This window comes from Eptesicus fuscus, chromosome 24, assembly GCF_027574615.1.
Source record: "Eptesicus fuscus isolate TK198812 chromosome 24, DD_ASM_mEF_20220401, whole genome shotgun sequence".
NCBI lineage: Eukaryota > Metazoa > Chordata > Mammalia > Chiroptera > Vespertilionidae > Eptesicus > Eptesicus fuscus.
The window spans coordinates 3,688,636-3,813,295 of NC_072496.1; the positions used below are offsets into that span (position 1 = coordinate 3,688,636).

The 124,660-nt window shown below is 54.0% G+C and overlaps 5 protein-coding genes and 1 long non-coding RNA gene across 8 annotated transcripts; 1 reads left to right on the plus strand and 5 right to left on the minus strand.

Moving 5' to 3' along the window:
* Positions 1-9,867: 9,867 nt before the first annotated feature.
* Positions 9,868-12,709, minus strand: ACTA1 (actin alpha 1, skeletal muscle). Its single transcript, XM_008158627.3, has 7 exons — positions 12,625-12,709; positions 11,713-11,853; positions 11,290-11,614; positions 10,955-11,116; positions 10,671-10,862; positions 10,359-10,540; positions 9,868-10,251 (listed from the first exon to the last, which is right to left on the minus strand). Exons 2-7 carry the CDS (start codon positions 11,839-11,841, stop codon positions 10,108-10,110), a joined length of 1,134 nt encoding a protein of 377 aa, XP_008156849.1. The 5' UTR covers positions 11,842-11,853; positions 12,625-12,709; the 3' UTR covers positions 9,868-10,107.
* Positions 12,710-15,483: 2,774 nt separating this feature from the next.
* Positions 15,484-47,161, minus strand: NUP133 (nucleoporin 133). The gene is made up of 26 exons (XM_054713032.1): positions 46,926-47,161; positions 44,927-45,045; positions 43,486-43,589; positions 42,926-43,033; positions 40,783-40,917; positions 39,995-40,165; positions 38,345-38,500; positions 37,962-38,032; positions 37,563-37,710; positions 36,640-36,787; positions 35,076-35,233; positions 33,401-33,492; positions 31,947-32,110; positions 31,324-31,418; positions 29,631-29,855; positions 28,867-28,989; positions 28,180-28,279; positions 27,348-27,599; positions 26,389-26,522; positions 23,965-24,123; positions 23,254-23,389; positions 22,591-22,709; positions 20,769-20,849; positions 18,997-19,061; positions 17,686-17,774; positions 15,484-16,104 (listed from the first exon to the last, which is right to left on the minus strand). Exons 1-26 carry the CDS (start codon positions 47,105-47,107, stop codon positions 15,968-15,970), a joined length of 3,471 nt encoding a protein of 1,156 aa, XP_054569007.1. The 5' UTR covers positions 47,108-47,161; the 3' UTR covers positions 15,484-15,967.
* A 1,838-nt stretch (positions 47,162-48,999) lies between these two features.
* On the minus strand, positions 49,000-68,794 carry ABCB10 (ATP binding cassette subfamily B member 10). Its single transcript, XM_028135378.2, has 13 exons — positions 68,261-68,794; positions 63,095-63,295; positions 61,883-62,085; positions 60,305-60,439; positions 59,391-59,537; positions 58,253-58,388; positions 56,812-56,907; positions 55,672-55,881; positions 55,174-55,253; positions 54,179-54,359; positions 53,044-53,087; positions 51,369-51,403; positions 49,000-50,933 (listed from the first exon to the last, which is right to left on the minus strand). Exons 1-13 carry the CDS (start codon positions 68,733-68,735, stop codon positions 50,702-50,704), a joined length of 2,175 nt encoding a protein of 724 aa, XP_027991179.2. The 5' UTR covers positions 68,736-68,794; the 3' UTR covers positions 49,000-50,701.
* A 1,600-nt stretch (positions 68,795-70,394) lies between these two features.
* On the minus strand, positions 70,395-71,969 carry LOC129148269 (uncharacterized). The gene is made up of 2 exons (XR_008555328.1): positions 71,737-71,969; positions 70,395-71,634 (listed from the first exon to the last, which is right to left on the minus strand). It is a non-coding gene; the product is annotated as an uncharacterized LOC129148269 (long non-coding RNA).
* Positions 71,970-72,729: 760 nt separating this feature from the next.
* Positions 72,730-88,771, minus strand: TAF5L (TATA-box binding protein associated factor 5 like). 3 transcript variants are annotated; one of them, XM_054712901.1, is made up of 5 exons: positions 88,683-88,771; positions 79,862-80,006; positions 79,160-79,264; positions 77,379-78,124; positions 72,730-74,008 (listed from the first exon to the last, which is right to left on the minus strand). In XM_054712901.1, the coding sequence occupies exons 2-5, from the start codon at positions 80,001-80,003 to the stop codon at positions 73,214-73,216; spliced, it is 1,788 nt and encodes a 595-aa protein (XP_054568876.1). In that variant the 5' UTR covers positions 80,004-80,006; positions 88,683-88,771; the 3' UTR covers positions 72,730-73,213. The 3 variants fall into 3 exon arrangements, with proteins under 3 accessions (XP_054568876.1, XP_054568874.1, XP_054568875.1); XM_054712899.1 differs by having other exon boundaries at positions 72,730-74,011; XM_054712900.1 differs by lacking the exon at positions 88,683-88,771 and adding an exon at positions 87,905-87,912 and having other exon boundaries at positions 72,730-74,011.
* Positions 88,772-91,560: 2,789 nt separating this feature from the next.
* On the plus strand, positions 91,561-106,190 carry URB2 (URB2 ribosome biogenesis homolog). The gene is made up of 9 exons (XM_054713129.1): positions 91,561-91,686; positions 93,769-93,945; positions 95,305-98,665; positions 101,558-101,718; positions 102,502-102,612; positions 102,838-103,080; positions 103,300-103,387; positions 104,192-104,331; positions 105,829-106,190. Exons 1-9 carry the CDS (start codon positions 91,561-91,563, stop codon positions 106,024-106,026), a joined length of 4,605 nt encoding a protein of 1,534 aa, XP_054569104.1. The 3' UTR covers positions 106,027-106,190.
* Positions 106,191-124,660: the final 18,470 nt, after the last annotated feature.

Sequence of the window (124,660 nt, forward strand, 5' to 3'; positions counted from 1 at the left end):
GGAGGCGGGGGCGGGGCTCTGGGAGGCGGGGGCGGGGCGGGGTAAAGGAGAGGCGGGGCGGGGCTCTGGGAGGCGGGGGCGGGGCGGGGTAAAGGAGAGGCGGGGCGGGGCTCTGGGAGGCGGGGCTGGGGGCGGGGTAAAGGAGAGGCGGGGCGGGGCTATGGGGCGGGGCTAGGGGCGGGGTAAAGGAGAGGCGGGGCGGGGCTCTGGGAGGCGGGGCTGGGGGCGGGGTAAAGGAGAGGCGGGGCGGGGCTATGGGGCGGGGCTAGGGGCGGGGTAAAGGAGAGGCGGGGCGGGGCTCTGGGAGGCGGGGCTCTAGGCGCAGGCGGAGCGGGGCGCGGAGAGCGGGGCGGGAGAAGAGGAGAGGCGGGAGGCAGGGTGCCCGGCGCGGGGCGGGGGCGGGGCGCGGAGGGGCGCGGGGTAACGGAGAGGCGGGGCGGGGCGGGGGGAGAGGAGAGGCGGGGCGCAGCGCGGGAGTGGGCGGCCCAGCTTCGGGGAAGGGCGGGGTCCTGGGGGCACCTGCTCGCGAGGCGCCTCACCCCGCACCCAGGTCCTGGGAGTCTCCGTGGGTCCGAGTCGGCGGCTCCGGGGAAGAGGGGGGAGCGGCCCGGGCTGCGGGAGTGCGGGTCACCCGGGAAGGCGACTCGGGAGCGTGGAAGCCAGAACTGCGGGCCGGGCGGGGCCCGAGGGCCGCGAGAGCGGGGATGGGGGGCGGGGGGGGGGGGAGAGGAGGAGGCCGAGGAGCCGAGGACGCGGGCGCGGGGACGGGGCTGGGGATCCCGGGAGCGGCGGGGCCTCCGCGTCCCCCGAGCGCCCTCCGGGGAGGCCTTACCTCCTTCCAGCCGCGCCGGCCCGTCCTCCGCGCGTGGCGCAGCCCCCGGAGCGGCCCGCTGTCCCCGCGCTTTCCTCCCGAGCAGGACGTCGCCGATGGCGGCCCGGTTGCCGCGGCAGCCCCGCCGGCGGAGACGCCGCCTCCGTCCCCGGAGCAGACGCCTCCCCCGCGCTCCCGCCCGGCTCCGTGGGGGCGGCTGCTCAGCGCAGAGCGCGGCGCGCGAGGAGCAGGCGGGTGGCCGCCCTGGGCGCCAGGCCCGGGTCGCTGTGCCCCCGTCCGGCGAGGCGCTGCCCCCGCACCCACCGCCGCAGGAGGCGTCCCCGAGGGTCCCGCGTGGCCACCCTGTCGGGGACCAGCTGGCCGCCCGCGTCCCCTGCCTGACACCAGCGCGGGTGCGTTTCCCAGAAACACCTCCACGTCCGCACGGCGGCTCTCCCTTCCTCTCCGTTACTCCGGCTTTAACCCATTTCACGTTTTAGTCTAACTCCTTGTCTACACCCCAAACATTTTAAAATCTATTTTTATTGATTTCAGAGAGGACGGGAGAGGGAGAGGGAGAGAGAACATCAATGATGAGAGAGAATCATGGATCAGCTGCCTCCTGCACGCCCCCTACTGGGGATGGAGCCCGCACCCCCGGCATGTGCCCTGACCAGGAATGGAACCCTACCTCCAGGTTCATAGGCTGACGTTCAGCCACTGAGCCACATCGGCCAGCTCTTTTTTTATTTTATTTTATTTTATTTTTTTGGTGCCCTTGGCCAGAATCAAACCCAGGACCCTTCAGTCCACAGGCCAACGCTGGATCCACTGAGCCAAACCAGCTAGGGCCCCAGCTCTTTTTGTAAATCTTGCTCATACACAATTCATTCTTTGCATCTCATGCAGCTGAAGAAGCCTGGGGGACAAGCTGGAGGCTAAGGTTCATAAAGTTCTTTGCCTCGTAAAATAATAATAATAATGAAAATAAATAAGAATAATAAAATCACATCAGACCTACTCCACAGGCCTGGCCTGGGCCCCGAGTCCTCCGGGAGGCAGGGGGCAGGCTCGCTCCCTGGCTGCCCGCAGAGAGAAGGGGGCTGCCCCAAGATGCCTGCCTGTCACTCCATCGCCTCGCTGTCAACCGCCCGGTGGGCAGGGCCTGCGCCTCCCACCAGCTCAGCTGCGCAGAGCCCACCTGGCCCCAGGCAGGCCTCCAGGGAGTGTGGTTCCAATGTCCAAAATTAGCTCTCCTGGTCCAGTAACTGCCCCAGTAAACATGCCCATATGTTTCCAGGGAGAGAGAGCAATGAAGGCCCTGTCAGCCAGGAGCTAGGTTAACTTGTTTATTTGTTTAAAATACACGGAGTGGCCAGATGATGATGATCTCTGAACGCATAATCATCTGGCCACTCAATATATATATATACTCAGTATATATATGTATATGTATATTAGAGGCCCGGTGCATGAATTCGTGCATGGGTGGGGTCCGGCCAGCCTGGCCAGGGGGAGGGGACATGGGCGGTTGGCTGGCCTGCCTGCTGGTTGAACTCCTGGTTGAGGGGATCACAATAATCTGGCCACTCAGTGTATATCTGTATTGATTTCACAGAAGAAGGGATAGATGGAAACATCAGTGATGAGAATCATGGGTCGGCTGCCTCCTGCACGCCCCCGACTGGGGATGGAGCAGCAACCAGGACATGTGCCCTGACCGGGAATCGAACCCTGACCTCCTGGTTCATAGGTCCATGCTCAACCACTGAGCCACACCGGCCGGGCTGGAAGCACCAGAGGCGCCTTCGTCCTTGCGCCTGGAGGAGGAGCAGTGGGCCTGCTCTCCCCCACCCCCCCCACCCCCCAAGTTCAGGTTCGGGGACAAGTTCCCTGCACAGACTGGACCTGGGCGGACCCCCCCTCCGAGGCTCGCCCATGGCTGCCCGGCGGCGTCCCTGGGACCTAATAATACGCACAAATCAGAAGGCGGGCTGCGGGCCCTGGCCATGCAAGGCGAGGCCGAAAGCTGACACCGGCCGCCTGTCCCCGGGGCCTTGCCCTAAAGCGGCAGGGCATCCGCCCCAGGCCAGGCCCCCCCCAGGCCAGGCCGCCCCCCCAGGCCAGAGCCCCCCGCCGGGTGTGCCAGGCGCCCTATAACGAGAGGATGAGCGTGCTGGGGGGAATGGCAGGCATGCGGCCCAGCTGTCGCCGCGAGCCCAGCCCAGAAAGGCTGGCCTGTCCCTGTCCCCACATCTTCCCCGGCTCCTGCTCCAGGGCCAGCGCCGGGCAGCCCCTCCCCTGCTCTCGGTGACAGGAGAATGAGCCCAGGAAATGGACAACCAGCCCCGAGAATTCGGAGGCCACTGCAAGAGGGAGGAGTCAGAAACCTGGTTCAGGAAGGTGGGGGGCTCTGTCGTCCATGCTGACCCTGACTTGGGGGTGGGGGGGAGCGGGCTCTAGGAGGAAAATGCCTCCCGCCATCTTGTGCCCAGCACCCCCACATTCCTTCTGGGCATCCACGACTCCGGAGAGAGTAACAGGCCAGAGACAGGGGTCCTTTTTTTTCTTTAATGTTTTGTTTTTTTTTAATATATCTTTATTGCTTTTAGAGAGGAAGAGAGAGGGAGAGAGAGATAGAAACATCAGTGATGAGAGAGACTCATGGATCGGCTGCCTCCTGCACGCCCCGCACTGGGGATCGAGCCTGCAACCCGGGCATGTGCCCTGGACCGGAATCAAACTGCTGCATGATGCAACTTTAGCTTGGGATTCTATCATCAACTCTCAGCCTCATTTTCCAAATCTGTAAAATGGGAATCCTGAGCTGACTGCTCCTAGCCAACGAGGGGCCAGCCGCTCAGCCCAGTTGTGACACTGGCTGCTCGGCCAGCAGCCTGTCACCGAGCCCCCCATGGAAGGAAGGAGGTGGCTCAGGGAGCCACATGATTGGGGGGGGGGGGCCTTGGCCACTGCTCTCAGGGAGCACCTGAGATTAAGGAGACCCACTGCAGGCATTTGGGGCCTGAGAAAGGGTCCCAGCAGTTCAAGGTCAGGCTGCCCTTGCCCCTGGGGCCGGCACATGCTTAGGAAAGACGAACAGCTCAGGACACCTAATGGGACAAATGGAGGCGCAGTGAGGGGTGAGCCCCCCACGTGTGGGAGCGGCGCCTGCCAGGCCGGGCTGAGAGGCCATGTCTCAGGGAGTGGGGCCTTGGGCTCCCGTCCCTGTGCTCAGAGGGGGCGGGCAGGGCACGTGCCCCCAGTCTTCTGGCCCTGTCCTGCCCCGCCCCGCCCCGCAGGGCCCACCCAGCTGATCCGCTTTAATTTGGAGTCTGGAGCCGGCTCACTGGTCCAAGCAGCACGGGGGACATCAGGCCACTTGTCAGCGTCCCTCTGCTTCCTTCTAGGGTCAGGCCGAGCGCGTGAGGGAGTGGACAGCTGTCTGTCCTGGGAGTCCCCAGGAAAGATGAACCCGGCCAGGGCCGGCGCCTGCTCCTGTGGGTGCAGCTCGGGCGCTCGGGCTGTGCCAGGCTCAGCAGCTCAGCCGCCGGGCCTCCACCTCGGGGCACAGGCAGCCCTCCCCCGCCCCCCCCTCCCCCCCTGGGCCTGGGTCCCCCGGATCTTGCTCTGAACATGGGGATTCTTCCCAGGAAAGACCAGAGCTGCTCAGCCTCCTCTCCAGCCGGCTGGGAGTGGGGAGAGAGAAGCATGGGGTGGGGCGGCATGGGGGGCACCATCCAGGGACCCAGGGGACACATTGGCTCCAGCTGTGCACCCCTCAGAAAGCACCCCAGACCCCCAGCGAGAGCAGGCACCAGTTCCTCGCCCAGTCCCTCTAAGGCGCCCTGATTGACACGCTCGCTCCGCATCCACCTTTAATGTGATGCAAACAAGTTCTCTCCGGAGCCAGAGCCCAGACTGCAGGCTCCTACCTGGATGCTCCCCACGCCAGGTGGGCCCCGGCTGGTTTGGCTCCGTGGATAGAGCGTCGGCCTGCGGACTGAAGGGTCCCGGGCTCGATTCCCGGTCAAGGGCACATGCCCAGGTTGTGGGCTCAGTCCCTGGTGTGGGGCGTGCAGGAGGCAGCCGATCTATATCTCTCTCTCCCTTTCCCTTCCTCTCTGAAAAAAACAAAAAACTTAAACACACACACACACACACACACACACACACACACACACACACACACGGGGACCATCGCCATGGAGATTATCCAAGGCGTCAGCTCCCTCCAGGTGGTGCTAAGCCCCACCCAGGGGGGTGCAAAGGCACCTGGCAGCACCCCTCCTGGCCCCTGCCCGTGACCTTGTGACCTCGGAAAGGCTGCACACGGTGTTCCCATTACAGACCAAGGAGAGAGCAGCACTAACTCTTTAGGCCGGAGGTGGAGTGGGGTGGGGTGGTATGGGGGGGTGAGGGTGGTATGGGGGGGTGAGGGTGGTATGGGTAAGGGGGGGCAGCGCTCTCCTCACAACAGCAGGTGGGCAGCCTTCCCCCCACAGCGGACACGGAGACAGTTTGTCCCAATCCCCCAACGCTGCAGGGCTGGGCACCCCCACCCTCACAGAGGGGAAACTGAGGCTCAAAGACACAAATGATGTGCCCGAGGGAACACCGCCTGTGGGATGGTGGCCCAGCCCTTACATTTCTTTCTTTTTTTAAAAAAAAATATTTTTATTGATTTCAGAGAGGAAGGGAGAGGGAGAGAGAGAAACATCCATGAGGAGAGAGAATCATGGATCGGCTGCCTCCTGCACGCCCCACACTGGGAATCAAGCCTGCAACCCGGGCCTGTGCCCTGACCGGGACTCGAACTTTGACCCCCTGGTTCCTAGGTCGATGCTCAACCACTGAGCCACGCCGGCGGGGCTTCCACTTATTCCTGATCATCTATTGTCCGCTCCACTCTGAGCACCAGTGGGGCCTCCCGCTCTCTGGCTGGGGTCACAGGTAAGTGCCCATTAGCACAGCTTCCCTGAGCCCCTCCAGCTGCTGCCACCCCCGGGGGGGGGTGCCAAGCCCAGGCTGCTGTTCTTGCTCCCCAGTCCTCACTGCGGGGCCTGGCAGCTCCGCACACCCCCGCGGCAGCTTAGCCGCCTGGTTATTAAAAAGACGGCGCTCCCGGCTTTATAATTCCTAGTTGGGCCTCTACAGCACTCCCTCGCCCGTCCTCCGCCATCGGATTCTCTGCCACCGGGCGCTTACCCAGCCGGGCGGATCTGAGCAGGCGCTGGGATAAAAATAGAAGCGGGCGGGGGAGCTGGCACCGGGCTCCCCGGGTGGCAGGCGGTGGCAGGCAGCAGGGCTGGCAGAGAGCTGCGGCCTCCCCTCCCCCCCTTCCTCCTGCTCCTCTACCCCCTCTCCTCTCTTCCCTTCTCCCCTCCCTTCCCCTCCCTTCTCCCACTGCCCTTCCCTCCTTGATACCCCTCCTCTGTCCCCCTCCTCTCCCCGCCCCCCTCCCCAGCGCACAGAGCACAGATCCTGGGAGCTGACCCGGGTCGAAAGGATGGAGCCTGGGAGCGGGGAGGTTCCTCTAGGCTCACTGACCGTTAAGAGCCCCCGGGCGGTGCCTGGGTGGCAGGGAGTGCAAACAGCACCAGCTCCTGCTCCTGCGGGTGGGCTTCCTGCAGCGAACATTCCAGCTCCCAGGAGCCTCCTGCCCGCTCCAGCCCGGAACCCACTGAGAGGAGGTACCAGGCGGCACCCCACCTCAGGCCCAGGCTGCACCCCATCTCAGGGCCCAGGCTGCACCCCACCTCAGGCCCGGGCTGCACCCCATCTCAGGCCCAGGCTGTACCCCATCTCAGGCCCAGGCTGCACCCCATCTCAGGGCCAGGCTGTACCCCATCTCAGGGCCGGGCTGTACCCCACCTCAGGCCCAGGCTGCACCCCACCTCAGGGCCAGGCTGCACCCCACCTCAGGGCCAGGCTGCACCCCATCTCAGGGCCAGGCTGCACCCCATCTCAGGGCCAGGCTGCACCCCACCTCAGGCCCAGACTGCACCCCACCTCAGGGCCAGGCTGCACCCCACCTCAGGGCCCAGGCTGCACCCCACCTCAGGGCCAGGCTGCACCCCATCTCAGGCCCAGGCTGCACCCCACCTCAGGCCCAGGCTGCACCCCATCTCAGGCCCAGGCTGCACCCCACCTCAGGCCCAGGCTGCACCCCACCTCAGGCCCAGGCTGCACCCCATCTCAGGCCCAGGCTGCACCCCATCTCAGGGCCCAGGCTGCACCCCATCTCAGGGCCAGGCTGCACCCCATCTCAGGCCCAGGCTGCACCCCATCTCAGGGCCAGGCTGCACCCCATCTCAGGGCCAAGCCTGCTCCGTCCCCCCAGCAGCTGTCCCTGGCTCCCACACTGGCCTGCTCACAGCTCCGGCTGCCCCTCAGCTCAGTGAGGATCTGCTGTGAGTCAGAGAACCCAGGGCTGCCACAGTCACAGAGTTCTCCCTCCTGCCCACACGATGCCAGCCTCTCCTCTCTCTCTCTCTCTCTCTCTCTCTCCATTGCTCTTGGAAGAAAGAGAAAGGAAACAGACTGAAAGACCTCAGAGGGAAAGAGATCAACCAAAGAACCTATATGCACAGGTGCCCGGTCCATGGACACAGACGATAGTGTGGTGAAGGCCTGGGAGGAGGGGGGGGCAGGGTGGAGGGGGGCAGAGGAGGGGAAATAGGAGACATCTGTCATAGAGTCAACAACACACATAAAAAAAAAAGAAGAAAACAAAACAGAACAAAACAAACAAAAGAGAAAGAAAACATCGATGCTCAGCAATGAAGGGTCTGCTCAGGTGCCTCTCTGCATCCTCCACCCGCCCGCCCTCCCACTTCCTCCTGCAGCACCCCCTCCTCTCAGGGCTAGGGCCCCACCTGGCTGCTCCTCCTCCACCTGTTAAACCTGCTGACCCTTCAAGGTTCCTCCACCTGCCCGTGCTGGGCCGGGCTCCCAGGCGCCCCTGGCTGGCTCTCTGCTGTCAGGGCCACGCCCCTGCTTCCCAGCACCTGAGAATTTACAGACTTACACTGGGAGGTGTTAACTGTCTGCCCCTGCGGTTCCTGGCTCACCGTTTCATCTGCCATCACAGGCCGGGCCCAGAGCATGCTCAGTAAGCGTTTGCCGAAGAAGTCAGCCAGTCAGTTGATGACTGAAAGCTGTGCCAATCAGCAGGGCCATAGTGGAGTGAAAATGAGTTAAAGAATAACCAATGGTTAAGCATCACCCTGTGAACCAGGAGGTCACAGTTCCATGCCCGGTCAGGGCACAGGCCTGGGTTGCAGGCTCGATCCCCAGGAGGGGGTGTGCAGGAGGCAGCCAATCGATGATGTTCCTCTCTCCTTGATGTTTCTATCTCCCTCTCCCCCTTCCTCTTGGAAATCAATAAACATTTATTTAAAAGAATAAAGGAAGTTTAGCTCCTGTCAGCCTGTGCCACCTTGGGATCACGTGTGACCACATGTGACGCAGCCAGCTGACCTCTGACCCACTGTCCAGGCCCCAAGGCTCCTCCGCCTGTCTCAGGAGCCTGGCCCCAGGTTGCTGCAGGGTCACCAATGCGTGGTCTGCCCAAACCAGTCGCTGAAATGCCACTCCCGGCTGCTGGGATCGTGCAAATAGATTTTGATTTATGTTTATTTATTTTTTATTGTTCAGTTTAATATTTTTAATATTAACATACAACATATTTCTTGGGGGGGGGGAGGTTGCAAGAAATATTAAAATATAAAAAGGCAAAAAAGCCCTGGCTGGTTTGGCTCAGTGGATAAAGCGTTGGCCTGTGGACTGAAGGGTCCCAGGTTCAATTCCCGTCAAGGGCACATGCCTCAGTTGCAAGCTCAATCCCCAGGGTGGGGCGTGCAGGAGGCAGCCAATCCATGATTCTCTCTCATCATGGATGTTTCTCTCCCTCTCCCTCTCCATTCCTCTCTGAAATCAATAAAAAAAATATATATTTTTAAAAAAAGCAAAAAAGAATCACCTGTCACCCCACCCACCGAAGCTGTCCTGGGGACTTATCACTCTACCCTCCTCAGTTTGTCCTTTCACCCTTCATTTTCTCGTTTTCCCTGGCTCAGCTGACCCTGGTGACAGGTGGCACATTGGCATCGGCCGCAAAGCCCCAGGCCCCTCTGCCTCCCAGCTGGTGTCCTGTCAGCCTGGGAACTTTGCCAGGGAAGAGACTGCAGCTATTTTATTTTATTTTAAATATATTTTTATTGATGTCAGAGAGGAAGGGAGAGGGAGAGAGAGAGAAACATCAATGAAGAGAGAGAATCATCAATCAGCTGCCTCCCGCACGCCCCCTACTGGGGATCGAGCCCGCAACCCGGGCCTGTGCCCTGACCAGGAATGGAACCGTGACCTCCTGGTTCCTAGGTCGATGCGCAACCACTGAGCCACACCGGCCGAGCTCCTCTTCTTCTTCCAGACACTGCCTTGCTGGGCGGCTCCCGGCACACGTGCCATCCTTTCTGAAGCGCTCCAGTGGCCTTCCCTCCTCCTCCCCACCCCCAAATCTGAGCGCCCCTCTTTCCCAGCCCCGCACCCCGCACCGAAGAGCGCTTCTCTGCGCCACCATCACGTGGCACGAAGCAAAAGGCTTTCCAACGGAGGAGGGAAGCGATCGTCTTCACTCACAGGCGAACACGGGTTCGTTAAACGCCAAACACAACCCTTAGGGTCTGGGGAACACGGAGACGCGCGCGGGGGGTGGAGCAGCAAGGCCTGCGGGCGGCTCTGGGCTCAGCACCACGGCCAGCGCCCGGGCCTGGGCGAGCGGAGCGCGCGCCGCGGAGGGGAGGGAGCCTGGCGCTCAGCGCTCGCCCCTGCCCGTCGGGCCAGACGCGCCTGCCCGTTTGGAGAACGGATGGGATCCAGAGGGGAAACCGTGACCCCGGGGGAGACGTCACTGAGGTCTTGTAAAGAGCGCACTTAGCATGGTGGAACGTGACGCAAGAAAAGGGGGTCCCTCTTGGCTCCCCGCCCCCGTCCCCAGTCGCGCCCCTCCCCACCCCATCCCGGACCCAATCAACACGACAAAGAACTTGACGCAGCGTAACAGAGTGGCTGTGTTTTAATGCTTCAAGTGTTCCTTTTCCTTCCACAGGGCTTTGTTTGAAAAATAACAAAATGAGGTAAATAAGTTAAGGTATGTACACGGTAGCAACACTGTGTCGGCTTGCGGCGGCAGCGGCTGGAGACGAAGCGGCCGCGGTGGCTCGGGTCGGCCGCCGGCCGCTGGGCAGCGGTGTCGTCCTGAGGAGAAGGGGCGCGCCGTGGGCACGCGGGGTCTAGAAGCATTTGCGGTGCACGATGGACGGGCCCGCCTCGTCGTACTCCTGCTTGGTGATCCACATCTGCTGGAAGGTGGACAGCGAGGCCAGGATGGAGCCGCCGATCCACACGGAGTACTTGCGCTCGGGCGGGGCGATGATCTGCAAAAAGACAGCGCGTCAGGTTGGGGGAGGGGGGCGGCGGCCGGGGACCCAGGACCCCGCGGGCGGGAACCCGGGGGCGCGCGGGGGCGCGCGCGGCCGCCCACCTTGATCTTCATGGTGCTGGGGGCCAGCGCCGTGATCTCCTTCTGCATGCGGTCGGCGATACCGGGGTACATGGTGGTGCCCCCCGACATGACGTTGTTCGCGTACAGGTCCTTCCTGATGTCGATGTCGCACTTCATGATGCTGTTGTAGGTGGTCTCATGGATGCCCGCCGACTCCATGCCTGCGGGGCGCGCGGGGGAGCGTGAGCGGGGGCGGGGAGGTGGTGGGACCCCGCGTGCGCCCCGGGGACGGGGACGGGCGGGGATGGGCGGGGCCGGACCGGGCCGGGCCGGGCCGGGACCGGGGCTCACCGATGAAGGAGGGCTGGAAGAGCGTCTCCGGGCAGCGGAAGCGCTCGTTGCCGATGGTGATGACCTGCCCGTCGGGCAGCTCGTAGCTCTTCTCCAGGGAGGAGGAGGAGGCGGCCGTGGCCATCTCGTTCTCGAAGTCCAGGGCCACGTAGCACAGCTTCTCCTTGATGTCGCGCACGATCTCACGCTCGGCTGCGGGGGACCAGGGCCAGAGGGGAGCCTTCAGCGCGGGGAGCCGGGGACCCGCGCGCCCCGTCCGCCCAGGACGCCCGGCCGCCGCGCACCTGTGGTCACGAAGGAGTAGCCACGCTCGGTGAGAATCTTCATCAGGTAGTCGGTGAGGTCGCGGCCCGCCAGGTCCAGGCGCATGATGGCGTGCGGCAGCGCGTAGCCCTCATAGATGGGCACGTTGTGGGTGACGCCGTCGCCGGAGTCCAGCACGATGCCTGGGGGGGAGGAGGGGGGGCAGGGCAGGGGTGAGCGGCCTCTCCATCCTGCGCGCGGGCGCAGCGGGGCGGCCCGGGGGCGGGAGTGAGGCCGGCGGCCCTGGCGCTGGGGCTGCGGGGCGGGCGCGCACTTGGGGGGGGGGGCGCGCGGGGCGCGGGGAGCGGGCACTCACCGGTGGTACGGCCGGAGGCGTAGAGCGACAGCACGGCCTGGATGGCCACGTACATGGCGGGCACGTTGAAGGTCTCAAACATGATCTGGGTCATCTTCTCCCGGTTGGCCTTGGGGTTCAGAGGGGCCTCGGTGAGCAGCGTGGGGTGCTCCTCGGGGGCCACGCGCAGCTCGTTGTAGAAGGTGTGGTGCCAGATCTTCTCCATGTCGTCCCAGTTGGTGATGATGCCGTGCTCGATGGGGTACTTGAGGGTCAGGATGCCCCTCTTGCTCTGGGCCTCGTCGCCCACGTAGGAGTCTTTCTGCCCCATGCCCACCATGACGCCCTGCGGAGCGGGGACACGGAGCGCTCAGCACCCGCCGCCTGGACTCCCGGCGGCCCAGCCCCCTCCGCCCAGCCCCCTCCGCCGAGGCGCAGCCGGACCTGGTGGCGCGGGCGGCCCACGATGGAGGGGAACACGGCCCTGGGCGCGTCGTCGCCGGCGAAGCCGGCTTTCACCAGGCCGGAGCCGTTGTCGCACACGAGGGCGGTGGTCTCGTCTTCGTCGCACATGGTGTTTGGTTTCTGCAAGGACAGAAAGGCCGCGGAGATGCAGGGCGCGTCGGTTCAGGAGGCCCCGGCGCCCGAGCGCTCTCCGGCCCGCGGGACCTATGGGCACGCCCAGCCCCGCCGCGCGCATCAAACCAGGGGGACGGGGAAGGGACGGCCCCCAGCCTCGCTCCCCCGGCCCGGGGCTGCGCTGAGCCTGGGAGCGGGACACGGGGTGGAGACCACACGGGGGATCTCTCCAGCCCGGGACCCTGGGCGCACAGCGTCCCCGGAGACTCTGTGCCTTCGCTTTGGGCAAGAGCCAGGCGCGAGCGCCCACCCTCCCCTGGCCTGAGGCCTCACCCCCGGAGGATGAGGCCCTGATACCCACTCGCTGGGCGCGTGTGAGGGCGGAGGGAGCTGGTGGGAAGGGCGGCGATGCCCCGTCCCAGGAGGAACGGCCCCACACGCCCCAGACTCACACCGAGCGCCCTTCGCCTGCTGGGAGCCGAGCGGGAAGTCCAGGCCTTGGCTGCCCCCCGGCTCTGGCGCTCGGCGGGGAGGGATTGCTTTGGGGACGATGAAAGAAAACCATTTATGCGCCTGGGCGCATGCTAACTGCCCGGCGGAGCAGCCCGCGGGGGGGATGGATCTGGAGACGTTGGAGACATTTTGCAAAGGCGGATTGACTGTCCCGCGTCTCCCCTTTGAGACAAGGAGCGCGTGGCTCTGCAGAGCGCGCGGCCGGGGGCTGATCCATGAGTGGGTGGGGCCTGTCCCTCGGTCCCCGTCCTGCTCCTGCCCTACCTGGGCGGGTGGCTACACCTGTCGCTCTCCGGCTGGGGCCCTGGTTGCCACGGAGGGAAGCTGTCCGCTGCGGTGGCCGAGGGCGCCCCCGCTCAGGGGTTATATAGCCCGCGGGCGCTCCCCCCGCGCCGCCCGCAGGAATGTCTCTCCCCTTCTCGGGCCATATTTGGGTGTTGGGCACTGGAGACCCTCCCGCGGCCGGTTCGCGGCCTGGGCCCCCGCCCGGGTCCCCTGCGCTGACCATAGAAGGAGCGGCCTGGCCCGCGCCCAGGTACCGCGGGCCGGGCCGTATATGGAGTGTCTCCGGGGCCGCGGGAGGGGCCGGGGTGGAGCGAGGGTCCCCGCCCGCGCCTGTGGCTGCACCTGTCCTGCCCCAAGCCGCCCCGCCCCGCCCCGTCCACTCTGCGCGCACTGGGCTGCGCACTGGGCGCGCGGGCGGCGACTCCCACGTGTCTCCCCTTCTCCGGGTTCTTACTCAGACCCCAAACCGCCCTGGCGTCTACACGGAGGAGGGAGCCGTGTCCAAGGGGGTCCAAGGGGGTCCAAGGGGGTGCTGAGAAGATGGGAGAAGGAGTCACACCCGGTGTGTCCCCGGTCCCAGGCAGAGAAAGGAGACGACCCCTCCCCGGGGAACTGCATTCTGCATCGCTACCCCTGAGCGCCCCAATCCAGGGGGGCAAGCCAAGCCGGCCCCACCCCCACCGCGGAGAGGGTGCCGGCAGCTGCCGGGGCAGACAGCTGGCATCGGGCACAGAGGTCGAGGAGGGCGGGGCGGGGCAGGGCGGGGAGGAGGCACGGGCTCCCCGGATGGGTCCAGGCAGCAGCTCAGGGCACCAAGCTGGGCACCCAGAGGTGCGGGCCGGGCCACCCGCAGTGCGCTCAGGGGTGCCTGAAAAGTGAATCCTATGGGAGGGTCTCTTCCTTCCCCTGGGCTGAGGGGCCCCAGGTGGCGGTGGGCCCAGCTGAGCGCCCTACCCCCTAACCCCCGCCTCCATCCTTGGCGGCTCACCACCCAGGACCCAGGGGCGGTGGGCGCTCTGACTGGAGGAAGCCCTGCGCCCTTTCGATAGAGGACAAGGACAAGGACAAGGACAAGGACTTTGCACTGAGTGTGGCACAGGCTGCACACGCCCGTCTTTATATTTAGGGGACGAGGCTCGCCAAGGCCAGTCCACCTTGGAGCTTCTATTTATACCACTACAGCCTCCATGCCTTCAGACTTCCTGGGCTTTGGATCTGCCCTGGGAAGGTGGAGTGGGGGTCACGGGAGGTCAGGCGGGCGCTGCCTGCCTCACATTCTCCCCCCCCACCCCCCAGGACAAGGACAGTCCTAACCTTGCTGTGGCCGCCCAAGAAGCAATCTTCGGTGATGAACTCAGCGGCGTGCTTTTGGGGGATACATCAGCCGTGGGGCGCCGGCCAGAACCGAATGGTTCATTTTTCTCAAGTGCCTACAGTGTTCCCAAAATAGTCGCGATTCCCATTGGGGAACGGAGCCGGCAACTGGGACAGGTGTGGGCTTCTCCAGGGATATAAAACACCATGCGGGTGCGTTTCCTAAAAATGACCCAAGTCAATTAGAGAACGAGGAGTTTGGTTAAGTGCAAAGGGTCATCTGTTAAAAAAGCTACTATGGTTTCATAGTTAGCCTTAAAAAAACCATGTTTATTTATTTGGGTCCTATTTCTCTCTTTTTCTTTCTCTCTCTCTCTTTTTTAAATAGGAATGCTTGTTTCTTTAAAATATATATATTTTTATTGATTTCAGAGGAGGAAGGGAGAGGGAGATAGAAACATCAACGATGAGAGAATCATTGAGCAGCTGCCTCCTGCACGCCCCCTACTGGGGATGGAGCCCACACCCCCAGGCATGTGCCCTGACCAGAATGGAACCCGGGACCCTTCAGTCTATAGGCTGACGCTCTATCCACTGAGTCAACCAGCTAGGTCTCTCTTTTCTTTTTATATTTTTATTGATTTCGGAGAGATAGAAACATAAACGGTGAGAGAGAATCATTGATCGGCTACCTCCTGAATGCTCCCTACTGTGGATCGTGCCCTCAACCCAGGCATGTGGCATGTGCCCTTGACTGCAATTGAACCTGGGACCCTTCAGTCCACAAGTCAATGCTCTATCCACTGAGTCAACCAGTTAGGGCTATCCCTTTATTTCTTGATGAGTCTGGCTAAAGGGCCATCAATCTTATTGAACTCTTTAAAGAACCAGCTCTTGGTTTCATTGATCTTTTGTATTTCTTTCTTTTTTTTTTTTTTAGCCTCTATGCCATTTATTTCTGCTCTGATCTTTATTTCCTTCCTCCTACTTATTCTGGCCTTTTCTTGTTGTTCTCTTTCTAATTCTGTAAGTTGTAGGGTTAGTTTACTAAATTTTTTTCTTGTTTTACTATTAGAGAGAGAGAGAGAGAGAGAGAGAGAGAGAGAGAGGGAGAAACCCACGGACAGTGGGGGAGCTACTGAGCTAGACAGGGACCCACAGAAATGCTCACTCTATCTCCCAGCAGGAGAAGGCCACAGCAGATGGCAGACACGCAGCCCCAAGCACCCTGAGGCATATTTCCAAGTGGCCACGGGAGTTACTTCCGGTGGAGTCACAGCGCTCACTTCCTCCCAGTCTCTGTGCCACTCACTTGGGCTCTGGTCTGTTAGTTCCTCCCCAGCTGGGTAGGGAGGTGACTGAAGCCCTGGCCAGCCGCTCGACGTCCACCTCTGGGAAACCCCGAGTCACACACGTGTTTTATGCCCTATGACACTCATGAACACTCGCATGTACGTAGTTTAAAGCTTTCCCAATGAGTTCGTCAGGCACCAAGCTCACCCGAATGAGGCCCACTCTGCGATGTCATTTCATCTAACACTTTATTGACAGGCCAGCGACCCGTGACCCCGCTCTTACTAACAGCCCAACAGGACAGACACCGACCCGAGTCTCTTCCGTGCACAGCACCCGAGTCACAGCAACTTCAGCGACAGCCAGCGCAGCCCACCGGCTTCGGGGCCATGGGACGGGGGCCCAGATGCGCCAGGAGCACCCGCAGCGGGACCAGGACCAGAGCTCAGCGCTCTGGGCGGAGGGAGGAGACAGGATGGGCAGCGGGCACCCGAACATCGAATACATTTCCGACAGAAAAGGTGGAGAGGAAACACATGTCACTAAAAACCAAGAAAGTCGTCACAGCTATTCCGTAGGAGCCTCCAAGTAAAGTCTAAAACGCGCATCACAGCAGGGTCTGACGCTGCACAGTAGGCGTGGCGTGACGTTTAAGGCCCAGCGTTCTCCTAAGGAGCTGACGCCGATTCTCAGCGATGACGCGCGTTCCCAGAAGTCAGCCCTGTCCGTGGACATAATATTCGTAATTTGCTTTCAAAACGAACGCGAAGTAGGGACTGGTCTTCAGGCTCCCGAGCTGCTCGGCCTGAAGCAGGTCATTCACGTCCGGCAGGTACTCGCTGAGCCGAATGCCTGCGACACAAACAGAGTCGGTTTTTATTGTCGGGAAACTCCCCCAGGAATCAGGTGACGGATGAAGCGAACACCTGTGCTATTTAAATTGTGCGGCCGGGGCTGCTGGGACAGGCCCTGCCTTCAGCTGCTCCATCTGTCCCGCACCGGCAGGTCTCACAGGAGGGCACCCCCCCTGGTGGGCAAAAGAGCCCGTCTAGCTATGTCAGTGGTCGGCAAACTCATTAGTCAGCAGAGCCAAATATCAACAGAACAACGATTGAAATTTCTTTGGAGAGCCACATTTTTTGAACTTAAAACTTCTCCTAATGCCACTTCTTCAAAATAGACTCGCCTAGGCCGTGGTATTTTGTGCAAGAGCCACACTCAAGGGGCCAAAGAACCGCATGTGGCTCGCGAGCCGCAGTTTGCTGACCACGGATCTAGGTCTTCAATGAGACCTGACCTCTTTTCTTTCTCTCCACAGCTTCTGCCATCCCTCTAAGGAGCACGTTGTGGTGGGTTTCCTTAAAGTAATCACCACCTGGACACAAGTACTTCACACGATTATATATTCTCCGACTTGGGAGATAATGTGGAAGAAATACTTTCATGAAAGCTAGCTACAGTATCTCCAAATGTGTTCAAGTTTAAATCTAAAATCATGACCTGACTGGTTTGGCTCAGTGGATAGAGTGTCGGCCTGTGGACTGAAGGGTCCCAGGTTCGATTCCGGTCAAGGGCATGTACTTTGGTTTCGGGCACATTCCCAGTAGGGGGTGTGCAGGAGGCAGCTGATGGATGTTTCTCTCTCATCGATGTTTCTAACTTTCTCTCCCTCTCCCTTCCTCTCTGTAAAAAATCAATAAAATATATTTTTTAAAAAATCTAAAATCAGGTGTGTGTGTGTGTGGGGGGGATCATTTCTTCACCAGCCCTCTGGGAAGCTGGAAGCCAGGGAGTGCTGACTGCACGGACTGTTTAAAGTGAGGTCTGGGGAGTTACAAGAGAGTACATACACATTTTCTCATTTGATAAAGAAAACGAGAAAAATATGTAAAGTAATAATATTTTATAATTTGTTAATTACCATAAGGTTCTCAAAATCATGTTTTTTACTACTCTCAAAGTGCTTAGCACATTTTTTGTACTTGTTATACAATAAAAATCTAGATTACTAAATGCTATCAGGCTAAATGGAAATTATTTATATACATTCATTACCATTAAACTTTCAATAAAACCGCTTTCTCTATAATATAGTATTACACTTGTAAAAACTACCACAGTACTTTCCAGTTTTGTCTGAAAAATTACAGGAAATGATTGGTTCTATCATATCGGTTTTCAATGTCACAGCCAACATCTGCATCCGTTTCTTGTCCAGCAGAGACTGCGCAGGGCGGTAACCAGGACCCAGGAGGATGGAGACCTCACCTAGACACATGCTTCCTTCCTTTTAAACAAGTCCCTTCATTCTAAACATGCTACTGTTTAACCTTAAACCACCCTGGCACCTGGCACCTTGGCAAATCCCCGTTATGCTCAAGTTTCTAAGACGGAGGAGCAATGCTTCACGTCCGATATCAACAAACCACTCACCATCTTTTAAAAGTTTCTGTAAGATTTTCACAAATATACTGTCTTTCGATACTTCAATGGGATCATCTTTCCCGTCTGAGCTGGACCAGCTGGAAAACAGAATCAGTACAAAGGGGAAATGAAGTCACGGCTCCTGTGACATAAATGACGTCTGTCTGCTATTGTGGTTGGTTTTGATTGCGGGGCGCAGGCAGAGCAAACCGTGAGTTTTGCGAGACTCTTTCAAATGATTGAAACCAGGGAGCTTTAAATGTTGACGATACTGAGACTCTTCATATGAGGTATAAGGTGCCACGCTTAGGTAGCCCTTCGCCAAATATAACCATTACGTATTTGATGTCAAAACCAAGCAGTGAGGCATCGTTCCCAGGGGTTTCTGTGCAGAAGTAACAAACCTGGGAAGGACCCCGAGTAGGATCTCTGAGGGCGCAGGCCATCGCTACCGCTCACATGGCACCTTCAGTTCTCATAAAAGTGAGCTAGGTAACCAGTGCTGGTACGTCAGTTTGCTTTATCTAGTTGAGATTATCCACTAGGAATTCCAACACAGAGACACTGCTTGGGAATCAGCAATCAATGGATTTACCCAACGTGATAAACGAAAAGCCAGGAACTGCGAATGACGGCGCGTCTGGTCACGGTTAGGGAGGAGACTCAGTGGGCAGAGTGAATGCTCCAGAGGCCGACCCCCAAGACCAAACGCAGCAGCAGTGTTCACTCTCCGGGAGTGACGGGCAGAGGGAGACACGCTTTAGCGAAAACAGTTCTGCTGCCGTTCCTCACACCACAGGAAAAAGGGGAACGGGGGGGCAGCACCCAGGTCATGTCCCTTTAAAAACTCTCTTCCTGGGAGCAATCCATCCCCACAGCGGGTTGTTCTGAGTCTTTCTCTGCCACCATCCGCTCCACCATCCCGGGAGGAGAGGAATGTGCAACGAGGCCTCCATCACCTAGAGGGCGCTGAGCCTCAAACTGTAATAAGTGCTCATTAAAAAAAATAAAAAAATAAAAATAGTAGCCTCACGTTGTCTGGGAGAACCGGCCATACTTCTGTGAAAATAAGGAGCATGTGTTTTCACGCAAACTGACAGTCTAAGTTGTAAAGTAAAATTGTACCAGTGGTGTTAAATTCTTAAGCTATGCCTTAATTACTTAATGAAAAATTTAAGATCACTAATGCAACCATTACAATTTTCATAATATATTAGTATATAATACAATTAGGCTACAACATTATTTGATGGATGATATAATATCCCTACAGAGTACTTTTCCAAAAGTGTATCTTAGATTCACACCGTGAGAACTTACTTATCCCTCTGAAGAGCTTTGCAAAGGATTTCCAGTTTCAGATGGTCTATATTTATATCTTCCTCCTGCACAGCAAAACAACAAAAAAACCCTCAGTAAGTCCTGATTTGAAAAAAACACATGCTTAAGTTTGAGTTATGTCAACTCCTAATTCTGCACAATTATTGCTTTACTTTAATTCATAATTTTTAAAAATTTCCCTTCCTTTAAAACATTAACACTGCACAGGAAAGTAAACCAATAATTTGTTTGACTTGGTTTCTGATTATTCTCGAATAATCTGATTTTATCAGAAACAGTGAGAGGGTTAAGATTTTATTTATGTGCATATGTATTTTTAAATATATTTTTATTGATTTCAGAGAGGAAGGGAAAGAAAGAGAGAGATAGAAACATCAATGATGAGAGAGAATCACTGATCAGCTGCCTCCTGCACACCCCACAATGGGGATCAAGCCCACAAGAGGGTTAAGATTTTTGAACAAGGTAATGTAAAAACCAAAACATTGTTTTTTATTCTTTTTCAAAAGTTTATTTTTTCTCTTTAAGTTAAACGTATTGAGGTGACTTTGGTTAATAGGATTACATAGGTCTCAGGTGCACATTTCTAAGATACGTGGTCTGCGCCCTGCATCGTGTGCCCCCGTTCAAAGTCACATTTCCCGTCCCATGTATTTGACCCCCTTCACCCTTTCCCGGTGGTAACCACCAAACTGCTGTCTGTATTTAGGACATTTTGTTTGTTTTGTGTTTACATTTGTTGCTTTCAGTTTTTTGTTTCTTTTTAAATATATTTCTTTATTGATTTCAGAGAGGAAAGGGAGAAGAGAGAGATAGAAACATCAATGATGAGAGAGAATCATTGATTGACTGCCTCCTGCACATCCCACTCTGGGGATCGAGCCCGAAACCCAGGCATGTGCCCTTGGCTGGAATCGAACCTGGGACCCTTGAGTTGGCAGGCTGATGCTCTATCCACTGAGCCAAGCCGGCTAGGGCTGTTGCTTTCAGTTTTATGCCCCACATTTGAGTGAAATCCCATGGCTCCTGACTTTTCCTGACTTATTTTGCTTAGCAGGACAGTCTCAAGATCCGCCATGTTCTTCCCAATGGCTGTTTTCCAAGTCTCCCAAGCTATTCTCAAGTGCAAGGCCAACGACCTAGCCCACAGAACTTTCATTGTAACCTTCTTTGTTTCAAAGGCTGAGAACAGGGTGAATACCATCAAGAATAAATTAATAAAGCAACATAGCCCTAACCGGTGTGGCTCAGTGGATAGAGCGTCGGCCTGCGGACTGAAGGGTCCCAGGTTCGATTCCGGTCAAGGGCATGTACCTTGGTTGCGGGCACATCCCTGGTAGAAGGTGTGCAGGAGGCAGCTGATCAATGTTTCTAACTCTCTATCCCTCTCCTTTCCTCTCTGTAAAAAATCAATAAAATATATTTAAAAAAAAATAAAGCAACATAAATCGAGGAACTAATCATGACTTAATACATGAAAGAGAAAAAAATACCTTCGGACTTTGAACAGCAGCATTTGTTACCTGTGCACAGAAAAAAGACGTCTGGGAACGTGTGAGAATCACCAGGAAACGAAACCTCCCTCTTTTCTAGAGAGCAGCACATAACCCCCGAGCGAGGGGAGCTGAGCCAGGCTTCCCCACGTTTTCATGACTGGCTGAAGAGGTGGTGTTTTTTTAATGTATTCAGTTCTACAGAAAACCCTGTATGAACCTGATACTATCTGTGATCTCTCGCGTGATCTTACCCACCTCATCGATATATTCCAGCAGGTCCAGAGCCTTCTTGAAATCGTACTCATTAGCTCTTCTGTTCTCCTCGCAGACGTAGAGCTACGGCAAGATAAAGATGGAGGACTGGTTTAAGTAAAGATGTAAGCGAGACTACAGACATTTTTTGGAGAAGTCATTGTCTTTCTAGTAAGTTATAGGTTATTTTTATAGTAAAGAACAGTGCCACATTTGCAAATTATACTCCATCTCTCTCACAGTAAACTGTCTTTTAAAATACGAATATGCTCCGTCAGTAATTAGAGTAACCTGGTATATATATTTTTAAAATGCCAGTAAATGTATATTCTTAGGTTCAAGGTAGTATATACATTTCAGCATTCTTTTTTATAGATTTTTAATAATATATTTCCATTGATTTCAGAGAGGAGGGAAGAGGGAGAGAAAGAAACATCACTGAGAGAGAATCATTGATTGGCTGCCTCCTGCACGCCTCCAACTGGGGATGGAGCCTGCAATCTGGGCATGTGCCCTGACTGTGACCTTCTGGTTCATAGGTCGACACTCAACCACTGAGCCATACCAAGAATACTCTGCAATTAATTGCTGCCTGGAATTTTTAGAGCTGGTTATAATGCTTTGAGATGCTGTCCTTGCAAAGTTTTAAAGTTGAGATCTATGTATGATAAAGCAGGCTGTTGGTCTACACTTTACTTAAAAGATAAGCCCGGCCGGCGTGGCTCAGTGGCTGAGTGTCAACCTAGGAACCAGGAGGTCACAGTTCCATTCCTGGTCAGGGCACGTGCCCAGGTTGCGGGCTCCATCCCCAGTGTGGGGCGTGCAGGAGACAGCCGATCCATGATTCTCTCATCATTGATGTCTCTCTCTCTCCCTCTCTGAAATCAATAAAAATGTATATATAAAAATAAATAAAAAAATATATATATATGAAAACATATAGCAACATGTTACCAACAGTTTTCCCTGGCTGGTTAGATCACAGCTGACTATATATTCACTTCTGTATTCTACACATTTCCTGTGATTTTATAATCAGAAAAATGCTTATTATTCATTGGGTCTGAACATCCTTTTCTCTCCACATGTGACTATCTCCGAACTTGGTGTGGTATTAAATTTGATGGTGTTTTTATAAAATACAGAGTAAGACTGGCACTGCTTCTCCCTTATGATACGTAAAACGGTGAGGGATACAAGCAGCAGCATCTTAGATTTTTAGACTGAACATGCTGTATCAGAGAGCTTGTGTGAGCTCGATGATAAGAACTCTGCTGCTAAGAACTGCTATCATGTTTCTTTTTTCATTTCTTCCTTTTTAAACATAATCGGAGCAAATTCAGGGCAATCCTATGACATCACTCTTGCATCGGAAATGCTGTCCTGAAAGGAAAGAGGAGTGGAGTTGCAGCCACCAGCGCACAAAGCAACAGAAGCGCCTTCCCCAGGCTGCGGCCGGAATCCAGCGATGCTCAGGAATGGGTTATGCGGCAGCAAAAGCGAGGGGATGGCAGCTTCGAGCTATTACATCCGGGCCCTTAACCACTCTCCTTAGAGAAGAGCCTGCAATGTAGCTCCTGGCACCGATCTGCCGGAACTGGAAAGGGAACACAGGAAGTGCTGCTGGTCATCAGCATCTCCAGGAATGGGGGGGGTGGGGGGGGGGGACCGCAGGGAGGCGAGGCCGGCCCGTGGCTCTGCTAACTGGCTTCCTGCTCCAGGCAGCTCCTACAACCGATTCCAGGGGAAGTCCCCAGGAAACAGGAAGTGGAAGACACTGAGGTTTGGAGACGGAGAAGAGGGCGCGGGTCCGAGAAGCACGTACGCTGATGAGCTGCGGCGCGGTCAGCACTGGCATGGCGCTGAGACTCAGCTGCTTCTCCGCCAGCAGCTGCTCGGGCAGCGTCTCCTGGTGCAGCAGGAAGCGCTCCTGCTCGGCCATGTCTAGGATTCAAACGAGACGGTGAGGAGGGGAGTCAGCTCTCACTCTGCTCCGCCTAAAGCAGGTCTGAATTTCAGAAGAAAAAGGACTCTCGCTAAAGATTGTCTCTTCCCTGTCCAACCCTCTTAGGGCGATTTAATTCTGCTCATCCTTGATTCACAGTTAGGACACCAAAAAGTTTTGCTTCTCGAAAACCAACAACTTCAGAAGGCCCACCCCCTGCAACAATCCCCAGAGGGAAGGCCAAGCTTTCATTGGCGTTCCTCTTCTTAGTATGAGTCCCTAAGGGTGTAATCAGAGAACTTTGTTCCAATCATTGGAATTTGTCCTTTAGGAATTCTCATTTACAAGACAAATTACCTTTCTCTAGAAAGAGACTCCCAACTATATAACTGAACGATGATCTAAGGACACTGAACAAACATTCTCTAAAAGGAAACACGGCCCTAGTTCTAATGGGGCCCATTAAGTGATTAGAGGCGGATCAGAAGAGTTCATTGATAAGATGAGTGATCTGGATGTCTTCTTGTTAAAATTCTCTTTTACCTTCAATTTTTTCTTGCAGTGTATCTTCTGAAAAATCTGAGGCCAATGCAGCCAATTTACTTAAGCCAAGAAGGGTTTTTTTCTTTGCAAAGTAACGCGTTTCCATATTCGCCAAACCCAGAAGTGTTGCATGAGCCTACGAACAACAACATATGAAAACCGTGGTCAGACCCGGTTACTGATTTAAATTAAAATAAACGTTAGGTACAACTCTAACTCCCCCCCTAAGCTACATCAATGAAAAATCAAGTCACTATTAGCAAACCTGAAAACTGATGAGTACCATATATATGGAAAAGGAACTTTACAATAAAATATCAACCACCCACACTAATTATTGGGAAAAGAAACACGTAAACATGCATTTGCTCTATAACAATTATATAGTCACTTCAACATCTTGTCAGGAATTTAAAAAATTAATTTGTGTACCATTTTGACTCATAATTTAAACATTTTTATTATACATGTTAAATCAAATTTTTGTGCTTTATTGTACTGTAATAGCAGTCAAATCACAATGGACTGTATTTTTAACTGAGATTAAGAAGTAATGGCAACACTATCATAGATCAAAAGCATTCAAATTATGTGAGAGAAAAAGAGATACACATTTTAAATCATTTATAAGTAGGATTTTAATTACAAAATACTACAATAAAACTAACTAAAGTTACCGAAATCTGCTCCATATAACTGAATCCTTCTTACCTTTTCTAATTCTTGGCTATTAATTTCGTGTAACCAGCTGAGATGCTCATGAGCTTGCAAGAAATCCGCCAACTGTCCATGCTGAGCAATGGGCTGAGACAGTAACTTGCCCCTTTTTCCTTTCTCCAGATACCAACGGAAGAGAAAGTCTGAAAAATTCTATAAATAACAAAGCCAAGGATCCAGTCCTGTTTAGTAACACATTAAAACATATGTTTCTGATAATATAATATTAAATTTCTCCCCAAGGTCTGAGACCCCAGAAGAGAAACCTTATTTTAAACATCAATTTCCTGTACAATAGATCCTAAAAATAACCTAACTGAATCACCACATTGGACAGATGAGGACGTTCAGACTCAGAAAAATCTTCTTGCTCAAAATCATTCAGAATCTGGATGTACACTGTCCAATAGCGCAGCCGTGGTCACATGTAGCTGTTTAAACTCAGGTAAAACTTAAAGTCACACCGGCCACATTTCAAGCCCTCGAGAGCCATGCGTGGCTGGAAGACTCCTTCTGGACAGCACCGATAAGCCACATTTCTGTTACGGAAGAAAGTTCCAGAGGCCAGTGCCGAGACTGTCACTCCAGAAGGGTTTTCAGAGGGAGAATCTGTGTGAAATGGCCCTGTGTGCTGGCTTGATGAGTCAGAATCTCGGGCGGCCCCCAACGCCCGGCCCGTTCTCCCTGCAGATGCCGCCTGGCTGCTGGGTGGTGGGGGCAATGGGCAGGAAAGGAAGACGAGAATGCCCTGCAAGTCTCAGTCCTTAGGAGACTCCCATGTGGAAAGGAACACATCAGTCCCACAAGGCGTGGAATCCGGAATGGAAATAAACGTTACAAAAGCTGCAACCAAGCCCTGGCCCGCTCTGTCCTTGGTGAACTGAGTGCTCTGCCCCATCTCGTCTCTGACTCAGGGGAACAGAGCACTGACTCCATCTTTGTGGTTCTTCTACACACAGTGTCCGACATACAATGAAACACCACAAGGCACACACAGAAAAATATGACTACCAAGCCGCCTAAGAATGGTCAGATTTGTAGTTCAAAAGGATTTTAAAGTAACGACTAAAGAAAAGAGACAATGAAAAAAGGGATGGAAAATGCCAACAGGACCTAGAATCCATAAGAAGAATAAACATGATGGGCACGAAATCATTTATTTTAGCACTACTTTGAAATACTAGATATGCTGTATCCAACATTTAGGGACTGATCAAATAAGTTATATCCAGTCTATGAAATCATAAAACTATTAAAAATGTTATGAAAAAAATGTTGTTGTGGAATATTTGATGTTATGAACAAATGTCTGAGAAGTATTAAGTAAAAGAAGTTGATAAAACATGTTTGTCTGTAATAATATGTAGTAGAAAGACTAGAAGAACATACACTAAATGCTTAAAAGGGTTCTCTCTAGATTGTGGAATTTATAAGTGATTTTTTAATCTTCTTTTTGTTTATAGGGGTTTCCTGAGTTTCATACGTCATTTTTATAGTGAGAAAAAAAAAAATCAATTTTTACATGAAAATCAAATGACTGAATAAACAGGCTTTAAAGAGCAACCTAAGCCGAAACCGGTTTGGCTCAGTGGATAGAGCTTCGGCCTGCGGACTGAAAGGTCCCAGGTTCGATTCCGGTCAAGGGCATGTACCTTGGTTGTGGGCACATCCCCAGTGGGGGGTGTGCAAGAGGCAGCTGATCGATGTTTCTCTCTCATTGATGTTTCTAACTCTCTATCCCCCTTTCTTCCTCTCTGTGAAAAATCAATAAAAATATATATATATAAAAAAAAAACTAAAAAAAAAAAAAAAAAAAAGAGCAACCTAAACTCACGTATACAGTGCCATAAAGGGAACATTAAAAAAAAAAAAAAAATACACTTTTATTGATGTCAGAGAGGAAGGGGGAGGGATAGAGAGAGAAACATCAATGATGAAAGAGAATCATCTATCGGCTGCCTCCTGCACACCCCGTACTGGCGATGGAGCCCGCAACCCGGGCATGTGCCCTGACCTGGAATTGAACCATGATCTCCTGGTTCATAGGTTGATACTCAATCACTGAGGCACACCGGCTGGGCAGTGGGAACTTTTTTTAAAAATAGGAAGCATGATTTCAAGCAAGGTAAAACAACAACCTTAGGTGTATGGAAATCTGGGCTCTCTGAGACTATCATCCTATGCTTCCCCTATTTTCTATTCAAAATTTTAAAACTCTACCAATATTAATACACCTAAGTAAATCTTTCAGTAACACTTCTATATAAAGAATAATCTACCCATTTACAGAGAAACGTAATATATAAATTAGGATCTAAGTTAAACACAAAAAGATTGTATCATCTTCCAAAACCCCAGGTGAGACAGGAAATGGTAAGACCCTGACACAGTAGCTAAGGCCCAGTCCCAGCGTGTTACCTGGTCAGCAAACTGGGTCATGTAGCGCTGGAGTCTGGTCTGGTTGTCCGTCTGCTCACACATTTGCACTAAGATATCGAAGTCGCAGTATTTCTCCGCTAACGAAGCGGCCAATGAGTACTGGCCCAGAGTGACTGTGGAAACGGGACCAGATGGAAACAAATCTCGTTAGTGAAAACTTAAGATGTGAGAAAAAAAATGTTACTTGCAATTTTACCTTTATCTATTTTACATCCGAAAAATAATTAATGCGATAGAAACCTTTCCAGTTCCTGACGTTTAGTTTCAGAATCCACATAAATAAAATCATTCAAGAGCCCAGCCAGGGCGGCTCAGTGGTTGAGCGTGGACCTAGGAACCAGGAGGTCACAGTTCCATTCTGGTCAAGGGCACATGTCCAGGTTGTGGGCTCAATCCCCAGTAGGGGACATGTAGGAGGCAGCCGATCAATGATTCTCTCTCATCATTGCTGTTTCTCTCTCTCTCTCCCTCTCTGAAATTAGTAAAAATATATTTTAAAAAGTAAATAAGTAGCCGAAACCGGTTTGGCTCGGTGGATAGAGTGTCGGTCTGCAGATTGAAGGATCCCAGGTTCGATTCCGGTCAAGGGCATGTACATTGGTTGTGGGCACATCCCCGGTAGGGGGTGTGCAGGAGGCAGCTGGTCGATGTTTCTCTCATCGATGTTTCTAACTCTCTATCCCTCTCCCTTCCTCTCTGTAAAAAATCAATAAAATATATTAAAAAAAAATAAATAAGTAACATAAAATCAGTAAAGATGAAATTCAGGCTTCATCAATGGATGCTATTCCCTTCCTTCATGTACGAGCGAAACAGCTGCTCCTCTTTCCCACAGTCGGGCTGATGCTGTCACACTGAATACATGGCACGTGATCGGACGCCTTCACCTACTCTGCCAATTCCAAGGCCCACAGCCCAGCTCCCGACCAGGCACTTACGCAGCGGAGACAGGAGCTCTGACCTCTTCTGTACGTATTCAGTCTCCAGGTTGTTAAATCTCTCCTGATCCCTGGATCTGTCCAGAGACTTAAGCTGACAAGTATAACCATCCAGGAAGCAGTCGATCAGTGCGACCAGCTGCTCGGTGAGAATGTTCCGGAGGTGGCTGTCTGCCTGCGGGTAAACCATTTTCAGGACGATCCCATGCTGGCGCAATATTGCTGTTCGCACGCCAGCAGGGCCACTTGTCGCTGTGAAATCACACAAAGAAGACGGTAAGTGAGGGTTCCGCAGCGCCTGGGGAAAGACCACCGGCCTGACAATCCCAGCACTTCACCACTGCTGGGCAAAGGACCACACAGGAGCTCGGCACCCCTCTCTCTGCCGGCTCAAACCCCATCTTCTCTACGGAGACCTCCTCAGCAAAGCCAGCCCAACATGGCCCTCCCTCCCTCCGTCCCTCCCAAATTCCTTCCTTCCTTCCTTCCTTCCCTCCCTCCTTCACAAATTCCTTCCTTCCTTCCATCCAAATTCCTTCCTTCCAAACTCCTTCCTTCCTTCCTTCCTTCCTTCCAAATTCCTTCCTTCCTTCCTTCCTTCCTTCCTTCCAAATTCCTTCCATGCTACTCCACTTACTGTCTTCTATTAAGTCAACATAAAACAGGTCAGTACCTCCTACACGCATTAAAACCTAGTAGATGCCACTTTGCATTTCACTTACAAACCCGCACGAGGGGCCTATACAGCTTCCAAAAGCGACGGCTCATTAGAACACACTGTGAGGGGCTGCCAGCAGACCAGTATACTCGGGCTCCGTGCTCGCCGGCTCACCTGTCCACGGAATGTATTCCGGCTCTTTTCCCAGTGGCTCTTCTCTCCTGTACAAGGAGTTTCTGTTTTGCCGATAGTGACTGGCAGCTTGCAGCATGTCCTGGAGAAAAAGGAAACGCGTTAGCAGATGCAGAAAGCCGCGAGTCCCAGTATTTCCCAAGGGAATTCGAAACATCAAAATCCATTTACATGAAAAACATCCTCAACATAGGCCTGGAGGAATACTGGTTCTTTTTGCATTTGAAATCTAACTCCATAATCTAACTCCGATTTTTGAAAACTACAGTAACCAAAGTATAAAAAAACCATTATTATAAAGTTCATTGGCTAAAATTAAATGGAAGTTTTAATCAATAAGTAGTGAGCTTCTGAGTAATTAAAAAATACTTATTTAGACAGTTACATGAATATTAATACATTTGCAATGTTATAAATATCCTTCTCCAAAGAGAGGTTTATTCCACTAAACAGAACCCAGGATCACAGAAATTTAACATGCACATGCAAATATTCAAAACAGCTGTTGACTGATTGATGAAATGACTGATATTTTTCTAACTTTCTGGAATTAACGACGGCAAAGCTCTTATAAATGACTGGTGACACAGAATAGGAACAGAGAAACCACTTCCTCCTCTGTCCACATCTGGGCTTTGGGTTGCTGAAAACGCCATCGTATTTTGGTACCTTGAGAATATTGTTCACACTGATCACCACCTCAGCCCATTCAACTGATTCCAAAGACGTCTCCTTTAAGACTTGCTCCTCATGTTCCAGCAAACACTCACAGATCGTATCTACCTGCGACACCTGCGGGAGGAGAGAGACGTCAACCACAAAGTTCAAATCTAACTTTGCAAAATTAGAGTGCCCAAAAAATTCAGTCTTACAGGTAAGCGAATTCTGGACTGTTAGCAGGTAGATTTTTAAACTTAAATACCAAGTATAGGCAGCCCTTCAGAGCTATAGAGTCTGCATCTGTGGGATTCAAAATATTTTGGGGAAAATGTGACATCGTCACTGACATGCACTCTGTATTAGGCCCACCACGGCTGCATCTGTACTGAGCATGTGCCGACTTTGTTTTTTGTCATCATTAAAAGTGGAATAACCAGTCGGGGGCGTGCAGGAGGCAGCCGATCAATGATTCTCTGTCATCACTGATGTTTCTCTCTCTCTCTCCCCCTCTCCCTTCCTCTCTGAAATCAATAAAAAATATACTTTAAAAAGTGGATCAAAACATTCAGCAAGGATAGGGAGGGCTTCTTAGTTCTGCGAGCACCAGGAAAGCCCTAAGTCAGTGGTACTTTCTGAATGATTTACCCAGAAAGCAGGAAGTCCAACTTAAATTTCAACGCGTGCTTTGCCCTCCATCTTTCCCCTGCGTGGGCCTGACCCCTGTGTAAGCAGCCCAGCCCGGGGAAGCCACGCAGGGAAGAAGCTCGCCTCACCTCCCTGAAGAAGATGTCGGCGGGGGTCAGGCTGGCCGGGATGTCGCAGTCCCGCTTGTGCAAAGCGATCAGGATGGCCGTGTTCACCAGCTCAGGCAGCCGCGAGTGGTGGTTCTTGAGGACGATGGCGGCTGACAGCTTCTCCGCGTGCTCACAGAGCAGCCGCCGCGTGGCCATGGGTGCCCCTCTCACCCGGGAAGTGCGCAGGCGCCCAAACAGGCCAACCTTGAAAGAGAGACACATGTTCTTGGAAAGCATTTACAGGAGCACAAATAATGCAGTCACATTCCCACCCAAGCATGTGGGGTGCAGAGCCACTGCCCTAGCGCTCCCCACAAAGTACCGCCAGCTGCCTCTCCTTCTGGCTGCTTCCAACACCCATGCATGCATGCACATGCGCATGCACACACACCACACACACACACACACACACACACACACACACACACACGCACTCATGTGCACACAGCTTAGCCAGGGCCACTACTAACACCTGTAAGAAATATAGACATTCCAGTTCTAAGATTGGGGTAACTCCCGAGTTTCTGTCCACTACTGTTGTCTCTAGATATCTTATTTCTCAAATTATTGCTCCTCGTTAACAAAATGACAAAGTCGTTCTTTCCTAGCGGCATCCATGAGCTCCCCTAGCGTCCAGACCTCTGTGGGCTATTAACTTAGCAGTTTCCATCTTCAACACCGATTTCCGGAACCCTAAAGCCAGTGAGCGTGTGTGCATGTGTGGGGTGCGGGAGGGGAGTGGGGGTACCAGTGGGAGGGTCTTTAATCCTTTGCGCTCCCACCTCTGATTTGCTTGATGCCCATTTCTGGTACGTTACTAGGTTCTAGAGTTTTCCTAACTTCCTATTTGCTAAATCATTACAATAACCTGAACTCCAAAAAGCCGAGAGACACATAAATAATAAAAGTCTTCCCGTTTTAAGTGTAGCCCGTTTCATGAGTAAACGGCCCAGTTTTTATATATTTTTATAAACTGTGAACAGGGAGCTACCGCACTGAACAGCAGAGAGAACATTCTCGCCCCCACAGGAAGGTCTATCAGGCAGCACGGACTAGAATCTTTAACACGAAGGCTTCCTGATTTGGGGAAAAACAAGCAATAATGAGATTAGCTTCACGCATTTGGACATATGCGTGGGAGCCACTGCTGATGGCAAAACCGGGTGGTTTTGTGTATCAATCCTAACAGCAAAAACATTTTCTAATTTTACTTTAGGCTCAGTTTAAATGGGACTATCCCTTTAAAAAATACATTAAATGAGAATCTCATGGCACTTCGAAATTTAAAATCCTCAGCTAAAAATCTTATTTTTATCGCCTTATTCTTCTTCACTTCTTTCTAATAATACCAAATCAACTCAGGAAAATGTAAGCTTGACATAAAGCCCCAGGGGAAATCTGAATGACAGGCAGGCTATCCTAGGATGTCACAGAAACCAAAAAGAACACTTCCGCTGAAATACACTATTTTTGAGCTTTTCATCTTATTTTCAATGCAACGTTTATACTTGGAGTAATCGGTCTCCACACAGCCCTGGACTTACTTACTTTTAAGTCGGAAAAGAGGAAGAGAACATGTAAAATCCACCGGACACCTGCCCCGCTGCCCCGGGGGAGCCGACCACGGGCCAGCAGAGCAGTGCCCGGCCCGGCCCCAGCGGCGGGCGCTCACCTGGTGGATGAAGTCCACGAGGAAAGAGTGGGCCTTCATCTTGTCCTCCAGCTGGTGCAGGATGATCAGCGAGGTGTTGCTGAACCCGGGAGCTTCTGTTGAAACACAGCCACGAAACTTAAAACACATAACGTACCGGCTTTATCGTCATTACTGAGATGAGAATAAAAAGTTAAGAAACATCCCTACGAAAGGAAAAGACCAACCTCTCCATGCGATTATTTGTAACGTTACCCAAGAGTTTAGAAAACGTAGGGAAACATTGTGGGAGTTTGCTACAATTCATACCGTATTTAAAACATAAAAGAGAGCACAACCAATGGACACGCACACTGGGGCGGTGGGGGCGTGTCCTGGGGGGTGGGAGTGGACAGGGAGGGGCCGATGGGGGAACAAAGTAGACTTGCCCCATCGTCCCCTCAGTTTCTGTTCTATCACGTGGATCTGTTTGGAGAACTTCTCACAATCTACTATAAGGAAAGCCACAACCTTTTAAAAAATGCTGAGTTAATATTAAACTGTCTCATAAACTTAAATAGATGCTTTGAGAGACACTTAAACGAAGAACCAGGATGTTGTTCTCAGAACAGAGCATCCCATACACTAGCCCCGGAGGTGCTTACCCTCGGGGACGGACTCGGCCCAGCGCGGGTCCGAGGCGGGGTAGTCGTCCACCAGGTCCACGCTGATCTGGGCCACAGCTTTGTCCAGTTCGCTGTCCGAGTCCAGATCCGCGTGGGAGGAAAACAGCTCGTCGACCATCATCTGAGCGTGACCCATGTCTTTTCTGAAACGGAACCGGGAAACGGAAGTATGAAAGGAGGCGGAGCATGCTCAATACCCACCGTGAGAGAGTTAATGTGAACTTCAGGTCCCACCTTCTAACCCAAAGTTAATTACTTATAATAACATTTAGTTACATGCATTCATAAATTCAACAAGTTCACACTGAATGCTTAGAATATGCTCGGCACTGGAGACAGATGACAGGACACTGAAGAACAGCCCACGACTGTTCATGAGGAATCAGCCGATTAAACAGGAAGTTACGCAGACACGACGGCTGGGGAAGAACAGGGGAACCGACACCATCGGAGGGGCCGGGAAAACCTCCGGGAGAAGAGGTGGCTGTCCGCTAAGGGGGAGTGCAGGGAGGCCGGGAGCGTGGGGGAGGCACAGGGCACAGAGAGCAGGCGCCCGAGGGAAGAATGCCTGCAGCCCAGGAGAGAACTGACGCCACGACGGGGCTGAGATGAGCCAGGGGAAAGTTCCCAAGGCAGACCTTCTAGAAACACCACCAAAGGCCGGGTGAGCCTAGCCAGCGTGGCTCAGTGATTGAGCATCGACCTAGGAACCAGGAGGTCACGGTTCCATTCCCGGTCAAGGGCACATGCCCGGGTTGCAGGCTTGATCCCCAGTGTGGGGCGTGCAGGAGGCAGCCGATCCATGATTCTCTCTCATCATGGATTTTTCTCTCTCTCCCTTCCTCTCTGAAATCAATAAAAATAGGCTTGAAGAGCCGAAACCGGTTTGGCTCAGTGGATAGAGCATCGGCCTGCGGACTCAAGGGTCCCAGGTTCGATTCTGGTCAAGGGCCATGTACCTTGGTTGTGGGCACATCCCCAGTAGGGGGTGTGCAGGAGGCAGCTGATCGATGTCTCTCTCTCATCGATGTTTCTAACTCTCTATCCCTCTCTCTTCCTCTCTGTAAAAAATCAATAAAATATATTTTAAAAAAAAAAAAAGGCTTGAAGAAAAACAAAAAGGATAAAAACAACCTTCTATTTGCCTAACATTATACACAAAAGATGCCCGCAAGCTGCCTTCACATCACTGTTTCCGCAGGTGCCCTGCTTTTCATGAAGGGGAGAGGGTGTTACAGCATCTTCCCCCAGCGGAGCTGGGACCCTCCCGTGACGACCAAGTTCAGAAGAACAGTTGCGAAAGTGTCAAGTTCAGAAAGCACTTTCTCCTTAAGGGCTCATTCTTCCAACCCGCTCGGTCATCAAATAAAGAGCATGTCAGCAAACTGTGTCCTCTGACTTCAAATACGCCATCGTCTAAAAACCGGTTGTACCTGCAGTACTGCAGGAAAGCGGCTTTCAGCAATCTGGTTTTATCCTCCTGGGCTATGGTTTCGTTCTTTGTAGAGGTCTCAAAAACCATACTCTGTAAAATAACAAAGGATAATTTAGAAGTGAAGGTATCAGAATATTCTTTTTTTAAAAATATATTTTTATTGTTATCAGAGAGGAAGAGAGAGATAGAAACATCAATGATGAGAGAGAATAACTGATGGGCTGCCTCCTGCACATCCCACACTGGGGATTGAGCCTGCAACCTGGGCATGTGCCCTGACCGGGAACCAAACCCCGACCTCCTAGTTCATAGGTTGATGCTCAACCACTGAGCCATGCCAGCCAGGCAGAATATTCCTAATTATTGGACTAAAAACTGGGCCCACCTATGACAGCAATAACACGGGTACACATACTCTCTATACCAATAGTTTATATACATAAAACACATATTGAGAAACAAGATAAAATGAACCAAGTGATCAACTGAAGTCCTAAAGAAAAGATATATGTATGATTGAGGGATTACATTGTGAGTAAAATAATCTGGGGATTTCATTATAACCAACACAACCCTTTCATGGGTCTGCTCTTATACAACTCATCACAATGTGTATTACTAAGCGTAATGGCTGACGCCAAGCTTAAACAAGGATTTGAAAAATTGTAAAGAAATGGAATACTGTAAGATAGCTTTGGAACATCAGCAGTGTCACAAAATCCACATTACAAAAAAAAAACAAAAAACATGTTGATTTTTGTCGAAACTGTACCAAGTTACTTTCATTTTGAATTACAGAAATGGTCCATATATTTCACATACTAGTCAAATGGAAAGTAGCCCAAACGGTATTATTTATCGTCTCCTGTAAAAGAATGATGAAAATCTTGTAGATCAGGGGATTTCAGGTTTCAAGATGACAGAAAAAGAAAATGGATAGTTTTACCCCCCTTTCTCAAAAACCACCCCAAATAAGAAGCGAAAGCAGCACACCACCCAGACATCTGTGCTGCAGCCCACAGCAGAGACGGAAGCCAGTGGGCATGGCAGCGCGGAGCGGAGGGGACCACAGCCCTGCCTGGGCAGGGGCAGGGCCCGTGCGGCCTGAGGCCAAGGCCAAGGCCAAGCAAAGGACATGCCGTTTCAGGGACCTGCCTGTGGGAAACTCCACTGATGGGCCCTAGGGGAGCTGCTGCCGGGCACGGCAAGATTCAGCCAGATGTCAGCCAGCAAATATAAAACAGCCACCGCACACTCCCGGATCACATGTGGCTGAGTAACGAAGAGAGTGTAATCAGCGTATCACCTGACTCTGAGAACTATCAAGAATACTCATATTGCCACTATCACGGGAAAGAAATATTTGGATGAAAGGCAGAGAAAGAACTATGCTCCCCCAAGTTCTCATCTTCTATAACAGGAAGTCAACAGATGTCTAAAACTGGTGAATTAGGAGAGAGCAATATATGGTTATTACTTAGAAACAGAGAAAAAATATCAGAAGAAACAGCAAAAAAGACTTAAAAGTAGCTGCTCTGGCAAGGAGGACAAAGGGGATGAGAGAGATAAAAGAACGAATGTTTTCATCACAACGCTTTTAAAACGACCCGACTTTGAAAAACATTTGTGGAAACAGCCTGATAAAGATGTAAAAACGACATAGAACCACATACCTCATTGCTTGGCCCAGCGACGGAAGAAGCTAAAGATTCTTCAAGGTCCTCGGCTAATATGGACACATTTTCCCTGGAAGTAACAGCCACCAGCCCACTGTTTCTAGAAAACAGGATCGGGACACCGCCACAGGAACCCGCTCCTAAAATACTGTCCCCTAGAAGACAGCGGAACACACGATCAATTACACGAACACATGCTTCCTAAAACCCCCACCCTCGGCAGAAAATCAGCTGACGCACGGAGACACGTCCTTGGCCTTTGCAATACCACTCCTGCTGTGAACTCAGTTCTCTGTCCCAGGTCCAGGGTCAAGACCCTGCTGCTATCTGAAGGAGCACCCTGTGCCCTCAGCTTGGGGGCAATCAACACTAGCCTCGCAAGACAACAGCAGGTAGTAAGCAAAACAGTAAAACGACTCGTTCTGCAAAATCCCAAATACCAGGTTTTGTAACCTGATGGGGTCCTTTTCTTCTATTCTGCCATGACTCACCGAGTAAGCCAGCTGGGCGGTGGAGTGGGAGGTCTAAGCCTGCTCAGGGCCTTACTTAATGCCATCCTGTCCACCCGGTCAAGTCTCGTGCTGGGACCAGAAAAATCGAGGTTTCATCCTGTTGCCTCACCTGGATTCTGCCCTCTGCCCAACCCCTTTAGATAAATATCCTGATTTAACCATCTGCTTAGCTTCCTTTCACTCCCGGATGGCTTAACCCCCGCCCCCTCCCCATGAGTCCAACACCTGAGGGTCTTCTTATCCAGGGGTCTGGATACACTTAAAGAACAACTCAGAGCCCTAACCGGTTTGGCTCAGTGGATAGAGCGTCGGCCTGCGGACTCAAGGGTCCCAGGTTCGATTCCGGTCAAGGGCATGTACCTTGGTTGGTTGGGGGCACATCCCCAGTGGGGAGTGTGCAGGAGGCAGCTGATCGATGTTTTTCTCTCATCGATGTTTCTAACTCTCTATCCCTCTCCCTTCCTCTCTGTAAAAAATCAATAAAATATATTAAAAAAAAGAAAAAAAGAAAGGAAGAACTCAGAATGAGTCACTCTTACTAACTAGGGATAAGGAATTACTTCTTATGTCAGTCCTTCCCTTCTTGGCATTTTCTGGAGAAAGCGTTGCTATTTTTGCCTATAAATGTGACAGCCTGGGACTTCTACCCCCCTTCTGCTTTTTCTTTTTAAATATATTTTATTGATTTTTTACAGAGAGGAAGAGAGAGGGATAGAGAGTTAGAAACATCGATGAGAGAAAAACATCGATCAGCTGCCTCCTGCACACCCCCCACTGGGAATGTGCCCGCAACCAAGGTACATGCCCTTGACCGGAATCGAACCCGGGACCCTCGAGTCCGTAGGCCGACACTCTATCCTATGAGCCAAACCGGCTTCGGCTCTTTTCTGCTTTTTCATAGGCTGTGACTTCAGCCACCATGGGTGTGTGGCACTGAAGGTCTGAGCAGCACCGGAGGTACGAGCTTGAAGACACACTTATGGGAGAAGAATAGAGACGGCAAGAATGACGAGCGAGCTCACCGGCCTCGCTCCCCAGCTGCTCCGTACCGTGCGTACTGAAGACAATCTTCTCCTGCGGGGGAGAGAACTTGCCGGTGCCGGTGGAGCACACAAAGACGGCGCTTTCGCTGTACAGGTAGGCCGTCTGGCTGGAAAAGTCCGGGACCATCAACCGACACGTGGTCGACTCTTCAGACTGAAAATCAAATTCAAAATTCCATTTCATGAGGACCCACACACAAAAGCTTGTCTGTCTGACTTCATCATTCCCACTTGGGTACAACATATCACGGTGTATTGAAATAAGAGAACAAGTTGGATTTCCTTACAGTATTCGGCTTAACAAGTCCTATTAAAATAAGCAAAAGGATTTAGCAGAGTTAGTACTATACGAGGTTAAATGAAATGAACTTACAGTTGTTAAGCCTGTCCCTCATGAACATCCGTTATTCAACAATATGTCCAATTGCTATTAAGAAGCTTAACGTTGGAGATCTTTTTGTCCTTTTAATCATTTACATGAACTTTAAGTGCATTCTGCCTAAAATATAACCCTACTTGGAGCGAAAGGGAATTTTTCTGTGATAAACAGGACTCAAAGCCAAACCCCAATGTCTACCCGGTTTGTTCCTTATTTTTCACTGGGTAGCTCACCGTCAGTCTTTTCTTTCTACTCGACAATACAGTAATGAGGCTCTTCACAGAATAGGTGAGAAGCAGCATACTGCTTGCTGCCAGCAGCTTCGACTCATATTTCTCTTCAGCTAAGGCTGAGGAACAAGTCTGGGATGGCAAGTAAAATGCGACGTCTAACACGTAGCTGTTTTCAAATACACCCGCCAAAATAAATAAAACAAATATACCCAAGCCCTGCAGGTGAATCTCTCAAAGAAGCTGACCCCGGAATGGTGAGGGAGAGAAAACTGAGCATGTGAGCTTCACTCTGGGATTGAACTTAGATAAGATCTTACCTGAAAGGGTGGGTTATACTGAGTGACTTCTACTGTGACCGCATCTGACATCTGGTAGCCATGATCTTCCACTGTCACCAGGGAGTAATAGACGAGGCACGGGCTGTCTGCGGGGTGCCAGGCGGCTGCCAGCACCACCAGCCCGTCACTGGTCAGGGCGAAAGGGAAAGCGACAGTCACTTTGGCAGACAGCCTGGCAGTTTCTCACGTGGTTCAACATGCACTTCCCATGCGGCCTCGCAAGCCCACGCCCAGACATTCACCCAAGAGAAGGACACACCGGTCGCTCACATGGCAAGATCAGCATTAGAGACCTAGCAAGACTCATCATTTCATCACACACATCAACTTCCTCCCCAGACAACTCCCTAGAGTCTTTATGACAAAGTAACTGCTCACCAGTTTTGCTTCAAATCCAAATAGCGAACGTTGACGCCCTCTTTAATAGCTTCGTAGTTGCTTTCCGATCCCTAGATGAAGACATCAACAAGGTAAGCTCTGTGCGTACAGGAATCATCTTCACCTCTGCGGCCCAGCACCGGCTAACGTGCCTCAGCCACAGCGGCTCGGCTACTGAGTGATGCACGCGTTTTAAACACTATTAAGTCAATCGGTGAGCTACAATATCTCTAGAGATTGAATACTTGATTTGTTTATCCGATGGCTAAAAACTGTGTTTGTATATTACCTTAACATACGTGCTTTCGGATAAAACACTAAAGGAGAAAGCACACTCATGTCACCACAAAGGTGAATGAGAGGCGCGGACCGCTGCTTCTTACCCAAATAGCATCGGTGATGTTCTCCTTCAGGGCCCTGTTCATGTCCCAGCTGTGCACCTGCCTCTCGGACGAGTCATCCAGCTCCCACTTACTGATGTTTGCACTGGTCAGGCTGTACAAGCTTGACCTCTCGCTGTCCCACAGGACGCTGGAGAGCTGCATGGAGAAGAGAAAAAAGCAAGTTTACAGACTCCGCTCCAATGTTAGCATCCGATGTTTCCGAAATCCAAGTTTCGTCTCTTTCATGATACTTGATTAGTACGCCCCGCAGGATTCTTCCTTTAGGATCCAAAGGAAGGAGTGGTCCTGAAACAGACCCGGAAGCAAGGCGGGTTTCCACCGGCAGAAACATCAAGGCAGAGGCCCACGCGGGGCAGGGGTGGGAGGCGGGAAAGCGCAAGGGTCCTCAGAGAGCCAGCAGTCCTGTGAACGTGGCATGTAGGTTATAACCAGAAAAGAGGCAAAAGAGGAGGCCCAATGGGAAATCAGGGACGCACAGCAGAGTCTGGAATGTAAGCTGTAAACCCGGTCAGCAAGGGGGCTCTAATCAACGGCTTTTGACGGTAGAGCTGTTAGAGGAAAATGAACGGGGAGGGATGTGTGCAGATAGTTAAATGTTGTTATTTTGCCTTTTAAGCATCTACTTGCTTACGAAGTATACTGTGTTTTTTAGAGCTGCGAATACACGGGTGTTTTTTTGTTCGTTTTTGCTGCAAAAAGCTTGTTTCCAGTTGGTCCAATGCATTGGGAGATGGGCCCAGGGTGGTTAGAAGGATGCCTAGTGGTTTCAGGGAGAGAGAGGCTCAGGCACAAGCCAGACCTCAGGGGATGCAGAGGGGCCCCTCAAAGGCCTCTGGGCTCCACAGGCTCCTAGTCGTGCTTGAGGGTGAGACTTTGAAGAGAGACTAGCCCAGCCCGGGGGCTGGCAGCCCGTGGGGTGAGGCAGGCGTCACCCATCTTCGTGAGGAGTTTCCCCTCCTCTGGGAAGTCACAGAGGTCCATGCGGGTAGGACCCAGGGCCTGCAGCTCCAACAGGGCCTGGCCTGGTTCCTCTCCGCGGCCATGGCGGCTCCCAAGGCGTCCTGAATTTTACCCCCTCCCTGTGGGAAAGGCTCTGGCACGTCCTGGAAGAGAACGCAGCCGCGGTGCGGTGCTGGGTTTGCATCTTTAAGAGCCGCGGGGCACCCTCACGCTTCCCCTAAGCCACCTTGTGGAAGAAGGGGCCCACGCCCCCCAGAGCCACATCGCCGAGCTGGAGACGGAAGCCCAGAGAGAGGCAGGCGTGGGAGGCCTGCAGATGCACGTTGACCAGGCGGCTGGCGGCAGTCTCCACTCGGTGCAATAATTCTTTTCCAATGTGGGAGCTCATGGTTGTTCCGCAATAAGGAGTTAAGGACAAAAAAGACCCACGGAGTTTATCCCTGGCTGGCGCGGCTCAGTGTGGACCCATGAACCAGATCACAGTTCGATTCCTGGTCAGGGCACATGCCTGGGCTTGATCCCCGTGTGGGGCGAGCAAGAGGCAGCCAATCAATGATTCTCTCATCATTGATGTTTCTATCTCTCTCTCTCCCTTCCTCTCTGAAATCGATAAAAATATATATATATTTAAAAACCAAGCTTATAAAAACAGTTATTTTATCAACTTACCATGAGATCACTACTCGGAGATAAAATCCCCAGAAGAGAAGAGACCTTCCGCCCAATGCCTGAAAGCACGCCCTGGCCCTGGGGCAGGGCCCGCTGATGAACCTTCCCCGAGTTCTCCGGCGTCAGGCGGATCAGCTGGCTTCCCGACGCAGCCAAAATAAAGCTTCCTCCCTGGGAACAAATAGTGTGGAATTAACTCAGTGAAGCAGCTAACCCCAAGATAAAGAAAGTCAACACAAAATGCTTCAATACAAGGGAAAATCATCTATCCCTTAACAAGAAATCTCAGAGCATACAGAGGAACACTGCTAGTAAAATAACTTCCGCATGAATCCATTCACTTAAGACTATTCTTTCTACATAGAAACACTTTTGTTGCAGTTTTGTTTTGTAAATTGGCTATTTTTTTCTGATTTTTAAATGACAGGTTTACCACATTGCAGGTTAAACAAATCGAGCGTCAGATTTTATTTCTTTGGTAAACCTGCAGAGTATACAGTAGCAAACCATTTTTCGTAGTGTCCGAGTTTTTACGTCACTCGTGTAAAATGTTCCTGAAAGAAATGAACACTAGCTACTAGTATTGGCATTTCAGAGCCCTATGAGAAGACCTTTCTCTCTCTAACTGTTCGAATCATAGACCCTGGCATCCTTCTCGTCTCTCTTTTATCGCTCCCTGGCCTGCAGGGTCTGTTCAAAACCCTGAATATTTAGCCATTCAAATCCCACTTCTAAGCCACGTGACAGCTTTCCAGTTCAGAGAGAAGAATATCCACCGTGTACTTTACCTGCACCGCTGTTAGGAAATTGTAAGTTTTATCACCTCCCGAATCTACGTAAGTCTCTGTGTAGGCGTCTTCATGAGCAAGACTTGGCCAATAGCGAACAGATCCTTCTCTGGTGGCCGCCATGACAGCGACAGACTGAAAACAAGATCACCACACTCAGCAAGATCACCGCACTCAGCAACCACGGTAAAGGGAGGATGCAAGAACTGGGAGTCTGATGAAACTGACATTAAAAAACCAGGGCAATTTACTATCTGATTAGGAAAAATCAGAAATAAAAATTCCTTTTGATACTTAAAAAAATTATCATACAGTAAAATTGACTTTTTCCTTTGGTTGTACAATTGTATGAAATTTAACACACATACAGACTCATGTTAACTATCACCACATAGTAAGGACACAGGACAGTTTCATGAGCCCCCAAAATTCCCTAGACCAACGCCTTTACAGTAAGGCTCCCCCCACATCCTGCCTCCTGGCAACCTCTGCTTCCATCATCATCGTGTGATCTTCCCAGAACGTCCACTAAAATCATGGGGAATGTAACCTTCCGACACGGGCTCATCTCGCTTGCACGTTGTATCTGAGGTTGATCCAGGCTGTTGCACGTGTCAATAGTTCATTCCTTTTCACTACTGAGTGGCATCCCCTTCTAAGACTGCCCCAGTCTGTCTACCCATTTACTTGTTGAAGGCTATCTGGGTTGTTTCCCCCTCTGGCTATTGTACTGGTAAATAAAGCTGCTACGCCATTCATGGATTGTTTTCTGTGTGAACGTGAAGTTTTAACTGGTCTAAGGAAATAGCCAGGAATAGGTTTGTGGGGTCGTAGGGTTAAGTGTATTTTAACCTTGTAAGACAGTGAAAATCCAGTGGCTGTGACATTTTTGCATTCCCCCCAGCAAGATGTGAGTTCCAGCTGCGCCACATCCCTGCCAGCACTTGGTAGTGTCAGCACTTTTCATTTAGCCACTGTAATGAGGGTGTGGTGGTACGTCATTGTTTCCATGTGCATTTCCCTAATGGCGAATGGTGTGACCATCTCTTCATGTGCTTCTCTGACATCCTTGCATGCTCTTCGGTAAAGCACCTGTTCGAGTCCTACGCCATTTTTAAATGGGCTGGTTTGTCTCCTTGTTCAGCTTCAAGAGTTCTTTTTATGTTTTGGATACAAGACTCAGATATTTGATTTACAAATATTTTCTCCCAGTCTACAGCTTGTCTCTTTATTTTCTTGTCAGTGCCTTTGGGAGAGGCAGGTGTTTAATTCTGATAGTTTCATTTATCCCTTTTTCTTTTAGGAATCACGCTTTTGGTGATTCCCAGGAACTCTTCTAATCAAGTCATCCTGATTTTCTTCTATAAGTTTTATAGTTTTGCATTCACAGTAATGACCCACTTTGAGTTCATCTTTGTATAAGGTATGAGGCTCAGGGGGACATTCATTTTTGTGCATAAAGATGACCAATGGTTCCAACACCATTTCCTGAAAAGACCGTCCTTGCTCCCCTGAACAGCTTTGGCACCACAGTCAAAGGTCAGAGGCACCTTTGTGTGAGTTTCTGTCTAATCTGTTCTGTTCCATGGTCCTACGTGCCCATCTCGGTGCCATTACCAGTGTCTTCATTCCCGTCACTTGAAAGTTATGTCTCAGAATTAGGTCCAATGACTAACTTAACAACTCGCTTATTTGAAAACAAAAACAAAAACAAAAACTATACTAATAAAAGGGTAATACGCTAATTAGACTGGGAGAACTTCTGGGAGACCTTCTGGACAAAGCCATGGTGGTGGGGCCGAGGCAGAGGTGGTTAGGGGTGATCAGGTTGGCAGGGGGGGCAGTTGAGGGTGATCAGGCCAGCAGGGTGGGGCAGTTAGGCATCAATCAGGCTGGCAGGGGAGTGGTTAGGGGGTGATCAGGCTGGCAGGCAGGCGAGCAGTTGGGAACCAGCAGTCCTGGATTGTGAGAGGGATGTCCGACTGCCGGTTTAGGCCCGATCCCACAGGGCAGTCAGACATCCTCTGAGGGGTCCCAGATTGGAAAGGGTGCAGGCCGGGCTGAGGGGACCACCCTCCCACCCCAGTGCACGAATTTCGTGCACTGGGCCTCTAGTATTTCAATAAGCCCTTAAGTCACCTACCTGAGTAGAATGCGCTTCACCCGAGGTAGCCAAGTAAGAGAGAGCCACCAGGTCAGCGCTCCGCTGGAAATCACTGGGTGGCAGCTGAAGCTCTTTGCAAACAGATAACTGTAGAGCAAAGCCAAACAAAAGACCTTTCGCATCAAGTCCACTTTTTTGAATATGCACCTGACTTCACCATTTTCTTTCTCTGCCTATTTTACATTCTATTTCATTGCTGGAAATAGCACTCTACAAATATTCTTTCTTCTCAAAATTTTCAATCAGGCTTTCAGTAGTTTTAAAACAAAGTTTCATAAGAGATATAAAATCAGGAAAGCTTAAGAAATAGACCGCACTCTGAATATCAACCAATCCAATCTCTTTCCGGGCTGAAAGAGTGTACTGCTTCAGAGAGGAGTACATGCTCAGTATTTCAGATCACTATGCACATGCAAACCCACTCATGCTTGAACACATTCAGACTGTCCTCCCAACAACTCTACAAATTTAGGGTAAAAACTAAGGGCCAACGGGTTCCCTCTCCTCTATCTCCTTTCATCTCCCCAAAGAGCCATTACCTTAGAAATGGGGGACAGAGCAATCTTCCAGATAATGAGCTTGTCTTTGCAGACCAGACAAGCCCATCCACCTTCATCTATGCGAACAGTCAGCTGATCATCATCTGAATAAATATATGAGGGGGAAAAAAAGGGGGACATAGTGCATCTTAGCGTCTGAAAAAGAGCAACTGTTCACATTTCCTTACACCAAAGTCTTCACTGCCACATTCTTCACCACAAAAATTACCACTCATGAAAAAGGTTAATCTACAACAAAAAATGCTCTTGTATATCATTCAGGAGTTATGAATATCCAAAACCAGAGATCCATTTTACTCTGATAACCACTTTTAGAAATATATCTGAAGACAAAAAGTATATGTTGGGCCTAGGTTCAATCTCTCTTAATTTTTGTTATAAACAGATATCTTACTTTCTGTAATACTATTAGAGTCAAGATGTGCAAGTTCACGTTGATGAGAAATATTCCATCTTCTAGAACGGAGTACTTACTTTAAACTTTTCTGTCATTCACAGTATGAACACATTTTACATCATGATGCATTTGTGAACAATGTAAATAAAACAAAACTTACTTAACATTATATGGGATGCACTCTGATATTCTAGATTCTACTTTATTTCATTTTTAAAAAAATGCTGGTTATGAAACACTAAACTGATCTCAGTCACCACCTACAGTTTGAAAAACAACATTCCAGAAAATCGCAAAGATCTAGAATTAAATTCTTTTATAAAAAATATATGTATTTTGCTGAAACCGGTTTGGCTCAGTGGATAGAGCGTCGGTCTGCGGACTGAAGGGTCCCAGGTTCGATTCCTGGTCAAGGGCATGTACATTGGTTGCGGGCACATCCCCGGTAGGGGGTGTGCAGGAGGCAGCTGGTTGATGTTTCTCTCTCATCGATGTTTCTAGCTCTCTATCCCTCTCCCTTCCTCTCTGTAAAAAATCAATAAAATATATTAAAAAAATATATATGTATTTTTATTGATTTCAGAGAGGAAGGGAGTGGGAGAGAGAGATAGAGATATCAATGATGAGAGAGAATCATTGATCAGCTGCCTCCTGCACGTCCCACACTGGGGATCAAACCCGCAACCTGGGCCTGTGCCCTGACTGGGAATCGAACCATGACCTCCTGGTTCATAGGTCGATTCTAGACCAGTGAGCCACACCAGCCGGGCCTCAATTAACTTTTGAAATTGGACTTGAGTTTTGCATTTGCAGTACTTACAACCATTAAAGATTTGACTGTGGTGGAATGAAATTCCGCTTCTAAAATTTGTTATATTTCTCACTTAGTGTAAAAGCACACAGGTTGCCCCTGTCTGCCCATTTCGGTGGAGGGCGATCAGAGAAAGCACCCATTTCAAGCTCCCGGCTGGAGCGAGGCTTCGTGTGAATTGCAATTAGAGGCGAACGGAAGATGACACCCACCTTCTGCCAATGTCAGGACTTCCATGACTTTCACGGGGAGAGACGACCCAAACGTCTTCACATCGTAGTTCATGGTCTCGGTGATGGAGTGATGTGGGAACATCCGTGTGGGAGTTCCTCTGAAGAAGAGAGACCTCATTACGTCACCGTAACTTACATTCTCCGTCACCCTAATGTTTACGTAGCTATTTCCACAATAAAGGGAAGAGCTTTGATAAACAAATACGAAGTGGAACAGTGAAAAAAACTCTGGCTCATGTATTCGTAACTAAATGTATTTTTCATTAAAGACTGATGGGATTTAGTAGACCCTGGCCTTACACTTTTATACTATAGTTTCTGGATGCATGTGCCATTGACCTAAACTCTTTATAACTCCGCTTCCTTAGCTTTGAAATAAGAACGTTGGGCTAGATTAGCGTTTTTCAAATTGTGGGTAATTTTGAGGGTCTCAATCAATCAACATTTTTGAAAAAAAGACTGAATATAAAGTCTGGTAAAAAAAAAACTATTCTTAGCTCCCTGCTTATGGTCAAAAAAGTTTTACAAACTTCGGATTACATTTTCTTCTAAACTCCCGTCACCACTAGAATGACAAGAATCTACCAGATCTGCATAATCAAGCAAGAAATTAAGTAGGAGCCCTGGCAGGTGTTTCCCAATAGTTGGGGCATTGTCCAGCACACTGCAGGGTCAAGGGTTCGATTCCTGGTCAAGGGCATGTACCTGGGTTGCAGGTTCACCCTCTGCCCCAGTTGGGGAGCATGTGAGAGACAACCTCAATGTTTCCCTCGCCCCGCTCCCTTCTACTCTCCCTGAAAAAGCAACGGAAAAAATACCCACTGGTGAGGATTAACAAAACAACAACAAAAGAGAAATTAAACGGGTCACACATAGCTGCTGCTGCCTGCTATTCAATACAGCCGATACAGCCAAAGAAATTATATTTTCTTCTCACCTTCATTTTAACAATGAGAAAAACAATGGAAAGGCACCAGTTTAAAAGTTATTCTATCTCTTATGATATGAAAATTAAACGAGGAGACTCAAATACAGAGTGGTCCAGAGCTTTGTTGACCAGCAGGGTAGGACAACAAAGATGTTTCTTTAAAGGATCATCACCTGTCCTAGCCCGTTTGGCTCAGTGGATAGAGCGTCAGCCTTCGGGCTGAAGGGTCCCGGGTTCGATTCTGGTCAAGGGCACATGCCCGGGTTGCAGCTCTATCCCCAGTAGGAGGCGTGCAGGAGGCAGCCAATTAATGATTCTCTCTCATCATTGATGTTTCTCTCTCCCTCTTCCTTCTCTCTGAAACCAATAAACATATATTTAAAAAAAAGGATCGTCAAACTATTCAGAAACATGGTGCCTCCTCCTAAAGCCCTAGATTAATTGCGAAAGGGGGCGTGGTGTGGACCAGCGATGCGGACCGGCGCAGCCAAGTTTTTATCTGGTAACAAAGCTCTTCTCATCTCCCTGCTTACGGGAAGCCTTTTCCCTGTTAATTTAGCTACAAGTGAACGTGTGTAGCTAAAAGCCCTTTATCATCCCAATGGGCAGAGGGTCACGGCAGGGAGCATGTCAGGTGCTACCCAATGACTGGGGGCCGGGGGCCTCACCCCCACCATCGCTTTCTATCCGCGTCGGCCTTTCCCACGGACGCCTCCGGCCGGAGTGGCGCGGGCTCGGAGCAGGTACCATCCCCGTCACTGCACCGACGGGAGAAACTCACGCCAGGTCACAGGGCTGAGAGGGCGGGCGGAAACCACCGATGCAAACACACTCGGCCCTTCATCTCCGTTCAAAGGTAAATCCCACGGCAAGTGCGAGAGCGAAGACTCGATCAATGAAAGTGATGCCCCATAACCTGCCAGGGCAGGGGAAGCCCGTTCCCCCAATACTCGGGCATTCGCCGGCGCCGCCTGACCCCGGAGGCGCTGGAGCCGCGGCCCGACCAGGCCCGCCGAGGCCCGGAAGCCCCAGGCGGGGGCGATGGCTTACCGCGAGCCCAGCGAGCTGTGCCGGCCGACCGGAGAGAAGAGCGCGGGGGAGCCGCCCGCCGACCCCAGGGACAGACCCTTCCTGCCGGCCGCCCGCGGCGTGGAGCCCGGCCCGACTCCGCCCAGCGGGCCCCTCCGGGCCCCCGGCCCCGGGGTCCGCGGAGAGGAGACGGCCGGGAACATGACGGGAAGGAAAAGCTACAGAGCGCGCGTGGGTTCCGGCCGTGGGGCTGCTGCGCTGCCCGCGCGCGGAGCTTGAACACGGGGCGGGAGGGCGCGCCGTGAATACGTCAAAGCGCCGCGCCGCGGGCTGGGAAGGAGGGCGCGGGACGATGACGTCAAAGCGCCGCGCCGCTTGGCCGGGGGAGTGCGCGGGATAATGACGTTAAGCACAGAGGGCATTGGGACTGGAGGAAAGGTGAAAGGATTAGCCAAAGAACTCAGATGCATGACCTATAGACACAGAGAACGGGGTGCTGATGGTCACAGGGAGGGAGGTGGCCGGGGGGGGGGGGGGGGGGGCTTGGCAGAGGTAGGCAAGGGGTGGGGATGGGGAAATGGGAACATCTGTAATACTGTCAACAATAAAAATAAAAAAGGTAAAATGGCTATAGGAAATCTTCATGTATCAATATTCACTCTAAATATACATGGACGGCCCTGGCTGGTGTGGTTCAGTGGATAGAGCGACGGCCTGCGGACTGAAGGGTCCCGGGTTCTATTCCAGTAAAGGGCACAGGCCCAGGTTGCATGCTCGATCCCCAGTAGGGGGAGTGCAGGAGGCAGCCAATCAATGATTCTCTGTCATCATTGATGTTTCAATCTCTCCTTCCTTCCTCTCTAAAATCAATTAAAAAATATATATATATAATTAATGGATTGAATTCATCAATTAAAAGGCACAGAGTAAATGGGATGGATCAGCAAACAAAACGGAATGATACACTGCCTTCAGGAGACACATCTTAGCTGCAAAGACAGACTCAAAGTGAAGGGGTGGAAAATGGCATCCAGAGAAAAACAGGTATAACTGTATTTATAGCAGACAAAATAGATTTCAAGATAAAAAAGGTAACAAGAGACCAAGATGGATATTTCATAGTGATAAAGGGGACAAAACATCATGAAGATATAACACTTATTGATATGTATGCACCCCACCAGGCAGCACCAAAATATATAAAACAATCACTAACAGAACTAAAGGGAGAAACTGACAAAAATAAATTTATAGCAGGGAACCTGAATACCCCATCGACACTGATGGATAGATCATCCAAACAGAAAATCAATAAGGAAATATCAGCCTTAAATGACGCATTAGACCAAATAAACATAATCGATATTTATCAAGTGTTTCATCCCAGAACAGTAGGGAAGATATACATTCTCCCCTAGTGCACCGGGAACATTCTCAACACACACAAAAGTAGCCTCACCTGTTTAAGAAGATTGAGATCATACCAGGGATATTTTCCAACCACAATGCTTTCAAATGGAAAAATCAACTACAAAAAGAACGCGGAAAAGAACCACAAATATGTGGAGATTAAACAAAGACTGGGTCAAAGAAGAAAGAGATGATCAAGAAGATAATAGGGGCAAATGAGAATGACAACTTGACATGAAGATTTGAGAGAGGCAGCAAAAGTGGTTCTAAGAAGGAAGTTTACGGCATTACAGACTTCCCTCAAGAACAAGAGGAATCTCAAATAAACAACCTATAACATTTCACCTCGTGTAACTAGAAGAAGAACAGAGTCAGTAGAAGGAAGGGAATAATAAAAATTAAGAGCAGGATTAAACAAAATAGAGAAAAAGTACAATAGAAAAATGCATGCAACCAAGAGCTGGTTCTTTGAAAATAACACTTGAGTCCTGGCCAGTGTTGCTAAATGGTTAAGCGTTGGTCCTCACACCAGAGGGTTGCAGGTTCAATCACCGATCAAGGGCACATACTTGGGTTGCAGGGTGTTGTAGACTTGCACACTTGAAACTTACATAATGCTGTTCATCAGTCACCCCAATAAATGGAATAAAAATAGCAAAAGCAAAAAAGAAGTGACAGACACAGGTAAAGTTCACTATAAATTTTAATCCATGATATAAATGTTACCTAAACACACGCTGAACATCTTGTGTTAGATAAACGACACATAATGATCAAGTTCAGTTTTGTGAGTCCTTCTATGGCAGACTTCCCTTGCGCCCAGCTCTGTAGCTGCTCAACCACACTGTCACAGCGCACTGAGCCAGGACAAGTGAAGTCTGTCCAAATGATGGTGACAGATGTACTGCTCACCAATCCAAACACACAGTTCACGTATTCATGAATGAATTCCCTGATGTAGAAGGAAATATATGTCTCCATGCTTATCATGGAATTGTGGATTCTTCTTCCAGTCTAACCAGGGAGCTAAGGATTGCTTAGTACAGGAGGAAACTTCCATCTTACTTATCTCAACGTAGTTACTTCTTAGGTCTGCTGTCACCAATGCAGAAAAAAAGTACTTTTTCTTGAGGCAAGAGCAAATGATCAGCACTGACAGGAAATTTGGCAAATCTGGTGGCTGTCAGCACTGCTTTAGGAATTCTGAGGTGTTCAGGTGAATGAAGCTATAGTCATAAGTAGAAGAAAAAGAGTTATTAACGTCCTCTTTTCAGAAGACTGACAAGTTCTTAAGGTTTCTTGGTATTCTGTAGAATAGCAAGAATGTCTAAACTTTCTTCAAATGTTTTAAGGTTGAAAATTATAGCTACATTATTCAGATTTTAGCCTCATTCGATGACATTTCAAATGTATTTAAATAACTGAGAACAGGCCGTAACATTTGGGTTAGGGCTTATACGTGTTTAAAATAAATTTTCAGAACATGCCTTAGACAACATCATGTAAAATTCATCTTTACATTTCTTGATGACGCCTGGCAGTCCACGCCTCTTTCCCTGGGGCTCACGGAAAGAAATATGTGAGCAATGCAAATGGAAGTTTTCCTAGGCCAAGATGGGGTTGCTTCTCCCCCTTTTCAAACCCATCAGGCTCTCCTGGGCCCAAAATGTTAAACACCACACACACCCACACACAGCCTCGGCCCAGAGGGACACGGCCGCCTGAGCTCTCAAACACTCTGAAGATGCAGGGGAGGGAGATTGTAAACGCCCCCTTCTCGCCAGGAGACAGTCACTAGCTCTGTTGCTAGTGTGTGTGTGTGTGTGTGTGTGTGTGTGTGTCATACACACACACAGCTCTGTGTGTATGACACCCAGGTGCACTCCATGAGCATGAGGATAAAATAAACGGCGAGGTTTTCATCTTCCATGACACAACCCGGTACCATTCGACCCAAGAGGGCAGAACGCTACCACGAGAATTACACAGTGATTGGCAAACTGGCCTAAAATAACTAGGCTTTTTAATTTATAATTCCCTTTTAAAGTTGTCATTTGACAATAGCTTCCATCTCGAACAGCAGGTAAAAATAAAATGAGGTGCCATGCTGTATGAAAATATTCCAAGATAAAATAAAGTACAAAACCTGAAAATAACTTCAGTGCTATAGACATTTAGAAAGTTATAATTATTAAAACTCTGACTGTAAAAGTCTTGAGAACAGGTTCATCTCCAAACAATAGTTTATATACTTTGGGAAAAATAGGCATATTTCAAAGAACTCGAAGGACGATTTACAGATTCCATACCATCTCTAAGAAAATACCCCCTGCAGTGCTGTTATGTCTTAAAAGTCTCTCGTATTCACTTTGCCAGCAATTGCTTCTTTACGCCGAAACGAAGCTTTGTTTGTTCATTAGTTTCCTGTATGTCCCGTCCGGTTTGGCAAGCAGCTCTTCATGCTTCCCACATTCGGTGATCTTCCCTCGGTCGAGAACAGCCACCATGTGAGCGTTCTTGATGGTGGACAGACGATGGGCAATGATCAGCACCGTCCTTCCTTCCATGAGCCGGTCTAGAGCTTCCTGCACCAGGTGCTCGTTCTCAGCATCCAATGCGCTTGAGCGGGAAAGCAAAGACGTCAGTGCCGGGCAGACGGAGGCCCCTGCGTTCGCTTTACACACACAGCGGCCCCGGGTTAGCAGTGGATTTTCACTGGGGTCAAGGCGGTCACTTCTTGGGCCTACTTCACACATTTTATAGTCTAACGATAAAACAGGAGGGGGGCCTCTACATTCCTGCAGAACTTGTCACGTGAGTAGAAGCTGGTGGCAGTGATCAGGGATGCATCACACACGTGTCTGCACTGGAGCTACAGCCCTCCCTCCAGGCTCAGCCTGCCCCTGCCTCCCGGCTGTCACTCACTCGGACTCCGTCACCTTAAAGTAGGGAAAGGGCCCTGGCAGGGGAATGCTGTGACGTACGGGAAGCCGAGTCTTTGGAAAAGGGAGCGTTTGCTTTACACAGTCACACGCAGTACTGAGATAGCCTCACCTGGTTGCTTCATCCAGGAGAAGGATTTTGGGATTCTAAAGAAGGAAAAACATGGAAAAGAAAACATATTTTTATTAGAAAAACACCAACTCCCGGGAATGAAGATAAATGAAGTACCGTACATGATACAACATGAATGAGCCTTGAAAACCTTCTGCTCAGTGAATGAGTCAGACGCGAAATGCTACATGTCGTGTGACTCTACAGGGAGTGTCCAGAGAAGGCGCATCCCTAGCGACAGAGCAGGCCAGTGGTTCCTGGGGGCTGGGGGCTGGGGTCCCTGGGGAAACAAGGCAGGGGGTGTGGGTGACTGCGACGGGGGACGACAAGGTCCTAACACTGCTTCTGGGATGGATCCCCAACACTAAATACACTAAAGCCCACTGAGTTGTCACTTCGAACGGGTGAATCGTATAGTGTGTGACTTATATCACAATAAAACCACAAACTCGTAGGCGACTGTGATAAGCGCAGAAATGGAAGCGTTAGAGGCGACTTTAAACCGTACCACAGTGACCAGGGGCTGGCACTGCCCTCAGGGCAGTTTGCCTGCTGCCAATCAGCCTCAGTGCAGGTGGGGCTCTGAAGGGAGCCACACGGGGGCCGGGCTCTGCAGGCCCTGCTTGCCACTCCGCTGGGAGAGCACGTGAGACAGAAACGTAAGCGTGAGCTGATGCACGTAACGCACTCCATCCGAGCTCTGCCCGGGGTTTATCACAAGAAAGGAAAGCGTGCCCACATAAACCTCTGCCCCTCATTCTCAGCAGCGCTATTCACAAGGGCCCCAAACTGCAAACAGCCCCCATGTCATTGGTGGGGAACGGATCCTCAGCCCTGGGCCAGCCCCACGGAGGTACCCACTCAGCCACAGAAAGGAAGGGAGTTCTGACAGAGGCGACCACGTGAGGAAACGCGAAGACGTGAGCTAGTGAGAGAGGCTGACGACCATCACTGTCCGATTCCATCGAGCTGAGAGGCCAGAGAGGCCAGCCTGGACAGCGAGCAGAGGAGCAGCGCCTGGGGCTGAGGCTGGGCATGGGAAAGGCGACAGACACAGGGTACAGGGTTTATGTGAGGGGATAGAAATGGTCTAAAATAAAAAAGAAAATCTTTGTTTTGTTTTGATTGTGTGATGGTTGAGTAACTGTAAACTGACTGAAAGAACATGTAAAATGGAAGTGCATGGTATGTAAGTTATGCTTCAATAAAGCAGTTTTAAAATCACCTCCCCATCGGAGGAGAGCAGTTAAATAACAGAGGAAAGACTATCGCTCCCTAAAACACATGATGTCTGACTTCTGCTGAAATGCGTTCCCTTTCCTCTCAGAAGTCTTGGGACAAGTATTTCAAGTCTGTATATGGATTCTACCAGCAAGCAGACTCGTGCTGTTTTATATTCTGATACAGTCATGGTTTCATTCGTTCACTGCATGTTTTTCTCCCTCTGTCGATGCCAGCACTGACTGGCCTCCTAATATCCCCAAATACTTGTTAAGTTTGGACTCCATGCGCTCAGGGGAACGCCTCACTCACCTTTCACCAGAACTGTCAATCATGTATCTACCCTCCCCTCCAAGAAAGAAAGGAAGAACAGGGAGAAGAAAAATGGAAAATGAAAGGTTACAAGGTCGCTAATGAAAAACAGAACAAACACCCCGCGGGGCTGCAGGCTCACCTTCAGCAGTGCCCGGGCGATGGCGATCCGCTGCTTCTGCCCACCTGACAACGACAAGGGGTTTTAAAGCAAAGCCTGAACAACGAGGCCTGGGAACGGGCTTTCCTAAGAAGGTACTTCTCCCAGGCCGTCCTCGCTGAGACAGATGGCAGAACAGAATACACTCACTCCTCATTAACCTCAAAATTCATAGTGACAAATATTATCCTAGCTAACAGTAACTGAGGTGTTTAATGTGCCAGGCATTTTCTCTTTTCTTTTCTTTCTTTTTTAATCCTCACCCGAGGATATTTTTTCCACTGATTTTAAGAGAGAGTGGAAGGGAGAGAAAGAAACACCGATGTGAGAGAGACACATCGATTGATTGCCTCTTGCATGCCCCCAACCAGGGCCAGAAGCCTGCAGCCGAGGTACGTGCCCTTGACTGGAATCAAACCCAGGGACCCTTCAGTCTGCAGGCCGACGCTCTATCCACTGAGCCAAACAGGCTAGGGCTGTGCCAGGCATTTTCTAAATGCACGACACGTATTATCTCATTTAATCTTAAAAAATCCTACGAAGTAGATGCTATTACTATTCCCTTTGCACTGGGCACAGGAGAAGCTGTGCCAGCTGGTGCGGGGCAGAGCTTAGGCCTGCACCTGCAGAGGAAGGGCCAGCAGGGAAGCCAGGAGCCCGGGACCCACAGGTTCCTGAGCAGAACGTGCAGATGCGGGAGCAAAGGGCATGGGAGAGGCTGGGCCTGCCATCCCCGGTTCCACCTCGGAGCGTCACCGGACCCTTCCTTCCTTCGGTCATTCTCCTCCTTTCCCGGCCCAGAGAAGAAACTGGGACATACAGTGGTTTGTGTGCACGTATGAAACTGGAAGTGACAGAATAAACCACGCTAATCCCCCGTTTTTAGCCCTGGCCGGTGTTGCTCAGTGGATAGAGTATCGGCCTGTGGACTAAAGGGTCCCGGGTTCGATTCTGGTCAAGGGCACATGCCCAGGTTGCAGACTCCATTCCCAGTGTGGGGCGTGCAGAAGGCAGCGATCAGTGACTCTCTCTCATCACTGATGTTTCTCTCCCTCTGCCCCTCCCCCTTCCTCCCTGAAATCAATAAAAACACATTTGAAAACAGATCAGCAGGCACCTGAGAGGAGGACGCCCTTCTCTCCGACCACGGTGCTGAACCCCTGCGGGAAGCTGCGGATGAAGGCCGTTGCGTTGGCGACTTCCGCCACCTTCTCCACCTGCTCGGCCGTCACCGCAGAAGGGTCCTCTGCCCCGTAAGCAATGTTCTCAGCGATTGAGCAGGAAAACAAAATGGGTTCCTGCAAATCGGAAACGAAACATGTTTATCTCAAACTTCAAAACAGACTTCACACGCCTGGTGACCACGGGGCTCACTCAGCGCAGCACTTACATCTGAGAGACTCTTCCACTGCCCCCAAAGAGCACATGCCGCTTTCCTGGCTTCTTCATTCCTCATGAATCACCCACAGGACTGACCTCATCATCTGTAGCTCCCACCCCACTGCAGGGCGCGAGATCCCATGGCAGAGGCCTGCACGGCGCTCGGCACACAGTAGGTGCTTCATAAATGCAAGCTCCCTCTTCTTGGGAGTCGTGAGGTCCTGGGAGACCACAAGCCCCTCTGCATTTTCCGCGGCCTGCCTTCCACCGAGGACACTGCCTTCTGACATGTACGCAACCAGCCCTGGCCGGCTCGGCTCAGTGGATAGAGTGTCAGCCTGCGGACTGAAGGGTTCCGGGTACGATTCCAGTCCAGGGCACATGCCCGGGTTGCAGGCTCAATTCCCAGCATGGGGTGTGCAGGAGGCAGCCGATCCATGATTCTCTCTCATCATTGATGTTTCTCTCTCTCCCTCTCCCTTCCTCTCTGAAATCAATGAAAATACATTTTAAAAATAAATTTTAAAAAAGTCAGTGCTTCATCGGGGCAAAGTGCGTGAGGTCCCGAGAAACAGCACTGTTTACAAACCTACGCCATCTGCCACGGGCGACCAGTTCAATGCATCTGGACACCGCCACTCCTCCTCCCCAGAGACTCAAGACCAAGCAGAGAGTGAGCGGCAAAAGCAGCTTTAAAAGAAAAATGCAGTAAAAATTACCCCTTCCTCCTACCTGACTGACTGTCCCGATCTTGGATCTCAGCCAGACGGGGTTCAGCTGGCGGATGTCACGACCGTCCAGACTGATGGTCCCTGTAAGGGAAGGAAAGCACTGGTCACGGGCCACTCACGCGCGTAAACACACAGTCTGGTGGGAGGTTCCAGGCGCAGTTTTTAAAAGGTTAAAAGCGCCCTAACCGGTGTGGCTCAGTGGATAGAGCATCGGCCTGCGGACTCAAGGGTCCCAGGTTTGATTCCGGTCAAGGGCATGGACCTTGGTTGCAGGCACATCCCCAGTAGGGGGGTGTGCAGGAGGCAGCTGATCGATGGTTCTAACTCTATCCCTCTCCCTTCCTCTCTGTAAAAAAAATCAGTAAAATATATTAAAAAAAAATAAAGTCTCTCGAGCATTTTGAAGTGGAAATAAATTCGCACCCCCAGCTCTTTGCACAATGGAGCCCTCTGGCAGGGCACGGGCGTGAGAGGGGCTAGAACAGGGAGGACCCCTCACCTGAAAGGGGGTCGTACAGCCGCAGCAGGAGGGAGACCACCGTGGATTTGCCAGAACCACTGGGGCCGACCAGCGCCGTGACGGACCCCGAGGGGATGGAGAGGCTGAAGTCCTGGAAGATGGGCACCTCTGGGCGAGCCGGGTAGGTGAAGTGCACGTTCCTGAACTCCAGAGCACCCTGGAAGCTCTTCTCGTTCAAGGTCAGCCCCTCTGAAACGGCAGACGGAGCATCGTCGCTCAGCGCGGAGGCAGTCCCAGGTGAACGCCGCCCCCTGCGGCCCTGGGGGGGTGCTCCCCAGGCAAGTCAGGAAGAGGCCTCTGTCTACCTGCTCCGCACCCCCCCAGCCAAGGCCACGCACAGGCCCTGTTTGCCTCTCGCAGCCCCAAGAGGTGGAAGTCACCGTCCCAGCTGCCCTGCAGGTCACTGCGCTCACAGCGACCACGGCCTGGAGGTGGCTCCCGCCCGCCCTGCGCCAGCCTGTCGCTCCCTGGCTCCCGGGTTTGTCTGATCTGCTGTCAATCCGTGTTCTGAGAGAAGGATGACACGCACCCAGCCACGGAGCCAGAGGGGGCAGGGTCCACGCTGCCTGGTGCCACCCTAGGCCAATCCTCCCCCCCCCCCCCGTCCCCGGAGGACGCTGGGCAGTACTGGGCGGTCACCAGCAAGGTCCCAGGAGGGCCTGGGGATGGTCACAGCTCACGGCCACTTCTCCTGAGCCCCGAGGACGGGCTCCCAGGGAAGCAGCTGGCAAAGACCATCAGTCCCAGCATTCCTCACCCACCCCCCAAAAGCATTACACGCAGAGGCTTTTACATGGAGGACGCCTCTTCCTCTCCTCCTGCCCCCCATACACGCATCAAAACCTCCAAGGAGGACAGATCGGGGGGACGGGACGGCCCTGCCCACTGGCACGCGGGGCTGCCACCTGCTGTCTGTGGCAGCAGCGCCCCTGAGGGGAGGGGAGCGGTGGGCGGCACACCCTGTGGTCAGCCCCGTGCTTCCAGGGACATCCCTGGGCCCTCCAGCCGCCCCTCCTCTGCTGACCTGCCCCCCCGCCCCCGCCATGCCCCCCCTTCAGGTAGGACAGGGAGCACACCTGTTGACCCCCACGAGAAGGAACCAACGCGCCGCAGACCCACCATTGAAAGGCAGCTCCGGCTTCCTCTCCAGGAGCTCCCAGAGGCGGCCCCCGGCGCCCAGTCCTTTCATCAGCTCCGAGTAGAACGAGCTCAGACCTGAGGGGGAGACGCTAACTTCCGCCACTGGTTCGGGCCACAGCCGTCGGCTGCTCCCATCCCGCTGGGCGACGTGACAGCGTGCGTTTCACATGAAACCTGCTGCTTTCGAAGAAGGACCTCAGGCAGCTGCCTGGGAACCCCCGGTCAGAATCCCCCGTCTCACCCCCTCGTTCTCCTTCAGTTCCTCCTCCTCCGATTTCACTGACTTCTAATAAGGATTTAGTGGTTGGTCAGGGAATTTACAAATACATATGGCCACTCATCAACCACTGAATTCAAAGCACAGTGTTACAGAGGAAATTCTGCCTAGCCAAAAACACAGCAATATAAAGAAACTATAAGCTTATCCTATACTTAAAGGGAAATAAAGTACCCCAATATTCATTTAAGCTCATACCTACAAAAATCAAACCTTCCTTTCAGGCATTCAAAAATTCAGCTTTTACTAGGCTACCGAGTGAACAGAAATCTGGCGATGTTAAGCACCCCCACAATCTCTTCCTAAAGTCACCTCTGTCCCATCCAGCAGGTTGTTTTTCGTTTTATTGGTGGTTTCCTTCGCTCTGCAGAAACTTTTTAATTTGAGGTAGTCCCATTGGTTTCTTTTTTCTTTTGTTTCCTTTGCCCAGGGAGACATATCCAAAAATAGATTGCTAAGACTGATGTCAAAGAGAGTTTACTGCCTATGTTTTCTTCTAGGAGTTTTTTTGGTTTTAGGCCTTCTGTGTATTTAAGTCTTTCATATATTTTGAGGTTTGTTTTTGTATATGATGTAAGAGAGTGGTCCTGTTTCCTATTTTTTTCCTGCATATATCTATCCAGTTTTCCCAACGCCATTTCCTGACGAGACTGGCATTTCCCTCTTGTCTAATCCTGTCTTTTTTATTGTAGATTAACTGACCATCTGATCGTGGGTTTGTTTCTGGGCTTTCTGACTTGAGTGAACATTTCTCCAGAGAAGACGCACAGATGGCCACCAGACGTGGAAAGATGCTCACATCACTCATTATCAGGGAAATGCAAGTCAAAACCACAGAGATATCACGTCACCCCTGTCAGAATGGCTGTTGCCAAAAGCCAACAGATAGTAAGTACTGGACAGGATGTGAAGAGGTGGGAACTCGCGTGCACCGGTGGGGTTGTGAAGTGGGGCAGCCGCTATGGAAAGCAGTATTGGGGGGTGGGGGTCCTCAGAAGATGAAACAGTCGAGTGGGGATAACATTCTAGCACAGAGTTCTTTCAGGTGCTGGGAGATGGACCAATAGGAGAGTGAAGTTTCCCTTTCAGAAACTAGAACCCGGTTTTCCACGTTAACTCCCCACGCCTGCTGAGATCATATACCTCCGATGCTCAGTCCAACCCAGAAAGCGTACATGAGGAAGGAGGAGAGCTCCCCCACGGTCATGTGGGCGCCGCCCATGAGCAGCCCGCCTTTGTACAGCACGGAGAGCACGATCAGGTTCCCGGAGAGCCCGGTCTGCGAGGGGAGGAAACACGGATGTCAGGTGGGAGGCGAAGACCCAAACAGCAGCCAGCAAGACCACGGCCTGTAACCCCTTCCTGCATCGAACGGTCACAGCCAGGCTTCTCCAAACTCTTACGGTTTCCTCTGAATTGCAAACGAAGACGTACTTTAAACAGATTGCAATATCGAAAGAAATCATCTCATCAACACAGAAACCTAGAAGCTGAGTCACCCCTCAGGTTCCTATTCTACTCTACCTGCTCCGTTTGCAAAAGAAAAAAATAACACGAAGGATTCCTTCACTAACCGGAGGCAGTGAGCACATAACATGTGTGTTCACATAGCCTAACGAGACGCCCTGGGCACGGAGGGCCAGGAGACTGGAGCTCGGGATCTCTGATTCACCTTGACAGGTCAGATGTGGGGTCTCGGGTGGGCGCTGCCTTCTCGGGGCCTGTTCCTCACCTGTTGAGTCCCGGCCATTATGCGTCACCTGTGAAGTTCTATCCAGACTGGGCATGTTAGCAATCGGCCTCCATGGTGAGCTTCTAGCTCAGTGTCCCATTGGAGTTCACTGTGATCAGCTTTTGGCACTTCCTTCTTGAAGTGCGCTGAGGGTATGCTGGTCAGCCCTCTGTGGGCTCCAACTGCCCGCATCAGAAGACCCTGGGAACCTGTTCTAACAGACTGCCGCCCCCCTCCTCCCCACCCCCGTGCCCCATGGCGTTTCCGTTCGACAGGTCTGAAAGGAGCGGACAGTCTGCCTGCCTGAGCAGCGCCCAGGGGACGCTGAGAACCAGTGCCTGATCCCACAGTGCCAGCTCTCCCTCCCACTGCCTTTTCCTTCATTGCACTTATTGGTTTCCTCCTCTTTCACAAAAATACTCTAAGGAAGACAATTCTTAGTCTAGAGGTGGAACAGACTCACGTTCTACTTATGGCCAGAGTCCCAGGATAGAAATCTCTCCCAGTGATACCATCCACCTTCTCCACTTCCCACCACGATGCACTTACTGCTCCGAAGAAGCCGGCCCGAGCAATCGCCTCCTTCCTCGCTAGCTGCATCACAAAGTCCACTTTGCTGGTGTATTTCTCGATTTCAGTCATTTCTTTCCCGAAAGCGCGGACCGTTCTGATATTTCCAATGCGTTCCTCGGCTAGCTGGGAGAACAAAGACATGTCAGGGGGAGGGGGGGGGGGGGGGGGCAAGGTCACATGTCAAGAGTTCTGGAGGCACAACTGAAAACCGGCTCCCATTTTTAAGACACGAGCAATGGAAGTTGCTGGGATACGTGACTAAGTCAAAAGCAGGCTGCAAAGGAGAGTGTACAGAGCAATCTTATTTTTGGAAACATCGATCGATGCATATGCACAGCTTATACAGAGGTAGATGGAAAGAGAAACCGGAGGGTCTACAGCTAGATACAGAAATATATCTTCATGCAGAGAAAAAGATTTATAAAAAGGACAGGCTCCAAGATATTAATAACGTTAATTGAGAGGCAGGCTTACGCATGTTATTTTTTCCCTTCATATTTTCAAATAGAAACATAGATGGTTTTGAAATATAAAAATGTAACCATTATTTTTAATTGGTTAAGAAGACAATATGGGACAGCATTGCAAAGCTACCTTTGTTAATTAATGGAGAACAGAGTGTCACCCAGAAAGTGTTTGGAAAATACGGTTAGCTTTTTTTGTCCTACAAGAAGTAGTGATGGGAAGAAGAAAGAAGTCCATGTAATGTTCGGTTGAGTTGGATCTATTCTGACACGTGGGTAGTAATCCCGTCTCGAAGGCAGAGTGTTTTAGTTCGGACGTAAGGAAGAGTAATAGTTTGTACAAAGCCTGAGCACATTTCTCAGGGACTGCCCCCCTGGTGGCTCTGAGCTGACTCGGTGGGGACCCTGCCCAGGAAGGGCCTGTACCTGAGTGGCTTGTGCCAGGGAGTCCTGAGTGAGTTTGGTCAGTTTCCGCAGGTAGCGTCCATAAATCACGGCGAGGATGGATATTGGAGGCACCACACTCAAAACAAAGGTGGCCAGATGAGGCGAGACAAAAAACTGTCAGAAACAAAGCCAAAAGGTATTTGTTAAACAGAGTGGCAGGAATTCTCACCACCCGTTGTAGGGGTGTGTGTGTGTGTGTTCCAATGAAGAGACAGGCTGTACTGGTGAAACTTTTCATAAAACCCACGAATACTGAGATGCCGCACAGGAATCACGTGACTAAGAGCTGCTGCAGACAGGGCAGGAGCTTTACCCCCGATGCTCTGGACCATGGGGTTCAAGGACAGAGAAGGGAGCAGGGCGGGAGTGAGGGAGAGGCCCGCTCTGCTCACGCTGCGGGACCACAGCAGGAATTCTGTGCCCAGAGCCACGGGTCCCACTGAAATGACCAAGACGGCAAAGAGACCAAACACACCGCATCCTGTGACGGGCAGACGGAAGGGATGTGGTGGGAGACATAACGGACAAGGGCAAGAAGCGTTACAGCGTTTCCCTGCCTCAGTGGACGGAAGCACGTGGATCTGAACTCAGCGTGAGGAGCGATTCCTGACAGCTGGACCGGCTCAAAGGAGAACCAGCCGACTTCCAGAAGTAGCCTGGGGGGGTTTCCTGTCAGCCCTGCAATTTGGCAATCGTATCTTTTTTTTTTTTTTTAATGTATATTTTATTGATTTTTCACAGAGAGGAAGGGAGAGGGATAGAGAGTTAGAAACATCGATGAGAGAGAAACATCGATCAGCTGCCTCCTGCACACCTCCTACTGGGGATGTGCCGGCAACCAATGTACACGCCCTTGACCGGAATCGAACCCGGGACCTTTCAGTCCGCAGGCCGATGCTCTATCCACTGAGCCAAACCGGTTTCAGCTGGCGATTGTATCTTAATCGGTACGAGCACCTCTTCAGCAAATTACTAAAATCTGCCAAATCTCATTTGCACAGAAAATAGTATAATCAGGACAAGGCTCTTCTAAAATGCTGAGAAAAAGGAGCAGACTGCAGTGTAAAGTAATGGACAGAACAATCAATCATTCGTTCATTCATTCATTCATTCACTCATTCACTTAGAAAACACAAAGGCCTGGGAGTGGCGAGGGGCCCCTGAAAGAGGGGGACTGATCTTCCCTCCCAGGCGAGGAGGAGAGGAAGGGTCCCTCGGGCCTTACTGCCTTCCCCGACCCACTGCTCAGCACCCAGAAGGTTCCTTCCACCTGCTGCCTTCGCGCATCCTCAGAAAGCCCAGGCCACAGTGCCCCGTTCTAAAGCAGCGGGCCTGCCTCCAGGTAAGACTGCGCACTGGGAAGTGTGGGTGCACGAGGCCACGCGGGAGAAGCAGTGTCTGGGTCCCCACAGCCTGCGGGCAGCGCTCCGGCCCAGTGGCCACAGAGCGACGAGAACAGCCCACCCCGAGCTCATCCCGAGCTCATCCTGGACACGAGAGGCCTGGCGCAGGCCCGGCCCTGCCCAGAGGGTGCCGCCGAAAGCGGGGCCGACCTACCATCATGCCGATCCCGACGGAGGCCTGGGCCCCGGCCCTGAGCCCGTCCGAGAGGTTTTCCGTCACCGAGCGGCCCAGGAGCGCGGTGTCCGAGGACAGGCGGTTGACCAGCTCGCCTGTGCGGGTCTTGTCGAAGAAAGCCACCTCCTGCCTCAGGACGGAGGAGAACAGGGAGGCTCGCAGCCGGTTCACGATGCGCTGCCCTGCAAGAGCCAACAGGGGCCGCGTCAGCGAGGGTCCCCACGCCTGACACAGCGGCGGCCCGAGGTCATCGCCTCTCCGCCTGCAGCCTCGGCGGCTCGGCTGCTGCCCTGTTGACCCCGGGGGACACTCCCCTGGGCCCTGGCAGCTGGGCAGGAAGCTGCCAGAAACGAGCATTATTCTCCCTTAGTCACTCAGTCTGGAGGCGGAGGAGAGGCTGCAGGGACCGTGTAAATACGACGTGACCGAGGGATCCTTCAGACTTATTTACAAAGCCGTCTTACTCCAGTGACTGCTCGAAAGCTAACTGTGTCCTTCCTCGGCAACCTTTCCGGTATTGAACTTCCAAATGGCAATGACTGGTTAATTATCCACCGAGTATTTATTTTATTAACGAAATGGCAAGCAACCGACGTAGAGCCGGGCGTCCGGGGCGCTGTCATGACTGTGGCGGTCACCTGCCTGTGAGCCACCTGGCCTGACGCAGACACACTGTCCAGGCATCACCCAGCTCCCCCTGGAGGGAGGCCCCGCTCCAGCCTCCTGCGCCCAAACCTCCCGGAAAACAGACGGCTGCTCCCGCCCAGCTCAGTCCAAGTCACGACAAAGGAGGCTGAGGAGAGGCGCTGAGCTAATATAAGCCACAGCTCCAGCGTCGGGCAGTGTCCGTACTGAATGTTGTTTTTTTTAAAAAATATATATATTTGTATTGATTTCAGAGAGGAAGAAAGGGAGAGAGAGAGAGAGAGAGCAAAACATCAATGATGAGAGAGAATCACTGATCAGCTGCCTCCTGCAGGCCCCACCCTGGGGATTGAGCCTGCAACCTGGGCATGTGCCCTGACCGGGAATCGAACTGGGACCTCCTGGTTCATAGGTCGACGCTCAACCTCTGAGCCCCCCCGGCCGGGCCCCCTACTGAATGTGACGCAGAAGAGAGGAAAAGCCCGGGGCCCACAGCACACGACACCCACGGGCTCCCCTCGGCGCTCCCGGGCGGAGGGCGCTGACCTGAGGTTTGCATGAGGTAGACACGGACAGCGTTGGCCGCCGCTCCGCACAGGAACACGCCGCTGAGCGTCAGGCAGAGGCGGGTGAGGCTGCTGCTGTAGTCCCCGGTGGGGTTGGTGTAAATGACGTCGATGATCTTCCCCAGGAAGAAGGGCGCCGACATGGTGATGACGCTGGACACGGCCAGGAAGCCGACCGCGGCTGGAAGACACGGGCAGCGCTCAGCTCACGGCCACGTTGTCCCTTCAGCTCCCAGACCCGACTGCAGGAAGAACTGATGGGTCCCGGGACAGAACGAGTAGGGTGACCGCAGGGAGGGGCTGACCATGCCCTGCATCTCCCTGACCTGCCCACGTACCCCCCGCTAGAACCCCAGCTCTATCACCGGCCCCTCCTTCCTGCCTCTTGACCTGGGTGTTCGTCCCAGATGGCATTTTTTCCTACATCCAGGCTACCCATTGCCACTCCTTGGTATCTAACTGTATCTTAGTTTCTAGCTCCAATTATGCAGGGGAAGCTCTTGCTGAGTCTAGAATGCCAACGCTTTAAGTCAGCGTTGGAAGGCAGTAACGGGCATTCATCGCACACGGGACACGTCCTGTCTTCATACGGAGGCTGGCCAGGGAAGGAAGTGAAGACACGAGGGGCCGAGAGACGAGCAGGAAGCAGAGTGTCGGGAGCCGGGCAGGTTCAGAGAGGAATCGGCAGAACAGAGGCCTGAGCCCTGGCAGGTCTGGCGCAAGGCCCAACCGTGAGCGTGTGCCAGGGAGCGAGGCGCCTGTGCCACAGCGACAGCAGGGAGGCCGGCCTTGCACTCCAGCGCCCGCTGGCCTGCAGGCGTGTCAGGGGAGCCGGGCCATGGAACTTAACATGTGCTGTCACACTGAAGAGAGTATGCCTGCCATGCTGTCTTTATGGCAGGGTCAATGGGGGAGGGGGGAGGGGGCATATACTAGTAAGAAAGGTTCTTTAACAATAAAGATTTTTTTCAACAATAAAGATTAAAAAAAAAAAAGAGTAAAAGGAACAGGTAAAATTAATTTTAGCAATACATTTTATTTGACCCAAACTATCCAAAAGTAAGAATCAACATGTAATCAAGATAAAAAGTATTGATATTTTACTTTTCTTCAGACTAAGTCCTTTCCAAGCCTGGAGTGTATTCTACACTTAAAGCAATGCACCGAATGTCAGTGTTCTCTTTGAAAGACGGCATTTCCCCGGCAGACAGACATGCCTAGCTTTCTGGAGTGGTCTCCACGCCCGGGTGCGGCCGCAGAGTCTTGGCCAGCACCCCTGCCCGCCCGGCCCGGGCCCCGGGGGACGGCCGCTCTGAGCACTGCTCGCCCCCTCTCGCTCACTGCACCCACAGGCTTAGCCTGTGCATTTGGGTCACTTCATGGTCTGTCTTCATAAAATCTAACTACAGATGCAGCAAGAGCTCCTGGCCGCCATCGGCTTCCAAGAAGGGTCCTAATCTAAAGCCGCACACACAGCCCTTATCGGGAATTAAAGCGAGAGGCACCCTCCCAGGCCTCCTCCTCTCCCCCGCCCCCCAGAGGTCCCAAATGCGCATGTGGGGGGTGGAGGGCGGGGGTGGGGGGGGGGGGGATGTGCCTTCCACAGTGTGACTAGGAACCGGCCTGGGAGGTGTGGGAAGGCAGCTGCTCTGCACACAGCGGCCCATCACGCCCAGGGCCACCCGGTTGGCAGCCCCGTTATAATCTCCCAGGAACCCAAGGGGCCCACGGCTCATCGAAGGCCCAACTCGATGCCCCTGTTCACCGCCCGGCTCACTGGACGGCTCTCCTATCGCCCAGGTGCAGCCGAGGGCTCTGACCAGTGACTCCTATCCCACCAGCCCACGCGGGCTGCTGGCGAGCCCTGCATCTGAGACTCCCCCGCCAAGGTGATAAGATGAAGGGTTATCAGTGGGAAATGCCTGCAGGGCCACAGCTGTGGAGAGATAGCTGCGCATCCCTACACCCAGGGCGACGCGGGGCGGGGGCAGGGGGCTGGGCATGGAAGTCACGCGAACACGTCTCCGCACACATCTGCAACACGTAAGACAGCAGGTCCTGGTACAAATGACTTAAGATCAGTGTCCTGGCCAGGCAGCTCAGGTGGCATTTTCGCAAATTGCTGCAAACGGCTGAAAATACCGTTATTCAAGTGGGTAGCTGAATTTTTGAAAAAGTTTTTTTTATATTGAGTTTTCTAAATATTAACACATAAACAGTGGAATTCCTTCTCTTCAACTCAGCTTTCTTTGGTCTCTCGATTAAAAAATGGGCGCACACCGCCCCCCCCCCCCCCTGCTCTTTATCTCCAGCACCTGCAAGACATGTGGCAACCTCGGGGACTGCTCTTAGGAAGATAAGTTACAAATTGATGATGACCCCTCACTTCCTCTGAACCCCACGAACGCTGGCATCCAGACTGGCTTCAATAGATCTTATCCAATGAGTTCCGAGGAAACCAGATGTCCTAATGAGAGGTTTTTGTCAGATTGCCTCATAAGATACCATATGTATTTAGTATGTCTAAAAATATTTTTAAAAATTGGTGTACAATCCAATTTACTTCCTCAAATTCTATGTTCACAGTTATTCAAGGTGGCGTATCAACACAGCTCCCTTCTTTAAATAAAAGGAGGTACAGCTCTTGCCGTGGTTAGGGCTGTCTTAACATATCAGCGTGGCAGGACATGTGGGAACATGGTAAGAAGGCACAGGGACGATGGGCACGAGAGGGGCAGGCTGGGCTCCCCAGTGGGCTGAGCACGTGTGGGCACCAGAAAACCTTCCTGACACTGAACACCTCAGAAACAAACTAAAACCGGGTTTCCGTACGCTTGCTCCACGCTGCATGGAGAAAGGGGGCCACTCCCTGGAGGGCTCAGGGTCTCTACATTTAGGCCTCAACGTGGGCCTGGTCCCACCGCCACATATGCCCACCCTGGGCCCCTGCTCTGGGCCGCACGCTGAGAACTGGAGGGGGACAGAGGGGTGGGACGGCCGCTCGCCCAAGCAGCTCAGTCCACGAGCTCCTCGTTTCAAAAATTTCCCTTTTTAAAATACTTTTATTGATTTCAGAGAGGGAGAGAGAGAAGCATCCATGATGAGAGAGAATCATGGATCGGCTGCCTCCTGCACTCCCCACACTGGGGATCGAGCCCACAACCCGAGCATGTGCCCTGAACGGGAATCGAACCGTGGCCTCCTGGTTCCTAGGTCGACGCTCAACCACTGAGCCACACTGGCCGGGCAAAAGGATCTTTATCACCATCAAAATCTACATTCGACCAAGTGATGAACTAATCCTCTTTGCACCTTGGTGATTCCCAGAATGCCCCCCAAGCTTTGACAGCGGGAGGGAGGTAATGTTCCCACCGGGGCTGCCCGCCTACCCAGCACCAACCCCCCAAGTCACCAGCCACTGTTTGGAGGACCCTTGCTAAGGCAATGGTTTTGCAGCAAAGAATGTGGGGTGCTCACCGGTTTCAAGTGTTTCCCCAAGAGCCTCACAGGCCTCTTCCCAAGCCCTCATCACAGATGCACTTGTATCTCTAGTCATGTGATCATTTCACTCATGGGAAGCCCCAGCAGGAACAGAAACCGCGTTTCTTTCTGCTCACCAAGGGAACCCACAACTAAACAAATGAAGGTTTTTGCCCAACCAGCGTGGCTCAGTGGCTGAGCATCGACCTGCCAATCAGGAGGTCACGGTTCGATTCCTGGTGTCTGGTTTGCGGGCTCAAATCCCAATGATTCTCTCTCATTCATGTTTCTATCTCTCTCTCTCCTCTCCCTTCCTCTCTGAAATCAATTTTTTAAAAAAGGAAAGAAGCCCTAGCCGGTTTGGCTCAGTGGATAGAGCGCCGGCCTGCGGACTGAAGGGTCCCAGGTTCGATTCCGGTCAAGGGCATGTACCTTGGTTGCAGGCACATCCCCAGTGGGGGGCGTGCAGGAGGCAGCTGATCGATGCTTCTCTCTCATCGATGTTTCTAACTCTCTATCCCTCTCCCTTCCTCTCTGTAAAAAAATCAATAAAATATATTTTAAAAAAATAAAATAAAATAAAAAAAAAAGGAAAGAAAAGAAAGATTTAGAGAAACCTAAAAAATGTGCATTTAAAGCTTTCTCTAATTCTCTAATGCCTAAAAACCAGGAGCTACAGAAAACTGTCTTGCTTATCTGGATTTTGTTTTCTAAAAACGTGCATTCTCTTTATAAAAATTACTTTTGATTTAGTTGGGTTGTGATCTATCGTTTTTCAAAACTTCTGGAGTTTATCGATTTATCTTTTATTTTGTTGTTAATCCTCACCTGAGGATATTGTCCCATTAATTTTTAGAGAGAGACAGAAAGACAGACATTGATTGGCTGGCAGACAGACAGACAGACAGACAGACAGACAGACATTGATTGGCTGCCTTTGCCCAAGCCACAACCATAGCTGGGGATCTAGCCGGCAACCGAGGTACCTGCCATTGACCAGAATCGAACCCGGGACCCTTCAGTCCCCCAGGCCCACGCTCTTTCCGCTGAGCCAAACCGGCCAGGGCAAAAACTTCTCGAGTTTATATACATCAGTAATCCGGGCCAGGGTGGAATGCTCTGAAAATAGCAAAGCAACTTCCTCCCCATCACCCCAGGGGCAAAAAGCAGTGGGACAAATGGGAAAGGCTTACATGGTTCCGCTGCACGTGGCAAAACGGACTGCTCTAGTAACTCTGCCTAAATAAAGCAAGTCGGGTTTTAAAAATCAGTGTGCGTGCATAATACAAAACAGGTATGTTTTTGGCTCGAGTTTTAATTAAAAAAAAATAAGAGATGTGGGGGGGGGGGGTACCCGGCTGATTCGGAGAATGCTGGCAGCGCCAAAGAGCAGCAGACCCAACTTTCTAGGGAGATACCACGCCGTGCCCCTCGGATAACGTGGGTCCGGCGAACAAACCACCGTAAAGCGAATCTTGAAGCAGGTGCCCAGCTAACCCGACACCCACTGTGGGTTGAGCGGCTCCGTCCAGCACTTCTGGGTACAAAACCCCAAGGAAGAGGTCACCCTGCCCTCCTCGCGGGGCTGCAAGCTCGGCGGCCGGGACCACGCGCTGGGTAAGGGGCGCCGGCGGGCGGGGGCAGGAAGGGGGACGGGGAGCCCTACCTGCTAGTCTCCGGCGCTCGGGGTACGCCAGCCCCAGCAGCTTCTGGGCCTCCGAGCGCCCGGCCGCCGCGGGGCGCAGCCGCGAGTCGTCCCTCGGAGCCGCCGCGGCCGCAGGCACCGTCTGTCCGCGCCGCCAGGCCTCGCCCCCCGCGCGGGCGCCGCCGGCTGGGCCGCCGGAGAGCAGGGCGCGCGGGAGGCGGGGGGTCCCGGGGGGCCGCGCCCGCAGCTGCAGAAGCCGCGCCAGACCCGCTCCGCCGCCGGGACCCCCGCCCGGGCAGCTGCTCGCCCAGCAGCGCAGGCTGCGCGCGGCTCCCGCATCCCCCAGGGGGCCGGGCCCGGCGCACCAAAGCCGCGGTGGCCCCAGGCCGGTCGGCAGCGGCCGGGACACGGGGGCGCGGGCGGCCGGGGTCCACGCGAAGGTGAGCGGGCCCCGCCTCACGAGCAGGCGCAGCGGCCAGGCAAGCGGCCCGCGCATGGCGCCGCGTCCGAGTTGAATGTCTGCGCCCGCCCGCCCGGCCCCGCGCGCACGGTGCCCGAGGACCCTCCCGGCCCGGCCGAGCGGAGGGCGTGCACTTGGCGCCGCCCGCCGCCCCGCCCGCTGTCACCAGCCGTCACCCCCTGCATCGGGCCGGCGCCCCAGGCGCCCGCCCCGGGCCGCGCCCCTCGGCCGCACCCCGCCCTCCAGGAAGCCCGCACCGACCCGGGCGCCCTCCTCGCAGCGCCCCCCACCGGGCAGCCGAGGGCCCGCCCGCCGCCCGCGCGGTCTGGCTGTGACCCGGCCCGGAAGTGGTGAGCACCGCCACGCCTGCGCACTGACGCGCGGGGAGATTTTTCACGCTTTCCCGTCCACTCCGGTCAGAACCCGGAGCGGCGCGAGCCCTTTCTCACGCCGGCGGAAGGGGCGGGGCGGGGCGGAGCGCGCAGACGCGATCGCAGGACGCCCGGCGCGCGGCTGCGGCTGCAGGACCGCGAGCTGGGCTGAGCGTGCGGCGTGTCCCGGTCCTCCGGGGCCCAGCGGGGACGGGTCCTGTCACCCCGCGTCCCAGGACGGAGCCCAGGGCCGAGGCGCAGAAACAGTGCTGGAGGGAACGTCGCTGCGGGGCGGCTCCGTTTGAAAGGCGTTGTGGATGGAGGAGGTGGTTGGCGAGGAAGAGATCAGTTTATAACCTGAGCTCAAGTGCAAACGCACACGTGGTCGAGGCACTCTGGCTGCTCAGAATGGAGACCAAGCCGAGTGCCATGTGTGTTAACACACGCGCCAGGAAAGCTGGAGGAGACCTCGTGGTGGGGGCATCTGTAAGCTGAGGGGGGGTGGGTCGCGGGGAAAGCTGGTTCTTATTTCAGGGTCGTGGTTGAGGCCGGGGGATAGCGGTCCTAGTAATGCGAATTACTGTTTCCACTTGAAAATAAGGATAACGTCTCACTACCTTTTTAGAAATTAGGATAAAATTGCCCGGCCGGTGTGGCTCAGTGGTTGAGCATCGACCTATGAACCAGGTCACACGGTTCCATTCCCGGTCAGGGCACAGGCCCGGGTTGTGGGCTCGATTCCCAGTGTGGGGCGTGCAGGAGGCAGCCGATCCATGATTCTCTCTCCTCATGGATGTTTCTCTCTCCCCTTCCTCTCTCAAATCAATAAAAACGTATTTAAAAAATTGCTTGGCCACTGAGAAGGGCAAAAAATGCTCTAAGGTGTGTTTGGGGAAGAAAAGCAAAGCACTTAGATATGGATTCGTAGTAAAAAATAAAAATAAAAAAAATAATACGACAGCAAAGCCAGGGAAGGTTGCCTGTTAATTCTGGGACAGCAAGCAGAACTTCAAATCCCGCCCCCAGAAAGACAGAGAGAGCCCTTGGCTGAGGCGTGGTTGCGCCAAGCGGTTAAATCTGGCCCTCGGTGAATAGACGCTTCATAGGTTTGTTTAGTGGCCGACAGGTGTCAAGTTCAAAAGGGACTTCTTTTGATGGAAACTTGAGAGCAGCTGGATTACTTCCAGGTCAGTTCCACCTGTGGGTTCTTGTCCTCTCCAAGGGTGACAAGGGAGCTCATGGGGCCAGCAGCCTCGTTAGCCTGCGGCCCGGCCATAGAGTGAACAGATACTCTATTTTCCAAAACATGCAACTGAAAGCCAAGTTGAAGTACAGACTAAAGGTTTTAATCCATATACTTAAATACCAATCTGGGCAACAGCAAAATGAGAAGCCTACATACTCAAAAAAATACTTTTTTTTTTTTAATACAACCAAGACATTTTTTATTTTTAAATACATGAATGAAACAAATGAAAAGCTAGTCTCCTTAGAAGCTAGACCTAGGATTTAAAAACTTTTCACTGTTTCCTGTTTTCTCTGTTCAGGACTTTCCTTGATCGTAATTGTCTTTCTTTCTTCCTTTCGGCCAGTCTACGGCTAAAATTAAAGTTTACAATCAGATTTACTGAGCCTGTCAGTGTAAGATATTTCAGCTGTCCCCCACCCACACCATATACACATCACAGATTTATCATTGTGGTCCAAAATAACTGAATATTCTAAAGTTTCTTTATTCCAGAAAAATAAATTATATAGCTTTTTTTTAGGCTTTAGGTTATTTTCAATACAAAATGGTAGCATCACCCATAGGACTGCTCTGAAGAGGAAATAAAACTGCAGAGAGCAACCTGGAGGGGGCGCCCACGTTCTCTGTACACCCTTGTGGACACACAGACACACACACACACACACACCCCTCATACTATTTCCAAGATTTGGGGGGAAAGTTGTGAGGGGCGTTCTAGAAAGTCTGATGACCCCACAATAAAATGAGCTCACAAAAGAGAAAGAAGAAATAAAAAGGCCAAATATGCAAATCATGAAGAGCTTCCATTGAAATCACAAAGTATATACATGATCGGAAAGGTGAAGACGGGCCAGCCTGTACATTTCTGCGTGTAATCAAAGAAGTTCTGCATTAAAAAACAAAACAAACGCAAAAGCTTCCAGATGATGGATATTTCCACTTCTGAGAATGATCCGGTCCAATTGGAGAATTTCATTCTTTCTAGCAACACGCCGTACAATCAATCCAGCGGAGGGATCCCCTCAGTACGTTCTAGGCTTTTCCTGCAGGCCACGTGGAAGGTGATACTGTCTAAGTTGCCAAAGGATCCTTGCAATGTCTCAAATATATATTTTTATCTATAAGAAACATGTCCTGTTAGCACCTTGGGCTCAAGTAAAAAAATGTGTTGTGTTTTTTTTTTTTTTTGGCACAGAATTCTAGAGTCTCCCTCTACAACCTCCTGGTAATTCTCGGGTCCTGGCCAGAAAATCACGCGTCGGAAGTACACTGTAGAAATTCTGGCGTCACTGACATCTTGGACCGAGTCCTTTCCCTGGAAATGGTTCAATAAATTAGTTTTGAGTTCATTCGGTAACACCCCCTGGCGATTTCATAACGGGGTCTTTAGAGGAGGAAACCGGACGTAGAAGCTCACCAGAGAACTCTGGATGGCAACACAGACGTAGTCTCCGGTCGGCGGGCGGCAATCGGGGATGCATAAACAGTATTAAACGCGATCGGTGATCCACGTGACTGCCAGGGAAGCGTGATTCAAAGCAAGCTGAGCAGCACACGGAGCCGATCGAGGTGCCCCTCCGAGGGGCTTGGTCCGGCCCCTGGAGAGAGGCCACGCCCGCCTCTCCTCACAGCTTAAATGAGATGCCAACACTTTTTCTTTTTGGGAAACTAAATACATTTTAATAGAAAACAAAATACAAAATAACTCTTTTCAGGAAAAAAACAAAACAAAACAGAAAGATTTAATCCTTTTTTCCCACCAATCAGACCTCACGTTATCCTGGGGGGGGGGTTAGATGCGTGCATTCGTACTTACAGTTTGTCTCACAGAGTGTTCGTCAAGCGGCTGTTTCGATGCAGGAGGCGGAAGCAGTGACCTCGAGGAGCGAAAGGCCGAAAAAGCCACACCTCTGCCTCTGGACGGATCACCTCACATTATTTTCATTTCTTTCCGACATTTCTGGGGGGGGGGGCGCGCTTGTTCACAGAGGTGAGCCCCGAGGTCTTGCTCTCCCACCATCACTGCACGAGCCCGAGGCTTCCTCCACCGGATGCACCCACTTCGAGGAACCCGTCGGGGGGAGGCGGGCGGGTGACCCACCTGTCGCCCAGAAGTCCTCCCTTTCCCACAAGACACTGCACCCCCCCGGAGCCCCCGAATTCCCTGAACCTCAAAATGCCAAGCATCAGAGCCAGTGCCAGGAGCCAGACCTGAAGGCGGAGAGCAGAGCGGCGCCTCTGCCCAGGGCTAGGCTTCCCCTCCTCCATAATAATAATAATAATAATTACTATAATTATAATAACAATAATAAAAATCCTGCTCTCTGCGGGGCCACGGGAAAGGAGAGGCCTTTCCCAGGATGATCCTCGCTCCCCCCCCCCCCCCCCCCCCCCCCCCCCCCCCCCCGCTTCCTCGTCCCTCGACCCCACCCCTGCATTCCCGCCAGCGGCTGTGACCTGCGACCCTCCTGGGACCAAAACAGGCCCCCCGGCCGGTCAGGTCAGCCACAAAGCGAAGGGGTGGGGAGGGGTGGGGTGCGGGGAAGGAGACAGACAGGAGGTGCTCTCCCGAGGACACGGGGTGGGGCGGCCTCTTTGGAAGAATGTGCCCCCTCCCCTCCAGAGCATCTCAATTCTTGATCTCGAGTCCGCTTATCACCACCACCTGTCCGTCCCCCTTCCCCGCCCCCGCGTCCTCGACACTGGGCGGGGGGCAGGGAAGGGGTGAGGCGCTCAGGATGCCCGCGCCCGGGACACGGGGAGAGGCGGGGAGTCTTTCACAGTCAGTCAGTGATTCGATCGGAAGATGCAGCGCGGAGCCCTCGCTCCACGGCTGCCCAGTCCGTCGCCACGAGGGTTAAAAAAAAAAAAAATCCAAAAATAAAAATAAAAAATCAATGTTCCTGATTTTCCTGCGTGATGCCCGTCACCAGGAGGAGGTTGCAGGCCATGAACTGCACGCTCAGCACGTTGCTCATCTGGCCCGTGTACACGCCCACCAGCTCGCCCGAGGAGCCGTCGGCGGCCGCGCTGCAGAAGCTGTTGCGGATGTCCCAGATGCGCACCGAGTTGTCCATGGACGCCGAGGCCACCAGGCTGCTGTCGGGGCTGAAGGTGAGGCTGGTGATGTTGTCCGTGTGGCCGCGCAGCTCCTTGTAGAGGCTCCCGGAGGCCAGGTCCCACAGCTTCAGCCGCTGGTCCTCGCCCGCCGACGCCAGGTACTTGCCGTTGGGGGAGAAGGCGAGCGACAGCACGGGGCCGCGGTGGCCCGTGAACAGCCGCACCGAGTTCCCCTGCTGGGCGCTCCACAGCCGGACGGTCTTGTCGGTGGAGCCCGTGGCCAGGTAGTTGGAGTTGGGGTGGAACCGGACGCAGTCCACGTCCGCCAGGTGGCCGGCGTAGATCCGCAGCGGGTACGTCCGATCGAAGGACCACAGCCGCGCGGTGCGGTCGTGGGACCCGCTGGCGAAGTACAGGCTGTACGGGCTGATGTCCAGGTCCCACACCGGGTAGGCGTGTCCCTGGTACAGCACGGTGTTGGTGAAGGTCCCCAGGTCCCAGTACCGGATGGACATGTCCTCGGAGCAGGAGAGCAGCCCCGAGCTGTCGGCGAGGAAGCGCGTGCTGTACACGGGCCCGCAGTGCCCCCGCAGCGTCTTCATCTCGGTGCCCGCGGCCTCCTCCTCCTCCTCCTGGGCGCGCCGGCCGGGGCCGCAGAGGGGACATAAGAAGAGATGGTTAGTGGTCCCCGTGGGAAACGAAATCCCGGGGTTGGGGGCGGAGGGGGGCGGGCACTGCTTGGGAAATAGCACCTCCCCGGTACATGACGGGGTCTCGCTCTTAAGGGCCACCCCAGGAAATCGGCCCATCACCGCGTGACCGAGTAAGAAGTCCCCGACAGCTCACACCCCGCTCTCCTTCCATTCATTGTGCAGCCACGCATTTAGCAAACCGGAAGCTACAGAAACGCGAGGCTGTCTATGGAGGGATGTCTGTGGGCCTTACTCTTGGGCCGAGGCTAACGGATTTCAAAAGCTGACGGAAGGCAGCCTGCGGGGACTTTCCTTGATGCCGAAAGCTGCCATCTGAACAGAGTTCCTTTGGAGCGTATGTTCAGTCCTCAGTTCTCTCATTCCAGGGGCGTGTCAGGTTTGGCTGCCTTAGAAGCCACGCGGCTCCGTTTCCAGCCCACTGAGGCCAATCCTGACACGCCCTTGCGCCCACGCCTGCGCAGACGTGGTCTCAGCTTCATGATTTAAAACATCTTCTATCCCAGTGGTCGGCAAACCGCGGCTCGCGAGCCACATGCAGCTCTTTGGCATCTTGAGTGTTCTAATGCCACTTCTTCAAAATAGACTGGCCCAGGCCAAAAACCGACTTCTGTGCATGGGCCACAAAGTTTCAATCGCACTGTATGTGTGCGCCCGCACGTGGTATTTTGTGGAAGAGCCACACTCAAGGGGCCGAAGAGCCACATGTGGCTTGCGAGCCGCAGTTTGCTGACCACTGTTCTATAATAATAAAAGCCTAATATGCTAATTGGAACGGACGGCCGAACAGCAGAACGACCATCCAGATGACCTTCCAGACAAAGCCGGGGCTGCGAGGGCCTAGCTCCTTGCACGAATTTCGTGCATCAGGCCTCTAGTTTATATACACTGAGTGGCCAGATGATGATCTCTGAACGCATAATAATCTGGCCACTCAGTGTCTATCCTATAGAATAAAAGGCTAATATGCAAATTGTCCCCTCGACCAGGAGTTCGACCAGCCAGCAGGCCGGCCAACCGCCCATGTCCCCTCCCCCTGACCAGGCTGGCCGGACCCCATATATATACATACACACACATACACACACACACACATACACACACACACACATATTTTAAATTTATTTCAGAGAAGGGAGAGGGAGAGACAGAAACATCGATGATGAGAGAGAGAATCATGGATCGTCTGCCTCCTGCACGCCCTGCACTGGGGATGGAGCCTGCAACCCAGGCATGTGTCCTGCCTGGGAATTGAACCATGACCTCCTGGTTCCTAGGTCAATGCTCAACCACTGAGCCACGCCAGCCAGGCTCAGTGCCTGATGAATACAGAACCACTGTAGCAGTGTAGCCCAAACTAACCCGGGCCTATCAGAACAGTAAGCCAGAAAGGTGGGATCATCAGTAAATGGCACGCACACCCCGTGACCAGGCACGCACTGCTGGTCACCAAAAGGGGAGAGCGATGCGGCTTTATTTATTCACTTATTTATTTTTTAAAAATATATATTTTATTGATTTTTCACAGAGAGGAAGGGAGAGGGATAGAGAGTTAGAAACATCGATGAGAGAGAAACATCGATCAGCCGCCTCCTGCACACCCCCTACTGGGGATGTGCCCGCAACCAAGGTACATGCCCTTGACCGGAATCGAACCTGGGACCCTTGAGTCCGCAGACCGACGCTCTATCCACTGAGCCACACCGGTTTCGGCCGATGCGGCTTTAAAACCGTGACTTTCCGGAGGGTCGCCAACATTTTCCCGAAGGAACAACACAACGCCTGGAGACTCTACAGCCAAGTGACCCCTGTGATTCTCGGACAGACTTCCTGTGTGGGGGACAGACCAGAAGACAGCCGTCCCTGGCCCCCGGGGGGAAGCCCCTCCCCCAGCCTCTCCCCGACCAGGACACCGTCTGTGTCCAAAACCCCCTTTCCCTTCACTCGCTCACGGGCAGGCTCCTTAAAGCTACAGCCGCCTCGATCCCGGGATGCATCCATCACAGTGGGTTTTCATGAAACACTACAAGAATGAGGAGTAGCGAGATGAAGATTCTACCACCCATTGCCTCTGTGGGTGTATAAATAAATACCTTTGTGAGCTTTAGGTTCTTGCCTAGGAAAAGGGCATCCTTTTAACTTCTATTTGAAAAAAACCATTAAACTGAAATAAAGCAAAGGCTCCAACGTGTACAGAGTCGAGGGAAAGTGAAAATACACACGCATGTCTATGCATGTTCAAAATGGCTACTGCAGGCGCTCAAGATTAAAAATACGTTAGCACAGCCCTAGCTGGTGTGGCTCAGGGGATAGAGTGTCGGCCTGCGCACTGAAGGGTCCCAGGTTCAATTCCGGTCAAGGGCACATGCCCGGGTTGCGGGCTTGATCTCCAGTGGGAAGCGTGCAGGAGGCAGCCGATCAATGAGTCTCATCATGGATGTTTCTATCTCTCTCTCCCTCTCCCTTCCTCTCTGAAATCAGTAAAAATATATTTAAAAAAAAATACGTTAGCATTTGGGAGCTTACGGTTCTACTGTGACCAAGAATATTAGCGTTTTCCTTTCCAAAGAGGTTACAACAACACTTTAAAATTTCAAGAATGACTCATTGCTCTACTCCAGGAAGTTTATATAAGAACTGTGGGAGGGCCTGGCCGGTGTGGCTCGGTGGCTGAGCGTTGACCTATGAACCAGGAGGTCACCATTCAATTCCTGACAAGGGCACATGCCTGGGTTGTGGGCTCAATCCCCACTAGGGGGCGTGCAGGAGGCAGCCGATCCATGATTCTCTCTCATCATGGATGTTTCTCTCTCTCTCCCTCCCTGTCCTTTCCTCTCTGAGATCAATAAAAATCTATATTAAAAAAAACAATAATAATTTTCATCTCTTCCGAGGTTAGGCATGGGCAGAATCCAATGGCTGTGGGTTACACAGCATTCGTTTGCTATCGGATGAGGGTTCTAGGTCAAGGAGCCCCTTCTCTGTCAGGTCAGTCACGTCTGGGGAAAGAACATTCTAAGCCAGTGGTCGGCAAACCGCGGCTCGCGAGCCACATGCGGCTCTTTGGCCCCTCGAGTGTTGCTCTTCCACAAAACACCACGGCCTGGGCGAGTCTATTTTGAAAAAGTGGCGTTAGAAGAAGTTGACGTGTAAAAAATTTGGCTCTCCAAAGAAATTTCAATCGTTGTGCTGTTGATGTTTGGCTCTGCGGACTCATGAGTTTGCCGACCACTGTTCTAAGCGAACGCGCGAGGGGGCAGACGCAGGGAAGGAAGAATGCCGCCCGTACCTCCTCTTCCAGAACGTCGCAGGCCAGGCGGATGCGGGACACGTCCACCTGATGGGGCTCGGCCTTCAGCTTCTTGGACCGCAGGCTCCAGAGTTTGATGCAGGAGTTGTCGAAGCCGGCCGCGAGCAGCTTGCCGTCGGGGGAGATCTCGGCGGCGTTCAGCAGCTGCTCCGTGTGGTAGAAGGCGTAGAAGCAGATGGTGGTGAGCGAGGGCGGGCCCTCCTTGACGCGCCGGATGCTCTCCTGCAGGACGTCCAGGGCGGCCTCGTTCTGCAGGATCGGGCCGGGCACGTCGGCGGGCTCCAGGCCGCTGCCCTCGCCCCGGGAGGAGGAGCCGCCGCCGCTGCCACCGCCGCCGCCGGCGTAGAGCTGGTAGTCGGTCCTCTTGACCGGCTGCACGTCCAGGTGGATGTGCAGCGTGAGGACCCGGCACAGGGCGGCGTTGTTGTCGCTCTGGAGGTAGCGGATCAGGTAGTGGTAGCTGTCTTCCTGGAGGCGGACCACGTACTTGTTGTCCAGGAAGGCGCGGAGCTTGAGGTTGGACAGGATGTCCTGGAGGCTCTGCGTGGCCTGCAGCTGCTCGACCACGTCCTTCTGGCCGGCGTTGTGCAGGAACATGCCGTGGAAGCGGCTGAAGAAGCTCTCGGCTGTGCTCTTGGGGCTGTTCTGGACCAGGTGGAGGTGGAGGTAGACGAAGAGAGGGTACAGGAGGGGCATCACTTCGTGGCTGTGCTGGGAGTCGGAATCTACAACGGAAAGAGGGAGGGCTTGACAGTCAGCATCATCCCAGAGCGCGGGGGGGGGGGGCCCTCCTGGGGAGCCCCCCCGCCACACAACATGGTGTCAGGACCCCATTTTCTGAGGCTGGTGACTGAAATGTAAGCCCAACAAAGCCCGGCCGGCGTGGCTCAGTGGTTGAGCGTCGACCTAGGAACCAGGAGGTCACGGGTTCGATTCCCGGTCAGGGCACACGCCCGGGTTGTGGGCTCCATCCCCAGTATGGGGTGTGCAGGAGGCAGCTGATCCATGATTCTCTTTCATCTTTTTTTTTTTTTTAATATATTTTATTGATTTCTTACAGAGAGGAAGAGAGAGGGATAGAGAGCTAGAAACATCGATGATAGAGAAACATCGATCAGCTGCCTCTTGCACAACCCCTACTGGGGATGTGCCCGCAACCAAGGTACATGCCCTTGACCAGAATCGAACCTGGGACCCTTCAGTCCGCAGGCCGACACTCTATCCACTGAGCCAAACCGGTTTCGGCTCTCTTTCATCTTTGATGTTTCTATCTCTCTCTCCCTCTCCCTTCCTCTCTGAGATCAATAAAACATATATAAAAAAACAACAACACAAAAATACACCCAGAGCCCTTATCCTTGCAAATTTTAACCTTGTCCTTGAACTCTCTCAGAAATTCTAAAGAGCGTAAGTTTGAGGCAAGTGGTAAAACTACCTTTGACTCTCTAACCCAGTGCTCGGCAAACTCATTAGTCCACAGAGCCAAATATCAACAGGACAACAATTGAAATTTCTTTGGAGAGCCAAATTTTTTAAACTTAAACTATATAGGTAGGTACATTGTTATTAACTTAGTTAGGGTCCTCCTAAGCTGGCCTTTGCTAAAATCTCAAGGGGCCAAAGAGCCGCATGTGGCTTGTGAGCCGCAGTTTGCCGACCACTGCTCTAACCCAACACCGTGCCCGGAATGTAACAGGCCACGAGGGAAATCCGCGGGACTCGTGCTTAACCGGAAAAGGCCCCTGGTGCCGAGTACTCACCGGTGAGGAAATTCCGCAGCCGCCCGAACTGCACTTCATACTGCTGGGGCTCTGCCTGGCACGGGGACGCGGACACGATGTTGGCACAGCCAGACTCTGATTGGACTAAGGAGAGGGCACATGGATGGGGACGGAAAAAGAATTATTATTATTCTTTTAAACAAATATTTCTATTGATTTCAGAGAGGAAGGGGAGGGAGAGGGAGAGAGAAACACCAATGATGAGAGAGAATCATTGATCGGCTGCCTCCCGCATGCCCCCCACTGGCAACCCAGGCACATGCCCTTGACCGGAATCGATCCCGGGACCCTTCAGTCCGCAGGCCGACGCTCTAGCCACTGGGCCAAATCGGCCAGGGTTATTATTATTCTTTTTTAAAAATATTTCTATTGATTTCAGAGAGAAAGGGAGAGGAAGAGGGAGAGGGAGATAGAAACATCCATGATGAGAGAGAATTATCGATCGGCCGTGTCTTGCACGCCCCCTACTGGGTATCGAGCCCGCAACCTGGGCAGGTGCCCTGACTGGGAATCGAACCCAGGACCTCCTGGTTCATGGGCCAATACTCAATCACTGAGCCACGCCGGCCGGGCAATGGTGGTATTTTTAAAATATATATTTTCATTGGCTTCGGAGCGGAAGGGACCTTGCCATGCACCCCCCCCCCCCCCTGCCGCTCGCCCGGAGCGGCCCGCACCCACCTGTGAGGTTGGCTGCCATCTCCTCGGGGGTCTGGGACAGGCGCAGGCCTTGCTTCAGGGGGCCGTCGGTGTCCACGTACTGCCGGCGCTTGAGGTAGCAGGACACGGCCATCTGAATCTGCTCGGTGCGCACCCGTTTCATGACCTGGGGGGGGGGGGGGACAGGAACACGGGGCCGTCAGGGATCTGGGGGCGCCTCCTGCCCAGCTGGGACTCCTCCCTCGCGGAAAATCAACGCTGGGAAGGGTCCAGCCCCGTGAGCAGCTAAGAAGCAACACCGATTCCTCGAGTACCAGCCGGTGCTCTCAGTCTGTCTCTGTTTCCCGGTGCCGGCCACCCTCAGGGGTGGAACCCCACAGATCACCCGACTCCACTGAACGCCCAGATTTCCACCGCCCCCTGAGCTTTTCCTTTGAGACGCATTCAACGCCCACACAAGACCAGCAGGATTCCGGGACCTTCAGGTCTCCTGCCGGCTCCCCAGGCCGAGAAGCAGGCGGGAGGCGGCACCCAAGCAAAGGCCTGGGGAATTCAGGAACGGGATGAAGAGATGCCGGGGAAGGGAGAGGCTACTAATGGGGACAGGGAATGCTATGCCCCCCCCCCCCCCCGCCCCCGCCGTTTTTTAAAATAAATATATTTTTATTGATTTCAGAGAGGAAGGGAGAGGGAGAGAGAGAAACATCAGTGATGAGAGAGAGTCATTGATCGGCTGCCTCCTGCACACCCCTCTACTGGGGATCGAGTCTCAAAGCTTTGTTTAGATGGAGGGGCCCTGGGTCTGATCTGGCTGCCATTCCGTGATGCAACAGAACATACTCATCAATTTCCCCACAGTGACCCGTCTTTCCACGATGCATCTGCCCCACTGGGTTATTAGAAGTCTTCTGCTGTATTCACAACTTAGATTGTTCTTCTTTTAATCCTCACCCTGGGATGTGTTTTCATTGATTTTTAGAGAGAGAGGAAGAGAGAGAGAGAGAGAAAAACATCAACGCTCAAGAGAAGCATCGACTGGTCGCCTCCCACACGCGCCCCAGCGGGGGCCGGGGATCCAACCTGGGAATGGAACGCGTAACCCTTCAGTCTGACAGCCACACTAGCTAGAGCTTCGATTACTTTTAAATTAAGATTCTGTCATTGCTAACATAAGGACTCTGATCCTTTGAGAGTGGGGATCCCTGCTCCGCATTCACCTGTCCATCAATGAAGACAGATCATTGTTTCTTTGTGGTTAGTTGTTGTATCTGTTTTGACGGCTCCAGAGATCCTCCTGGGTCCCTAACCTGGCTACACTTAAGCATCGTGTGTGTGTGTGTGTGTGTGTGTGTGTGTGTGTGTGTGTGTAAATACTTTCAGCCCCGAGACCCTGATTCAACGTTATATTTAGGGGGAAAAAAAGAAAATTAAAGGCATAGAGAGACGGCGACAGTCCTGTCCCGTCCCAGTCTGGCCCGAAGTCAGGGCTATTCAGTCAACCCTCCAGCTTTGCTCCCTCACCCTCACTGACCCCCCACCCCCACCCCGCCCAGCTAAAGCTGCTTTCCATCTAACTTCAAGAACGCTTCCTCTCCAAACTCTCCCAAAGCAGCCCCATTTCCTCGTATTTTAGCTGAGGCTAAAACTTTCCCAGATTTCCCACGGCCCATCCCTTGTTGCCATGGGGACGTATCTTGTATCGATGTGTCCCCCTGGGTGTTCCAAGGAGGAGGGGAGTCAGCGATCATATCGCTAAAGAAAAACCCACGTGGAGGATGGGAACAGGCCCTGGGGTGACATAGTGTGTGTGCAGGTCTGAGGGAGGAAGACAGGAGGGTCGAAAGGGGGGTCATCAACAAGGCGTGAAAAGGAAGCCACATGTGGGATCGCTGGAAACTGGTTTGTAAATCCTCATTTTAACAAACCTGCCCAAGGTCGTTGCCCCAAATGGCCGTTTCCATGGATCCAAACCATCGTTTACGACATGGCACCTCCCCCGAGGGAGGGTGGGTCCGGGGGTGTTAAGGGCAGGAATGCGGGTTCTAACGCTCACCGCTACCCTCAACGCTACCCTCAACGAAAACACCAGAGACAAGCCCGGCCGGCGTGGCTCAGGGGTTGAGTGTCGACCTATGAACCAGGAGGTCACGGTTCGATTCCCGGTCAGGGCACATGCCTGGGTTGTGGGCTCGATCCCCAGTGGGGGGCGTGCAGGAGGCAGCTGATGAATGATTCTCTCTCATCCTTGATGTTTCCATCTCTCTCTCTAAAAATCAGTAAAAACATGTTTAAAAAAGTTCTCAAAAATAAAAATCTGTAGAGAAGTCAGCCCCCCCCAACTGATTTTCATAGTAATAATATCCATAAATGGACACATTAAACCCCCCCCCAAAAAAAAAACAACTTCTTAAAATAGACCTGTCTTTGGAGAGGCTTAGACATGAGACGTATATTGCAATTTCAAGTTACCTGCTTAGCCTTTTAAATGATAAAAGTCTTTAAAATTTAAATTGAGTTTGGATATAATTATATCTTGGTTGGAATTTCAGAATTTCCCATTATTTTCAACTTACATAAAATGCCTTAACTTTTCCAGGTAAAAAAGAGAACTTTTCCCTGAATGTCACATGATCAGTATTTCTGGAATTTAAAAGGATTCACACACAATACGTATCTCTTTCTCATGTAGCGATAGCGCCCACTGTGTAACGAATCCTCCAACAAAGTTGCTCTAATAAAAGCAGGACGTGATTATTTCCCTGCTTCATAGTAACAACTTTTCAGGAGAAACCACAGCCACATTGAAACCACAGAAGCGTGGGGAGGAGGCAAAGACTCCTGGGAACCGGGCACACGTTTAAGATGATGTTACCATGGGGACCGCATCCTAACTCCACCCACTCAAGTTCAAATGTAGATGCTATGGTCAGTGGAGGGGTGCTTGGAGAGAGATTTTTCCCGAGGATATTTTTCCACTGATTTTGAGAGAGAGTAGAAGGGGGCAAGGCTGGAGAGAGAGAGAGAGAGGGGAAGGAGGGGAGAGGGGGAGAGAGACATCGATGTGTGAGAGACACATCGATTGGTTGTCTCCCGCACGCACCCTGACCAGGGCTGGGATGGAGCCTACAACCGAGGTACATGCCCTTGACCGCAATCGAACCCGGGACCCTTTGGTCCGTGGGCCGATGCTCTGTCCACTGAGCCAAACCGGTGAGGGCTGTTTTTATTGATTTTTTGAGAAAGAGAAAGGGAGAGGGGGAGAGAGAAACATTGATGTGGGAGAGGAACATCGGCTACCCCCTGCATGCTCCCCACCGGGGATCGAGCCCGCAACCCAGGCATAGGCCCTGACCGGAATCGAACCGGCAACCTTTCGGTGCACAGGATGATGCCCAACCCACTGAGCCACATCAGCCAGGGCAAAATGTATTTTTCTATATTACATTTATGCTTCAAAACAGATCACGATTCCTTTGTGATTTGTTAAATGGGCTGTCATGTTCAGTGCCTGCGAGGCACTCAGATATCAGCTCTCTACCTTTTACTCGCAGTCGTCTAAGTGGCTGAAACAGTCCTGACGGGTGTGGTTCAGTGGATAGAGCATCGATCTGCGGACTGAAGGGTCCCAGGTTCGATTCTGGTCAAGGGCATGTACCTTGGTTGTGGGCACATCCCCAGTGAGGGGGTGTGCAGGAGGCAGCTGATCCAATGTTTCTCTCTCATTGATGTTTCTAACTCTTTATCCCTCTCCCTTCTTCTCTGTAAAAAAAGTCAATAAAATATATATTTTAAAAAAATAAACGGCTGAAACAGCGGTCCAAAGGCCGTTCCAAGTAGGACCTAAAAATCCAAGCTCTTGCATTAATCATCGTGACAACGTGCATTCAGTTAGCTGTGTGGACATGGAACTCACAGCAGGAAAAGAAACGAGCCACACCGCTCCCCGCCTCGGTCAGACCTCATCGCGTTTTACAATGACGATGGCCTTTTATACCCAGTCTTCACGCAGACGCAGACCGACATGACCCACGTGTCCCGAGGTGCAAATGGCACACGCGTAAGGCTCCAAGTTGGGGGCTCAGGATGCGACGTAGAGCCTCAAAGGTGGTTTTTTTTTGGGGGGGCCGGGGGTAGGGGAAGCAGAAGTCCTACACCCAGGCAGGCAGATGCCACTAGAAACGGATTGTCTCCGATGTCAGCGGGGACCTCTGGCATATCCATCCCCGCAGGGAAGGCTTCTTCCTTCCCTCCAGCTCAGTGCAGGCCATTCCCGACCTGCTCTGCCTCCTCGCCCAGCCAGCCCCGACCCCGCTTCCTACCTCGGTGGGGGGAGGGGGGCTGTTTACTAGGACTTGACATTCCTCAACTCCTGCCAAACCTAAGTCACGTTTCCACACTCCCACAGGCCTCCCTCCCTGAAGCGCCCTCCCTCAGCCACCCCCCGTGCGAGCATGGCTCTAAAGAAGTGGCGTTAGAAGAAGTTTTAAGTTTAAAAAATGTGGCTCTCAGAAGAAATTTCAACCGTTGTACTGTTGATATTTGGCTCTGTGGACTAATGAGTTTGCCGACCACTGCCCTAACCGGTGTGGCTCAGCGGATAGAGCGTCGGCCTGCGGACTGAAGGGTCCCAGGTTCGATTCCGGTCAAGGGCATGTGCCTTGGTTGCGGGCACATCCCCAGTGGGGGGTGTGCAAGAGGCAACTGATCGATGTTTCTCCCTCATTGATGTTTCTAACTCTCTATCCCTTTCCCTTCCTCTCTGTAAAAAAATAAAATAAAATAAATCAATAAAATATATTAAAAAACAACAACGAAAAAACAACAACACTAGACAGAAAGGGTAGGAGGCGTTCCTCTCAGAGCATAAAGGAGAATATGGCTCCCGGTGTTCAGCATTCTCCCAGAATTCAAATGCAGCATGTAAGGACTCGGAGGTCTCTTAATGACATTAAAGAGAGAGAGAGAGAGAGCGAGAGAGAGAGAGAGAGAGGATCAGCCTTCAATTTTTCATCGAGTAGGACTGTCCAATTCGACTTCCTGCACTGGCAGAACTGCTCTAGGTCTACACTGTTCAGTCTGTAGCCCCCAGCCCCCAGCCCCAGTGTAACCAGGGAACTGAATGTTGGAGTTTAGTTACATTAAACTTAAGTAACCACACGGGGCGATGGGTACTGGACCGGCCAGCACAGGTCTGGAGACTGGCTGTTGCTGTGTGAAACGATGTATCCATATCAGCACCTTGGCTTTCAGATGTGAGCTCACCAAGTGCCGCAAAACATTTCTGATGACTAAACGCTAATACTTTGTTAGAAGGAAAAAAAAAAAAAAGAGCTACTTTTTATCACTGACAAACAGACCGATTGCGAAGACAGAGATACATTTCAGTACATCTTCCCAGAAGGAAACAAAGACTTCTGAATGGAAGTTCTCCGGGGTGTTTTCGAAGTCTCGCCAGTCCCCCTTCTCTAAGCCTCCTTCGAGTTAAAAAATGAGACGGGAAAGGGGTTTTGCTTCAGCAGTGCAACTGAGCAGCAGTTAATGTCAGTAAAATGTCTAAAAGGTAAGCTCGCACCTAAGACAACCTTCCCCTTGCAACGAGAAAATTAACATACATATACACATTAGAGGCCCGGTGCATGAATTCGTGCATGGGTGGGGTCCGGCCAGCCTGGCCAGGGGGAGGGGACATGGGCGGTTGGCCGGCCTGCCTGCGGGTCGAACTCCCGGTCGAGGGGACAATTTGCATATTAGCCTTTTATTATATAGGATAGACACTGAGTGGCCAGATTATTATGCGTTTCAGAGATCATCATCATCTGGCCACTCAGTGTATATGTGTTTAGAGGTCTATTACATGAGGCAGAACGTATATTAATTCGTGAAACAATTTTACTCCAACTAATCACTTACACCGTCAGCATCGGTGTCCCCGGAGCCACTCTGAACCATCAAGTTCCATGTTCCAGAGCCCATCACCTCTGCATCGACCCAACCGGCCATGGCAGAGCGTTTCTTGGACCCACGGATGGTGACCTCCATGGAAACCTCTACCCAGGCCATCCACACCCATTCCGGTGGGCATAACTCTTTTCATTCATCACGCACTGAATCGGTTGATTGTGTAAATATCCCCAACTGGCTTCGACTGAGGTTGTTTTAGCCCAAAGAGCGTCTTGTTGTAGGAAACAGGGTAACTGAGAGAGTGCCCCGTAACAGGAGAGATTGGAACCACGTGGTGACGCCCTCTGCGGAGGGCTAATTGTCTTACAATCAGGCGGGTACCGCATACACAGAGGGAAGACCACCTGGGATGACCTCAGGATTCCTTCATGCCTCCTCCCCTAAGGGCTCTTTAAGCTTCCACACTGGGATTAAAATGTCTGTCTCTGGCCCGGCCGGCGTGGCTCAGGGGCTGAGCATCGACCTGTGAACCAGGAGGTCAGGGTTCGATTCCTGGTCAAGGGCACAGGCCTGGGTTATGGGCTCCATCCCCAGTCGGGGGCGTGCAGGAGGCAGCCCATCCATGATTCTCTCTCATCGTGGATGTTTCTCTCTCCCTCCCTCCCTCTCCGAAGTCAATAAAAATACATTTAAAAAGAAACAAACAAAAGTCTGTCTCGGCTAAGCCGTCATTTTTCTCCAGGAGCCACAGGCACGCACGAGGCTGGCAGGACAAGTGGACGGGCCGTCTGTACGTTCAGTCCCACCCCACACAACTGCAGGCCCCGTCAATCCAAAGAGCGAATCGGACGCCCTCTGTGCTCGCCTTAAAAACTTCCCACGGCTTCCGCCCGAGTGGAGAATAAAAAGCCCTCCGTCTCCATCGTGTCATTTCAAGGTTACTCCGACCCTCCTATCTGGGGGGGGTCACACCCACCTTCTCGCTTCAGGGGCTTTGCTCAGGTGCCTCCATTCACTGGAGCCACCCACACCAGCCCTCCAACCTGGTTAGGCTACGTCCCACCCAAGCGTCACAGCTCAGCTCAGCTGCGCCATCTCTTCCTTCCAAACGCTTCCTTGAGCCCAGCTGGCGGGGCTCAGTGGTTGAGCATCAATCTATGAACCAGGAGGTCACGGTTCGATTCCCGGTCAGGGCCCATGCCCGGGGTGCAGGCTTGATCCCCAGTGTGGGGCGTGCAGGAGGCGGCCAATCGATGATTCTCTCTCACCACTGATGTCTCTCTCTCTCACTTCCTCTCTAAAATCAATAAAAATATATTTAAAAAAAAACCCCAACCACATACAAGCCCTGCCCTCCCCCCATACACACGCAGCTCCTGAGCAGTGAGGTGAGACCTGCACACAGACCTCACGCTCAGAGGCAGGAGCCACGGAACCTCCCAACAGACGCCCATCGGACTCATCGCCGATCACAGAGAAAAATGCTTTGGCTTTTCTGGTTTAACAGTGACTTTCAAGGCAGCAGGAAGGATGGGGGGCTTCGTAGGGCAAACCAACGTTAGTTTGCTTCACATGTCGCCCAACAAACTCAGGCCACAAGGCACCTGGAGGGCGTTCTGACAGAAAGGGAATGGGAACAGCTAACATTCATCCTCGCAGCGTGCCTCCCCTGCGCCAGGCATGGCCGCCCACCGTTCTCCTTCATCGGGTCCCCTGTCCCAGCTCCACCCAAGTCGCTCCATCTGACACAGGAGGAAGCGAAGGCCCGCGGAGGTGACACTCGGTTCCATGGTTGCAACCTCAGGCCTGTGTGGTCCCCAAGCCCCCACGCGCCACGCCAAGTTTCTCCGAGCTTAAACGTGTGGCTCAAACTCCCCTTCCTACTCTCATTTTTCAAGATTTTTAAGCAGAGCCCGGGCCTAGGCTGGGGGACACGGCGGCGTCCTCACCCCTCGCCCCCCCCCCACCCGTCCCTCACCCCCATCTCAGGTATAGGACACCCTTGTATCACCTTACAGACCGCAACCTCCGCCCCTGCGGTTCCGCCCAACACAGCAGCACCCAAACGCTGCTCCTGAGCGGGAGGGACCATCCCCAGGTCCCAACCTGCAAGGTCAGAGGTCAGCTCTTGGGCGGCGAGCGCCGCGCGGGGTTGGCACCCACCTTTTTTGATCCTGGGAGCCGCCGCGCCCGCCGCCGCGAGATGCGCACGATCAAGACATGTGCACAAGTGCCCGGAGGATGCAGCAAGCTCACCCGGGGCTCCACTTCCGCCAAGTCTAACAGGACACCCCTACCCTCACCATCCACCCGCTCCGGACCCACGCCTGACCCAACACGCGTCCCAAAAGCCCGGAGATCGCGAGTCCCGCCTAAGCGCCCCACTCTCCCACGGCTGTCAGGCGTCAAACCCCCCGCGAAGGCCACCCTGCAGGTGGGTATCCACCGGCAATAACCCAACCCCCAGCCTCCCTCCGATCTCCCCTGTCACCGGCAGAAGTCGATTGCACATCCTCCGCCCACCATCACCATGTGCGAAGTTGAATCTGGAGTTCGCCCCGAAGACATTTCCTTGTTCCTTCCACCAGAAGGGGATCGGGACCGGTGCCCCCCGACGCCCGGCGGGACGTCCGAGCCGATCGTCCGGCCCCGGGAGGACCCACCCCGCGCGGGAACGCACCGCCCAGCCAGGTGTCGCCGCCGATTGCAGGCCACGCCGCCCGCGGCCGCCCGCGACTCGCAGGCCCAGGGCGGAGGCGCGGCCGCCGCGCCCGCGCAGCGCCGGCCCCGCCCGCCCCGCCCCCACCGCCGCCTAGGCCTCCCGCGCGCCCCCGGCCCCGCCGCCCGCGCGCCCTCCCTCCCGCCCGGCCCCCGCCGCCCGCGCGCGCGCCCGGCCCGCGACCCCCGCCCCGGCCTCCCCGCCCGCGCGCCCCGCACGCACTGAGCATCCCAGGCGGCTCCGGCTCCCCCCGCCGCCGCCGCCTCCGGGATCGGGCCGCTTCCGCCTCCGTCGTCCCTGCTGCAGGGTCTCGCTCCGCCGGGCGGCTCAGCCGGGCCCCCGCGCCCCGCGCCCCGCCGCCCCCGCCGCGGCTCTGGGCGGCCGCCCCATGACTGACGGACGCGGAGCGCGCCGCGGGCTGGGCCGCTCGGGCCTCCGACGCGCAACCGTCTCCGCCAATGGGCGCGGCGCCTCGGCGCTCCGCTGGCGATGCCTGGCGTGCGCGCCCCGCCCCGCGCCCCGCCCCGCCCCGCGCAGCCGTCGGTCGGAAGGAGCGGGGCCGGGCCCACGTGGTGCAGCAGCCCCGGAGCCCCGACGGCCGCCGCCGCGCTCCGCCCTCGCCCGCGGTCCCCGTCCCGGCCGGGCCTTGAGGGGCGCCCTCACCTGGGGACCGCCCTCCATCCTCGCCGGCCGCGCGGGGCCACAGGTGAGCCCTCACCTGGGACCGCGGACCGTGGACAGGTTGGCCCCGACCCAGGATCCGCCTGGAGGGGAGCACCCAACCTGGGGACGGCCCGCCGCCCGCGTCCGCGGCCCCTACCCAGGGTGGACCCCGAGGCGAGCTGGTTACCTTGGGGAAGACCCTCCGCCTCGGGCCCGCCCCTCCCGGGGTCGTGCGCTGGGCAGGGAGCCCCCTGGCCTCGCTCCTTCGGCGGGATTCCGCGTGGGGCCGCGCGTGAGCAGCTTTGGCGTGAGAAATCGCGGGGATCGCCGTCCGCGTCGGGCCGTGCACACCCCCTTCCTAGGTCCGCTGGACGGTGGGAACCCCGAGCGGGGCGTGGGTAGATGCCGGAGGGTCCCGGGGCGTCTTTGTAGCTGGTTGTGCAGACACTTTGTAGGTACCTTGAAGCCGGGGCGATGGCTACAAACACACTGAACTGGCAAGTTAAGTAACTAGTTGTTGGGTGGTGGGCGTTTTGACAAAACCGGAGAGGGACAGCGCTTGACGGGGCCTGTCCGGGGGAGGGAAGGGTCCCGCGCTCCAGGTAAGTGCCCTTCACCGGCGTTTGCTCATTCCGTGTAGAGGGGAAGTTCTGAAGGTGGGCCTGTAGGATTTCAGGGCCCATAGATTTAAAAAGTGCAAGCGATCCAACTGGAAATGCTTTGGGTTTGACAGTTTTATGAGAGAATCATGGACTGCGATTTTTTATTTATTTAAAAAATATATATATTTTATTGACTTTTTTACAGAGAGGAAGGGAGAGGGAGAGAGAGAGTTAGAAACATCGATGAGAGAGAAACATCCGTCAGCTGCCTCCTGCACACCTCCTACTGGGGATGTGCCCGCAACCAAGGCACATGCCCTTGACCGGAATCGAACCTGGGACCCTTGAGTCCGCAGGCCGAAGCTCTATCCACTGAGCCACACCGGTTAGGGCTTTTATTTTTTGGGGGTGTTTCCGTTGTCCTGTTTTGTTTTTTTATTTACCATCCTTTCAGTATTAAGTATCATGAAAATGTTTCTCTTTGGAAGGAATGACGTGTATTTTCATCTAATGAAAATGGCTTAACCAGAGATATTCCCCCCCCCCTTTTTTTTTTTTTTTTACTATGACTTTTAGGAAACTCAAAGGTACCCTTCAATTGTATAGAATTCTAGGTGGTTGGTATGTCTGCCTTCCTTCTTTGTTGATGATTTTATTGTATTCTCTGTTTGCAGTATTAACTGTGTAGCTATATTTTGTAGTCTTTTTGGAAGCAGCATGTCTTGGTGAGTTAATACGTTAACAAAGTTACAGTGGGAAGTTACTGTTGCAGCCGAAATAACAGTACTCCTCTTGGGACCGGGTTTATACTAAAGTTTTTTGTGTTGTTTTTTTCCACTTGGAGGGATATTGTTTCTCTAAATACTGCTTGTTTAGCTCTTTGAACTACTTAATGGAGCTGTTGCTGATACATAATACATGGTATGTTTCAGGAGATGTGTACAGAAATTTAACTTTTTTTAACCCAAAGCCATGTGTGTGAATGGATCTTCTTCCACTGGGTTTTGCCCCGTTGAATTCATGCATACTCACTCACCTTTGAGGATGCGATGTTTGAGCCCCGTAGGAATAGTCGTACCTATGTGTGCAATCTATCTACTGCCTGCTTTTGTCTGCAGTCCCCCCAGAAAATTCTTGCGCGCTAGCAACTTATATATAGATTTATGCCCAACAGTTCTGTTGATGTGTTTTAATTCATTAAAGAAATATATACACTGAGTGGCCAGGTTATTATGATCTCTGAATGCATAATAATCTGAATGCATAATTCATGAAGCCCCATGCATGAATTCGTGCATGGGTGGGGTCTGGCCAGCCTGGCCAGGGGGAGGGGACATGAGTGCTTGGCCGGCCTGCCTGCTGGTCGAATTCCTGGTCGAGGGGACAATTTGCATATTAGCCTTTTATTATATAAGATATACACTGAGTGGCCAGATTATTATGCGTTCAGAGATCATCATAATCTGGACACTCAGTGTATATACACATCCGTATGTATTATGTAGACAATAAGATTCGTAATGTGCCGAAACCGGTTTGGCTCAGTGGATAGAGCGTCAGCCTGCGGACTGAAAGGTCCCGGGTTCGATTCCTGTCAAGGGCATGTACCTTGGTTGCGGGCACATCCCCAGTAGGGGTTGTGCAGGAGGCAGCTGATCGATGTTTCTCTATCATCGATGTTTCTGTCTATCCCTCTCTCTTCCTCTCTGTAAAAAAATCAATAAAATATATTAAAAAAAAAAAAAGATTCGTAATGTTCATTTTCTGCTGCCTGTTGAGCTTGACCTTGATCTAACTTTTTCAATCGTGTTATATATTGCAGGTGAAGTGTAGCAATGGCTGCCGTTTATTCCGGCATTTCCCTTAAGCTTAAAAGCAAGAGAACTTCCTGGGAAGATAAACTAAAGCTAGCTCACTTTGCTTGGATTTCGCACCAGTGCATTCTTCCAAACAAAGAACAAGTAAGTTTAGTGGGAAACGTACGTTTCTATAACCTACTATCATTCCCAATTATGTAGACTGCATGTTGACATTTAGTAAAAAAAAAAAAAAAAAGTTAGAAGATGAGAGAAAAAGCTGGGGAAGGAAACACGGTTGGAAGTTAAAGTAATGTCTGGGGAAAAAGGAATAGGTCGGGTGTTTCATTAACAATCGGATTCTGTTGCAAAACCTCCATCAGCATCTCTTATGCTTGGAAACGTCTCCTATTCCAAATTAAGCGTGTGCATCGGCGAACAGATTGGGAGTCAGGTACCAAACTTACGTTCTGACTGTGTTGGTAGCTCCATTTGTTCGTAAATCCAAAGCCACGTTTCACGCGCGACCGCCTGTTGGAGCTTCGTTAAACGTCTTTGGAATTTGATGAGCTGAAGGTTGGGAAGTAGAAAGGTTTTAGTATTGCCTGGCCCCTGTGGCTCAGCGGTTGAGCGTCGACCTGTGAACCAGGAGGTCATGGTTTGATTCCCGGTCGGGGCACATGCCCGTGTTGCAGGCTCCGTGCAGGAAAAGCTTTGGTATTTATATTAAGGCCTTCTAGGAATGGGTTAGGGACCCAGAAAGTCATTGCTCTTTTTTTTTTAACATTCTCAGTCTTATTTGCCTAATGCAGTGGTCGGCAAACTCATTCGTCCACAGAGCCAAATATCAACAGTACAACGATTGAAATTTCTTTTGAGAGCCACATTTTTTAAACTTAAACTTCTTCTAACGCCACTTCTTCAACATAGACTCGCCCAGGCCGTGGTGTTTTGTGGAAGAGCCACACTCAAGGGGCCAAAGAGCCGCATGTGGCTCGAGAGCCGCCGTTTGCCGACCACTGGCCTAATGTATTTGGATGAGCTCATGAAATTGGGTTCACATACACCCATATGCTAGTATTAACAGAGACAGTACAAAAAGTGTCAAAGATGTGTTCCATCTGTCATTTGATGGGGAGGGACAGGATGATGTGGAACAGTAGCGTATCCAGGAGGTTCTAAAACCAGCTGCACCTGAGATTCCTGGCAGCGGGACTTCACAGGGTGAGGTTTGAAAGGGGAGGTTATGGCAGGCATTTTTTAAAATGTTATTTTTCTACTAGAGGCCCGGTGCACAAAATCCGTGCACAGTAGGGCCCCTAGGCCTGGCCAGCAATCAGGGCCAATCTGGGCCTCCCTTCCCCGGCTGACGGCTGCCCCCTGGTGGTCAGCACATGTCATAGTGAGTGATCGAACTCCTGAGGGGACACTTTGCATATTATTAGCCTTTTATATGTATAGATTATAGTTGACATTCAGTATTATTTTACATTCGTTCCAGCTGTATATCCTAGTGGTTAGACAATCAGATAATTTATAGAATGCTCCCCTCATTTTCGATATTTCAAGTATCTACTTGGCACCACACATAGTTATTACATTATTATTGACTATTTTCTATGCTGTAGCGTACATCCGCATGATTATTCTGTAACTACCAATTTGCACTTAAAAAAAAAAAAAAAAATATATATATATATATATATATATATATATATATTGATTTCAAAGAGGAAGGGAGAGGGAGAGAGAGAGATAGAAACTTCACTGATGAGAGAGAATCATAGATCGGCTGCCCCCTGCACACCCCACATTGGGGATCGAGCCCGCAACCCGGGCCTGTGCCTTGACCGGGAATTGAACCATGACCACTGAGCCACACTGGCCTGTCTTTTAACTCCGCGTTTTCGCTTCATTGTGTGGCCATTCTGAGCAACTGTTGTGCTTCTAACTTTAGAAATTTAGCATAACTATATAGAGTAGTTAGAAGAAACTGCTAGACTTTTACTTGAAACTTTTTTTTGACCTCAGATGAAGACCAAGTTGTTTTTATTCTGTGATAATAATCATTTTACGATGTGAAAGCATCCGTGTCATAGGCTGTTACCGACGGTGGGTGTTAGAGGGGAGGGTTCCCCCTGGCAGTTGGATTTGGTTGTACCTGGTTTGTCTCTGTCAATGCCCAGCGTTTTTATTTCTAGGCAAATAACTTCACTTATTTTCAGAGTCTGTTTCTTCCACGTTTAGGTATTACTTGATTGGGCAAGGCAATCGTTGGTCTCCTTTTATAAGAAGAAACTTGAACTGAAGGAGGACATTGTTGAAAGGCTCTGGGTCTACATAGATAATGTTCTGCGTAGCAAAAAACTGCAGCGCCTCCTCAAGGACGGAAAGACGGTCACCCTCCAGGTTTCCCTGGTCAAGGTAGGAATGCCTCGTGCTGTGCTGTGTGTGTGACAGGCACCTCTCTCGACTTTCTGTCAGCGCTGCAGGCTTACTGGTGTTAGGGTCGACTATGTCAATTTGCAGGAAATGTCCAGGTGCGGGAGGAAGAAATAAAATCCTGTATAATAAAAAGCCAATATGCAAATTGCCCCCTCCATGGGGAATTCGACCAGGGGGCGGGGCCGGCCCACCAATCACCCGCGGCCTCTCCCCCCAGCCAGCCCTGCCCCCAATCAGCCCCACCTCCCACCCCGATTAGGGGCGGGGTCGGCCTGCCAACTGCCCGAGGATGGACCCCACCCGTGCACAAGTTCGTGCACCGGGCCTCGAGTTAGGGTTCTAATAACGACCGTTATCCATCGAACAAGTGTCGTATGCTCTACACTGGTTCAAGTACTTTGTTGTTTAATATTCAGGAGACGTTTAGAACTATTTCATGAAGTGGCTGTTGATTACCTTTTTAACTCAAAATAGCCAGCAGATGATGCTACTTTATGACCCACCCCCACCCACAACCCCTTCCTGTTGGCCTGAAGGGGAGGTCAGAGGCCAAAATCTGGCTCGGAATTTCCTCAGATTCTCGACTCAGAGTGATTTTGAAGTCTCAGATCAGAATTGTGACCTTCGTTGTCAAAACGGGAGTATTTGCAAATACTGTGGGACTAGCTGGTGGCCATAGAAAGCACCAAAAAGGAGAAAGGAGCACTTTGTGTGTGCCAGGCTCAGAGAGGTTAAGTAACTTGCTGCAAGCCACACAGCGAGGAAGTGGCCCAGGCTGCCTGGTGGCCAGGCTGGTGCTGTTCGCCCCACACTGCCTCGCCCGCGTGCGTGCAGGAAGAGAGAGGAAACCAGGGGAGGATTCAAGGGTCGAGCCTCCTGAAGCCGCGTAGGCTCTGATGGTTCTTGAAAGTATGTTCCAAATTGAATGTCACTTTTAAAAATTTTTTTATTTTATTTATTTTCTAAAATATCTTGTATTGATTTCAGAGAGGAAGGGAGAGAGACAGAGAAACACTAATGATGAGAGAGAATCACTGATCGGCTGCCTCCTGCACGCCCCACAGTGGGGATGGAGCCCGCAACCCGGGTATGTGCCCTGACTGGGAATCGAACCCTGACCTCCTGGTTCATAGGTCGATGCTCAACCACTGAGCCACGCCGGCCGGGCTCTGGCGTCCCTTTTTTTTTTTTTTTTTTTTAATGAAGATGAAGGCAAGGAGAGAGTGGATTGATTCTGTTGTATTTTGTGTGTGTATGTGTGTGTGCGGGGCCGGGGGCGGGGGGGGGGGGGGCGGTTAGGGCCAGTCACGAGCTTGCTTGCTTTCTTTCCATGCTCAGGTCATCAACGAGAGAATAGCCGAGTTCTCCCTTTCGGGATCCCAGAGGCACGTCGGCGCCGTGCTCAGCTGCTGCCAGGCCATCCTGTCCACGCCGGCCCTCGCGGTCACCTACACGGCCCGGCAGGAGCTGCTGGTGGCCCTGCTGAGCCAGCTGTGCTGGGCGGCCTGCCGGCAGCCAGAGGCGGCCGCGGTGGCCCTGCTGTTCGAGGTCACCCACCTGGCCCTGGGCCGTTACCTCTCGGTCCAGCAGCAGCAGGTCAACCCGCGGCGGGCCTTCGGGGAGGTGACCGGCCACCTGCTCCAGCCCTGCCTGGTCCTCCGGCACCTGCTCTCGGGGGGCACGTGGGCGCAGGCCGGCCCGGGCCAGCTGCGGCCGGCGCTGAGCCGGGACCTCCGGAGCCAGCTGGAGGCCGTGCTGCGCGGCGGAGTCTTCCAGCCCGAGCTGCTCCCGTCCTACAAGGAGGAGCTCCTGGACCAGCCGCCGGAGGACGCCAAGATGGGGGCCATGAAGAACCTGCTGGCCCCCGCGGACACGGTGATCGCCAGGCTGGCGGACGCCGGCTACTGCGAGCCGCCCCTCCGCGCCGCCGTCGTGGCCAGCTCGGTGGCCTTGCTGTACAAGCTCTTCCTCGACGCCTACCTCAAGGAGGGGACCCAGCTCCTGTGCTTCCAGCTGCTGCCCCGGCTGTTCGGCTGCCTGCGGGTGGCGCGCCTGCAGGAGGGGCCGGAGCCAGCCCTGTCCGCGTCGGATTGGACCGCGGAGCTCCTGGTCGTGGAGCAGCTGCTGACCTCCGTGGCCGGCAACAACATCTACAACATCGCGGCGGACAGGATCCGCCACGGCGAGGCTCAGTTCCGCTTCTACCGCCGCGTGGCCGAGCTGCTGGTCAGCCACGCGCAGGCCTCCGTGCCGGCCTGGTTCCGCTGCCTCCGGGTGCTGCTGTCGCTGAACCACCTGATCCTGGAGCCCGACCTGGACGACCTGCTGGCCTCGGCGTGGATCGACGCCGACGTGGCCGAGTCTCGGACCAGGAAGGCCCAGGAGGCCCTGGTCCACGCCCTCTTCCAGACGTACGCCAAGCTCCGGCAGGTGCCGCGGCTGTTCGAGGAGGTGTTGGGGGTGATCTGCCGGCCGGCCGCCGACGCGCTGAGGCCGCCCGTGCTGGCCGCGGGCCCCGCCTCGGCCCTCCGCGACTGCCTCCTGGACCTGCCCCCGAGCCAGGTCCTGGACACGTGGGCCCTCGTGCTGGAGAAGTTCCAGGCCGCGGTCCTGCCCTGTCTGCGGGGCGACGTGGACACGGCCCTGAAGGCGCTGTCCCTGAGCGCGCTGCTGCACTGCGTCCTGGTCCACGCGCGGTGCCCGGACGCCGGCACGCCCCTGCCCGTGGTCCGGCGGACGCGGGCCGCGATGGAGCGGATGCTCCGTGAGCTCGTGCAGCCGCTGCTGGGCCTCCTGCTGGCGCCCCCGGGCCCCGGCCCGGAGCCGTGGCTGCAGAAGGTCAGCGACGCCGCGCTGCTGCTCGCGCACGCCTGGGCCCAGGTGGACGCCGCGCTCAGCCTGAACTGCAGCCAGTATCGCGCCGCGTCGTCGTCGTCGGGGGCCCTCGCGGGCGAGACCCCGGAGCGCTCGCACCTCCCTCCGTTGCTCCCGGGCGTGGAAGCGCGCCGCTGGAGGAAGATAGCAAAGGTCGCAGCTCGGTTCGACTCTGTGGGCAGGTACTGCCTGGAGCAGCTGTACCTGCAGAAGGTGAAGAGGACGTTAGTGCAGACCGGCTCCCCGTCCGAAGAGGCCCTCCAGACCCTGCGGGCCGATGCCGCCTACATCCTGGGTTCCGGCCGGGAGAGCTTGACCCGGGGGACGGCAGCTCCCTGGGACGGGCAGGTGGGGACGGTGAGCGCGGGCACGTACCCCGTGGCACACTGGCACCTGGTGGTGTCCAACCTCACCATCTTGGTGCCCTATCTCGGGCCGGGCGACGTGCGGTACCTGGCCGGCGTCCTGCTGAGGACGTTGCCCGTGAGCGGGGCCCCGGACGGCCCCGCCGACGAGGAGGAGGAGGAGGAGCCGCGGGTCACGCTGGGGAAGATCTCCGAGGCCGTGCTCCGCAGCTCCGTCTTCCCCGAGCTGCCGTCCCTGCACGCCGCCTTCCTGACCCGCCTCGCCGAGGACTGCGCCGGCATCCTGCGCGCGGGCGCCCGGGGGGACCCGGGGCCTCTCCGTCAGCAGCTGCCCTGGCTCTTTGAGGAGGACCCCGAGGACGTGGCTCCTTGGGAAGCCAGATTCGCCAAAGCGGGACCCGAAGGGACGGAACCCAGAGGGGACGTTGCCCGGAACCTCCTCTCCTTGGTGCAGGGCGGCTTCCCCCTCCGGCTGGAGGAGGAGCCGCTGGGGCGCCTCCTGGGGCTGTTGGAGGTCGTATCCGCTCTGCAGCTGGACAGCCTGGCGGCCCCCCGCCACGCGCGCTACTTCCTCCTGCTGCTGTCCGCAGCCCTGGCCTCGCCGGGGGGCTCCTGCGCCCCCTCCCTGGCCCTGACGTTTCGGACGGCCTGCTACCGGCTCCTCGGCCGCCTGCAGAGAGCCAAGAGCGCCCGCTCCGTGCTCAGGGTCATGTACGCCAGCGACCTCTGCGAAATCGTCCTGACCTCGCTGTTCGGGGCCTGCCGCCGGCTGCGCGTGGACGGGGACGTGGACGGGGACGCCGCCCCGTGGCGGGAGTTCCTCCGGGCGGCCGGGACCTTCCTGGAGCAGCTCCTGCAGACGCTGGTGCAGGCGAAGCACAGCCTGGTGCTCAACTTCGGGAAGATCCTCGCCTTCCTCTCGGGGTGCGGCGCGTACACGGAGGCGGCCGCGGGCACCCAGCGGGAGAGCAGCCCCCTGGGCCGGCAGCTCCTGCTGGTGTCGCTGACCGCCCTGTGCCGCGTCCTGGGGCCCGTCGTCCGGGAGCGGAGGCCGCAGCCGGAGGCCCCCGAGGCGCTGCCGGGGCTGCTGCGGCAGGCGGTGCTGCGGGCGGGCGCCGTGCTGCAGCCCTGGGCGGCTCGCGGCCCCCCGCCCGCCGCCCTCCTCGCCGCGGTCAGCACGCTCCTGGAGGCCGACCTGGGCCGGCACCCCGGGCCCGGTGGCGGCGGCGGGGGGACCGAGCCGTCCCAAGCGCCGGACGGGACGCGGCTCTCGCACCCGGCCCTCTACCGGAGCGTGTACTCGCAGCTGCTGGCGGAGCTGCCCGCCCTGGCCCGGGACGCCCCGGCCTTCCAGGCGGCCGCGCGCTTCTTGACGCTCTTCGTGCTGGCCCCGGAGCTGCACCCCGCCGGGGAGCCTGTCTTCCCCGCCGTGTTTCACTCTGTGAGAACGGTTCTCGCAGGTAAGAGGTCGTCTCTCAGGCTGGCTCTGGGGTCAGAGGTTGGGGTGAAGGCAGGTGGAGCAGGAGTGAGCAGCGGCCTGCGGGGGCCAGGAGGCCAGGGGGGATGGCGGAGGTCAGGAGGCCAGGGGGGATGGCGGAGGCCAGGAGGCCAGGGGGGATGGTGGAGGCCTGGAGACCAGTGGGGATGGTGGAGGCCCGGAGGCCAGGGGTGATGGCGGAGGCCAGGAGGCCAGGGGGGATGGCGGAGGCCAGGAGGCCAGGGGGGATGGCGGAGGCCAGGAGGCCAGGAGGCCAGGGGGGATGGCGGAGGTCAGGAGGCCAGGGGGGATGGCGGAGGCCCGGAGGCCGGGGGGATGGCGGAGGTCAGGAGGCCAGGGGGGATGGCGGAGGCCCGGAGGCCAGGGGGGATGGCGGAGGCCCGGAGGCCGGGGGGATGGCGGAGGCCAGGGGGGATGGCGGAGGTCAGGAGGCCAGTGGGGATGGCGGAGGCCAGGAGGCCAGTGGGGATGGTGGAGGTCAGGAGGCCAGGGGGGATGGCGGAGGCCCGGAGGCCAGGGGGGATGGCGGAGGTCAGGAGGCCAGTGGGGATGGCGGAGGCCAGGAGGCCAGGGGGGATGGCGGAGGCCCGGAGGCCAGGGGGGATGGCGGAGGTCAGGAGGCCAGGGGGGATGGCGGAGGTCAGGAAGCCAGTGGGGATGGCGGAGGCCAGTGGGGATGGCAGAGGCCCGGAGGCCAGGGGGGATGGTGGAGGTCAGGAGGCCAGGGGGATGGTGGAGGTCAGGAAGCCAGGGGGGATGGCGGAGGCCCGGAGGCCAGGGGTGATGGCGGAGGTCAGGAAGCCAGTGGGGATGGCGGAGGCCAGGAGGCCAGGGGGGATGGCGGAGGTCAGGAGGCCAGGGGGGATGGCGGAGGTCAGGAGGCCAGGGGGGATGGCGGAGGCCAGGAGGCCAGGGGCGATGGCGGAGGCCCGGAGGCCAGTGGGGATGGTGGAGGTCAGGAGGCCAGGGGGGATGGTGGAGGCCAGGAGGCCAGGGGGGATGGCGGAGGTCAGGAGGCCAGGGGGGATGGCGGAGGTCAGGAGGCCAGGGGGGATGGTGGAGGCCCGGAGGCCGGGGGGATGGCGGAGGCCAGGAGGCCAGGGGCGATGGTGGAGGCCAGGAGGCCAGGGGCGATGGTGGAGGCCAGGAGGCCAGGGGGGATGGCGGAGGTCAGGAGGCCAGGGGGGATGGCGGAGGTCAGGAAGCCAGGGGGGATGGTGGAGGCCTGGAGGCCAGGGGGGATGGTGGAGGTCAGGAGGCCAGGGGGGATGGCGGAGGTCAGGAGGCCAGGGGGGATGGCGGAGGTCAGGAAGCCAGGGGGGATGGCGGAGGTCAGGAGGCCAGGGGGGATGGCGGAGGTCAGGAGGCCAGTGGGGATGGTGGAGGCCAGGGGGGATGGTGGAGGCCTGGAGGCCAGTGGGGATGGCGGAGGTCAGGAGGCCAGTGGGGATGGCGGAGGTCAGGAGGCCAGGGGGGATGGCGGAGGTCAGGAGGCCAGTGGGGATGGCGGAGGTCCGGAGGCCAGGGGGGATGGCGGAGGCCTGGAGGCCAGGGGGGATGGCGGAGGTCAGGAGGCCAGGGGGGATGGTGGAGGCCAGGGGGGATGGCGGAGGCCCGGAGGCCAGGGGGGATGGCGGGCGAGCCTGGCGTGTGGCCGACACTCCGCAGGGGGAGCCCCAGGAGCTGGGGCTGTGGTGCCCATTGCACTGGGGAGGGAATTGTGGGGCATGGAGACCCCGAGTCTGGGATCTCACAGCTTGTGGGAGACGGGGAACACACCTCTCAGCCTTCGGTCCCTCTGCCCTCAGTGCCAGCAAGTAAAGTCGGGGCGCAGGACGGTGCCCTGGCCACCTGCAGCGGCCCCACGGCTGAAACGGGGTCGGACAGACAAGCTGGGGTCAGAGGGTGAAGGGCCCTGAATGTCCTCACTTGGGACTCTTCTTTTTTAAAAAAATATATTTTATTGATTTTTTTACAGAGAGGAAGGGAGAGGGATAGTTAGAAACATCGATGAGAGAGAAACATTGACCAGCTGCCTCCTGCACACCCCCCTACTGGGGATGTGCCTGCAACCAAGGTACATGCCCTTGACCTGGAATCAAACCCGGGACCTTTCAGTCTGCAGGCCGATGCTCTATCCACTGAGCCACACCGGTTAGGGCCTCACTTGGGGCTCTTGTTAGGAAACCGGGGACACGGGGACACGCGGGGGGGGGGGGGGTTTCCCTGCCTCGAGTGAGAGACTACCCCAGGCAGTCCCCGGAAGTGTGGGCTGCTTTTATCCCTCCCACCTGACCGTCTGCTTAGAAGTACCCGCCCACCCCTATGACCCTGCTGGTCTCCTAAAAGAATTCAAGGGAAGTAGGAAAAAAAAAACAGTCCTGGCCGGTGTGGCTCAGTGGATAGAGCACCGGCCTGGGGACTGGAGGGTCCCAGGTTCGATCCCGGTCTGGGGCACGTACCTCGGTTGCAGGGTCCATCCCCAGCCCCAGTCGGGGCGCCTAGGGGAGACAACCAGTCGATGTGTCTCTCACATCGATGTTTCCCTCTCTCTCTGTCTCTCCCCTTGCCTTCCACTCTCTGTAAACATCAGTGGAAAAATGTCCTCAGGTGAGGATGAACAAACAACAGGAAAAGACAGTAGGAAAAACGATAAAGAGAGTAACAGTCGTCGGTCCGTGTGCTAGGCCTGCCGAGCATCATCGTGTGCGAGCGGCATCTGGCTGGGGAGGCCGGGCGCGGCGCGGCGCACGCCCACGCCCCTGAACGTGGCCTTCCCTGGCTGCGCCCTGTGTCCTCACGCGGCCGCTCTGATGTATGCCCCCTCCCCTTTCCGGTCCCGTCTTCCACGCAGACCCCGCCGTCCCGGCTCCGGCAGTTCAGGCCATCGAGCCTCACCTGGGAGCCCTGCTCGCCCACCTGCTGGAGGCCGGGACGACCGAGGACTTCCGGGCGGTGCTGCAGTGCGTGCTCCGAGGGCTGGACCTCAGGAACGCGTGGAGCGCAGACCAGCCGGTGGGTACCCCCGCCCGGCAGGTGCGTGCATGAGGGGAGCGTCGGGTGCCCGGCTCAGGACCAGACGCTCATCGGCACGGGCACTCGGCAGAGTTGGTTTCCTCCCCACGCACCCCCCTCCTCGCGGTTTAAAACCGCCCCCCACAAAGCGCAGCCCCCGATCCCGTCGTTCACTTGTTCACTTTGCCTGCACGTCCTCCTGGCCCCTCCTCCTACCCGCTGCGCTCAGGCTCCTGAACGGGGAGGTCGCACCAGCCTCCTCTCTCCCACGGTCCTGATGGGATGGCGTGTAGATCGCTGTGCCCGTGTGTGGCCGGGCAGGCCCCCATCCTGACACTTACACGTGTTGGTTTAGGGCAGTGGCAAACCGCGGCTCGCGAGCCACCTATGGCTCTTTGGCCCCTTGAGTGTGGCTCTTTCACAAAACACCACGGCCTGGGCGAGTCTATGTTGAAGAAGTGGCATTAGAAGAAGCTTAAGTTTAAAAAATGTGGCTCTCCAAAGAAATGTCAATCGTTGTGCTGTTGGCATTTGGCTCTGCTGGCTAATGAGTTTGCCGACCACGGGTCTAGGGAGATGCTGTTGACATGACCTCCGCTTTGCCCCAGTTCCGCTTGCCTTACTCATTCCTTCTTGGGTGACAGGAAGCGCAGCGCCCCCGGGCTTCTCCCTGCCGGGTCTCGCCCAGCCCAGCCCACGGATTGGGCGCCAGTGGCCGCTCGGTCCCGGGGGGGGGCCCTCAGAGGGGGCGGTCTCTGTTACTGTTCTTCTCTTTCTCCGCAGGCCATCTTGTCGGCTCTGACGCTGATCAAGTTGCTGCTGGACTGCCCGGTCAGCGAGAGGCAGGCGAGCCTGTTCTGGCGGGCGAGCCCCCAGATCATCACGGCTCTGACTGTGAGTGTGGGTCCCCCCCCGCTTCCGACGCCCCTCTTCCCACCCAGGCCCAGGGCGGAGCGGCCTCGTCGCTTCCACCTGCCCACGGACCTCATCGGCGCAGCTGGGAGCGGGGACAGCCTGACTTAGGCCACCTCCCTTCTTACCGGCGCCTGCTCAGGCTTTGTTGTTGATTCTTCTAGAATCACCTCCCTCCCCTTCCCTCCCTCCCTTCTCGTCCCGTAGCTGCAAAACCGAGAGGCGTGCCAGGAGCAGCCCGTGGCCTTGGCGGTGGTGGAGCCCGTCTTGGACGTCCTGGCCGCGCTGCTGCGCCGGGGGGAGGAGGCCATCCGCAGCCCGCACCACGTCAGCCTGGCCTTCAGCGTCCTGCTGGCCGTGCCGCTGGACCGCCTGCCGCCGCCGGAGTACGGGCGCGTCTTCCCGCGGGCGCACAGCCTGCTCTTCACCATCCTGCAGTGTCACCCCAAGGTGAGCGGCCGGGGCCAGCCCCCTTCCCTTTTCTTTTTCTTTTTTTTTTTTAATGTTTTTATTGATTTCAGAGAGGAAGGGAGAGAAACATCCATGATGAGAGAGAATCATGCATCGGCTGTCTCCCGCAAGCCCCCTCCTGGGGATGGAGCCCGCAACCCGGGCACGTGCCCCGACCGGGAATCGAACCGCGACCTCCCGTGTCCGTGTGTATTCCAGGTGATGCTGAAGGCCGTCCCTTCTTTCCTGAACTGCTTCCACCGGTTGGTGCTTTCCGTGATGCGTGAAGGACGGCAGAAAGACAAAGGTAATTCGGCGTCGCAGTACCCGCCACGCCATTCCTTCCTCTCTATGAAAATCAGTAAGCTGCTCTTTTCATACATATATATCTCTTATTGATCTCAGAGAGGAAGGGAGAGGGAGGGAGAGAGAAACATCAATCAGGAGAGAGAATCATGGATCGGCTGCCTCCTCCACGCCCTCTAGTGGGGACCGAGCCTGTGACCCAGGCAATGTGCCCTTGACCGGAATCGAACCCGGGACCCTTCAGTCCTCAGGCTGACGCTCTATCCACTGAGCCAAACTGGCCAAGGCAAACTGTTGTTTTTTTTAAAAAAAAAAAAAAGAGAGAGAGAACTGGGAAGACGCTAATAATGGAGTCGCATGTATCTGTCCATAACAGAGAAATCCCGCGGCTTCTGAAATGTAGGGAGGACGTGACATCACTGAGCCCTCTTGTCTTTAAAGTCACAAGTCAAACAGCACTTCAGAAATTTCCCGTCTTCCCCATTTGAAGCCTTCCTGGTGGGGACCCATCTCCTTTTAAAATACAGCAGCCCTCCTAGACTTCACCCCAAAAGTCCCGATGACTCCCGACAGCCTTGGCAAACAACCACGGACTCCCTGGGTGTCCTAACGGTTCTTCCCTTCGTTACGTAGCGAAATATTAGGACATGTCGTGTCTCCCTCGCCCTGCCTGCAAAATGAGCTAGTTAAAGAGTGGGAGAGAGGGACGCTTTGGGGAACGTGGGGCCGCAGGGACCGTGTGAGATTAGCCGGAGGGAGCGCACACGCGGGGGACTCACGGGCTCGGACACGCTCTGCCGTGCAGGCGGCGCGGAGGACCTGTCGGGGGTGCTGGCGTGCGCCCGCCTGGTGGAGAGGATGTACAGCCACCTCGCCGCCCGGGCCGAGGACTTCGCCGTGTTCTCCCCCTTCATGGTGGCCCAGTACGTGACGGAGGTGCAGAAGGTAAGCCGGCTTCCTGGCCTCGCTCACGGCTCATGAGCCAGAGGCCTTGGGACTCACCTGGGGCCGCGGTGTCCCCGGGGCCCGTCGGCAGGAGGCTGTGTTCTGTTATTCGCTTGTTCCTCGTGCAGAGAGCATTCCGTGCTCATGAGGCTCCCGCTGGGAGAACCAGGGATCTTTGTCCACCCGAAAGACAGCTTTAAGGGTTACGATCGCGAGAGAGCAAGCGTGGCTCAGCCCACAAACCACCTTTGCGTTCCCCTCGCGTGTCTGGGGCGTGGGCGCGGGTGGGCGGCTGTCAGGAGTCGGAGCAGAAGACCCGGTGGGACCGCGTCGCTCCGAGGCAGCAGCGCCCCCTGCAGACCCGTGCCCTCCGCGCAGGAACGTGTCACCGCGGGGACCAGGCAGGGACTTCCTTGACGGCCGCCTCTCTCGTACCCGGGGCTCGGAGGCGCGACTGTCCCCCTGTGATCACTCAGAGGCCGTCTGTGCGGCTCCTCCCCGGCCGCCCGGGGCTCCTTTAAGCCGCTCAGAGATGCTCCCGTGCATCGGCCGCGAGCCGAGTGCTGTAGAAATGGACGTTTTGCCTCTTGTTTGGTAAGTACGTTGCCTGAGACGTGAAGAGGCGATGGTCGTGTGGGTTCGAGGCCTCGGCCTCCGGTTGCCACCAGAGCTCTCTGCTCTGGCGGCGCGGTGACAGACCGTCCGGCCAAAGGGATCGTGACGGGCGTGGCTTCAGGTCTCAGCTCTGCCATCCGCAGGCCACCCACCCCTGGTGGAATTGTTGGTTTCTTATGTGATGGATGGATGGATGGATGGATGGACGGACGGACGGACAGACAGACGGAGCGGTCAGCTTCAAACGTCCTCGCCCTGCCGCTAAGGTTAAGGACGTGTTTTGTTTCCGTCTGTCCCTTTCATTTTACTTTTTCTTTCCCTCTTGCTGCGAGATCCACAGACAGGCAGTGCGCCTCCCACCCTCGAAGCTTCCTCTTTATTTTTTATTTATTTTATTTTTTATTTTTATTGATCTCAGAGAGGAAGGGAGAGGGAGGGACAGAGAGAGAGAAACATCAATGATGTCAGGGAATCATTGATGGGCTGCCTCCTGCACGTCCCCCACTGGGGATCGAGCCCTCATCCCGGGCATGTGCCCTTGACCGGAATTGAACCCGAGACCCTGCAGTCGGCAGGCCGACGCTCTACCCACTGAGCAACACCAGCGAGGGCCAGAGTCCAAGTTTTACTGCCCCCAGTAAACACCTGGGCATCGCGTGTTTATTTACTGGAAGCTTCCCCAGTGATGCTTCACTCCAGGTGTTTGTGCACTGGAGCTGGCTTCTGTTTCCCCAAAGTATGAACTCTGAAGATAGGCATGCTCAGTTATGTCAGCTGGTGCAAGACAGTGTTTTAAAGGGGGTATCTTCCTCCAGTCGGAGGCAGACGTGGGAATTCCTCGTCGGGCCTGCCTGCGCGCTCACGGGGCGTGTCCTTTCCCAGGTCACCTTGTACCCGGCCGTGAAAGGCCACCTGCAGGAGGGCATCTACCTCATCCTGGACCTCTGCATCGAGTCTGACGTGCAGTTCCTGCGCGCCGCGCTGCCGCCGGGGGTGCGGGACGGCTTCAAGGCGCTGCACAACGACTACGTCAAGTACCACCGGGCGAAGCACGAGGGCGAGAGGCGGTACGCCGTCTAAGGACACGCGGGGAGAGGCGGTACGCCGTCTAAGGACACGCGGGGAGAGGCGGTACACCGTCTAAGGACACGCGGGGAGAGGCGGTATGCCGTCTAAGGACACGCGGGGAGAGGCGGTATGCCGTCTAAGGACACGCGGGGAGAGGCGGTGCACCGTCTAAGGAACACGCGGGGAGAGGCGGTGCGCCGTCTAAGGAACACGCGGGGAGAGGCGGTATGCCGTCTAAGGACACGCGGGGAGAGGCGGTGCGCCGTCTAAGGAACACGCGGGGAGAGGCGGTATGCCGTCTAAGGACACGCGGGGAGAGGCGGTATGCCGTCTAAGGACACGCGGGGAGAGGCGGTACGCCGTCTAAGGACACGTGGGGAGAGGCGGTATGCCGTCTAAGGACACGTGGGGAGAGGCGGTATGCCGTCTAAGGACACGCGGGGAGAGGCGGTGCGCCGTCTAAGGAACACGCGGGGAGAGGCGGTGCACCGTCTAAGGAACACGCGGGGAGAGGCGGTGCACAGTCTAAGGACACGCGGGGAGAGGCGGTACACCGTCTAAGGACACGCGGGGAGAGGCGGTGCACCGTCTAAGGACACGCGGGGAGAGGCGGTACGCCGTCTAAGGACACGCGGGGAGAGGCGGTACGCCGTCTAAGGACACGCGGGGAGAGGCGGTGCACAGTCTAAGGACACGCGGGGAGAGGCGGTATGCCGTCTAAGGACACGCGGGGAGAGGAGGTACGCCGTCTAAGGACACGCGGGGAGAGTCCGTGCGCCGTCTAAGGACACGCAGGGAGAGGCGGTGTGCCGTCTAAGGAACACGTAGGGAGAGGCGGTGCTCAGTCTAAGGACACGCGGGGAGAGGCGGTATGCTGTCTAAGAACACGCAGGGAGAGGCGGTGTGCCGTCTAAGGACACGCGGGGAGAGGCGGTACGCCGTCTAAGGACACGCGGGGAGAGGCGGTACGCCATCTAAGGACACGCGGGGAGAGGCGGTGCACAGTCTAAGGACACGCGGGGAGAGGCGGTGCACCGTCTAAGGACACGCGGGGAGAGGCGGTATGCCGTCTAAGGACACGCGGGGAGAGGCGGTGCACCGTCTAAGGAACACGCGGGGAGAGGCGGTGCGCCGTCTAAGGAACACGCGGGGAGAGGCGGTGTGCGGTCCCAGGCGCTGGCAGGAAGACTCGGCGAATGAAAGGCTGCAGACGTTCAGTGGGAAACCCGTGGGTTATTTCATACGTGTGTTGTGTTTGACGGCCACGTTTTCACGCTGAGTGCTTTTGAACGAACCTTTTACGCGGTAAGGACTGCGATGGCGCCCCTTAGACCGAGGTGAGCTCAGTGAGCCGCTGCCGAGCCTCCCGTGGCCATTCCAGGGGTGGTTCTTGCCTCGGTCCCTCTCGCCACCAAGAACTGACCATCTAGAACTTGTACTTCAGTCCTATTAAAACCTCTGCCCCGGCCGGCCTGGCTCAGTGGGTGAGCGGCGACCTATGAACCAGGAGGTCAGGGTTCAATTCCCGGTCAGGGCACATGCCCGGGTTGTGGGCTCGATCCCCAGTGGGGGGCGTGCAGGAGGCAGCCGGTCCATGATTCTCTCTCATCCTTGATGTTTTTCCCTCTCCCTCTCTGAAATGAATAAAAACCTACTTGTGTTTTGTGTTTTTCTTCATTTTATTCTTAATCAATTTTTTAAATTTAAATTCTTTGTTGTTCAAAGTATTACATAAAGTCTCCTTCCCCCCCATTGACCTCTCCCCGGCCGCTCCCACCCCAGCTCATGCCCTCGCCCCCGTTGTCTGTGTCCGTCGGTTATGCTGTGGGGATGGTGCATTGGAGCAGCAGGCGACCTTTGCAAGGGCACAGCCTGTCGCCGGAGCTGGACTCCAGGCCGTGTCTTTGGCTTTGCCCTCGGGTCCAGTGCTCAGACCGGAGGGCCCCTGCTCTCAGACGCCCTCCTGAGATCCTGCTGGTGTTTTCTCTGCTGGGAGTTCAGGAAGGCGGGAGGCAGGGAGGCTAGCCCTGATTCCTCCCCTCCCCTGCTTTTGGAGTGTCCCTGGGGCACACACCAGCACGGAGCAGTCCCCCCGGTGTCCTGATGGTGGCACTGCAGGGCTGCCTTGGGAAGGGAGCTCAGATGCATTCACTTGGGGAGCCCTGGGAGGAAGGGAGGGAGGAACGAGGGAGGGCACCCCATGTCCTCCCCGCCGTGGGCCCGTGCCCAAGCAGGGCCGGTCCAGCTTCCTCACCGCCATTGCCGCTGGAACTCCAAACCTTCTTCCTCAGGAAAGAATAGTTTCCAACTCTATTTTTTTAAGAATATTTTTTAATTGATTTCAGAGAGAGAGATAGAAACATCAATGATGAGAGAGAATCATTGATCCGCTGCCTCCTGCACCCCTCACATTGGGGATCGAGCCACCGTCCGCAGGCTGACACCCTATCCACTGAGCCAAACCAGCTAGGGCTCAACTCTTGTTCATTCATGGGGGAGAGGAGACGTTTTTCATGGCGGTTGTGGTGCTGCATTCGTTCTTAATTTTGTGAGAGTAGACCTCCCGGGCGTTGGCCTGGACGGAATGAGGGACCGAAGGAGTGACAGGGACAGACTGGGCCTGAGCAAGACCCACCCACCTCACCTGCCTGGCCCCATACCCCATGCACTGGGCAGTCCGTGTCCATACGTGTGACACAGGCACCACTCTCCTCCACACTGAGCCAGGCTCCCGGCTGCTCTGCGGGGCCTCCTGGCGCCCCCTGCTGGCGGGGGCATTGACAGTGAGCCCTCAATCCCATAAGCATGGCCACTCCAGAGGGGCGTCAGGTGCAGGGGCTGGAGGGGGGAGGCCGTCCTGGGACCTGCCTGAACCAGGAGGGCTGACCCTCGGCGATACCAGCTGCGTTGGGGACGGGGGAGAAAGGAGCTGGTGAGGCAGGAGGGGAATTGGACAGACCCGGGGACCCTGAGGTAGAGGAGGCGGAAGAGCCAGTGGTTCACATCCCATTATCTCCCGGAGGCAGTTTCCGTGGGGAGGGGACCCCTCCTCCCGTTTCCAGGCCAGTCCAGGCGAGGGCTGGTGGCCATTGGAGAGGACAGCGGCACTGAGACTCAAAACATTTCCGTGCTCTCGCCTGGCCGGCGGGGTTCCGTGGTTGAGCAACGACCTCCAGACCAGGAGGAGGTCACAGCCAGAGGCGCGAAGAGAAAAGGCGCGACGAGAAAGCAGGGCATCCCTTTCGGCCATTGTGCGAGCCAGGAACCTTGTGGATGGGCAAGAGCTGGCGATACAGACAAGTCTCCAGCATCCATCCCCCGGGTGGGAGGGGAGCGGCCGTCGGCAGAGCTGGGACGGGGCCTCTCGATCTCCCTACGATCTCCCTACGCCGCTTCAGGCTTCTCATTTCAAACCCACGTGGCTCGCCCCGCCAAGTGCCCGCCACACTCACCTCCATCGGCGAGGAGTGTCAGTGCCTCCGGCCCCCCGCTGGCCCCTCTCCAGCCGGCCGCTCCTCGCGCCCCCAGCACAGGGAGCGTCTCCGCAGGAGCAGATGTTGGCATCCCCGGGCACGGGCGCCCTGGCCACATCCCCGGGCATGTGCGCCGTCCGTCGGGGAACCGCACAGCATGACAAGCGAGAGACGTTATCATGGGAGTGAGGGAGGGGGGGAGAGACGGGCTCGTTAACTAACGGCTGCAGGAGGGAAACTGGGGTCTCTCTGCTCACATGAGCTTCTCTGGACTCACGTAGGGCTCCCCGTTTTCCACGCCAGCCCCGCTGCCTCTTGCGTCGGAGAAGACGGCCACGAACGCGCCTCCATGAGCCAACCTGGCCGAATCCCAGGGCCAGGTGCACACAGGACAGACAGCACCTGGCTCGTCCCAGTTCCTCTGGAACGGCTTCGAGCGTGCCCACACACACACACACACACACACACACACACCCCAACCAGAACTAGAAAGGGACCAGTCGGCCTCTCGTGGAAAGGTGTGGGAGGTGGTCCTGTTGTCACGCGAAAGCAGGGAGGGGGACCCCCGGCCCGCGGGTCAGGCTGTAGAAGGCCCGCCAGGTCATGTGGTCTGGCCCTGCCAAGGTCTTAGGGGACAGTTAATGAGATGGCTGCCTGGAGATATCAGGCTAATTTTTTTTTTAATGTATTTTTATTGATTTCAGAGAGGCGGGGAGAGGGAGAGAGGGAGGGAAGCATCCATGAGGAGAGAGAATCATGGATCGGCTGCCTCCTGCACAGCCCCCTACTGGGGATGGAGCTCACAACCCGGGCACGTGCCCTTGACTGGGAATCCAGCCATGACTTCCTGGTTCCTAGGTCGATGCTCAACCATTGAGCCACACCGGCTGGGCCACACACACATTTTATATAAAAATATCATTGTGGTCAGCAAACACACATAAGCACGTAGGAAGGGAACAAAAAAACAAACAAAAAAACAGAGGCCCGAGCAGACAGCTGGCAACCTGGGCCAATGGGCATCTCACTCACCCATCTCCTCTACTAGACTATGGTGCTGGCTTAAGCAAGTCCATTAACTTCTGTGTGTTCCTCTCCCTGAGCTTCTAAGCGGGAAAGAACATCACTGACCCAGCTCAAGGAGGCGCCGGGAGCTCGACCCACGTGATCACAGGCCCCTCCCCGGTCCTTAGTGCTGTGTGAGGGCCAGGTGCTAGAGCGGTGGTATTTCCATGAGAAGCCGGAGGACCATGCGTGAGCGCAGGACGATGCGTGAGCAATCTCTGCACCCCACTTCCCCCAGGCCTCCCTGGCGTCTGCCCCCAGTTGGGTGGGGGAGAGGGGGTGAGGCTTCTGGAATGTGTAAGCTGCAAATGTCCTGGGCCTCAAATGTTCTCCACAAAGAGCCGTGATTTAGGGGGGGGGGGGGACCTGAAGGCACCCAGCAGGGGGTGTTGACAGGCGAAATGTCACAGAACAGAAATGGCATTTGGGCGTGAAACCACATGGAACTTCCAAAGCCATGGGGGTGGCGGCAAGGGTGGGAGAAAGGACTAACATTTAGCCAGTGCCGCGTGCCGGGAGCACCTCCTCCCAGTGTGAGTGGGACAGGCGTGCAGGACTGCAAAAGCCAGCTGACGTGCGAGTCACACAGAAGGATAGACTCAGAGCTGACACATTCCACTTGAACTTCAACCATGAAGCTGATTTAAGGCTGAGACTGCTTCTTTGAAGACGGTGCCTGACCGACGTCCCAAATCACGATTCTTGCAGGAGCCACACCTGTGGTGATGGCATTACCCAAGATTCCCAGCTTAAAATCCTCTAAAGTTGAGAGAGTCTTAAAGGTATGTGGAGGCCACAGAGTGAAGACTTTCTAGGTTTTTAACTGTTTCCCTCGCTCTACAGGTGCCTCACATGCTCATGTAATCAGACAGTAATTTTTATTTATTTTTTATATTTTTATATTTTTACTAGAGGCCTGATGCACGAAGATTCGTGCAAGAATGGGCCTTCCTTCCCTTGGCTGCCGGCACCGCCTTCACTTTGGCCTGGAGCCGCCTTTCTGCCTTCCCACGCTGCCCTGAGGCCCAGAGTGTCTGAGGCGGTGCGGAACGCCATGGCGACGACGCAAGCATCCCACCCCCAGGCACTCATTGCCTGTGTATGCAAATTAACCCGCCATCTTTGTTGGGTTAATTTGCATACTCATTCCTGATTGGTTGGTGGGTGTCATGAAGGTATGGTCAATTTGCATGTTTCTCTTTTATTAGTGTAGATTGATTTCAGAGAGGGAGAGAGGGAGAGAGAGAGAGAGAGAGAGAAACATCCATGATGCGAGAGAATCATTGATTGGCTGCCTCCTACATGCCTCCCAATGGGGATCAAGCCTGCAACCCCAGCATGTGCCCTTGACCGGAATGGAGCCGTGACCTCCTGGTTCATAGGTTGACCCTCAACCACTGAGTCATGCCTGCTGGGCCCTCATTGCTTGCATTTTTAATAGGTGCCCTCGGGTGATTCTGATACGGGTGTCTCGGGACCATCCTCAGAGGAACACCAACGGAGGGTCTCAGGTGGGATATCCTAGTGCCGGGGACTGGGAAACAGACTAAGAAGAGGTGACAGGGGCGAGTGAGAGAGCAGCGGGCCTGCAGGCCCGGGAGAGAATCAGAGGGGCGAGGAGGGTGTGCGCAGGAGGCGAGAGGTACTGGGTACAAGGGTTGCTCCCCCTTGGTGGGCAGCCTTGACCGTGTATGGAAGGTGCACCCCAGGATCAGGTGTCTGAAGGCCTCTACCAGGGAGGTGCAGGCGTGGGAGCGAGAGGAGCCCGGAAGGGAGGCAGCTGGGGTCACGCAGCATGGAACCCCGCTTTGCTGGCTGACACACCAGCAACGACAAACGCTGGTGAGACAAACCCTTTGCCTCTGCAGTGATCTGGCCTTTTTCCTTCTTTCTTTCAAATATATTTGTACTGATTTCAGAGAGGAAGGGAGAGAGAGAGACAGAGAGAGAGAAACATCAAGGATGAGAGAGAATCATCAGTCGGCTGCCTCCTGCACGCCCCTCACTGGGGATGGAGCCCTCAATCCAAGCATGTGCCCTGACCAGGAATTGAACTGTGACCTCCTGGTTCATAGGTCAGTGCTCAACCACTGAGCCACGCCGGCCAGGCTGGTCTGGCCTTTTTCCCGTCGCTCTCCTCTCCCTCGGAGGGAGCTCTCTGGGGACACGGTTTTCCCTTTGTAGAGATTCCTGCCGGGTTGCTCATTGGCCCACGTGCCTCAGCGCTGCATTGAAAAGCTCCATAGGAACAGAGAGAGTGGGCTTGATCTCTTCATCGGGGTTCCTAAAAGCCCCATCTCAGCGAGAATTCAAGAACTCAGGCCCAGCATCCTTGATGAAGGTCCCTCTTGATGTGAGGCGTTGAATCTCCCCACCTCCTGTCCAAACCCACCAACCGCCAGCAGTGCTTGGAGCAACGAGAGAGGTCTTGAGCTGCAGATAAAGGGACCGCGCAGGAGGCGTCCTTGGGGACAAAGACACATCACCTGACGGACAGGCCACGCGCGGCCCCCCACGGAGCAGGCTGTGCGCGGGGACCCGTGAGCAAGGACGCTGGACTTTCATGTCACATAAGGACGCAAAGGGAGAGGAGGACAGAGGCGGAATCACGGGGAAATGTCTTTCCGGCTTATTTTATGATCTGTGGCGCTCGGGGACATCTCACAATGCCTCAAGGTGACTCCTTTCAGAGGGGACTGGCACTGAGGGAAGAAATTTCAGGGAGGAACCCAACGCGGCTCAGTGGTTGAGCATCGACCTATGAACCAAGAGGTCACAGTTCGATTCCCAGTCGGGGCACACGCCCGGGTTGCGGGGCTGGATTCCCAGTGTGGGGTGTGCGGGAGGCAACTGATCGATGTTTCTCTCTCATCATCGATGTTTCTATCTCTCTCTCTCTCCCTCTTCCTTCCTCTCTGACGTCAATAACAATATTTTTTTTAAAAAAGAAATGAGACCTCTTTGAACATACCTCCTTTTGTATACGTAACTTTGAAAATAATGTGAATATGATGGAGCATTCTAAAACAAAGCGACATGAATTTAAAAAGCCATCACCGGCCGAAACCGGTTTGGCTCAGTGGATAGAGCGTCGGCCTGCGGACTGAAAGGTCCCAGGTTCGATTCCGGTCAAGGGCATGTACCTTGGTTGCGGGCACATCCCCAGTAGGGGTTGTGCAAGAGGCAGCTGATCGATGTTTCTCTCGCATCGATGTTTCTAACTCTCTATCCCTCTCCCTTCCTCTCTGTGAAAAATCAATAAAATATATATGAAAAAATAAAAAATAAAAAGCTGTCACTGGACATTGAAAAACCGATCACCCTGTCCCTAGGTGGGACATGGTTCTGAAAAGGAACTTAAGGCGCGATCATTGGACTGTATGTTTCTCGTGGGGGGATGTAACCTGGGGATAGAAACCAACCGGAGCCAAACCATCCGTCCGCACAAGAGAACCCCCGAGCCATGAGCCTGTGCCGGGTCATCGTATCGTGGGTGGTCGCGTTGATGCTGTGCGTGTTGTCACAGGAAAAGTGGTTATGCTGGTGGTGTTGAGAATGGAGATGGTTGGGTTGGCACGGTTGAAAGGAAATACAAGTGTCAAATTGGTGAGGTCATACACTGAGTGGCCAGATTATTATGATCTCGGAACGCATAATAATATGGCTACTCTGTGTGTGTGTGTGTGTGTGTGTGTGTGTGTGTGTGTGTATTTTAGAGGCTCGGTGCATGAATTCGTGCATGGGTGGGGTCCGGCCAGCCTGGCCAGGGGGAGGGGACAGTGGGTGGTTGGCCGGCCTGCCTGCTGGTCGAACCCCTGGTCGAGGGGACAATTTGCATATTAGCCTTTGATTCTATAGGATAGACACTGAGTGGCCAGATTATTATGCGTTCAGAGATCATCATCATCTGGCCACTCGGTGTATAAAAACCCAGTGGTCCTGAATTCGGATGGGAAATATCAACATGAACCCATGAACCCAACAAAACATAACCCGTGTCTTAGCTCCATCCACCAGAAATGCCTGGAAAACGGTGGCCCGCCCGGTAGCCGAAGCAACCCCGCGACCTGGATTTTGTTCTCCAGGTGCCACTCGCCACTGAAGGGAACCAGGACTCGTTCAAGAGACGGTTGCTCCCAGGCCCGGGGCCCCCATAAGCCTGGGACGTTGGTCCCCCCAGCAAGAAAGGAAGCCACTCGATGCTCCTAGAACGGCGTCGGAAGGACTGAAGCGCCAACCTGAAGTTCTCATGGGCCCAAAGCGAGACAGACTCAGCGTCAATAAGATGATTAACTGCAGCCCTGGCTGGGGTGGCTCAGTGGTTAGGGTTTGATTTCCCTGCCCTGGTTAGGGATGCGTGCAGGAGGCAACCAATTGATGTGTCTCTCGCACATCGATGTTTCTCTCTCTCTCTCTCTCTCTCTCTCTCTCTCTCTCTCCCCACTTCCCTTCCACTCTCTCTCAAAAATCAATGGAAAAATATCCCCGGGTGAGGATGAACAAAAAAGTGATTGTGTAGCTAGGCATGATGTTTCTGTTCTGTAAGTTGCTCAATTTCATCTTGGCTCCTGGGGACGTCCCTTAAACTGCCTTTGTACCAACACCTTGGAGGCACCTGCTTCCTGGGGCCCGTACCACTCCCTGCCCACGTCCTCTCCTGGTTTGGGGCAGTGAGGGGAGCGTCACCCCACCCCCACCCCCACCCCCGTCTTCCCTGGAGACCACCCTGCCCCACCGTGACCGATGGAGGCGCACCGATCGATCGAACCCAAAGCTACTGAATAATAAAAACCCGTGAAAAGTAAATGTGCTCAGAGAAATAGCCCATCCACAGGAGTCCGCTCCATCATGGCTCCCCAATGGCCTTTCTGACGGATGGAGGCCGTTCCGTGGCAATTCCTCCTCATTTCCTATTACGCGCGATTCGTTTCTCACCCTCGGACTATGCGGTGGAGACGTTTTATCGCGCACTTAAGGGGAAAGGAGACGGCCTCCGACACGCGGCCGATGCCAACACCGCGTCTTGAATTGCCCTTGGACGTCCTCTCTCTGAAATGAAATGAAAAGAACATATTAAAAAAGAAAGCTTATTTCCCATTCCACCCATTGCCACTCCCACTCCTACCAGTTTTGTCTGTACTATTTCACACATTTCTCTGCACATACATATGTAGACTATAACTGTGTCCTCTTTTAAAATATTTGTGTGGTTTTTTTTATTGATTTCAGAAAGAGGAAGGGAGAGGGAGAGGAGAGAGATAGAAGCATCCACGATGAGAGAGAATCATGGATCGGCTGCCTCCTGCACGCCCCCCACTGGGGATGGAGCCCGCAACCTGGGCATGTGCCCTTGGCCAGGAATCGAACCGTGACCTCCTGGTTCATAGGTGGACGCTCAACCACAGAACCACACTGGCCGGGCTAAATATATACTCTCTTTACTCCAATGAAACGATGCCCTACTATTTTACAACTTCCTTTATCCATTTCACAATACATCATGAGAAGATCTTTGTGTCAGTAAGTAGCTTTACCCTATTTAAAAAATAGTTTATGGAAATTTGCAAAACTTCATGCAAGTAGAGATAATAGTATAAGGAACCAAAATTTTAACCCCAACCTCAACACAGTCAATGCTGACTCATCGGAGTCACCCCCACCACCACCCCCCCACCCCCGGGGCCCCGTCCGCTGTAGACCTGGGTGAGCTTCGCCATCACCCACAATCCTTTCCCATCACTCTCCCTCCTGATCCACCATCAGATGCCCTGGATGCAAATTTCGGCTCGAAGTCACATGGGTCTGCCAAGGGCGGCAGAAAGAGCTGCTTCCGGAATAACGAACAGCTTGCTGCAGACTCACCGGAAGCTGCCGAGGGGGACGTGGGGACCGTGTGCCCAGCGGAGGGAGCGCCTCTTCCATTGCATTCTGAGCACCCAGCCCAGAGGGCGGCCGGGGTCAAAGTGCACCTGCTTCTATTAAAGACGGGGTCGGCCGGGCCTGGCGCTCAGCCCTGCTCCTCCATCTTCAGGGCAGCTCCCCAGCCACCCGCCGGGAGCTCTCGGACACGCTGAGCCTCGTGTGGGTCAGCGATGCTGGTCCGATCCCTTGTTTTGAGATTGTGACCCGGACAGAGCTGGCAGCCGACTGGTTTGGTCCTCGCCGGTGGATGTGTGGTGTCGGGGTTCATAGGGCTCACGGGGGGCAGAGATCTGAGAAGAGAGACGCTCTAATGGTCTGCAGACACAGAGGTCGTGCGGGCATGGCTACACCCCACCGAGACGGATCTGTGTGTGACAGGGGCCGTCGCTGTGTGTCTGTCTGATGGGGGCCGGGGGGCCGGGTCATGCCGGCTTGGCCCTGGCTATGGATTTGATTTTGTTTTTGAGGGGGGAGGTCGTGGGTCTCTCTGCAGGGGAAGGAATGCACAAATGCACATTGCTGTGCTTGTCCTTCCCTCCTCTGCTCCCGGCTCTCTGACCTTGGGCACGTCACGCCGCCGTATCTGTGTGCTCCCAGGTCTCCACCTGAGAAGTGGAAATGACGGGCGGCTCACCCAGGTCCGGACTTGAAAACGAGAGGGAAGGAATCCGCGTGAGCACAATCTAACATCGGGATTAATGTCAGTTATACTCCATTCTAAGTTCCCTGGACACAGATCATGCTCATCATACCTCAGACTAGAGGCCCGGTGCACGAAATTCGTGCAAGGGGCTCGGCCCTCGCAGCCCCGGCTTCATCCGGAAGGTCGTCCAGAAGGACGCCCAGAAGGATGTCCTGAAGGTCGTTCGGCTGTCCGGTCTCATTAGCTTATCACGCTTTGATTATTAGAGGTAATTCTAGGCGCACTATTGATACTTGGAAATGTTGATAAGGCTAAACAACACAGCTCAAACACGGAATGCAGCCCTGGGATGTATGGCTAAGTTGGTTGGGCGCTGTCCTGCACACCGAAGGGTTGCTGGCTCGATTAAGGAGAGAGACTGGCGGGGGAGGGGGAGCAGGGGGGAGGTAAGGAAATCTGATTCTCTCAGGGAAGGGACCACAGCAGGGTGTCTGTGCTTGCTGACTCGAGCTCTGGTCACTGTCTTCCCAGCCAAAGGCTCCATCCATTTCCCTTCCGATTGCCTCCTGATAATCCCGGGAAGTTCCACGTCCCGGTCAGGCTGCAGGTGTTCCACGTGCCCCGGACAGCGCGGTCCGTGCTGCGGGTCGGGATGTGTCCGGTGGGACAGGTTGGGATGGAGGCAGGCGGGGAGGCATCTGAGTGGACAAGGTGACAGCAAGGACCAACCTGATGCCTTGGCTGGGCTGGCAGGAGGGGCTGTGGAAGGAGCAAATCGAGACTCCGAGGAGCTCAGCCATCCAAGCCACGGACAGATGTCACTGCCGGGTCCTGGCTGGTGTGGCTCAGTGGGTTGGGCATCGTCTAGGCGCAGGTTGCTGCCCCGATCCCTGGTAGGGGGCATGCAGGAGGCAGGTGATGGACGTTTCTCTTTCACATCAATGTTTCTCTTCTCTCTCTCTCTCTCTTCTCTCTCTCTCTCTCTCTCTCTCTCTCTCTCTCTCTCTCCCTTCCTTGCTCTTAAGAAAAAAAAGCTGCAGGATGCAGGTTGAACTCTGATTTTTCTGGCGTGGAGTCCTCTGTCCTTCTGTCCCTTCTCCCTCTGCTCTTTTTGTTTATTAAGAATTCCCCCTGGAATGGGTCAGATGGGGTAAGAAGACAGACTAGGAAGAGAAATGGCCCCCAGCGTAGGGGAGTGTAGGAGGGAGGAGATGGCCATCTGCAGGAGATGGTCCTGGGAGGAAGGCTCGCAGCTGAGCGTGCCCAGGGCGCGCCCATCCCATCCAACGCGGACTTCCCTAACTCACAGGGGCCGGGTGGTTCCTGGGCCCCGGGAAGGGGTGGAGCCTGTTTCCATGGAGACCGCGGTGGCATCTCCTTGGGTTCCTGATGGAAGGGAAATGCGTCCACATGTGACCCTCGGTTATCTTTGAAAACGGGCAGTGCTTTGTTGCTTTTTTTTTTTTTTTTTTTATAAGCCTGTCGCTCAGCCGCCCAGCAGGGAGCATAGGAATGAGCAGTCCACGTGCCCTGAGAGATAAGGAGGATGCTGCAACCTCATTCCTGTCCAACCTTTTCCCACGAGTTCCTGCGTGATCCTAGTTTGTAGGATCATTCCTCAGGGAGGGGGCTGGGCAGGGCTGGCTGCTGGCATGGTCCGGACTCTGAGATGTTTTGCAGGTGACGTTAGAAGGAACACCTACATGGTGGGCCTCTTAGCGGCCGGGAGTGGCTGGAAATGATGGAAACTCCTGCTGCTGGGGGGTCACTGGGCTTTGAATCTCATCTGGGGTCTCCCACCGCAGCCTGGGGAGGGGCCGCAGGTGCCTGAGGCGACCGTAGCATTCTCTGCCTCCACTTACGGCTACGGGGAGACCGGAAGTTTATATACCTGTGACCCTAACTGCCTGTTTTGTTTTTTTCCTTCTAATTTTTAACAAATATATTTGTATTGATTTCAGAGAGGAAGGGAGAGGAGAGAGAGAGAGAAACATCAATGATGAGAGAGAATCCTGTATCGGCCGCCTCCTGCACGCCCCACACCGGGGATGGAGCCCTCAACCCGGGCCTGTGCCCTGACCGGGAATCGAACCGTGACCTCCTGGTTCCTAGGTCGACGCTCAACCACGGAGCCACGCCGGCCGGGCTTAACTGCTTTTCAAACGCCCGCTTTCCCTCTGAGATTCATCCGTCTGTTCCATGCTTCCGTGTCTCTGGGTCTATTTTGTGCATCCGTGTGTTTTGTTCATGCGATTCCACGTATGAGTGAGATCACGTGGTACTTGCCTTCCTCTGACGGAGAGTGCGGGATGCCCCCCACACACCTGGGGATGGTGTGGGAGGCTGTACGCCTGCTGCAGGACCTGCCATCACCCAGGCCCCAGCACAGGAGGCAGGCAGGTGGCACCACCCCTCCCCCCAATCAGAGGACCCTCTTCCACGAGGCGGGCTCAGGAGAAAAAGCCAGAGGCCGCCCGGTGGGCGGGAGAATATCGTTGGGTTCCTCTGGCCGCTGCCTCTTTTGCAAACAGGAGACCCACAGAAAGGCCTGGAGGGCAGGGCAGCCGTAGGAGGGGGGCGCTTGGCTGGAGTCTGATTCCGTCCCTGGAGCGCAGAGGAGCCCAAGCCCCCGGTGGGAGAGAGGGGCCGCCTTCCCTCGGGTGCCGGAGCCTCCGCAGGGCGCCCATCTCTCTGCGGTCCATTTTCAGCACACTTGTTCACCGCCAGGGCTTCTGCCCTCCCAGCCCCAAGCCCCTGTTGCCACGGCAACAGTCTCTCCCTCGGGCATTTGCAGTGGATTTCCTGAAAGGGCCTCTGTTCTGGACTCAGTCCATCTGCTGCTCCTCCTGCCCACCCGGCCTCTGCCACCGCCCCTCCCGCTGACCCCACTTCCAGCGGGGACGCCAGCTCCTCTGTCACCTGTACATGGGCCAGCCGGCCTCCCTGGTCCCTCATCACCTGTACATGGGCCACATGGCCTCCCTGGTCCCTCATCACCTGTACATGGGCCACACGGCCTCCCTGGTCCCTCATCACCTGTACATGGGCCACCCGGCCTCCCTGGTCCCTCATCACCTGTACATGAGCCACACGGCCTCCCTGGTCCCTCATCACCTGTACATGGGCCACACGGCCTCCCTGGTCCCTCATCACCTGTACATGGGCCACCCGGCCTCCCTGGTCCCTCATCACCTGTACATGGGCCACTGGCCTCCCTGGTCCCTCATCACCTGTACATGGGCCACTGGCCTCCCTGGTCCCTCATCACCTGTACATGGGCCACACCCTGGTCCCTCATCACCTGTACATGGGCCACTGGCCTCCCTGGTCCCTCATCACCTGTACATGGGCCACACGACCTCCCTGGTCCCTCATCACCTGTACATGGGCCACCCGGCCTCCCTGGTCCCTCATCACCTGTACATGGGCCACCCGGCCTCCCTGGTCCCTCATCACCTGTACATGGGCCACCCGGCCTCCCTGGTCCCTCATCACCTGTACATGGGCCACACCCTGGTCCCTCATCACCTGTACATGGGCCACCCGGCCTCCCTGGTCCCTCATCACCTGTACATGAGCCACCCAGCCTCCCTGGCCAAAAGTCTGACTGGATAGAATTAAGACATGAAAAGGTAGCCTCGCTGGTGTGGCTGAGTGTCGACCTGTGAACCAGGAGGTCACGGTTCGATTCCTGGTCAGGGCACAGGCCCCAGTTGCGGGCTCCATCCCTAGTAGGGGACCTGCAGGAGGCAGCCGATCCATGACTCTCTCTCATCATGGATGTTTCTATCTCCCTCTCCCTCTCCCTTCCTCTCTGAATTGAATGAAAAGAAATTGTTTAAGAAAAGACATGAAGAAGTGGTGAGGAAATGGGGGATGTACGGGAGGCCTGTGTTTTAAGAATCGCTCTGAGGGGAAGAAGAAAGAGTCTTTGCCAGGGAGGGAGACCGTGTAAAGCAAGGCCAGCAAGCCTCTTGCTTCTGGGTATTTTCCTGACAAGCCGACCTGCCCCATCAGGAAGCCAGAATTGGGGGGCGAAAGAGGCATAGACACCTCTCACAAGACTGTCCCAATACCTCCCGATCAAAGGCACACATTGCTATATCCGTGAGCACTCTGCAAGGGATGGTGCAACATTCTGACTCATAAAGAAAGATAGCTTTGAGCCCTAGCCGGGTTGCTCAGTGGTTAGAATGTCAGCCCATGGAACCAAAGGGGTCGTCACAGGTTCAATTCCAGGTCAAGGGCACCTACCTCGGGTTGCAGGCTCGATCCCCGGCCCGAGTCAGGGCGCCGATCGATGTGTCTCTCTCACATCAATGTTTCTCTCTCTCCCTCCTCCCTCCCTTCCATTCTCTCTAAAAAACCAATGGGAAAATAGCCTTGGGTGAGGATTAAAAAAAAAAAAAAAAGGAAGAAGAAGATAGCTTTGAGCTGTGAGCCGTGACAGTGAACTGGGCAAGAGACACAGTTCTGCTCTGTAGAAATTTGTCATTCAAGACCTGGGCAGAAGGAATATCATTTAAATATTTACTGTATTCTTATGTGGCGTGCATTTATGTGGATGAGGGGACAGGACGTGGGGACATTTGTGGCACACGGCGGTTCAAGTAGAGACCCCACCGCGGAATCAGAAGCAGGCAGCGTCGGAGTGACTGCGAGAGAAGAAAATCTGACCATTTAAATTCTTGTCCAGACACATACGTCATTTCAGCCACTCGAGAGCCATTTGCTTTTAGAGTGACAGATTAGCTGCAGTTCCCATCTGAATGTAAAGTCTCCTCCATCCACGATGCTTGGCGATGTGAGTCGCGGAAATGGCGTTTTGCTGCCTACAAAGGGTCTCTCCTGTTCCCTGATCAGATGGCAACACAAACTGAATTCTGGGAGTCTTAGCCATGCCTTCACATTGGGGTGTCACTCTGTCCAAAGTATAGGTCTTTTATTTTTTAAATACATTTTATTGATTTTTTAAAATATACTTTATTGATTTTTACAGAGAGGAAGGGAGAGGGATAGAGAGTTAGAAACATCAATGAGAGAGAATCATTGATCAGCTGCCTCTTGCACACCTCCCTACTGGGGATGTGCCCTCAACCAAGGTACATGCCCTTGACCGGAATCGAACCTGGGACCCTTCAGTCCGCAGGCCGACGTTCCATCCACTGAGCCAAACTAGTTAGGGCTGATTTTTTTTTTTTTTACAGAGAGAAGGGAGAGGGAGAGAGTTAGAAACATTGATGAGAGAGAAACATCGATCAGCTGCCTCCTGCACACGCCCTACTGGGGATGTGCCCACAACCAAAGTACATGCCCTTGACTGGAATCCGGTACATGCCCTTGGGGTCCGGCCAGCCTGGCCAGGGGGAGGGACATGGGCGGTTGGCCGGCCTACCTGCTGGTCGAACTCCTGGTCGAGGGGACAATTTGCATATTAGCCTTTTATTCTATAGGATATACACTGAGTGGCCAGATTATGCGTTCAGAGATCATCATCATCTGGCCACTCGGTGTATATTTCATTCCCTTTTGCTGGTGTTCCAAGTAACCTATGTGAAATCCAATCCAGGTCCGTCCCCAGGGGGTGGGGGTGGGGGTGGGAGTAAGAAATACCACCGCCGACAACAGCAGCCACCCCAGCCAGGGTGACCCCGGGTCTCATCCTGGACTCGCTGCCGTAAGGAGAATCCCGAACAGGAAGAGCCGGAGGAGAAAAAAACGCAATCGATGGGAGTTTAACCTTCGGTTCAATACGCTTTGTCTTGTGGTCGGGCCTGAAAGGGCTGAGGCGGCTGTATTTGAAAAGTCGCCTTGATGACTTATCAAAAGCACTTACATCTGGGAGATGGCTCGGAGGAGAGAACACTCGAGAGTCATTTCTGCGCTGCTTAGCATTTATATGACACCGGACCGGAGCCCTTCATCCTTCGCCGCGGGGCACCCCGGGCCACGTTGGGAAAGGGATGAAAGAAAATGTGAATCATGTCATCTTTAACCTCTGCGCTTCTAGAATCTAGACCCACAGTCCCGTCGTAGGAATACACATTTCGGACAGCTTGTTTAGATTCTAATGTGACACTGGACAGCTGTAAGGTTTAATACCTATGAAAGGCATGCATTAAAATAGCCTTATTTGGGGATTTTAAAAAGCAACTCTAGCCCTAACCGGTGTGGCTCAGTGGATAGAGCGTCGGCCTGCGGACTGAAGGGTCCCGGGTTCGATTGCGGTCAAGGGCATGTACCTTGGTTGTGGGCACATCCCCACTAGGAGGTGTGCAGGAGGCAGTTGATCTGTGTTTCTAACTCTCTATCCCTCTCCCTTCCTCTCTGTAAAAATCAATAAATATATATATATTTTTTAAAAAGTAACTATATTGTTTTATATCTCGTTGCAAAACAGTACATATCTGCCATAGAAAAAATTTTTTTAAAATGTTATTGTGATAAGTCCCTTAACAGATCTGTCCTAAACAGATAAGGGTGTGTGTGTGTGTGTGTAATATATATATATTTTATTGATTTCAGAGAGAAAGGGAGAGGGAGAGAGGGAGAGAGAAACATCTATGATGAGAGAGAATCATTGATCGGCTGCCTCCTGCACGCCCCACACAGGGACCGATCCTACAACCGGGACATGTGCCCTGACCGGGACTCGAACCCTGACCTCCTGGTTCCTAGGTCGACGCTCATCCACTGAGCCATGCCGGCCAGCCCAGGTTGCCTTTGATTTCATCTCTCCTGTTCCCACCTGGCTTTGCTGACAGACCAGCACTCCCCCCGCCCCCCCGAAGTCCCGAGAAGCTGGGACCCTTGCCCTCCGAGCAGAGCCACGGGCAGCATCTGATGGGTGGGGGGCGGGGGGCGGCACTATTTCTCCTGTGACTGAGCCCAGGAGAGCGGGCCCCCACCCTTGTGATTTCCTCGCTGGCTCCGCCACGATGGATGGACCTCACGAGCAGCGCGGTCCTCGCTAGCTGCCCGGCGCGGGCAGTGATGACCGTGGTAATAAGGGCATCCATTCTCCGGCGGCTCCCTCTGGCAGCCGGCGGGGGAGCCGAGCCAACAGACAGGACGAAGTAACGGGTGTGAAAGCGCTCCGCAAGCTGTAAATCAATACACCCATCGCAGGCTCCTGTCGAGAAGGGTGTTCTACATCTCCCCTGGCTTCCTCCCCGCTCTTGGCTTGGGGGAAATGGATTTCTACTCAGCACCGGCGTGAATGGCCTAAAAGCTTTTCGGACGTCACAACCCTCACCGAGCAGCTGGCCGGGTGGCAAATGAGGGCGAGATGGAGTGCCCTCGGGGCCCTCGGGAACACGGCTTGTTGAGTGAATAAATGGAGAGCAGACGGTGCTTCCTGAGAGATGGAAGGTCCCACAGACCCCGCCCGGCCAGGCCGGTCCCTGCCAGGCAAACCCTGGCTGAGCGGAGAGCGCCAGGCCTCTCTGTTCAAACCCTGAGCTGGGGGGTGGGGGGAGGTTGGAAGAGGGCGGAGAGGAGGTGTGTGTGGCCCAGATCCGTGGTCGGCAAACTGCGGCTCGAG

What these genes read in the sequence shown, in the direction of transcription:
- NUP133 (XM_054713032.1), bottom strand. Translation starts at nt 47,107, where the DNA reads ATGTTCCCGGCCGTCTCCTCTCCGCGGACCCCGGGGCCGGGGGCCCGG. An exon ending in AGTCCTGACATTGGCAGAAG is followed by an intron (nt 43,590 to 44,926) that starts GTGGGTGTCATC and finishes ATATTTATTCAG; the next exon opens with ATGATGATCAGCTGACTGTT. An exon ending in TCGCTGGGCCAAGCAATGAG is followed by an intron (nt 33,493 to 35,075) that starts GTATGTGGTTCT and finishes GTTATTTTACAG; the next exon opens with AGTATGGTTTTTGAGACCTC.
- URB2 (XM_054713129.1), top strand. Translation starts at nt 91,561, where the DNA reads ATGGCTGCCGTTTATTCCGGCATTTCCCTTAAGCTTAAAAGCAAGAGA. An exon ending in TCCAGGTTTCCCTGGTCAAG is followed by an intron (nt 93,946 to 95,304) that starts GTAGGAATGCCT and finishes TTCCATGCTCAG; the next exon opens with GTCATCAACGAGAGAATAGC. An exon ending in TCCTGCAGTGTCACCCCAAG is followed by an intron (nt 103,081 to 103,299) that starts GTGAGCGGCCGG and finishes TGTGTATTCCAG; the next exon opens with GTGATGCTGAAGGCCGTCCC.
- TAF5L (XM_054712899.1), bottom strand. Translation starts at nt 80,003, where the DNA reads ATGAAACGGGTGCGCACCGAGCAGATTCAGATGGCCGTGTCCTGCTAC. An exon ending in GATGGCAGCCAACCTCACAG is followed by an intron (nt 79,265 to 79,861) that starts GTGGGTGCGGGC and finishes CCCTCTCCTTAG; the next exon opens with TCCAATCAGAGTCTGGCTGT. An exon ending in GCGACGTTCTGGAAGAGGAG is followed by an intron (nt 74,012 to 77,378) that starts GTACGGGCGGCA and finishes CGGCGCGCCCAG; the next exon opens with GAGGAGGAGGAGGAGGCCGC.
- ACTA1 (XM_008158627.3), bottom strand. Translation starts at nt 11,841, where the DNA reads ATGTGCGACGAAGACGAGACCACCGCCCTCGTGTGCGACAACGGCTCC. An exon ending in CGCCTCCGGCCGTACCACCG is followed by an intron (nt 11,117 to 11,289) that starts GTGAGTGCCCGC and finishes CCTCCCCCCCAG; the next exon opens with GCATCGTGCTGGACTCCGGC. An exon ending in CTTCCAGCCCTCCTTCATCG is followed by an intron (nt 10,541 to 10,670) that starts GTGAGCCCCGGT and finishes CGCGCCCCGCAG; the next exon opens with GCATGGAGTCGGCGGGCATC.
- ABCB10 (XM_028135378.2), bottom strand. Translation starts at nt 68,735, where the DNA reads ATGCGCGGGCCGCTTGCCTGGCCGCTGCGCCTGCTCGTGAGGCGGGGC. An exon ending in CGAGCGCCGGAGACTAGCAG is followed by an intron (nt 63,296 to 68,260) that starts GTAGGGCTCCCC and finishes CGTGTCTTCCAG; the next exon opens with CCGCGGTCGGCTTCCTGGCC. An exon ending in AGATCGGGACAGTCAGTCAG is followed by an intron (nt 54,360 to 55,173) that starts GTAGGAGGAAGG and finishes TCCGATTTGCAG; the next exon opens with GAACCCATTTTGTTTTCCTG.